At 43.1% G+C, this 144,179-nt stretch overlaps 1 protein-coding gene across 2 annotated transcripts; it reads right to left on the bottom strand.

The window, feature by feature from the left end:
- Positions 1-83,756: 83,756 nt before the first annotated feature.
- On the bottom strand, positions 83,757-141,340 carry MBOAT1 (membrane bound O-acyltransferase domain containing 1). 2 transcript variants are annotated; one of them, XM_062568033.1, is made up of 13 exons: positions 141,226-141,340; positions 118,941-119,086; positions 118,602-118,679; positions 115,090-115,185; positions 106,387-106,442; positions 104,121-104,175; positions 101,206-101,389; positions 99,291-99,483; positions 96,438-96,541; positions 93,474-93,538; positions 91,964-92,096; positions 90,585-90,736; positions 83,757-85,615 (listed from the first exon to the last, which is right to left on the bottom strand). In XM_062568033.1, exons 1-13 carry the CDS (start codon positions 141,313-141,315, stop codon positions 85,483-85,485), a joined length of 1,485 nt encoding a protein of 494 aa, XP_062424017.1. In that variant the 5' UTR covers positions 141,316-141,340; the 3' UTR covers positions 83,757-85,482. The 2 variants fall into 2 exon arrangements, with proteins under 2 accessions (XP_062424017.1, XP_062424018.1); XM_062568034.1 differs by lacking the exon at positions 115,090-115,185.
- Positions 141,341-144,179: the final 2,839 nt, after the last annotated feature.

Below are 144,179 nucleotides of genomic sequence, written 5' to 3'. Positions count from 1 at the left end.
AGCTGCAAGACCGTTGCCCACACTCAGGTCCGAGCACCAGACCCCATCTCTCAGCCTCACTTGCCTACACACCTTAGCAGTTGGCATTTATGAGAGACAATGGGAAAAGCGTTTTGATTGACGTCCCCTCAGGGGAGGAGAGGAGAGCAGGGTGTCAGCTGTGTATCATCCTACTTAGGTTATCTGTCCCTCCTAAGACGCTTAAGATACCTCAGCAATGTCAGCCTGGACTGAATAAAATTCTAGGATGGTGACAACGATGGTTTTAAGCCTTCAAAAATGGCTGAAGACAATTTTTTTAAGCAATCAGGAGAAGCAGTTGTGGGAAGGTGGGTCACCGTCCATGATTGTCCCTATGTCAGGACCTGCATCTCCTCCTCCATGCTCCCTTGCTGAGAGCAAAGACAGCAGAGAGAGCATGGGACACACAAAGCTGGCTCACATGGAGGATGAGTGAGCTGCAGTGTAGATTGTAAAAGAAAATTATGCCCTCATAATAGAGAAACACACCAGCCTTCAGCTCAGTTCACAGGCTGCGATACTGAAAAATTATTAACCTGATTCATTTCAAGGAAAAGGTCACTCTGTGAAGAGACTGTGTCTAAACTTTATTCAGATAAAAGGCCATTAACAAAAGGCAGGCTTTGGGAAAACAAGCAAAACTCAGGCTGTGCGCTCAGTAAGCACATTTTCTAGTTTTCAGTCAAGAAGTCATTGGCAGTGTCAGTGCTTGAAAACTGCATGGCTCAGACATTTCTAAACCCCTTTAATCCATCACAAAGGGCTCCCTTGATTGCTGCTTTGTTTTTCTTCTGCTGCCCTACAGTATGGCTGCCAGTGTGTAGTCCTGATAAGCAGCGAGCTATGCAGATGCTGATAGGTTTTTCCTGCCTTCGGTACCATGCAACCTGCCAAGGCCTGGGTGAGGGGACACAACAACGTGTCGCCACCGACCAAAAAAAGTGACCCTCCATCCTCCCCTTGCAGTCCAGGAAGCTTCAAAGGAGACCAGATTAACTTCCATGGGCCACTTAGTGCCACCAAAAAAAAGTCCCTGTTGCAATAAAAAGGAAGTTCTGCTTAAAAACCAATGATACAATGAAGCCCCTGCAGTATTAATGCCATTTTAATCCCCCTGGATTCAGAGTTCGGCATTACTAATGCAATTAATTACAATAAAAGAGAGAGAGTACCAGCTCCATGCCTTCGAATATACTTACTGAATTCATCCTGAGTTGTATGGAGAAACTATGCCACTTGTCTTGTATGACTGAAATCCCAGCGTGGTCTGTCCCACCCGAGAAACCACCACAAAAGGCTGCAAGAGGCCTATTCAAAACCATCAGAAGAAAAGAAATAAAATAAAAGGCAGCACACATAGCAGGACCTCAGCACAGCAGAAAGCTGCCGGCCTGAGGCCACACCGTGCACAAGTGCCCAGCAGACTACACCACCAGGGAAACAAGGGCAATACCGCTATTTGCAGCAAGCAGAGCATTAGTTGCGTATTTTTACAGTTCTGCTTCACCTCCAGACCTCCCTGTGATCTCGGAGCATTAAGCAGCTCCGGAGGCTTTCGGAGGCTCTAGGGCTGCTGGTCGGGGTCACTCCAGCCCCGACGAGCGCAATCTCAGGGAGGGGAGTGCCCAGGCCCTGCAGCCCCATGGCCCCACCAGCGATTCTGCATGGTGAACCCCCCATCCGAGGTGCACGGTGAAACCCCAGCTGGCTGCTCGCAGGCCTGGACCCCTGCTCCAGGTCTTCTCCTGTTTGCTGGGAAGGGATGGGTGTCTCATTGCAGGCGTGCGCGGAGCCCTCCCCCCTGGAGGACGGCTGCATCGTCCACGATACAAACCACAGGCAGGAGTTCGGGAAAGTCAACGTTTTAATTCAAAGCCCCCCCTCCTCCTGCTGCACCCTGGCAGCAAGCATTTACCTACGCTCAAGGTGCCCCAACTCGCCTTTGCCATCGGTTGCAAGGTGCTGTGTTTTTACCTGGAGGACAGGCGCACCAGCTGAGGCTGACCACTAGCCGCTTATTCCTTCCCCCCAGCCCCGAGAATAGCGAGATTGCGTTTTTTCACCTACAAATGCACGTTTTTTGAATGGCAGCTGTACAAAAAGACAAGCAGGACAAAAGCAGAGAGGCGCCTGATGGTCCTTGCAAATGTAACCCTGAGCCCTAGGACACGGCAGAGGCAGAGCTGCTGGACTCAAAGGCTCAGGAAAGAGGACTCAGCGGGGAGCGCGGAAAGAAAGCAAACGGGGACAAACAGACGGAGCGAGGAAAGAAGGAGAAATGAAACCAGACCTGCTGAGTGCCGAATGGCCTGGTGAAGCGGGAGTGGGCTGGGGGCTAAGGAGCAGCTGGGATGGTGAGGGCTGGACAGCACTGGGAACAAACGCGGCGAAGGAGAGCAAGGTGAACACGCGTCTCACGTTCAAAATCTGGAAGGAAAGACGTTTTCATATTAGTGTTTTAATCCTTGATGTTAAATGTCCAATATTGGCAAGCAGAAATGGACACCATATTGATTTTTAACAAATACTAGTCACGTTTTAGATTTCTAAATTTAAAAATACCATCAATATCAGATATTAATGAGATACAAGAAATCTTTACAAACATATATTAAGCCTGCTTGTTGCAATACCAGCGACAATATCAAATTTTACACCCATAACTTGTTTTTTTGAGTCCCTACTTGCGTTCTCCCAGCTCAGCCCTGGCCTACCTCTCCCCTCCAGTTACTCCTCTTGTGGCACCGTTATTTCTGCCCAGCCTAACCTGGACTTCATTTATAGTCAACCTTCTGCAGAGTGTAACACTAGATTTAGGAATAGTTCCTGACCTTTACCTTTCAGTTACTAACAGGAAGCCTCGATCTTTTCTCCCTCTTTTGTCTTGGAACAGAATTATATGTTAAAGGGGATGTGAAAATGTTACCGGCATTACTACAAGCAGTTCATGCAGAGGCTGAGGAGAATCAAACCACCCATATATTTATCTTCTTTAACCTTCAAATACTCCTACCTAATTTTTCTGCTTGTTTAATGGGTTCACCTCATTTGGGGTGCAAGTTCTTTGAGACAGGGACTGCATCTTCTTCTTTTTGACTTTTCTTTTAAGAGAACCAGACTGTGGTAGGACACTTTATTCAAATGAAGTTACAGCAATATGAAACATCAGATGAAAAATATTTATATAAAGAACAGAAGACTTGTCAGAGTAAACCCAGTAGAAAGAAGATGGGAGATTTTCAGCAGTTCTTTTTTCTTTTTGTGCACCACAATGTTTCTCCTAGCCTGACCAATGAATATTAGCTGGAATAAAACGGTATATTAATTTCCCTTGACAATAATTGGAGCAGCCTATGATCTTAGCAGCCCTCTGGGCATATTCCTAAGGTCAAAATGAGAGTGTCAGAGTCGTGTTGCTCTTTTATGACACCCCCTTCACGTCTCAAGGAAAAGCTACTAATCCACTTAAACAATTACCTTCCAGAAGAAGAGGCTGAGGACTGTGTATGAGGATGCCTAACGAAAGACTCAGCCTCTGAGATATATGAAAAGCTTGCAAAGCAAAGAAGTGGAATACAACTATTATCTGACACGTAGTACCAATGAATAAAATCGTCACCAGACTGAAACTGCTCAGTATTTTTATTCATGTCTGTGCTGCAAAGTAGTTGAAGCCTAAAGCTAATGAAGGAAATAATATGCAATTCATCATGGTGTAGAGAGAGAAAGACAGACAAACATAACTCTCGACTCGTGTCATATCACTGCCTTTCAAACTTCTCTTTGAGGCAGCTTTTAGAAAAAAAGATCATATTCTCTGTGCCACTTCCCAGCTTTCTTTCATCCCGTGAAAGAACAATATCCTGAAATCCCCTTTGGACTGCAAACAGGAAATCCGCTGTGCTTCTTAGAACTTGCCTTACAAATATACAAAATACTGAAAGATAATCAGTAATCATTCCTGATTTTAAAAGTAATGGGGCATAATATTACTGGCAAATAGCTAAGTTACTGTTCCATGTACTGAGGACAGCGCATCTCATCTCAGCGCAGACTGCTGTGCTGCCTGCTAAGGGGAACTGCACACTGGGATGGCGTCTGGCCATACTGGGACCGCTGCTAGCTATTCTGGTTTGCCCATTTCCCCACGAGAACGCGTACGAACACCGCAGGGATTGATTGCTGTTCAGGCCTGGGCTGACACCGGCTCCGACCAGGCACAAGGAACCAAGAGGGGCCTTTGCTCTTCTCACCTTGCGACGCTTATCCCCCCTCCCTTAACTAATACTTTGCAGAGGCTTTAAATAGCTCCGAGGAGGGCCGTGGCTTCCTGCTGCTGGCACATAGCGGCTGCAACCGATAGGGACCGTGAGTCATTGCCCGCTCCCGTGGCGTGACCCCACCCCCGGGGGCTTTCCTGCACGCAGGTGAAGCCGCTGCATCCCTGCAGCCACCTCCTCAGTCCGGAGAGCCCAGACCTGCGTGCAGCCCAGCGGTGGCAGCTCACCCATGGTCTCTCTCAGCCCTCCAGCACGCTCGCTTTTGTGTCTCTGGCAACTTTTCAGCAGATGCTTTTGCTTGTTTTTCAAAATTTTCTGCATCTTTTAAATAGCCAGAACTGCTGCCTACCTGGGTATTTCGGGCACTGCAAGTGCACTTATAGCTGCAGATTGTCACCTCTAAAATTTTAGTCATGATTTCAGTCAATTTTCATATTTTCACAATGGAGCAAAACCTCATAAAGCACAGATCTAATGCATATAATACCAATTTGCTGAATGTCAGTGTATACTGACCTTCTATTACAAACACTGGCAGATGGCCATTCCTTTAGTACTCAAGAGTTGCCTGAATAGAAAATCAAGCAATGGCTTAGCCTGTATTTCGCCTCTGCTTCAGTGCCCATAGCAACACGCAGTGGTAGCCGCATGAACGTGATGTCTCTGCCGCTACCAGCTCCTTTCCAGCACAGCAGAGCCATTGGTGATCCCATGGCTACCATACTCACTTCTGTCAAAACTACAAAATATCAAGGCTGGCCTGCTGGGGGGAAGACAGGAGCACACTGGCTGCTTGGCGGTGAGCCTCGGCTCAGCAGCAGCAAACCGCGTGCCAGAGCTGCGCGGTTCCTCGGAGAGCAGTACTGGTAGTTACGCTTATAGAGCAACCGCAGCTTTGTGACTCCGGCAGGGGGAAGGAAAGTCAGTCAGCATAGTATGAATGTCATGCAAAAATGGACCATAAATGGAATATAATAGCAAAGGAAAAGAGTGTTTAAGAAGCCAGGAAAGGCAGGCTTAGATACTTGCTTTGCAATCTGGCATGTGCAGTCAGCCTCTGCACAAGCACCAGGTTCCACAGTCCACAAAAACTTTGCAACTATTTTTTAGCTAGATGAGTCTGTCTTTATTAGATTTTTCTTTCATTTCTTTTTCTTTTTCTTTTTTTTTTTTTAATTTTCTTTTACTGAACTGCCCAATAAGGCTTTTTTTCCAGAATGGATACAGCCCTTTAGAATCTGGTAGTATGCAGGAACAGTCTTTGCCCTCTGATACAGGTAACGAATAATGTGCATTACTATGAACTTGCTGGCTCACTTTCGAGCATCCCTCAGGTGCTGCATCTCTGAGCACATGCAGCTTCCAAACTTTGGAAATTACAAGTGCAGTGTGGCTGCTCTTGGAAACTGGAAACGATGTGGCAAGTTGCAGTACCCTGTACTTCTGACTTCTTTCCTCCTGGTATTTGTTTTCTCCCTCAAAACTGAAGGTACTCAGAGATCTAAGGCCAAATTGGGTGAAGTTCCTGTGCCACAAGGAGTATTTATCTTTGATGTGTTTCCAGATGGGCTGAATTCCCACCTTCTGGTTTGTGGGTGTAATTTGATGGTGAAGTAAGCTGTAGGTCAACGAGTTGCATTTCTCCACGCCTGACTGAACCCAGGATTGAATTTGCAAGTCTGCTGATGGGAACACCACTGTTTTCTAAGTATTTTTAGTTGAATTGTAAAGATGTTTAGAATCTCAGGGATATTCCCTGCCAGATTCTAGTAGTCTGCTTAATAGGAAGTGAAAATTTGGAATCAAACTATTTAAATGTTCTGACAACATAGCACATCTCCAGGTGCCTTACTCCACAGTAAACATGCATCGTATGGCCTTCTCCCCATACAATGTTGATTAATTTTAACCCTAAAAACTGCCTAATGGAAAGAGCATGCTGGACTCTGAGTGCCGAATACTTGCCAAGAGCTTTTCTTCATTAGAGTCTCCCAGTTTAGTCACCACCAGGTTCTGAAAAGATTCCACAGAGTTAATGTTTCCATTTCTTTTAATTTGTTAGCAGTGATGACACAGCCATAACACAGCTGTGTTCCAGCTCAAAGGAGCTTGAGTGCAAATGTTGCCCAGCGTTCCTCTATCTCTGCTCATTCTTTGGCTCGGAAGTAGGGCTGTACAGCATGTTGCTCTTCGGAGGATATGGTGACATTTTCCTATCTTGGGTGGAAAAGTTCTTTTAGAGGAAGCCTCTTTTTTCTTTTCTTTTCTTTTCCTTTTTTTTTAATTTGACATTTTCTCTCTGAAAAGCTGACCTAATTTTCTTGGAATAATGTAAATGGTTACACACTTGAAACATTCCGCTGGAGAGTTTACAGATAAAGCTGAACTATTTTATGGTTCAATTATTCCAAAGTACAGGAGATCCCTGTTGCATTATTACTTCGTGAAGACAGTGTAGTGGGGGTTTCCTAGCTCTTTTCCATGTAAGTAAGTTAGAACTTGTCAGTAACACCTTCACTGCAGCTTTGTTACTGCAAAAGCCATTATTACTGTTAGTGGTAAAAGGTACATTAAAGATATTATCCCCAACAACTATGTCCAGTATTGGCCTCATACCAATTCCCTGCCCCGTCCAAGCGAAGGAATTAAACTGTTGATTCTGATGCAAAAAAAAAAAAAAAAAAAAAAAAAGATAAGGTGGGGAAGGATCTGAAGCTATTCAGGGATGGGGAAGCATCAGGGAAGGCGAAGGAAGACGTGTCAATGTTTCCAGCCAGCCAGCCAGCGAAGTTTAGCGAGCCATGGCTGATTGCCAGTGGGGTGATCCTGACTAGATTTTAGAGGATTTCTGTCCAGATTACAAGGCAACTCTACAACGTGGCAGCCATAGGGTGTGCAGTCCTCTCCCACAGCAGGATGAGGTACCTCCACGGGGGCATGGAGCATGTTGGCAGAGCTCTCCTTACCAGAGTTCACAGTCCAGCTGCCTCTGCTAGACTCTGTCAGAGCATAAACTGTGGCCAGATCCAGTTCTGATCAGCTGAGGCCGTTTCAACTGGCTGCACTGCTACTTATGTACTTTGGGAAGGAAAGCATCATTCCACGTGTCTCCTTCCCCACTGAAGCTGAAGTACCCTGTCAGGAACCTACCACCTCAAGCAATGCACAAAGCCTCCTAAAACCATGACCCCCAGCAAAAAGGCTAAAAAAGTGTCTGGCCAGAAAGATGCCATATGTTTTCAGAATGGTTGTTCTTCTTACTGTTTGGACTGTGGAAGAGGTCCTAGAAGACGGCTGTCATCGTCCAGAAAACATACCAATGCAATCTGCTAGATTCAGTTATGGTAGTTCATATTTTAGACTGATGGGCACAAGGTCCACCCCACCAAAGGACTTAGGTAGCATTGGTAAATGTAGAATTAATGTATGGCCTAGCGTACTTATTTAGCATTTTCTCTTCAGTGAACTGCACTGCAGAATTCACCAAAACATTGCTTAGGTACAGTTTTCCACTGATCCAAATGAACACATATTTTAATGATATATTTGGGGTTAATTGCAGACTTTCTGACATTTCTGGGGTTTTATTTCTCTCTGAAAGATAATCTTATTACATTTCTAATTTCACATATTCTGTAAGACAATGCTCAACAATAGGGACTGTGTAAGTAGCATGCATAGAAATAGCTATGCCACTATCATCTTTCTTGTTGGTATCTGAACAAGCCTTCTTAAAGGTGGATCAGATACATTTACCAGTTCTCCAGGCATACACCTTACTGCCATAGAGATACAGCTTCTATTCTTGAAGGAATTTGTTGTTTATCTGTTGTTGGTGTGTGCTTTCATTTCTGCAAAAATCTAATTAGGTTCAAGCTTAGCAGTGCTAATGGGCATAACAGTCTCCTGGAAATATTACCTTTCAGGACAAGAACAGCAACAAAAATATCTAGCAAAAGGGAAAGGAAAAGGGAAAAGAAAGGAAACTACATTTTTATGCAGGATAAAAGAAATAAATAAATAGCCACTATGCAAACACCTCTATCTAACAGAGATTGTTATAAAGACAAATTAGTTAATTGCTGCAAAGTGCTTTGAAAATGAAAAGGGATATATAAGAGGTGATTATTATTATTCACAACAATCTGGTAGGTGAAGGTATCTGTCTATTTTGCTTTATGTATCCCCAGAGTTTTCCCAAAGCAACATTAGAAGAAAAGGAAAAGACCTAAAATAGGAGACGAACAATCCTAAAAGGGAGAAGAAAGACCTGTGACATTTGTGGATAATAATGATGATAAGCTACGTATCACATTCAAAAAATACCATCAGGACTGCAGAGCAAGAAAGCTACTCTGAGGTGCATTTGACCTGATCTTAATGGATAAGGAGATCATTAACCGTGTGTTGATATTGCTGAACTGACACTAAAATATTAATTTAAATAAAAATATCTTACATTAAGTCTATAATTGCATTCTGAGTCAAATAAACCAAGCTTCTGTGTGCTATACTTTGACCCTATTGGTACTAACCAGAATGCCTGTATTGTGTCCAAACTTCTAAAATGACAAGGGGTAAAAAGTTTTTATATCATTACATGAGCTGATGCAATTTTGGAATCTAAAATGCTCAAGAATGAGGTCAATATTTTAGGATAGGTCTAAAACACACATTTGTCCCCAGAAAGTGTAAAATAGAATCCAAGCCTCTGAACAGTTACAGTATGTGCTAACTCCTCTCATACTAGCAGTCTCACTAAACTCAAGGAAACTTGTTGTATGTTTAGGGCTAAGGACATGCAAAAGTGTTAGCAAGGTCAGGACACTCATTTTAGCATTAGAAAGCAAACTAAGCCTGTACTGAAGCAGGATTGTTGATGAGTCTGTGGAATAAAATATTTCATAGCTGTGGATTTCATAGATGTAGAAGAATTAACTCATTTTTCCTTTTTTCTTTTTTTCTCAATGTAGCAGCTAAATTATAACTTGCCCTGGCTAGGAATCACTTCAGAACTCATTCCTTAAAGGTACACAAATTCCCTCAGGTGTTTTGGTATAATTCTATTACGTTTTATTTCTGTTTAATATTAAATTATTTCCTGGATGTTTAAATAAACCTGGAAACCTTTTTAGGGAACATAGCATAATGGGGAAATAAGAACATGCACACAGAATGTCACTATCTTACATATGTTTTATTATTAATGGTAATTCATGCAGAACCGGCCACTTCACAAGGAGAGACTAAACACTTACATGAAGCTAGGTGCTTCTTTCTGACCTTAATTTGTTCCTGCACTTGAACACTGGATTCTCTTTCAAAAAAAATATTCTGAGAAAGATTATAAACCAATAACAGTCTCTTTCTGAACAACAAACAAAAGGAAATTTTTGAGGTGAGTGTTAGGAATATTTTCTTGGTGTTTATTCCATTAAACTGTAGGGTAAGAGGTCTCCATCAAGGCAGGTGCGTGGTTGTTCTGTGATGAGGGAACTAGAGAATAGGCCCTCTTGGTTCCCATGTATTTCCACAGCATTTTCTCCCTTACCTGTAAAACATATTTTCTTGCAGCTCCTGGTGACTATTAATTCACTTGAAGGGACCAGACAAGTCCTTGAGATTTTCTACAGTATGATGGCTTTAATTTAAGTCCCTGGTAGCAGGAATTTCAGCATTTCCTCCTGATGGTTAGTTCATTTCTCAGATGAAATTCTTGAAGACTTCAGTCCAGGTCCTAGGGAAAATACATCCTTCTCAGAGCTGTATCTTTTTTGTGAGCCTGGTGTTTCGCATGCCAGAGAATAGATGGACCCAGAAACTCAAAATAGCCTGACCTCAGGATTATTAAAATCAATGGAAAAACTCCCTCACCAGAGGGAAGGAAAGGACATCTGGAATGATCTTCGACGACCAGGAGTGGGGAGCTCCTGCTATTTGACATCTTCTGCATAGGCGAGGGAGATTGGGCGGTAGCCTATCTGAGTGCTACACTTCACTTTCGATAAAATGACACTTCCATCTACTTAGAGGCACATTCGAGTGGGTTTTTTTTTCCTTCTGCCTTCCATAACTTATGAACCATAGATTCACATATGCATCTGGTAGCTCAAGATCTCTGTAGAGAAGCTGTAGTTTGCCTAGATGAGCAGGAATAGAAGAGAGGGAAGGGATAGGTTAACAAACAAAATTTCCATCCTAACACTGTTAAAGTGGTATTTTTAGGAGATTCCCTCTTTCTTCTGAGTGAACGATGAAAATACTAATTGGAGTGGTATATGATGCTTCTCACCAACAGTAAGAATCACACATAATTTGAGGCATGCTGGGCCACAAGCACAGAAGAAGGTTTGGGAGTAAATCCAGAAGACTTACCTTAACTGAGGTATTTATGTTTACCATTACCATAAAAGTTGGATATTAGCAGTTCTTAAAGTATTTCTTCCCCTCTATTTCTACTATAAAGTGAAGATAATTTCTTTTCCCAGTTCAACCAGTTTAGCAGCCTTAGCCCAGAGAATCCAGGGAACTTGGGCAAGTCAGTGGCAAAGGACGGATAATCAAATCTTAGGCCTGCACTGAGACTATTTTTATACCATTTTTTCTATCCTTTTGGAAAAGGAAGATATGCGTGCTGTGGGGAACAATTGCAGATGGAAGAGTATGAACTGGTAAGGGTGCCAAAAAACAACAGGAAAGATAAAACAAGGATTCTTAGATTAAAACAGCCTTTCTATAAGAAATTAAAAAATAAAAATCAGAACAGTTCATGGTGCCTTTTGCAGTCCTTTGCTATTACATAGCTGTTGGCATAAAAAGGAAAGCTGCAGCATAAATCTGAAACTGCTTGTCAAGACTCTGGAATATTATTCTAATAAGGCCGCTACCATGATCCTTTTTATAATCCAAAGACATCCATCAAAGCAAGAGACTGAAATGGATGGTTTTGGAGCTTATATTGCTAGGCACTGTAGAAAATATGTTTGATTTTTTTCTCTTCTAGGGATGCAAACCTGGAATTTGGACAAGAAAGAGTCTGACCCTTTCTGAGTACTAGAATAAATGCTTCTAGATGTGCTTTGTATTTTCCATCTCATTTTTGACTATGACATAGTCATAGATATCCGCTTTTAGGATATAGCAGGGATTGCTTGTCTGCATAGTACTTAATGAGCAGCACAAGCAAATAGTGTTGCACAGTGCACTGACATTTGTCTCCATGAGTTTTCCCTCTTCACTCCAAACTATGTACTTTGGAACTTTGGATGATGTGTAGATTTTGTGTGTGTAAAAAAAAAAAAAAAAAAGAAAGAAAGAAAGAAAAAAAGAAGAAGAAGAAGAAGAAGAAGGGGGAGGAGGGAGGATACAATCAAGCCTGATTCACTAACAAAATTAAAAACGCTCACTGAGAGAGCAGCATGAACGACACTGATAGAAAAAGTCTCGTGGTAAGCAAGTCCTCACCTAAAGGCATTCAGAAACTGGGATAAGCTTGACTAATTTCCTTGCCAGTCATAGAAGCTGCTTTTGGCTGAGCTGGGTTGCTGAGCCCCAAAGTCAGAGCCCAAGTCCTCATCATCTGGGCTTGCTGGCTGTGAAGTCCAAGCCATGCACTGCTTTGTTCCTCTGTTTATCCACCTGCAAAACCCACACAGTACCTATGTGCTTCACAATGACATTATGAGGCTAATTTAATCACAGCTGTAAAGCTCTTCTGAGATAGCTGGAGAAAAGGTGCTGTAACAGCCATCATGTTCTGCGTTATCATTAGAGGTGGCATTTGATTGCAAGCCGAGTGTTGTGGGAGCCGAAGCCAGGCATCAGCTGTGGCTATCGGTGGTAATGACCCAGATGATGAGAGTGGCTGAACAGGGAACAGTTTTGGTGACCTGCAAAATAGCTCCATTAAAAATGCAAACTCCAGTGCAGTCAGGATTTCATTCAGTGCCTAGAGAAACCAAAATCTCATATCTCTTTTGGAAGAGGAAATTAATTGATGCTCTTTCTTCAGAAGTGCTTTTGCTGAAATACAGCAAAAGAAAAGAAACCAATGGTGCTTCTTGGAGATTTTTCATCTGGAGCCTAGAAAACAGCAAAGATCACAAGCAATCTTCCCACCACCCAACAAGGACATGGTGACTCTTACTCTTACTTTCTTCATCCTTCTCATATTTTTCCTGGACACCAGCACGTGGCCAGCCCTAGTCTCCTGCACAAAGTCTTTAAGGTTACCTTGTGAGACCAGGTGGCCTTCATGCAGCCCAGTTAGCCAACATGCTGCCTTCCACCCCATATTTTCCAGAATATCTTGTGATGCTTTGTCACACTGCTGTGCAACAGCAGCGAGAGTGGGCAAAGCTAGATCTGTGCTCGCCTGAGGAAATGAGACAGAAAATGGACCCAAGCCTGTGACGGATCCAACGTGAAGACAACTGCTCCCTCCCCAGCTTCTTCCCTGAGATCTAACAGTGAGAGCTTTGTGAATAAATATTTATACTAAACATAGTCAAGAATGAGAATTCATGATCTAAAATTACACAAATATTTGGGAATCTAGACATTGTAACTCAAGTGGCACTTAATCTCCAAGTGCAACCAAAAATATATAATTCCTTGGTTTACTAGCAGTGTCAGCTCCCCAAGTGTGGAGCTGAATAATTTAGGGCAGAGGACGAACAGACAGAGGCCAAGCACAGAGTTTGCTGGGGAGGAAAAAGCTCCGCTGCCAGCTTCACTGGTGACTTTTCCTGGCCAGGCAGGCAGAGGACACTCCAGGTCACCTTCAGAAAAAACCCTGTGACCTCAGAAAAAAAATACCCTCCCCACCCCTCTGCCAAGAGCTCCTGCCTGCAAAAGCATGGAGATGAAATGAAAGCTCTCAGAGGCACAAGGTGCTGGAGATGTCCCGTGGCAGCAGGAGCTGCCCAACACCTGCCACGAGCAAGGCTCAAATCTGAGAACTACAGCTGTAGCAGAAAGGCGGATTATCACCCATACAAACCAAATTCAATTATCATATCTATGCTGCTTCTCTATTTCTGTAACTGGAAGGCTATTATTAGGCTCTCTCCCTCCCTCCCTCCCTTTCGCTCCCTGTTTTTAATACATCTCCAAGTAATGCTGCTGTAAAACATTCAAAAAAGTAAACATTAGCTTTAGGCCATTTGATTATCAGTTTCCCAGTACACTTTGTTCTGCCTTCCTTTGCTCTGTATTCCTTTAATACTAAAAGAAAAAGAAAAAAAAAGAAAACAAAGGAGATGGGCTTGGGCTGAGACAGGTTTAATGAATCCATGCTGTGATTCCCTTCTCTGTCTCCACTGCTGGCCCTGACTCTCACTCACGATGGCAAAAAATACCAGCTACCCTTGGATGGAAGAGAGGTGAGGCAAAAGGTTCTCCTGGAAGACACCAACACTAGATCCTCTCCTGTCCTAAATGCTAAGAGATTTCTTTGCAGGCTTCCCATCTGCTGCCAGGTTAACATGTAGTCTAATCTCCATGCTAGATTGCCCTCTGAAGAAATGGGAGGAGATCTGGTGATGCAAGTACCTTCAGACAGGTGAGGGTAACACGGGCCAGAAGGAGGGAACAAGTCCATGGCAGTTGAACGCAGTGGGAAGCAACATCCTAGAAATCTCTTTTGTGATGTTGTCTTTTCTGATGCCACTTGTTCACTCCATGAAGCACATCATTTTTTTTTCCATGCAATTTCCAGACGCTGACATGTCATGCCTGCTTGCCTTCTGAAGGGCACTGTGCCTTCTGTGGCTGATCCAAAGGGCTGACATTTTATTATGATGAGAAACACACAGATTTTGTAGGACACTGTGTTTTTTTTCTTGCATTGAACACACCGAAAAACTTTTGAGCAGGTACCTCACCTCAAAGACACAGAGAAATAAAGTCTGTGAGTGCTTTTTACATGTATATGTGAGCTGCAGAAATACAAGAATGAAAACAGTAGCAGTAGCTGAGTTAGTTCTTTGGATCAAGCCATATGTCTTCCTTATGACTATTAGAGCACTCACATGTGAATAAAACACAGAAGACCCACATCTTTTCTCAGTTCTTGAGGAGCTATTATAATATAAGCAATAAACCATAATACTACACCCTGGCTTTTTTTGTTGTAATGGGATGGTCTTAGCATCACAACTTCCACTTCAAATGCTGCTGGTTGACTTAAATTCCTTTCTCTCTACCCTTGGCACAAATCAGAGAATTTCACAGGTACTAAAATATTTGGAACAAAAATATAGAGATGGAAGAGGGAGAGTCTTACTTTCATAGTCCTGAGAATTAGCTAGGAACAAAGTGCTGAACTTTGCCCTCAGTGCTACAAATTCAACCCTGTTAGCATCTCAGGTTCAAGAAATGCCACCATGAGGTGGCTGGAGCAGAACTGTAAGCCAAGTATGAGGAGGTCTAGGCCACTTACAGAAACATCATTCCTTTACTTCTTGCATGTGCATAATCACGGGAATTTGGTTCACTGAGTTTGCCTAGATGAGTCAATTCCTTAACAGAATCCTGCCTCTTGCAGTGGCTGATACCAAACACTTCAGATGAAGGTAGGTTTGATCTTCTTCTAGCATCCTGCCTTAAAATGCACTTAATCTTTCACTGCAATGGGCAGATCTAAGCTGATCTCTGTGGCCATGCAGTGAAACTGCAAAGCTGAAGATTTAGTTATTCGCAGGTTCATTCTGCTCAGCTGCCAATATTGTAAAAACATTGCATCCGGTCTTTTTAAAAATTAATATTTACATCTTATTTTCATCATTCTGTCAATGTAAAGGGACAGAAATGAACTGAGGTTGTTAAGTAATGCCTGATGTGAATTCAGTGTCATATGAAGAAGCATGTCCTCTCTGTTCTGTTTTTAATATGTGCAACCATAACACCACTTAATATTAATGAGAGTTGCATGACCGCAATTCCACTCACTACCGTGAAACTCTCTCAGCATATTAAATGGTTACTGCAGAATTTACTACTACATGAATAGCCTCTATTCGTGTCTATAGGCTAGTGTAAGGCATGAGGTATGGCCACATGTTGTTGGTTGAATACTGCAAGAGTTGCTTCATTTCCTTTGTTTCACCACCATCAATAAAAAATTTAGCAGCAAGGTTTGCACAAGGGTAGGCCTACGGACACTTTGTTGGAAAGCAACCCTCGAAACAGGAGGCACGGAAAGAGGCAGGAGAGCGCGCAAGGGGAAGGGAAGGGAAGGTGCAGGAACTCCTGGGTGGATGCCCAGGGGAGCCTGCAGAAACCTGCTCTCAGAAAAGAGTGACAGAAAGGCTTTGGAGAGGAATGACCTGAGACAGGACACTGGGAAGTAAAGAAGTGGGGGAAATAAGATGTAAGAGCATGAGGAAAGAGCCCAGTCCAAGCTGGTGCTCCCAGGTGAGCAGCTCGCCTGTTGGTGAAGAGCACGAGCAATGATGAGCAAGGGCTCCCGCTCGCCACACACCTGCTCTCTCCTTCCGAAAGCGGGAATGTGCCAGCTGTGTACTCCCCACGCTGGCCAGGGTGAGGAGGGACTGGGTGGAAAAGGGAGCATTTTGACACCAATGAAAATTTGAGGGAGGTGCCTGCAGCCCAAGCACCTCCTGTGGTCAGGAGCGCTCAGCCCTCTCCTCCCAGTTGTCCCCTCTGTCTGATAAACCTGTGGGCTCCTTCTCAATGAGAAATGCACAAGTTACCTGCTAATACAGAAAGGAAAAAGAGAAAAGCAAAGGCGTCCGACACTGCTAATTGGCCATTGCGCTTATCGTTGTCCTGTTTCCTCGCTGAGCGCTACCCGAAATCGTGAAATCAATAATTCTCGGTGGTATTTTCTCAGCAGCATTTTCTACAGCATTTGAGAGTCTCTTTTCTTGTAGGCAGATGGACAGAGCCTGCAGGATCACATTTACTGGAGAGAAACCAGCTTTGAAAAGTTTCGACAGCCGGCATGGTATCTGGTCCATCTCTATCGAAATGAGTTCATTATCATTCATTTTTTGCCAACTGCCAATCAGTTCTTAAATCACTCTGCAAATTAGGATGTTATAAAGAAGCAAAAAAGTCTCTGCAGATATAGTTTCAACACTTACAGGAATATTTTGGAAGTATTGTTCCAACAGCTGACACTATATAATTAATGTATAAAATAAAGCAAAGAGACAACAGACCTTTAAAGAAATGGCTTTTTTTTTCATGGTGTGGGTGCAAAAAGAAAGCAGCAAAAGATCCCCAATTCCTTCACCTACTCATTTACTAATAAATTGTATTTTAGAGGAGATGGCAATTTATTTTCCCGAGAGATTGCTCCTCATCGACCATCCATTTGTTTATTTCAAAGGGCAACACAGTTTTTCTGCAGAGATTTTTGGCTTTGCACTCAGAAATGTATCATCTTGCTAGCTCTGTTTCTCTGAAGTAAGTGTTTGTCAACATATAGTTAAGAGGCAGGAATTCAGACTGTCATACTGTTCTACCAGATTAAGGTATTTGCATATTTTCCTGCAAAATAAACCCATTGTCACAGAGGATTAATAGGAAATAAAGAAGTCAGAAAAACGCCTCTTTTGGTACAGATTTTAGCATGCAAGCCCATGTCTTTTACCTATTGTATAATTGATCTGCATTTGCTGATTAGTGAGCATGTTGTTGGGACACAAACTTTTGCCATTTTTTTCCCTTTTCACAGCAGCAAATACCAAGATAAAATACAGGAATGCTGGTCTCTTACAGCCTTTCGCATAAAAAAACGACAGTGCAGGAAAATCATAGCCCATCAGCTTTCTAAAGAATCATGAAATCTAAGAAAGAAACCAAATACGAGGTGTTATTATGAAATGATACAATTTCACCATTTACCCGAGAGAAGGGAGGGAGAAGCGAAAAAAAAAAAAAAGAAAAAATGCACAAAAATATTTGTGCCTTACAGCTAGACTTGAAGACCAGCAGAAACAGCATCCCTATGGATATATGGTCTCTGACTTTATTCCACACGAGTATTAATGAAGATGAAATGTTAAGGATGCGTTTAAGGATGCGTTCGCTGTTTTTGAAAAATGAGCAATGCAAAACCGGGTCTGTCGCTGTGTGGTGCACAGGCGCATCATCCCATGATGACTTCTCTGCAGACCACGGCCATCGCCCCAGCGTGGCGGTGCCTCACGCAGGGTGCTGCCCTGTTTGCTCGTGGTCACCGCTCCCGCCGGGGACTGGACTTCAGAGCGGACACAGGAGAGGGAGCAAACTCTCTGCTTGCCTGTGGACTCTCTGCAGGCCGCGGACGCTTGGGGTTGCATTGCACGCGAGTCCTCTTCCACCTGGGCTTCTCTGGGGGGGACTTTGAGCTGCTTGAATCCCCACCTAGCACATCTAAAATACCCAGAGGCCAAGTGATATTTGCCGCTCGCCGTGCGGCACTGCTGCGTGCCCTGCGGGAGGTCGTGTCCAGCCGACAGAGAGTTGAGGTCTTCGGGCTCTGCCTAAGGGCATATTGCTGCCCTCTTCTGAGCGTCCTAGGCCTCCGCTCGCGCAAGCGGCTCCAGCTGCACCACGGATTTTTGACGCGCGCACGCGCAGAGGGGCACCAGCGTTTCCCAGAGGGGAACGTGATTTCTCAGGTCAGCTCAGCGCCCTGCACCCAGGCGAGGCGAAGCCACGGCACAACTTCCGATGGAGGCCGTGAACCGCTTGCCAACGTCGGCAAAAGCTCTGAGCCCCCTCACGGAGAAATTGACTGCAGAGAGGAAGAGCAAAGCCTGCCTGGAGATGCAACGATACAGAGCTGAACCGACAACCCGAGCTATTTGGATGCTAGAGGCATTACTATTAGTTGAAATTTTTCATCCAAAAATAAAAGAGATTAAAATGATTTTTTTCCCAAGTAAGCAACTTTATACTTTTCGCTTTTTGTCTGCTTCCTCCTCCCCTCTTAAAGTTATTATTTTCACCAGGTTATTCCCTTCTCCCACATTTCTTTGTTACACCTTTTGTCTTTTTCCTCTGTCTCTGTTTTTGCTTCTTTTGGTCTCTAGAAAAATAGAATGAAGAAAAAGTTAAAAAGGAGGGAAGAGTGTGAAAATCAGGAGGAAGAGGTTGCTTATCTCTTTCTCACCAGCTCAACACTGTTTGGAAGAAGAAAAGAAAGGAAACCCTCCTTTAAAATACCTGAGAGGGAAAAAAAGACAGATCGCTTTTCAGTCATCAGCTCTAACATTTCCACCGATTAACAAGAACACCTGGGGACGCGTTTTAAAGGCGCGATGCAGACTCACGCCGCATCTCCACGGCTGCGCGGTTCGCAAAGTTTAAACCAGAGCCAGCGTCTCCTTTGCCAGGGACGTTTTGCGGCGGGACGAAAAGGTTTCCCCCGCCTCCGTGCTGCTTCTCCAGGTGTCGCACGGTTCTGCTCCGCCCCAGCCCAGCGCTACCCGCGCTCGTCCCGCAGCGTGCAGCCTGGGTGCCGTCGTCCCTGGTGTCACCAGGACGCTCGGAAGGGACGTGTAGGGGCTGCTCCTGCTCGGAGGCTGCATTAATGAAGTACGAACGTCCGCTCGAGGAGATTCAGCGATGCTGACAAGCGACTTAGCTGATCAGAGGAGCGCGGCTGGGTCGGAGGGAACCTGCGTTCTTGAAATGTGGGAGGTGAATTATCTCTGTATTCAGAAAAATAAACAGAGACAAGTTTGATGAGTTTAAATTCACAGAAGAGCTTTTTAATATTTCCTGAGGTCCTAATCAAAGAAGCATCTTAACTGGTCCCAAAGGGAAATGAGAGATGAAAGGAGCTGACACTGATGCCCACTCCACCTTGTCTGCTTGCTACTGGGTTTTTTTTCTTCCTTTTTCGCTTGTTACTAAAAATATCTTAACGGGTAAGAATTAGCAGTAGGATATTAATGCAAAGTCACAAACAAAAATCCACTGCAGAATGCAGCATACCTTTAAATTTTAACGTCTAGTAAATTAAAATCAGGAAAATTGACACAGATCGGATGAAAGAAGATACAGCACCTCTAGCTTATGCCAACTAAAAATAAGAATTATTAATGAAGCTAGGCTTTCTTCTGCTGTGCACATTAATTATTTATGATAATAATACTCCACACTGCCATATTAAAGAATTTTCTTCACCCAGCTTCCCAGAAAACTCCATCTTCTGAAACCCTCAACATGTTAAAAACCACAAAAGAATGAATTCCTTTCAGTGTATTTATTATACTGGAAGATGAATATAGTCTTGGGTTATTAAACTGGAATGAAAAACACATCTTATTAGAACTTACATGGTGATTTTTATTCTCACTAGTTTCATATAAACTTAATGATGCAGACTGCATTTTTATGCTCATCTATTTTAAAATGGTGCCTGGAGCAAAAAAAGCTTCCATTAATGCCAGTTTGGTATTTCAAATACAATTTGATGTAATTTACTTCAAATATATGTGAACAGAGAAGGATAATGTTGAGAGCATTTTCTGGATTCAGATCTGGGTTAGCTCATGGCAGTGATTTGTTAAAACACAAGTTTTATACAACAGAAAAAGAAAACCGAGCTGATTTTCAAAGAACAGGGTAAAATGAGTATCTTTATGTGAGTATTTTTTTCAGTTTGCATTTGCAGAATTTAAATAAGTAGTTTTGAAAATAACATTATTATTATTATTTACAAATCAACAAATGAAACTCATTTGAGTATTGGACCACATTTATTTTGAGCGGCTGTATTTGTTGTGAAGAATCTACAGTAGATTGTGGCTGATTTTTATACGTATGTACTCCTATTTATCCAGAGTGCAAGTTTCATATAAGTACATCTTTTGTAGCATTGTACTAATATTTCCATCTCTTTTGCCCCTAATTCTGCAACACTTACTTACTTACATTTTTGTTTCATGTTTCTTGCCTCTTTCTGCTATTGAAGGAGGGTTTTTTTTCCTTATTCAAACAGTTCCACTGACTCAGACATTTCTCATGAATGTGCACAGCAGAGTCTGCAGGATTGGGACCTGAGATTTGACAGAGGGAGGATTTTGATGTAAGGAGAAGATCTGAACAGCGAGGGAATTCCTTGTCCTCAAAGATCCCAGTATAGTGAAGATGTGCAGTTAAAATGGTGGTAGTGGGGGGTGTATGCATGTGGCAGTGGGCGCACACCTTTGTTATTTGCGTGCACACACGGTCGCGCATTTGAAGTGCATATGAATGTCTCAAGGAACTGCGTTTTGAAACAAAAATTATTACAGCGTGTGCGGTGCACTGGTTTTGCTTTCCTTCTACAGTCCTGCTACACCTTGGTATTATACCGTTATATACACCATATATAAAGCTATATATACATACCTTGTTGTATTACCATTATGTCCCTGTTACACAGGGCTACCTGCTATTTCCAAAAGCACTCAACAACTTCCTCACTGCTCTTACTGTATTTCTATCTATTTTTCTTTTTTTCTTGGGACTGGAGGAGGTGGAATCTGAGATCAAGTAAGTGGCTTAAGGGTGAGATTTTAAAAGCACTGGAGAGCCTTAGGCACATAATTCTTGCACTGAGACTTTGTGCCCAATTCCCCTAGGGCCTTTGTTAACGCTTATTCCTGCTTATTAATTTCCAGGGCCTTTTTCACACTGTGTCCTCCTGAGGATGAAATTGTCCCCCCCTATCACAGCTCACTGCATTACAGCCATCCTCTGGCAGTCACAGATCCACTTTCTTTCCATGCCCAGGAAGCTTAGGCACCACGGGTTTACCCTGCCTAGGGCATCTGCACAGCACAACTACTGCACTTAAACAGCCAGCCCCGAGCCCTAAATGGTCACAGCTCTGAATGCGAGGTAAAGAGATGGGCTCTTTATTGTGAGATATCCACAGATGGCAACCCACCGCCTCCCCTTTCCTTGTGTGTCTCTAGGGAGCCCATTTCAATAGGGCTCAATCCCAGGTGGGTATGAAGCAGAAAGGAAATAATTATAGTGGATATTTTTAAAGGAATCTAATAGGAAAATGTCCCTAATCACTTTTCAAGCAAGGATTGGACAAAGAACTGTTTCTGGAGAAAATGTATCACGATACCATTTAACAAAGCAATGCTAACTTTTTGAATGGGTTCATAAATTCTAGCGTGCGTATCCAAATTATTGTAAATACCTTGAAAAATTAGTGAGCATACTTAGTGTCTAGTAATGGACTCTGTTTCCTGTGCCTATGACAACGAGGTGAGCACTGCACATGGCCTTATGAATTACACAGTGCTAATGGGAGATTAAAAATCATCAGCATTTCAAAGATCCATGTCAGAATAGATGTATTTTTAAATCCTGATTTTATGTGTCTTGAACGAGCCAACCCCGGGACCTCAAAAGGGTGGCTTTACTTGTGCAGTTCCTTATAGATACCATACCTGGTTAGGGGCGTACAAAGGCAGAGGCATGGCCTATGCAGGAGTGACGTTTGGTGGGCGTTGAAAAGAAGAAAGCATGCTAAGATTCACCATGTGATTAAAGAAAATACAACTTGCCTGCCGTTTTTAAGTTTTTAGCTCTCTAGATACTGTGTCCATTTTGCCCCAAGGGTCCCCCCCACCCCGTGTCTGTCTGTGAAAGCTCATACATACAAGGAGCAGGGGTTGCATCTTGTGCTAAGTCTGACCTTCTGTTTGTGCGCTCAACAGGAAGGTGAAGTCCCAGATCAACAAATAGCCACTGAAACACTACACACTTTCAGCACAGGACCGCTCAGTGAATCCACAGTCTTCTGAAAGTCAAAAGGAGATCCCTGCCTACATTAAAATGCTCCTGGAGACCATCTGTATTAAGAGTGATCATTTGTTCATACCTCATAATTCTTGCTGAAAATTGGGTAGTAGGTTTGAGGGATATTCTAGCCTTTTCCAGTTTTAATCTCTCTGTTTCTAATATAACAAACATGATGATGTCTTCAGCACTGTCTTCCCAAGCTGATATGGCTATTGAAAGCAGGACATGTCTTCCTTCATCTTCTCTGTAATGGTTAGGATTGCTCTTGGAGAAAACCTCTATGGTGCACCTAAACTCTTCACTTTTACCTTTGATATTTAGAAAACACTCGTTCAGGCTACATTCAGACTACTGCATACATTCTTCTACAGGGCCTTTCATCTCTCCTCAGCTGCACTTCAGAGAGCTGCATCCCAAAACACATACAGTGCCCATAATCTGTAAAAGGACCTTTTTTTTTCAAGAGGAATAGGATAAAACAGAAAACCAAATAAAAGCCTGCAGCCAAGAAAATAGTCCAGCAGTGTTCCACCTTAGATCAGCTATTGCTAAATTAGATTAGAAAGGTAATGGGTCTATGTCTCAGCTGATGTGGGTGAACTTCACTCCATCATCTCACGCTAGCTAAGGTTCTGGTTCAATATCTGTACCAACAGCACAAATGTCTGCTAGATGTTCCCAGTACTTTCAGCAGCTAGCACATGCCAGGCCACAAAGTGACAAAAACACTGACATTCAGATGATTTCCAGGACAGTGAAGGAAATACTCTGAGGAAATCCAAGAAAGCTACGTAGCATGTAGGTAAATAAATAATGCTAAAACTTGTTTGCTAACAGGAGCTAAAGTATACATAATTAGAGAACAGGAATGGGTGTATTCCCACAGTGCCAACCACATCCTCAGCCATCGGTGTCAGGTGTGGCATAACAAATGTGGGCACTCGAGGCTCCAGGCCCTCTCAAGCTTGATGGAAGTGAAGACCCATAGCCACCTGCGAAGACCAGTGTTGTAGTTTGGACTCCCCTGCACTAGTTCCATCTCCTCTCCCCTGAGCTGTGATGCTTCCAAATGAACTGGAGAGCAGAGGGGAGGCAGAGGGACATTGCCCTCGGGTCTCAGCACAATCTATGGCAAAGTAGGGAAAATGAACCGCAACTTGTGGCAATTTCTTCTGCCTATATGAGTAAACACTGTGCTAGGTAAGGAATAGACTGACATTCAGCTACAGGAATATGGATAGAAATCTCTACTTACTTCCTGGAAGATAAGTGAAGAGAGAAGTAGCAATTTATCACTGGTAATTTACAGCACTTGTACGTTCTGTTAAAAAACCTAATCTGTGATTTACTCATTTAAATGAAATTTCAGTTCACCTACAATGTCCTTTCCGTCCCAATAGTAGTTATATATGACATGCATGGATAGAATGAACCTCTTGGAGATGAAGAAATGTGTTAAAAATGGATGTTCTGTCCACCCTACTTTAGTACTGCTGTGATTTAGTAAAAGACTAGTTGCTGTCAGATCCAGTAATTTGAGACTCATCTTACAACGAAGTATATATGCTGATGAAAAGCTGCTTTAGCAGCAGAGAGACTGCTAATTGTTTGATTATACAGGTCTTCACATTAATGAAGCACTATTCCATGGATTTGGAGCATGGCGTGCAACCAAATTACCACCCCAGCACTCAAGCTGTGAAATCTGATTATTCATTAGCCAGTCAGTGAGTGGTACAAACATCTTTTCTTTTTTCAAACCGTCAAAGGAGAGTGACTGCTTTTTTTTCCCCACTCTTCCCTTTAAGAATAGGAGGTTTTGGACTTTTATCAACAATAGGGGCTTACTCCAGATTTTAAGGATAAGCGTGTTATATAAAGAGGGTCCCATTTTTCTCCACACTGTGCTCTTCTTGTATAATTTATCCTCCGTGTTTGCTTAGTCTTGGCCTCCCCTGAGCCTGTCACTGACTGACAATTGTGGTGCACTTAATGAATTGAGAGTAGACTATATCCTCCCTAATTGACAAGAGTTACTAAAAGGCAAGAAATCAAAGTGAAGAAAGCTCACAGTGCATCTGCCCCTACCAGGCAGATCCGACAAAAGATGGATGGCTCTGAAAGTAATTTCCAAACTTCTTTTTTTAATTATTACCTTTTTATAAACTTGGATCTTTTTTTATTAAAGAGAAAATTCCCCTCTCATGTAAATAACGAGATGGAGAAAAAAAATTGCTGGGTTTTATTGACAGAAAGGAGTCTCTTTCTTTCTTTTCCTTTGAATTTCTCTGCCCACAGCAACCCTAACCTAAGGGAGATTCCAGCTACAGCCAGTCAATTTTGTACAGTGAATGTATCTGGGATCAGTTACAAAATGAGCCGAGTGGAAATCCTTCCTCACATAGTGGAGAAGTACTGACATCTCCAGTAAATGGGATTATCTGTAATGAGATTACATACAAAGAGATTAAGATGTGAACTGACACTCCTAGGAGATACAAAAGAGGCTCCTGAGACAACAGAGAAATGAGGTGTCAGAAGCAGAAGGTGGAATTGCTTCCTTGAGAAGGTTTTTCATGATAATGATAATGATCTTACCCGTATAATAGTGCCTTTCATCCAGGAAGATCCCCAAAGAGCTGTACAGATGCCGTACAACACCAGTTCTTTTCAGCCCATCATGGATATGCATCCACCTCTGGCCAGAGTACAGCAGCTGTTTAACCACATATAACCTGACCTTATAGCAGCACTGGGCAGAAACTATTAAGATAAATGCTGATCACTGGGAAAATTCAGGACATCAAAATGTAATCGTACTAAACTGAGTTCTGGACACAGAGTCATTCCACAGAACTGCAGTATGGTTTCTCAAGGTTGTTTCTCATTTTCTTTTCCCTCTGCTTTTCACTATTTACACTGGTATGCTCAAATCAGAATATCACATTCATTTTTAAAAAAATCATTTAAAATTCATGATTTATCCTTTTTGGGGGAAAAAAAAAAAGTAGGGAAAAATTAAGAGGCCAAAGCAAGCAGGAAAGAAAAATGCTTTAGAAAGTGTTGTTATTATAACGCTTTGGCACTATGCTCAGGTGTGTCTGAGAGTGCAGCGCATTGACTGCCGCTGTCAAGCAGACTGACATACCAGACCCACACATGTCTGTTGAGGGATGCAGTTTTAAAAACCTGACATCTCATATTTGGTTGACAAGGGTATGATGGAATTCACTAAAAACCGGTAAAAATCAAGGAGAGACTTCTTACAGAGAAATGACCTATGACTGATTCTGGGGTGGTTCATTTTCATCTCGCAGAACATTATCTGCTGAGCTTTTTAACTTCTCCCATTAAAGCTGCCTGGCAACAACTTCGTAAGAAAAGTGTTATAAGACAAGCAGTAGGTGTTGTCCAGAAAAAAAAAAAAAAAAAAAGAAAAGAAAAGAAAAAAGAAAATCCTTCCTTCACAGTAGGCTGAAAGCTCCTCAGAAGAAATATCTGTACTTCAGGCATGGTTTGAAAAAGTTAGAGTAATGTAAAAAAACCTCTGATCCAGTTCCTCTTTCTCTCTCTCTCCATGTCTCGAGTGCTGAATTACCATGGTTGTTCTTAGTAGGTTTTATTAGTTTTCTTGTCACTTTTATAAATGCAGCCTAAGAGGAAAACAAAATGCATTTAGACAATATGTGGTTTATACAGCTTTGCAACTAAACAGGGCTCCCTGTCAGCGTCTTTCAACTTTCTGGTGATGAGGATAACGCAGCATTTTGCTTGCTCCTCTACTCCCACATTTGCTCTGCCAGGCAAACTGCTTACCCCAATGCCCAAAGGACAACTTGCTTTCGGAGTAGGGGCTTAACATTAACATTGGATATTATTCTTCTTGTTCCCTTGTCTGAGTCTAGAAGCCTTAAGTCAAGTGTACTACTCCATCAGTTGCAATGTACCTTGGTGGCCACTAACTGCTCACAGCAGACCCTCGCGCAGTGTCTCATTTGCTCTCTGCATAGGAGGCCAGAGTGCTGGCCCTGGCTCTGCTCATGGCCAACAGTGACTCCAAGCAAATTGCAAGGCTCTGGGCAACGCCCTCCGTGGTTCAGTATCCCTGTCTGCAGAATGAGTAATAACGTTACTTACCCTGGTAGGAGTGGTTTTTATCTTTCTGGCAGTCACAGTTCATACAAAAGAAAATACAAAGCTTTGTAGCATCCCTCAGGCACCACAGGCTGTTAAAACCAACACAAAATACAGACCTGCTACTACCTACTACCTCTACCTGCTGCTGCCGCTGCCCTTCGGTAACCTACCACCAACCTCCTGAGTGCAGTATGAAGAGGAAATCTCTTCTCCATTGCTCTTCTACATTCATACTGTGTCATCTCACCCTGGATGAAAATCTGCTTGCTTATTCACGTTAACAACACTATCCTCATAAATGAAATCATTCTCTCTCTTTTTTTTTCTTACTGAACTTTTTGGACACTAAGATTAGGCCTCTAAAAATGCTTCCAGCATGATAATGTAAATTAAGGGTGTGAGCTTTTTTCTATAACTTTGCTATTTTGACAAAAGCCCTAGGTTTGACTTACTTGTCCTGGAATAAAGCTACTTCCACCGATGAGGCTGGGTTTGCATGAGGAGCACATTCAGACTCCACCAGCAGCAGTCTTTGTCTGCCGCCACAGGCTGTAGCTACGCAAGGAAGCCTTTGCTCGCATAACTGTCCTGACATGGTCTGGATGAGGATTCAGCATAGGGATCTCTGATTAAACGCTTCCCCATGCTTTGGGGCTTTTCTAGAAGGAACCAGACACCTGAATCTTGCTTTAAGCAGTTTGGTGAGGGGCCAGCAAAAGCAGCTCACAGAGAACAGACCTGTATCTTGCTCCAAGCTTTCAGCTGGCTCCAGTGCAACGTCAGGCTCCCGCCTGACCTCTGTTCTCCTCCTGTCCTGCTCATCAGCATTCCCCATAGACTCCAAAGCAAGCTGCCCACTGCCTCCAACCCACTCAGATATGCTAACTCCTGGGCCCTTTTCTGTACTGAAAGAAGTGTCAGGGAGAGGAGAGGAGAGGGTCACCAAGCATTTTTGAATTAAAAAGCCACCAGGGGCTATTCACCTCTACGGAAACACTGCAGCTGTCAATAAGCAGCTATTCCTGGAAAATCCCACTGTGTCCCAGAGTGGACAGGAATCCATTACCTACTGAAGAGGGTCCTACTTATCACTGCTCTTCTGCAATATTCAGTGATTTTGATCTCTGTCTAGGCTACTGACAAGTGCTTCCAGTCCAAAGCAAGAAATCCAGCAGCTTTCATCACCCGCACAGAAGCTTTCATTTTAAAAATAATGCCTTTCAATGTCAGCTTGGCCAACAGCTGCTTCTAGAAGATTAGAGCTTTTCTCTGCCTTCTCTGGCAACCCAGATGGATTTGTTTGCCTAGTTTACATTGCACTGCATTGTTCCGCTATCTGTAAGCGTGATCAGTGCTGGCTTCCAATATTTCAAAGCCTGTGGCATCCTCATCATCTAATACCAATTATGAGGGGAAAAAAGCCTCTTCCAAGTAGCAGCTGTTGAGTTTGGGAGGGGCGGCAGAGTGCTCTTTATGCCTGAGCACTTAATCAGCAAGACAAGATGTGACAATGCTCACATGACACAGCACTTTTAGGACAAGATATTACGCCTAGTCTATTCCCAGGATTTTCCTCAGTACCTATCTCGGTTGTATCTAGAATGGCATTTCTGTATCAGCATGATCAGGGCTTCCCAGGCATATCCAAGATGGCAAGAATAACGTTTCTGACTGACCTAATTTTTGCATCGTCCCTATCATGTCAGCTATACATCACCCTGCACCACATCCTGCAGATAAGTGGGCGGATGTCCAAATGTCTGAGAATTGGAAAGTTTCATGTTAGCAACCTTTACAAGCTTCAGCTTTACCCCCTGGCCAGTCTTACAGCATAAGAGGCATGCATCTAGATGTCTCTTGCAACACATTCAAGGAGGGCAAACAAGCTCAGACTGACAGTTCCCCCCTAAACTTTTCTATTTCTGTGCCTGCAGCTCAGCAGCAAAGTTGATGTATATCAACAGCACCATCGGTGGTCTGGTTTTGTGGAGCTACCAGGTGCCCACAAGCCATGTTGACATTATGTACCGAATCTCCCTGCTCAGCTTCTTTCCCCAAAGTTTTCTTAGCTCTGCTATTATCTTGTGACTTCCCTAGCCTGCGTGAACTCGCAAGAGTTGACATATGAAATCTCTACACTGTAGAGCACAAAGCCCAGCCACCCTGCAGAAACAATCCAGGACAGATCAAAATGTCTGTAACAATACATATTTCTCTTGACTTCAACTGATGTCACAACAAGGCTCTACATGAATCGTTTGGCAGAGATGTTGCTCAGTCAAGAAAACATTCCTTAATTTGGAGACAATAAACAGCCCTGTTACATACGCTGCCACTTCTTTTCTTTGTTTCATTCATAAGACCTTTAACATGAGTGTATCAGCGTCTCTGTGATTCTTCATTTTTCTCATTATTTACAGCTACTAAAAGCAGCTCATTTCCTGCTGCAAAATTCAAATATTTGCATGCACGTACATGCAAGGTACTATCTATTTTGCACAGATAAATGCAGGCTGTGAGAAAAACCCTTGGGAATTTGAGATATAGACCCTAAATATGTGTAGCCCACAAAAACAAAGATCATCATTTTGGACAGGAACCAGTGTTCAAGCTGGGGTAACATTTGCATCACCAGATGTCATAAAAATTGTTATTCCACATTCCTTATGCTAGAAAGTGCTACATCTGGCTCGGGAACACATCAAAGGGTATGTCTACACAGCATTTTGCAGACAGACTCAAGCTCGATCTGACCACACTCCAAGCCAGCTAGAAACCATGTGGCCATGTTAGACTGGTGCCAAATCTCAGATATTCAGCTGAGATGAGAAAAAAATGTATATGAGAATACTCATCGCTCACAGCAAGTTTGTGTCTCCCTGCAAAAGTATCTTCTACATTTACCAGGCTCAGATTTTCCAGAAATCTCCATGGTGTTTTAAACTCCTCCATTTACCTGGCTGGTGGCAAAAGTAATGAAGTTTCTTTTCACACCATAGCAGCTTTCTCTGAAAACCTTTGCTACTAAGGAGAAAGATGCTTTAATCAAAAGCCAGAAGAGTTTGACAGACAGGCACCTGCTTCACAGGAGCTCACTTAGGAAGGCCCATGTAAATTTGTGACATACAACCTCAGTTCAAAGCAGTGGAAAGAAGCACTTCTTCTAGGAGTTCTCAATTATTTGCATGCTCAAACCCATCACACATTTTTAAAGCAGGCAATTTTTTAGAAGTTAGGTAGTATCATTGAAAAATTATCAACAGTTGACACATGAGAAGTTGGGCTGTGATGAGCCAGAACAAATTTCATGTGGATGATCTGATCTTCACCATAGCTAAATGGAAGAACATTATTACTAGCCTTCTAAAAAATTTTGTATTCCAAAACCCAATCCCATTAGTTTAACAAAAGGTTGAAAAATTATGATTTATACAAGCTCAGTTACCATATAATATCAGGCAGACCGTGTCTGTTTATCACCTATTTCCATGTGTTTGCAAGGCAGTTGAAGTTTTCATTTTCCTTCCAGTTACCGCATTTGGATAACAGTCAAAAGTTTATTTAAAACATGAGAGCAATATTGAAGAAGTACAGAAGCAAAATGGTGTCTTGTCCTTGGTTTTGTCATGCACTGAAGCAGCTGTCAGCCTTGGAATAGATAGGAAAATGTGGTAAAACTCAACTTCTGATGTTATTTCATGGAGTCTGTTCATGCCAGTTAGATGCTTGGAACCACTTGAGATCCACCTGACCCCTGGTGATCCTTCCCCACCACTCCCTTCACAGAAGGATGACTCTCATCCTCCATTTCTGTGCATTGTCCAAATGAGTGATATCCACCTTATAACTGTCTTGCAGAAAAACAGTGTCCCTCACCTCCAACAGACTTTCTATGTGAATGCAAATTATAAAACACTAACCATACAGGTTACAGTTGAAAGACTGCATCCTGGCTTTCCACCATGATGCAACAGGGCTTTTTCTAGCCTTTGTGCAAGGAAATCAATAATCTGATCTCCTCACCAGCATTTAGGAGCAGACCCTTGTCTAGTGAAATAAGCTGGGTGCGTGGGTTTGTTTAAGCAGATTCGAACATAACTTATTTCCTCGGGTGAGAGCTGTTTGCCCAGACTTGGACAGTACAAATGTATGTGATTTACAACAAATTCAGTGGGAAGTCAGCATGTGGATCTGCAGTATTTCAAATTATTGCTTCATACTGAGAATGACGTGCCTGAGCTTTTAAAGTGTTTCATGAGACATATCCAAAGGAAATTTTAAGAGACCACTGAATTATCATTATTGAACTTCTACAAGTACAGATCATTAGATCTGTCTTAACATTTCGTTGTAATGAAGTAGTATGCAAGTTAGCAGCACAGAGAATCTTGCAATACCTCCTTAAGCCAAAGAGTGGGTGAATACCAGAGATGGTTCCAAATTCTGTCACCCCAGGGATGAATTTTGTAAGTAGTCCTTTTCTCCTCGGGCCTAGTCCTCTTGAGACACTGGCTGATATAACTTGCAGTTTGCTCTAGTATAAACTCGCTACCAGCTGTCATAAAGCTTGAGGCAACATTTTATTGATCAAATCTTTCAAAAATTTCACATTCTCAAATAAAACTTCAGCAGGTACAAGAAAGGAAATAGTTCTGCATAGGCAAAGTGGTTTCATTTCTTATTTACAGAGTTACCATGAAGGTACTACAGTCACCTATCACATATATTGCAAATAATTTAAGGCCCTTAAAAACAATGGCAACTAACAATGTGCTACCATAGAGAAACACCGTTCAGATCTCCCAGGTGATACTGCATAGTTCGTGCCTATAGTATACCAATAGGAGTCGTCTTCTAGGACAGATGTACAGTAATTGCTGCCAGTCCCAATGAAATCTCAGTAAGCACCAAAGATGAAAATAGGCAAGGGAGAGGAAGCTCTTTGAAGAAACAAGGGTACAAGTAGTGGAGCTATGGGGGATTGCATTACAGATTTTGGGCAAGGCTTTCTGAAGTGACTAAGCCCTCTGCTACATGGCCATTTGATATTAAACCCACTTGTGGATCGTCACTAAAGTACTGAGCCTGAATTTCCTGAATGATATTTTTTTTGCCATGCTAGAAGACCTTTCTCTGCAGATAAAATATATCCTGTTCTTTTAGGGATGAAGTAATTTTTGGACAACAGGCAACTAGAAACCCTCCCATGTGGTGAAAGACCCCTTGTGGGCCAGCAAGAAAAACGGGGATTTTGCTTGTGCTCATGATAAAATAAAAGACTACTTGTATTCTTTACTTGCATCCTACAAGTAAAGAGTGAGATCCTCTTGAGCAGCCTTAGACCTGAACATTGCTTTAGTCATACAATACCATATTATAGGTCCATCTGCTTCACAGAAAGTTACGTTCAGTGGGTATTTATAGATCTAATTTCTTTATTTATTTCTTTTTCATCAGGAGAAATGTGATGAACCTTAAGAAGCATGAAGCTGGGAGAGTGAGGACAAAGAAATATGGACTAATTTCACGTTTAAAAAATACACTCCAACCATCATTCACTTAGCTTAAGTACTTTATGAATATCTGAACAGCTGGTGATTTTGCATATTGTATTGTCTATGCTGTGGTATGGAGGTAGAGGGCTATGTATAATAATAACAGGCTTTCAGGCTTAACTGAGGCTTGCTCAGGATTTTGTTGATATAAATCAGGTATCTTGGTGTATGGGAGGATTTTACACTGAAATTTTCACTTTTTGCATATGACTTTTTATTACAGTATTGACTATTATAATTTCTGTAAATAAAAAGCAAATCACCTCTCCAACAGAAACAAGAACAATGCTCTCTTACTAGAGTTTCATGAATACACTTCAACAACATCACTTGAAAGTCTCCCGAGGAGTTGAGCTGTTTGATTTCTGTGAAACAGCCCAGGAGTCTCTCCCTGTCCAGCTTACGCAGCTAAGTTAAGCTCTTATTAAACTCAGTTGTTTTTTTTCTAACAGATTCTTAATTACTGTTTTTTGAAGCAACAATCATCCCACGCTTCGCATTCGCTTTGTTTCTCCACCTCTTCGTGCGGTGCAAGCATGTGGGCAAAGCGTGGGAGGCTCCAAGAGCCCAAGCAATTTAAAATTGATGCGGCGCTTTAAAATAAAGGAATGATCCTTATTATAAAAGGGGAAAAACAAAGTAGCACACTGAGATAAACAAAGACGCACAGACAATGCAAGGAAAATAATATTAGCAGATGTTGAGCCAGCCGTTAATGATCTGTTTTATATTTAAATCTATTGCTTCAATGCTAGAGCCAGAACACCAAGAAGCGAGAAAGAAGCCTGGCAGCAGCCTTGCACTTCTCTTTTATTACTGCAACTCCTATCAATGACGCTGTTTTTTTAAGGTATCAATATAAATTTTTTGCATGTGAGTTTAGGGTTGAAGGAAAAGCAAAACTGACGTCCTAGGGGAGTGAAGGGCTCTCCTTGTGGACCAGGCATAGCCAAAGCTAGGAAAACTTCCAGTGTGTTCCCAGACCCACTCCTCTCACTCGAGGAGCAGCCTCAGAGAGGCTTGTTCACTGTAGGACCTGGAGCAAACTGTTTGCATGCATTGCAAAGGAGGCACGGAGGAGGTCAGATACTGCTTATGAGGGACAGACAGGCCTTGGGAAATGAGAGGTGAAAGACTTCATGTTTGGGTCATAACCAGTTGCCTATATTACGTGCTGTCTGCACTTTATCATCCCTTGCACAGGCACCTATGCTGTATATTTCAGGGTGATTTGGGGTAAAAATGCAGGGCCTCAGCATGCTCCATGACAAGAACTGGCTTTGTGTCCTGCTGTTAGGTTGCCACCTGGTTATGGAAGTGCGGTGAGCTGCCCAGCAGGAAAACCTACCCACTGCTCCCAGAGCCATAGTACGGCAGATAGATGCATCTGCAGAAGGAACCTGCTCATACCACCTACAACAGGATCAACTTCCCACTGCTCATGTTGAGCAAGCACTAATTCACCTTACTGCCACATCAGAACTTCTTGTCCTGATGCTTTTTGACCACCAAACCTACCTCACAGCAATCACTGCTTATCCAAAGCACAACCTCTCCCCACTGCTCACCTAAGCCTGGCCTGCTCATACAAACCTGGGTATTCTCAAAGTCATGAACCAACCCAAAACGGAAGGCCTTGCCCAAGAGGCACTACCTCACACCTACAATGAGTGGCTCCTCTCTGCTATTTTGGCACTTGATATGGGCTGATAGAGAGCATATGCCCCAGGTTTCAAGACCTTTATTGCTTGTGTTGTGTGGCAGGCACTACAGGCTACCTTTTATTCCAATTCCTCCCTCCCAAAGGAGTGCCTCAGTCTTCATCAGCAGATCACTCTGGACATGACCATTACAAGGCAATGTGATGGTTAAAAGATGGAGGCAGAAGAGTTCCCTCATGCACTATCCAGATAAGGGTCAAGCATTTGCAAAACTGCAAACTGCTGCACAAGAATAGAATGACAAAATATTTTCCTAAGATCAAACTTTGCAGTTGGCCCTCTCCTAGTGGTGCCAGTGTCTTGGCTTATTTGGGCAATGTCAGATCTCATTTCACACTGGAGTGAGACCCCAGTGCAGACTAACCCTCTCTCCAGCACCACCTATATATCAACGGAAAGGAAACCTAGTGCCCAAGTCTGCTTGGAGATACAGGACCCTTTGCTCAGCTCCCCAGCTAAGCTGTGGAAAACTGGGACTTATCATGTACTGCAGTGTCTAGTGGTTGGTTCAGACTAGGCACAGCCATCTGAGAGGCTCAGCTTGGCCCTGTTATCCCAGAGTCAGGCTGCTGGGAAAGTTTCTTGATTTAAGTCTCCTCTTGCCTTGCCTTGTATGGCTGCCCTCTCCTCACCCACCCTCTCTCCTGCGGCTCAGAACAGGAGCTCTTGGTTATTGCTGTCTCCTTCTCCTTTTTATTTACATTTTCATTTGTATTCCCCAATAAATACACTGCTTCTACCTTCAGCATGGTATTTCCTGCTTATGCTATTTTCAGGACTTTTGTAAAACTTTGTAAATCACAGATCCTGAGAAACTACCCAAACACTGAGTTAGTACTACAGTTATCTGCTTGCTGTCAGCCTGACATAGACAGGGAACATGATATGTAAACACAGTAGAAAAACAACCTAACTGTCGTTAGGTGTTGCGTGGATATTTTCCCTGTGCTCCACGGTACCCAGAGGAATAGCACTGGGCTGCACCTAACTTTTGACCCAGCTCCAGACCATGAGGATCAGAGGGGGCCTTTATTACTGCTTTGCATCCCCTTGATGTCGGCGACATCTTCATTAGACCCCTTTAGAAACAACTAGATGTTGATTCCCCATGAATTCTTGGATCCACCAGGCTGTTTTAATCTCCTCTGTTACTGTTATTGTAATAAAAATATCATTACTATATATTATTTATACTAATAACTCGTACTAACTACTGTTTAACTTACAATAATAACAGTTGTTTCTAGGTTATTTAAAATAAATAATTTTAATCTATTCTACTTATGACTTACTGATTTTAGGTCAGTGGCTCTTTCTCCATTAAGATGGGATGATTTCCTCAAAGACGTGCTCTTGTTCAGATAAGATTTTGTGCAAGTTCCAGAGCTCCTGCTCCACAGCATGTCCAGCTGGATGGCCACAGGCCCTTGTGGTGGCATGACAGTCCTCTGAGCCAGGCACAATGAATCAAGAATTAAGTCAAGCACTTTATAGACATCTACCATGACGCCACAGGTACTTTTATTCACCACATTTGAAATCTCACCACTGTTTGTTTTAAACCACTATCAAGTTTGTTTTAAAAAAATAGGCATTACATAGGTTTTATGACATATTCATTCTACTCTTTATTGACTCTATTAACAACTATGTTATTATTGGCCCAGAATCTTCGTCAAGATAAAAGTAATTTCAATTACTTCCATCAAGTGAGGTGTCTCAGGAGTCTCTTTTAATACTGACCTTCTCCCACTTTACTTGAACTTCTCCATTTTTCAGAAACATGGCAGATACGGTCTACCCATTAAAAACTCCTGAGTTATACAGAACTGCTACTTTAAAACATTTAAGCAACATAGATGCCTTTTAACTGCCAGTAACACTACTTTTTACTTTATATATAGTTCCCAAATAGCCCAGAAAAATCAGATCCAGAGTTCTTTGGTAGATTCTTTTCCACTGCCTCCTAGGTATCTGCATTTGCAATTAGCTCTGAGTGAACAGAGTCATGTAAAGTCAAAGGAAACAGAAAGCAGACCTGTGCTTTGAGTCTTGCACTCACCACACTTCAGTAACACATTGCTTTGCAAGCCATTGTTGTGAATGCGAACATTTGGTGGTGAACAATTGGGACAACATTGCTCTACCCATTATATATTAATAACAGATGCATGTGTATCCTATTTTTTCCTCCCTCTCTCTCCTCCTCCCCCCTTTTTGTGATAATTAACAAGGCAATAAACATGTAAAACTTAAAAATCATGGAAGTGGAAAACTGATAAAGGCCTCCAAAATGATACCAAGAAATAAAAAAGTAATCAGTGAACCAGAAGAACATATAAAGTTATTGCTGTTGAGCTCTGTAGAGAGCACAAAAAAAATGAAAGAATAATAAATAACAAGGGCAGGTCAGTTTTGCAGCAAGATCTAAATCAGAGGGAAGCTACGCTAACTTAAACAACCTATGTTATGATATAAACTGACTGCAAGATTCCTCATGCAGGAATAATAGATGCTGGTCTGCTCTACAGGCTGGGGGAAAGAGCTGTGTTTCTAAGCAGCTCAGACACCCTTGAGTCTGTGCCCGCGGTGGGGGAGCAGCCGTTGTACCCCACCAGCGCAGCTCTCGCCCAGCCCTGCTCGCAAGGCCATGGCCCATGTCGCAAATCCTCATGGCAGATGCCACGGGCAAGTGCCCAAGCCCAAGCTGGGTGCAGGCTCTGTGCATCTGAGACCCGAGAAACTCAGCGCACAGCAGCCCGTGCTGCAGGCTCGCTGCTCCCTGAGCCAGTGCGGGTGCTTTGAGGCTGTGCTGCACCTGACGGTACAGGAGGATTTCTGACAGCATGGGACTCTTAAATTTATGTAAAAGTCAGTGGTTGAAACCTGGTGCTAGATCAGTTCAGATTAGAAGGTGATATTTTTTAAGTGAGGATAATTTTACATTTAAATGATTCACCGAGGAACATGGTGGTTCTCCACGAATTGAAGGTTTTTCAGCATAGCCTTTCAAAGGTATGCTTGAGCTCAGCCAGCAGATGTGGGTTTATGCAGGAAGCGCTTGGTGAAAAGTATATTGCCTGTTTTATGAGTTTAGAGTAGATGATCTTAATGATCTTCCCTGGCCTTAAAACCTGTGCCTTGATGGCACAAGTATCAGCTGCACACTGCTGTAAATTACAGATAGCCTCATGAAATCAGTGAAAATGGAACAAGGCAAAAAACAATGTGAAAACCCGTCTCCATTGCTGCATGAACATACCAGAAGTCATTTTAAAGCCTAGTACATCTCCTTTTTTTTTTAAATACATATTTCAGCTGGTAATAAAGCTCAGCGTTTAGGCTTCCCGAGTTTGAAAGTAGCACAACTCCTTTGAATGATCTGTCTTGTTATTCTAACATGAGAGGTCTTTGCCTATATCTCACTCACCTCAGAGCATTAAGGTAGAGGAAACGACCAAAAGGACCAACAACCAGCACAGCGTCAAACTCCAAATGACGTGGAAATAACATAACCGAGACGACTCTTGCTGCACTAAACACTGCAGTGGACTCTACCCCTACCATCCTGGGGCTGATAAAATACAACAGCGAATGGTGGACCAACAACAGCATCACTCTGAGAACAAGAGGTGAAATTCAGCTTACGCTGTGAAAATTGGGAATGAACTAACAGAGTGGTGAGCTTTTAAAGCCAGCTAGCTGGCTAGCGATTCCTCTTTCACCTTTTCCTCTAGTGCACGCACACATGCATGCACAGCCACGTCTATACTTCCTGCTGCCTCAATCCAGGAGCTCCTGGATAAAGTACATATGCTGAGGTCTTAAGATCAGTTTAATGAAGCATCACGACTAAATTTGGCAAGATTTCCTGTCTTGCTACTTTTCTTTACCTCAGACCATTTTGATCCATTTGTGAGAAATTTAGTTTTGGCAACTGAAAGTCCTTTATCACTGCCAGTGGCTAATCTCCACCGTGACACTTTCATTCAACCAGAGAAAATCCAATATTGACATTTGTACCTTGAGGGGAAAAGAGGTTGAACACTGGATGTAAAATAAACTCCTGGACTATGCCAATCACCAGTATAATAGCTGTATCATGTTTAGGCATTTTTCCTTTCCTGAGAACTCAGATGTAGCTCGCTCACATCTGGATTCCAGTATTACTGAACACAAGCAGTCAAATGGATGCTATTGGATAACATCTGTAAGCGTCTCCAATAGCCTAACTCAGCTGCTCTAGCCTTTTTGTTGTCCATCAAAAACTAGCTGTTCGCATGTTCCTAAATCTCTTCCCTGTTTCCACCTGCTAAATAGTATCAAAGGCAGCTTAAAATACATAAATACCCTTCCAGCTTTAATTTTCTCTCTAAGCAATTTATGTTTTGGCCACAAGGACACTGTAGTTCCTGGTAAGAAAGAGTTGCTCTGTACAGCCAGACATTCACATATGGGAAGGATGGAGCCCACAAGTCTCACTAAAATATGTTCTCACCATTAATCATTTTCATTACCACTATGCCTAAGAATCAGCCAAAAAATGACATATTACTGTGCAAAGCACTATACAAAAATGCACTTGTATAAGGCCCTCACTCCAAAGTGTTTACAGCCTAAGAAGTCCTCATGGCTATCTTCCCATCTATTTTTAATTCATTCATTTAATTTCCAAGGCTGGATTTAAAAGTCCAAAAACCTGCTCCCTTTAGGTACACTGAGCAATGCCTTCACCCATGAACAGTCTCACTGACTTCAGGGGACCTGTTTTCAAGATTTGCCTTCATGTGTTACGCACATATATACATACATTAGAGTATGTGTGTATATGCTGTAATTTGTATTGTACATGGACATAAATATGTTGGTCTTGAGAATAATTCCCAGAGGAAGATCAAAACATACAGCATTAAAATCTATCACTCCAAAATTAATTGTGCTTTATCTTGTATGCAGTGCTGCTGAAAATAAGCCGGACTTCTCAAAGGCTAAGCATTTGTCAACATGAATAAAGGTATAAGGATAATATTGCATGAATTATCAAAGTAGGCTGGGTTTTTAAACTATGATTGAGTTGTAAATGTTTTCACTTAACTTCAAAATTTCCAAATGATCAAATAACTATTTGGGCACTTTGTCATTAAACAGAATGTGGTGGAAAGCTTGGGAGTGAAAGTTTAGTCTGTAATTCCGATTTAGCTAAGTTTAGACAGAAATCTGATAATCCTGAAGTTGGAGATACAGCACTATTCCTGATTATTGTGACTACTGACAAACAGAAAGCACTGATCTAGATTGATAAAAGTGTTGGCATAAAGCTAACTTCTAGAATCTATAAACTATTTCTGTCCCTTACACCTAGAACTCTATCCATCAATAACAAGCAGGAACAAGATGATTGCTCTGTCACACAGACTATCTCCTTACCCTGAAATTGTACTGTTTGCCTAATTCCTTTCAAGAATTATTTACGCTTGCTGAGCCCAACACTATTTCCCTTGCACTTTGTACGTGCAACACAGAGACGCTTAGCATTTGAAGAAGAAAGTATAGTTAGGGATAGAATCCCGACAACTAAGTTTTCTTGAGCTAGTCATTTTGGTTAGAGAGATACATTGCTGTTACCTGCAGGTACTGAGAGGTAAATACACATGAGGGTGGATACTCTGCCACACCGGCTACTGGGACACTATGGGCTGGTGAAGTGACAGCATGAGGAAGTCCTTCGAAATCACCCCAGCATGAATCAGTGGTGAGTCAGAGCTGTTAGCCCATCAACTCTTTCCCTCTGCAGGGAGCTACATTTCACACGTTTCATTTGCTTTCTCCTTATTTCCTTATTTCACATTCACAAGATCATAAAGTACAGTAACAGCTTCTACAATTAAGACTGTGTGTGTGTGTTTGTTTGTTTACTATTAGATATTAAGGATTTGGTTTCACCGGAAAGCTACTCTAGCACAGCATAGGGTCAAATAGCCAGGAAATGACATCTAATCCATCCTATTTATTATTGGTTCCCTTTAATCTGAAGGCTAGTCTAGGGATAGGGACGCAAACAGAATGATTCTGTGATCCCAGGTACTCAAAGAATATAAAAATTGCCCTTTCTGGGAAAATAAGAGTAAGGTCTATTATTATTCCAGAGCTTCTCTTAAATGAGAGGCAGTCACGGTTTCCCTCCACCTTAAGGTCCCTATTCCTGTGCAGGGAGCATTTATTACCAGCATCATCTTCATAATCTCGGGATGGAGGCTCATCTGTGCCTGGTGTCTTCCTAATCTTCATTAACTCTAATTTCATTATCACCTGTCCTGGAGTGACCCTGAGATCACTCACTTCTTCTTTTTCCCTCCTCTGGGAAATGAATTTCTGTTTCTTTCCTCAGCTACTGAACTGCTTTTGTGAGCCTGAGGCAAATAATTAGTATTAGCAGTATCCTCTTCGTCTCTCACTGATCTCGTTGCCCCACCCTGCCTTAAAAGCTCTGCTGGCTCCTTGAGTCATCTTTCTGTTTCTCATATATATGTTTTTAAAAGCCTCTTGAATATTTAGTTGGGCTTGGGAGTCTTATTTTATCCCTTGTGTGAAGTTTTCTCACCTTTTTTTTTTTAAGTCATCTATTAACCTTCTTATTCCTCACCTTCCTTTCATTCATTTGATGTTCAGTAGCTCTCAGATGTCTTTCACATGACATAAGAACCAATTTTCCAGTTAATTTATGCAAACTCTTCTCATGTCCCTCCTCCTCACCACCCAAAACTGGAGAGTCACAGGGTGATTTGGTTATCACCAGATAACCAAACTGCATTGAATTAAAGCACAAAATGGAGGTATCTACCTGCAAGCTCAGAGGTCCCACCAAATGAGGAGGAAAGTTTTTTAAAAAAGAAAAAAACAACAACTACCCACCCACCTCCCTCCCCGGTCGGCAGTTGGGGGATGTTGTCACCTGCTAGCGTGGCAGGGCAATAACATTTTATTTCTGCCCTGTACCTAACCGATGAGGCTGTTTGGCACTGAACAGTGGTGGTGGGCAGAGACTGGGAGAGGAGAGAAAGGGCAAGAAATCTTTTCTTCACCTCTGTGTCTCTGACAAACATCTGAGGTAATAAACAGGGAGTTTTATGAGCTAATTGCATTTTAATCAATTTGAGCTCTTAACTGCATTGGAGAGGCTGCTAACTTATATTAGATTCATGTAGGGTTTTACACCGAGTCCCCACCATTAACAGCTTTATTCCAACAAAGCCTCCGCTGCCACCACCAACATGGACTATTACTCCTGAGCAGCGTGCGGTGCGGAGGGAAAAACTCCGCCGAGCAAAAGCAAAGCGGAAGAGCAGAGCCCCTTGCACAAAGAGGAGGAAACCGGGGCGACCGTGCTTCGCACCGCGAGATGAGGGTGGACGTCCAGCAGCTGGCAGCGACCCGCGGCCGCTGGTCTTCGGAGAAAGAAATCCTGGCACCATGCGCTTAGCAGAGCGCAGCAAAAATACACGAGTAACCACAGAAAACTCTCGCCTCGTGGCTGCGTGCGCGTGGCCGCACAGCCAGCATATGCTGAGCCTTTAAATGAACATTTGGCCGTGAAACAGTAGCTATGGCAATGCGCAGACATAAATTTATGTACTGTATGTACATACGACATAGAAAAGCTCTCTGTCTCTGAACTGGACTGGCAGCTGCTTGAAATTTTCCCCTTCACTTTCCCTAAGGTCTCAGGTGTGGGATTCATGAGCCAGTGTCTCAGCTAGAACAGGTGTCTATCGCTGTGTAAATAGCAATTAGGCCCAAATTTCAGACTTTTTTTTTTTTTTTTTCAAATCCCTATCAGAGGAAAAGCCCAGGAATAAATAGTTGCTGTAACGGCCAGGGGTATTGTGTAGCATTATAGCCTCCAGCTGGGCTATTACATACTATAGACGGGTGAAGAATACAAGCACCTGACAGATGTGTTCTGTTAGCTTCATTAGAAAAGAAACAAAGAAACTCCTCAATTAATAGCAGTGGAGCCAAAGGGAAGGGGGGCGGCGGAGGGAGGAATCATAGCCTGTTATTTAAACAGAGTCAGGGAGCCTTTCACTGAGGGCTTAATATGATTCATTAATAAAAACAGCTTTTTGAATGCCCAGTTTAAGTCAAAAGAAATCACTAGCTTTTTTTTTTTTTCCCTCCCCTCTTCTCTATTTTTCTCTCCCCGGCAAAGGAAGGGCAAAATGACAAACCGGAGCAGTTGCATTCATTTTGTGCAAGGCCAGTCCCTCCCAAAGCCCCCCTTGTGCTGTGCATTTGCCATGCTTAGAGGTGGCATGGGCTACAGAAACCAACAGGGTCGCATTGAGACTTCAGACGGGTGATTTTGATTTCCAGAGGTAACACAGGAATTTCCTAAGTCTCAGCTCAGAGGTGATGGGCTTCATGTCTCTATCTATCGCAGTTTTAACCATAATAAACATATGTGCAAGCCGTACTGTCCTCCAGCCCTTTCTTATACACCAGTCTACTGAACGCTGGAGGATCCTGCTGGGAGGTGTAGAAACCAAGTCCCTTCGCTTCTTCAAAATAAGACGAAGCCATCGCCAGCTTTTTATAAGAAACAATGAAACTCAAATGTAAGGTAATTCCTAAACACCAGCGCTTGGTGCTGTCGCCGACGTCCGTAAGAACTACCTCCCCAACGCACGCTTGACACGGAGGGAGGCGTTTCAGACGCCGTGGGTTCAGGAGCTAACAGAGCGAAGCCACGCAGAAGGATTTTACAGGTGAAGAAAATGCCTCCATAGCTCAGCATAGCAGAGGTGAGCAGAAGGAGTAACTCAGCCTCTGAGAGCGCAGGAGGAGCCGTGAGGTGGAGGTGCACGGTGCTGGCACTCCGAGCTGCCACGCTGCTCCACGCCAGCAGAAGGCCCTGCAAGAGCTACCAGCCTCCGTCAGGAAGGGGAAGGCGATGATGTGGCTCCAGCAGTCAGTGGATCCACATAATCCAAAGGGGAAGGGGGTGGTAAAGGTGATGCGCTGATTTTTGGCAAGATGTATTACAGGAAAGTTAAGGAGACAGAAAATACCCGTTCAACTCACAGCAGTATTTCCCTGCCAGTAGCTTCCCACCGTGCATTAACTAATGTTTTGTCAAAGCCTGCCTCTAAATGTACCAAATGCTGGGTCTTCCATTGCTTCCCAAGGGAGAGTCTTCCATGACTGAACAGATCTTGCTGTTGGGAAAATTTCTTTTATATATTCAGCCTATTTTTTCTCCTATTCTTAATTTCATCCCATTACTCTTAGTTAAACCCACTCCTATTGTCCTAAATAATTCACCTCCCTTAGGAATTTACCCCCTCCATGTATTTGTAGGCCATTCTTTTGTCCCACTATAGTCTTCACTTAGCTAAGCTATCTATATTTAATTCTTTTAATCTCTCTTCATAAATTAGTCCCTCCAGCCACAGAGAGGAAGGGCATATCTGAGACGTTATTCAGTGGTGAGCTAGGATGTTCTGTTGCATTCTGGTGATATCTAGAGCATGGAAAATGCCTAGGGGAGGCCTAAACATTCACATTATTACTTTTTTTTTTTTTTTTTTTAATCTTTGGACTGCTATAGACATTAGTGATAGTTCTGAAGGAGAAAAAGAGAAAAATAAAACTGAAGATCTCTGTTGCATTCTTCTGTTTCTCTCCCACTGTTATAAATGTCAGCTTTGCCCTTAGATAATAACCTCCAGCACCAGCTGGTTAGTTTTTACCTACAGATTTCACCTTCTTTTACACCCTAACCTAGAAATTCTGTATCTGGGTGAAAAGCAGGAAATTAGATAGTCGAAGCAAAAATAGGTTAAGCTATATCCTATAATACACAAATGCACTGTGACATCCTGGAGTTTTTTCCACCAGGGTCAAAGAAGTTGTTAACTTGTAATAGCTTATATACTCGTGATAAAGCGATAGCTCTTCTAATATAGATAAATATCCATGGGATTAGATAGCACCTCTGCCTCTTTTTCTTAATCTCCCGACAGAATCAAACAATAACTATACTCTGGCCCTTCCTACCCGAACTAATGATTTGGAGGATGCAAACTAATTAGTCAGATGCAAACTAGTGTCTTGGAAGCTGCCTTCTACGGTTCCACTTGACCTGCCGCTTACAGCCTAGGATGGCAACTGAGCTCACGGCTTAGGTTCTTAACAGCACCTGCCTTATACAAGTTGCACTCAAAATATGCTTTTTAATATTAAGGTTATGAAACATTGTAGAGGACCCTTAACACAGGAAATTTAAACAAGAGTATAGAAAGGCTAGTAGAGTCCTAAAACAGAAAGAAGAGGAACAGTTAAAATTCCCTTTAGGGGGAAAAAAAAATACAAACTCCTATTGAATTCCTACCTTCTCCACCCGTGCTTTACCCTCTCATTAGGTGGTAATCAGTTTTAAGAGCCTACTTTTAAAGCTATCAGCTGGAATGTGTTGATGGGGTCAGAGGAGGGGTTTGGTCAGTTGACTCATCAATAAGAAGATAGAAAATATTTTTTTGAATTGCAATTTGAATTGTTGTTTTCTTTCCTGAGGCTCCTTTATAGCACAAAGCTGGTGACAAGGTCTTCTTTTTCCAAGAATGTTGCATAGATCTGTGTCTTAGATTTACATGATGCAAAGCACTCTTGGTTCTATCAAGCTCTACATCTGAAGAAACTGAAGTGATTTAGACCAGGAGAGGAGGATGGTAGAGTCTTTAAACTCCTATTTAAAATATATATGATTATTCTTACTACTAATGCTTTTATTTTATGGCATTTTTCCTATGTAGCTTAGATACTCCATTAGCAGCAAGTGGAATTCTACACTATCTTTCATATCCTACCACAATCTTAAGGTAACTATTAGTATTTATTAAAGTGGCTGCAGTAATATTTGACTTTCTTCTTGAAAAGGAATTTTCAATCGCTTTAAAAATAAAGAAATACTTGGAAAGACTGGGCTTGTACACTGGATTCATTTAAATATCTAAAGGAGAAACGCAGAATCCAGCACATGAACCAGTGCCCGTAATTGGCTCTGATACTTCAACAATTTATTTATTTTTCTCTACAGCTGACTTAATACTATAAAATGAATTCAGTACTTGCCAAAACGCCTATTGCAAAAAGAGTCAAACCATTCATATTTGGGTCATACAAACCTGAAAAACATTAGAGACCAGTAAATGATGTCTTCTGGAGGATATGAAAATAAACAGACTTGCATGTTCACGCAAACCAATTCAGTCTTTAACCCATTTGCTATAATTGTCTCTCTTTCTATTGTAGTAACACATAGGATTCCTCTTTACAGACCTGGACACGTGATTATAAATGCTGTACAAACTCCCTACCTCTAGATCTTCTAAATTAAATTCAGATCTTGGAGCGGAAGGAAGGGAGGTGCACATGCATGGGGCAATGAGAGTTTTAATACAATACAGAAGATGTCCTAAAAGTGCCTTCTTTCTCTGTTATCCTTTCTTTTCCACCACAAGCCTATTTGTCTGCTCTAGTGGCCAGAGTGCTTGCTTAACATTGCTAGTGGCTGCTATTTCCAGAGGCAGGAGATGCCCAGGCAGAAGGCTTGATCCAAAAATTGTGAGAGCCTGCGTTCCTCCCCTCTGATGTTCCCAGATTAAGCTCCCAGTGTGGCATAACCCCACGCTTGATGTTTTTTTCTCCAAAAGAAGGGGAAAAAGCAGCTGAAAAGAATAATTTTTGTCTCACATTTAGTTCGCATGTTTATGGGTCAACTTTGGTGCAAAAAGAGAATATATGCAGCCTGAAAAGTCTATTTTAATCTCTGGGTTTGTTATATTTTCTTCTTTCATCATTCTGCATAGCAAATTATTCTAGTTCTATTTCTCTGGTGTATTAAACTAGTGCATTGCCAAGTCTCAGCTCTCCATTCAGGTTCTGGCATCAAAGCCTTAGGCCAATTTTATTTCATTTGTATTTGCTGTCAGAGCAATGTCTTTATTCTAAAATGCCCTTCTCATATCAACTTCTCAGGTGGCTTGACAGAAGTAGTAAATGGTAGGAAGAAAATCCTCCCCCACCCTGCAGTCCACAGTATTGCTTTTATGTTTTACCCTCTCTGATTGTGACGAGCATAGTACACTTTTATAAAATGGAGTTCAGGATGTCATTTAGGAATGAAGTTTGGGGGGTGTTTTGGGGGGCTTTTTGTTTTGTTTTGTTTTTTATCTTAGCTGGGCTCCTGACCTGTTCATGCATCCTTTCTATTTTTATATATAAATATATAAGTATGTATGTATATATACACAAAAACACACACCACATACACTTTTAAAAAAACACTCATGCTGCTGTTGCTCAGGGCTAATTTTTTAACAGCATTTATTTTCAACTGCTAGTGGCACATTTATTCAATTGCACACAAAATTTTAGTAAAATAGAGAGAAAATCTATCACATCAAATTACGATGACAATGCAGTGCAGTGAAATTGAGGGTTAGGCTGGGACTAGCAGTGTTTTGCTAGTGGCCATCAAAGACTGTGAAAGAGCTGTGCTCCAAATTTCCTCTCTTTTTTTATGCATGGTTAGAAAAGTGATTTAAACTGGATGACAGGAAGCCCAAATCATTTTGTCATATTAAAGACTGTCAAGGATCCACCTCAGGATGGAAGCGTTTGATGTCAAAATATAACTGTAGAATTAAGCAAAGCAAGAACTGCTGAAAACAGGATGTTTCAAACAGCACAGAATGAGGGCAGGCATTGGAGAAGTTTATAAATTGACATTGTATGTTAAGTAGTGAGTGTACTTGATAATAATGCCAACAGCTTTTAGAGTCTTCATTTTAGTACTCTTTTAATACTGCAAGACACAGTTGTGTCTTACAATGGAAACTTAAAATGTTGACATTTCTTATCCGCCAAAAAATAGATAAAAACATTTTTAAATTTATGCTGTACATAAAATCATGCACATTTAAACATACATAGCCAAACGTTAAAAGTCCATGTGCAAACATACCCATCCATAGGCAATATCCACGTATTTGTGACACTAAGAGCAATGAAATGCCTAGTTCCCATAAAATATTGCAAAGACCTTTATAATCAGTAATGTAGCCTCTGGCGCGAGTGTAAGAAAGCAGTATCACGGTCCCTCTCATACATTGTTTTCAGAGGTAATGACTCTCCCCCTTTCCTTGCCTATAAAATACTAATTTGAATTGCACAAAATACAGACACCTTCACAAGTATGAACACAGGTAGTCACGTTTTGAAGGCAACTCCCTTTTAAGCACCTTGTTTTGGATAATTTAATTCGTATCCTTATGAGCTTAATGCAGAACAACAAATTGCTCAACTGAGGAACGTGCATGTTCAAAGCAATGATTAGATGAGACTTCTCTCTACCAAAGCGATGAGTTTCACCAGTGGCTTCAAATTAAATCTAACCCACAGAAATCATTGTCACATTTAAGGTGCTACAAAATGCTGTGCCATGGGAATGGAAGCTTTCATAAAGTAATTAAACATGGCCAATATGTCAATATCTAAAGCCGCCAAGAGTATCAGTTCATTATTTTGATAAGGGAACACATAGTTGACTGCTCCTATTTAAGCAGTAATGATTAATATTCCCCCAAATGTAATATTTCTGGAAGGGGGGGGTGGGAAAAAACAACTTTCAGTAATTTCTTCTTTGACAGCTCTGGGATAACCTTTTTTATTCATTCAATATTTTCCCTGAAAATCACTGTAAAAAATAGGGATGAATAAAATTTACAGTTATTTCTGCTTTCTTTTGCTTTTCCCCACAGCTCTCCTTTATTCCTTACTGGAAAAGCAAGTTGAGGTGAAAGAAGAAGCAACAACAACAACAAAAACTAACAAAGCAGGTCTCTGTAAAGTAAAAATGGAAAAATTTTAATGTAAAAGCAACAGTGATTTCCAATTTTTTCAAAGGTCTATTTTTGCCACAGGCCAGGGGAAGAGCAAAGACATCTCTGAAATCTACGTAGATATTATTGTCCAGATACACATTCATATTTTAGATGCTATAACAACAGATATGAGTGGAAAGATACCTTTAAAGCTATTAAATGATGAGAAATACGGGAGTGAATAAAATTTCTTTTCTTTGGGGGTGCAGACATGAAAATATAGCATGTATTTATACCACTATCTCTTTATATGTTATTCATACTATAACTAATGTGTTTTGATCTGCTGCAAATTGTAGTAGACTTAAAATGCTAATTTAAAAAAACTTTCCCCCTTCGCCTGCCTGCCTCTCTCTCTCACACACACACGCACACATACACATGCAAATATTTATTTTCTACATAATAATCCTTTCCAGTGATCATTACAAAGGAAGAATGGGCTCTTGCAGCTTGGAAGCCTGAGACTATACATTGAAGGGCACTCCTGTTGCCACTTCCACCAGGGTCCTCCAGGGGCTGAGAGAGACCTTTTTGTGCTTCGTTTCTGGCTCTTTCACTTTTTTTAGCATGCTGTATTTAGAGCAGCATAGTCAGAGTGAAATCTAGAAGGCACGAATTTGTCCGTGTCCATAGAAGGAAATTACCCTATGGAACATTAACTCACAAATACAATATAAGAGCCAGAACCTGTAATTTTAAATGAATAAAGTACCAATATTTTACTGATGTCAGATCAAAAATTTGTGAAACTATCTGGATAATGGAAGCTTATTGTTGTTCTGGTACTGGTCAAAAATCGTATTAAGCATAAAATCAGTTTATCGCAGTGCAAACTTTCTATCTCCCAAGCATCTCATTACATGCAAATTAAATATACCCAGCACTAAGCTTCTGAATGAAACTGGGTTGTTTGGAAGTAAAACCAGATGAAATCTGGTTTCATTAATGCAGCACTGCCACAGGCTTGACTCTGCTAACTTCCAAGTTTTATTCAAGACTATATATGATGTTTCTTTGAATAATATAAGGGCAACAGGAGCAGTCTCCTCACCTAATTTATCAGCAGTAAGAGTTTGGGGAGGGGAAGCAAATATTCACAATGAGGACACTGAGTTGCACACAGGAAGATTTGTGCCAGGCAGAAAAACAGCCAGTGTTACTGGTCTTAGAAAATGCCCAGAGAGCGTCTAGGTGCTCTTGAGAGCCACCTCCAAGAGCATTTTCACTGTGCTATTTAAGTGTGTCTGAATGCTCTTGCTACAAAGCACGCTAAGAGTTGTTACGGGACTCAGAGGAGAAACAAGATGTCACAGGTGGTCACAAGCCATGTGGAAAGGCCACCGCGGTGAGTGTGGAGAGTGGGCAAAGGGCAGCAGTTGGATGCACTGGACCCCTCGCTCCGCTCCAGAGTGAGCTGAGGGGCAGGGCTGCAGTGGGGCAGCAGAAGATACACCACTTGCAAAGGCACTGCCTCAGCTAGGTGCTGGCTTGAGATCAGGGTGGTTCAGAAATACTGGTTACATGACCTACCTGACCATCCACAGCATCACCAAACAGGCTGGCCTGCACCGTTCCCGTACTGCTTCCAGAGTAAACACCAAGCTCATCGGGTTAAGAAAGGCAAAAGACTCAGATAACACCGGTTGGTTGGCCCGATCCTCCTGCCAGGAAAAGAAGAAGCAGAACAAACACTGGTGGGTTTATCAGAAACAAGAGATGATTTATTGAGAAAGTGTCCAACAATTACTTCTTTCAAGGAAGTTGGCATCTGGCCCCTGCAACAGTGCCACTTACAATCCGCTCCAAAATTAGATAAGCGTATCCCTCCTGGCCTTTTCCCACCAGGAAGGGCATCAGCCTGCTACACCCATGCACCCCAGGCCTGGAGTGCTTGATATAAAGTGACAATTGATAGTCAATACTATTGACAGACCCACTCAGTGAAGCTAATTGCTCAACAGGAAACATCCTGTATTAGTTAATTATTGTGTAATTCAATGCTATATTGTTAGAGATATGAGGAAAGTTTCCATAGGAAGAAAGATAGAGAAGAACAGGGCTTTTAGTTTGGAGAAGAAACAAAAACAGGGCCTGACAAAGCTATTTAATGCAAAAAAATGTACCTAATTTTGTGCTGTCTACTGTTTCTCGTAACGAAGGAACAAGGGATTCCTAAATAAAATTGAAAGGCATTCAATTGAAAACTGATAAAAGGATTTATTTGTATACAGCATGCTAGTAACTTCTGGAGCTAACTGTCAACAGATATGACTGAAGGGGAAAAAAAACAGTAGGATTAGGAGTTTATCTGCATTTTAAGAATATATACCATTACAAAACTAACTCACCAAGCTATGGGTTTTTCTCCTGCAGTTAGTAAACATGGCCAACAACTCTGTTGAAAATTCCTGGAGTATTTTGAGGCAGTCAACCTGAAGATTTAAATGCACTCACCGGAAAATCACAATTATACCATTTGCTCTGTCATAATTCCACCTTACTGACCATTTGAGTCAAGTAAGTGGCTGAGACACAAAACAGGCTGAGAAACAAAACAGGCCATCCCATCTATTCTGTTGATGAATATTGTACTGTTTAAACTTTGTTCTATCAGCTTATTAGCATTACAATCCTTCGGTGCAATAAAAAATTCAAACCTCTGCCCTATGTATTTTTTTCTTTCGTGATTTTTTAAAATATACTTACATAATGGGCATATAACTCCTCACATATATCAAGTCATATCTTACTATATAGTTGCTCTATTCATCCCACAGAAGTACTACCGACCCTTCAGACAGAAGCGATCCTGCTGTCCTCCCTCATCTGGGTCTCCTGAAAGTGTGGCTGGGCAGTCTACTCCCTCTCTGCAAAGATTTTAATCAGAGCTGTCAGAGTGCAGCTCATTCTGCTAAATCAATACTAGGGATTTCCTGCAGGTAGGAAAAGTGAGTGGAGTAAAATTCACTAGAGGAGTGAGAAGATACCAGCCCACCTTGCTGACACCAGAAACATCAGAAAGCAGAGGTAAACCCGCACATGTGCTGTTTATAGGATTCTGATTGCATCTTTAGTGCTGGCTTAATTTAGGATATCCCAGCAGAGTTTAACTTGTCTTTCAGATCAGAGCTTTGGCTTACAGGTTTTAGTTTCACCATTACAAACACGTGCCAAACCTATCTGCTAGTCTTGAACTGACTTTTTGCTAAACTCAAAAGGTGAGCTTCTGCATGACTGACTTATTTAAATTCAAAGTCAACAGGACATATCTCCTGCAATCTACACCTTCCTAAAGGCTGATGCTTCTAAAACGAGACAGCTTTGAGACATAGGTTAAAAATGGGGGAAGCTATTGCAAAATATGCACTGCAACTCATTTTACATGCCTAAGCCTGTGAAATACCTTAGCTAATCTACCTCATACTTTCTCTCAAACAGTCCAACCAGATTTGTTGGAAAACAGATATGCAAATTTAAAGTAGGAAGGAGAGTTTTTCAGGAAATTGAACATACGGGGTATCAAAATAAGACTTGATTATGAAAAGACATTAATTCAACTGCAACTGCTTCATAATTCACTGCATTAAATTAATGCTTTATGAGCACATTATCTACAAGCTAATGTAAATGTTATAACAAACTGAAATTTGGAGATAGAGAGCCTCCACATGTTTGGCTTGGACCTTGTCCACAGAGGTTTTATTAATCAGAACAGAAAGTTTAGCCTAACCTTGATCAGCAGGTTCAAGGCAGAGGAGCTTCCCAAAAGGCAACAGAAATCTCTTTCACACCTCCAGAAGCCTGGCAACTCACTCTGCACTAGCCGTGAGGCTTGCTCAGACCTACCCAGCTGGCTCTAGCACTGCCAGTGTGGTTGTGCAGCAGGCTGGTTTTGCAAAGCCATGAACAAGGTCTTGGTGCAGTGGGTTCAAAAGGAAGCACAACCAAGACGCAGCATTTGCCACGCAGAAAAAGTCCACGGCCAACACTCTGTATCGCTGACCCCCAAAGCATTCCAACTCACACACACACGACCGCAGCAGTGGAGACCATTCAAGTCCCTTGGGCAGCCTTGCTCGGGTCCTGCTTTGCTTTCTGGCCGAGCCATGCTAGGCAGAGCCCACCATATTCCCTCCCAGCTTCCAGTTACTTTTGTATAATCCAGCAGCAGCAAGAAGAACAGCTGAATCAGGAACAAGTAGAGAATTGCTTTTCAGTAACTTTGTAATTTTGCCTAAACAAACAAGCAAACAAACAAAAACCCAGAGCGGCAGTAACAGTGATGAAGCCATGGCACTTTATCATAATTCTGTCTGGTAAGACAAAAGAAATTTTTGTCAATATGTTTCACACTCGGAAAATACACCGTTGCTCAGCACTTTGGCACTATACTAGATGCAGGCATTTGATTTTATGGGGAAAGGTTGTATTATTTAAAAGCACACATGGGTTCCAGAACTGTGTCCTCCTGCCTTCAATTCCCATACAGGCTTCCTGGGGCATCCAAATGTGGACACGTAGCTATGCCCACATAAATACAGTACACGGTGAGAAAGTGCCAAGTATATAGACGTAAGACCATGACACAGTTTTCAAGGACAATTACACAACAGAACATTAGGAACCTTTTAAAGGAATTTATTTACTGAGATCTCACAGAGGTCTGGCACTGAGAAATGTAATTACACCCCGGATGATATTAGCAGCGGAGGGTGGTACTGGGCCTCCACAAGTGGCCCAGGTATGAGAAGTTCCAGTGACAAGACAAAGTCTCAGGTCATGTTTTCTAGTCACAAAGGCTGACTTGCCACCTGCTTTCAATTATCTCCCAGTATCTACAGGCCCTGTAACCCATCCAGGGGTAGTGCTGTATCAGTTAACTATAGCCAATAATTTTATCTACAATTATTTTACTGTTCTCATTTACTGAGCTTGCAAAGTTCTTTCACTTTCACGTGCTTCAAATGAACCAAAAGGCCTTATTGTGCTGTTGTGTGGGGAGTGTCTGGGAGCAGGAGGTTTGGGCCAAAAAATGCAGAAAGCTGAGAACACTGGGCCCCTCTGACCTAAGGAGTTATCTGGTCGCTCGAATCAAGTGCCTTCACAGCAGAAATGCAGCTACCCCAGTACCCCCAACGCTGAGGAATTAGCTCTCGAGAAACAAGAGTCAGCTCTGGAGAGACAAGGCCGCTGTCGCAGGACGTGCTTCTGCGAGAGCTTGGTGACAGTGCTGGTGCAGGTCTGGGGCAGGCGGAGGGAGCGAGCCCCGCTGGTGCCGGCCTGCCTGCTCTGCCAGCCCGCTGCACCACCAGCAGCCTCCCGCAGCAGTACTGACATGAGATAGCTGTGTCCTTTAAAATTGGGTATGAAAAACTAAAAAGGAAATGGTGTAAAATGTCACACCCAGAAAAGAGAACAAAACAAAGTGGGTTTTTTTTTTTTTTTTTTTTTTTTTTTTTTTTTTTAATGCAGAAATACTGTGAGGAGCTTCTTATTCCTTTCCCTGTCATTTCTTTTCCTCTCAGGTTTCTTCCCTATGCAGAGAAATAATTCTCTCCCTGTTGACACCTATGCAACCACAGAAGTGTCAGCATGCGCTGACTGGGTGGAAACGAAAAAAATATTTACCCCCAGCATTTCTGCGATCCGCCGCATTGCCATTACCGCCATGATTTATCAGGGCCCATGACAGATTTCAGTTTAAGCTTCTGAGTCGCTCAGATGATTTCCCTGCAGCAAATGAGCACAAGCAGCTAGTTGTACAAGTTTGCAGAAAAGTGAAGACGAGCACAGGTTTTTCTCCCCACATCCATGCCAGAAATGGAAGCAGCAGAGCAAACAAGGCAAGGGAGGGGGGGGGGTTACAGCTACGCAGATATTCGTGCAGGAGGGCCCTGGGGAACGGCAGGGTCCTTTAGGGTAAATACATAAAAGCAAAATAAAGACGCTCCCGCCTCCTCTCTTCGCCGCCTGCAGCAGCAGCCCCGAGCGCCCACGGGCGCGCACTGCGGCATCCCGGCGGGAGCCCCCCGCGCCCCCCGCGGGCCGGCAGAAAGCCTCGGGCGCGGCCGCGGCACGGGCTCCCTGCTGCCTGCCCGCCGAGGGGCCCCTTCCCCGGCCGGGCTGGCGCCGCGCCGCGCCGCCTCTCGCCCCTTCCCCGCGGCGGCCGCAGGGAGCCGCGCTGCCCGCCGCAGCGCTCGCCTGCAAGAGAGCAGATAAGAGGGAAAAGGTGAACGGGACACGCTTGCCACGGCAGATGGTGGGGTTGATTTGCAGAAGAAAGAGAGGGGAAAACAAAGAAAATAGAAGTAAAAATAGAAATAATAAAATGAAATAAAACGAAACAAAATAACATAAAATAAATAAAACAATAAATAAAATAAAATAAATATTACAAATAAAATAAAATAAAGTAAAATAAATATAACATAAAATAAAGTAAAATAAAATAAAATAAAATAATGGGGAGGCGTGCGAGCCGGCGGCGGGGAGGGCGAGCAGGGGAGGGCCTGCCTCCGCCCTGGTGCCTGCGCGGCTGCGGGAGCGCGGCAGAGCAGGGCGGCGGCGGCGGCGGCGGGGCGCGCAGAGCCGCAGCTCCGCGGCGCGCAGCCCCGCCCGGCGCCCGCCTCGGCGAGGCCAAGTGCAGCGCTTCGGGAAGCCTCTCGGCGTTATACGTTGTGCTAACGTCGCGCCAATTAACGGAGAAGCCGCGCGTTGATTTTTTCCTGAAAGGATTCAAGGATCAAATGTCCGTGAATAGAGCAGGCAAAACCTAATCTACTAATGGATTTAACTTAAGAGAAATAAAAAGCTCAAAGGGAAAAATATGATTATTTGGGGGCTACTTAACTATCACTTATCTTTAAACTACTTCTATAGAATTTCTGTATTCCACTGCAGTGAAAAAAATTGCAGTTATATTTTTAAAACGTTTGGCTAATAGCTCCAAACAATGCCTTTTGTTTTCTTTCCTTCTTCCCTCTCTTCTCGCTGATGACCTTGCTCAACTTGCTCAAATTCTCCGCCACAGGCATGGGGCACAGTGGCTGGTTCAGATCACAGGCAGAGACACTGCACAACAGTTTCCCCACCTGCAGAGGGGCTTATTTTCCGGTGACAACGTGGCTGCGCCTGCATTTGCTGGGATGGCATTTTGTCCTTCCACATCAGCCAAAGACTTGACCCTGGGTCTTTTCTGTGCTGCAGGGTGGCATTTCCTCACTGTAAAACCCCATAAAATTTTGCAGATTACACTCCCAGGTCCTAGGGCTGGCCTCGTGGGAGACTGCCACACAGCTGTGCCGTGAGAGTGAGGAATACAGGCTACATTTCATGCTCAGCATAGGCAATGCAAGGCTCTTTGCTTCTCCTGTCACTGATATAAACCACCATAGCGCCCAGAAATCCTGGTCACAGGTGAAGCGCATGCTGTAGCAGGTGCTGGACAAGCATAACACAAGAAAATGGCCCAAGCTCCGAAGAAATGAGCCTTAGCCAGAGACAAAAGACCCCAGGCAGACACAGGCTCATTTAACAAATGAGCAACAGAGGCCAGCAAAGTGTCTGGCTGGAGGTGGACGTAAACATTTCAAGGATACACAAGAGATGATGGTGACCCAATGATATGTTAGGTGGGGAATCAGTCACGACAGACCTCAAAAATGAAGATGTGTAACTTAAGTTCAAGGCAGGACAGGAAGACACACAGGTGGAGGGACTCCCCCAAGACAGCTTGACAAAGCCAAAGCAGGAAGCCATACAGAACTTAGATCATGGTGATCAAGTGATTGGATGTGTTGTGACATGTGGGTAGGTAGGTGGTTTGGTAGAGAGCAAAATTTCAGCATGTCACATGGTTCCAAAGCAGAATTTGTAAATCAAGACTACCAAGTTTACTGCGCTGACAACTGCACTGAAACGATTGCATTGGTCTTATTGCAGGCGTAGATACAATCTAGTTGATCCAAGATGCAGATTTTGTCAGGAGCAAAATTAAAGGTGATATCAAATGAAATTTGAAGTGCAAGTCTCCCCCATTGTACCAGAGAGGGTAATGTACAAGTTGCCTCCTGGAGCACTCTCTCTATGTTATTTTCTCATAGTGATTCAAGATAAAACATGCACAGTTCACTAGTAAAAAGACCATTATTTTAACTGTCAGCGCACAGCTTCAGCCTGTATTGCCTTTCTGTCTTACACATCATTAACAACCAAGCCTATCCAGTTTGAAATTAACTGCCAGTTCTAAGGCTGTTGGGTGTGTTGGGACAAAATCACACCAGGGGTCCTACGCTGGATTGATTATTCAGGGTTTGCAGGACGAAGAGAAGTATGCCCTCCATTTCAGTCAGCATAGTGAGTAAATATATCTTTAAACGAAACCTTTCACACCTGAGTGGTGTAATAAGGTGGATTTTTACATTACCACTCTCACCATATAATCATCCCCAAAAAACTCGAATCTGCTTTGCATGTGGATTTCTCTTTCTGCATTTAAATGGATTTGTAGTTTTACTGATGAAAGCCTCTTTAGCTGATGGCCGCCATGAGGCTATGTTGTTGTCTAGACTGGAAGATGTAGTGATACAAACTTATTTTATCCCCAAAATGCAATTGGTCTCACCCCCCCCCAAGAAACATTTGATCCACCACTGCACAGCGTCAGGGCAGGGCATTCCTCCAGAACATCTCAGCTGACAAAAATCATTTCAGAAGAGTTGCACCAATCTAAAACTAGAGCAATGCAGTGGCAAATCAGATCCATCAGACGACAATGCACTTATCGTCTTATAATTAAACCAATCTGTTTGGCCTCCCTCCTTTATATTATGTACCCACGGTACTCTATACTTGGCTTCCTAGGCCTGTGTGACCCCTGACAAACAGGAAAGCTCTAACCTCAACTTCCCACTTCAAGCCACTATTTCCCTCTCAAAAATCTCCATTAAAAAGGCATCACAGTCTTCCTAGCTTCTACAACTAGGGCTTACATCAACCTACACTCCTGAATCTTGGATGTGATTACCCTAGCAGGCCTGCAACAAGGACATCAGCACCTCTGAGGTAAACTTTAGAAAGTCTTTCAAAATAGGGCTGATGCATCTGGGTACATTTTGCATGCACCTAGTTTATGCTCAAAAGAATCTGGCATGTCAATACAAAATTGCACCTATTTATGGATTATTAGAGGGTTATTTCATTGGTCTTTCTATACAGCTGAAAAGGAAGTATCACACTGCTGGAAAACAGCGCCAGCAAAATGCAAGTGACGTTCAGCTCTGTGACTCCTATTTCATGGGACTTCAGGTTTTGCAGACATTTGGCTTTCTCAGGCTCAATCCAAAACCATGGCTTGGAAGACAAGAGCTGACTGCACACAAAATCAAACGAATGGCAGGAAATAATTGAGGGAGATGGCAAAAGTGATAGTCGCTGTCTGGATGGAGGAAAGCCCTGTCCTTTGTTACCAAGCCGTAGAAGGCCTCCTGGATTTCCAGATGCTTTTGACTGTTCCAGCAGCAGCGGTAGCTATGAGTGTTTATTTCCCCTTCTCCTATCTGCCTGGTGAGGAGATTTCAACCTCTTGTCCTGTTGGACTGTACCGTCATTGTCTGTGCTTTTCTCATCTCCAGACTGGATCGCTGCCATGTGGTCTGCTCAGCTCTATGTCTGAGGACCACTCAGAAACTTCAGCTAATTGCAGTATGCAGCTGCCTGCTTACATATCCACATTTCAGACACAAACCATAGAACGCAGATGGTACACAGACTGCGCCAATTTTCAGTTCATTTCCAGGTGCAACTGGGGCCTTGGTTTCTAAATCTGCTTGTGATTTGAACCTGCTGTCCCCCAGAGGTTACCTCTGTTTATGAACCTCAGGTTGACCGCTAAGATGAGCTGACGGTCCCCAGAGCAGCACATTTGGGGACTACTTTTTATCCACAGAAGGCCCACAGCTCTTGAATTTGCTTCCTTGTGTGGTGAACCTTCTGGGCATGTTGCAAAACTTGTCTCATTTGTTAAGCTTTAGTTTAATATATTGGGGCTAAGAAGGAAGGTTTTGATGAGGCTACTTTTACTTTCATTGTTGTCATGACAGTATAATTCAGTAGGGGATATGAGTTTTGATTTGTTCTTATTCTAACTGAAGCTAATGCAATCTAAGATTGTGCACAATATAAATGAAATCAAACAAATAATTACAATTGCTTGAGGCCAGTGCTGTTTACTGCAGAGCTTGTGAAGGAAAGACAAGAGTAGAGTATTGCTGCACTGGAAAGAATTAAATAGGTAAGGCAAAACTAAAGGAAGTAATTTAAAGAGGTAATACAGATTACCTCTGTATGCTTATGCCACAGGATGCCACAGACTTGTTTCCATGCTAGGGGATTCCTGGGCCCTGACATGTCCTTCAACCTCATATTGACAGTTCACTGCAATGTGTGACTGCCATTCAGTTGCAGGGGAAGGAACAGAGATACCAACTGAAGCACATCATTGTCAAAAAAGAAGAACCAAGAACACAGAGTACAATGCAAACCCAACAGCATTAGATCCAAAAGACCTTTGTCAAAGAATTATCCTATCTTTCTTTTCTTTCTTTTCTTTTCTTTTTTTTCTGATTTTAGTTTCCCCCTCCCATGTTCCCTTTATGTGGCTGTCTCTGTTCATTTTCCCAGGTTCTTTTCAGCTGGGTTAGTACACTGCAGATCTGAACTGAGCCATCAAACTGAATAATGCTTCCAGAGAGGAAATGAAAACACCTAGAAAGAAGAGAGGCAGATTGCTGAAAGTAACCAAGCGTCTCAGATGATACAGCATAAGATGATTCTCTTTAAAGGCATGTGTAAGTACATATATACACACATATGTAAATAGGGCAAAAAGCATTTCTTTACATGTGTCTGTGGTTTGGAAAGGTACTTACTCCTTTTACGGGCAATTACATCCCTCTTAGCTAGAGATCTGTGTATAGTTCTATTTCATTAAATAGCCACAATTCATGGTCTTTGGGTGGCCATGCAAGGTCAAATGTATTTAGTTTCAGTAGCTGTGTGTGACAGGAAATACTTACTGTCTAGATGCCACAGGTCAAAACCATGGGCAAGATGCACCACAGAATTCACCCAAACACCCAGGAAAAGAGAGAGATCCAGTTCCTCAAAGTGACTAACGAGGAAAGGGCATGAGATATCGGTCCTTTGAAACTGCATTCGTTATTCGTAGGAAAGCTTTGCTGAGAAATTTTTACACTCTCCTGGTGCAAAGGGGTCTGAAAGCTGCCTCAAACAGGCAGCAGAGGTTTTTTTTCTAGAATGGGGATTGGAACAGAGCTGGAAGAAGCAGTTTTATACCATCTGCTTCCCCCTCTGGTTGGGAGGAGAGGCAAAGGACAAGGATGCCATGCACCATGCATCATGGCTGCATGATTTACTGCAGACCAATTTAAACTCCCGCCAGTAAAATCTTTATACTCTTAGATCATCATGTCTTCTTCTCTGCAGATGACAATGACTCTGTGCATGTGTGCAATCACATAGATGCAGTAAGTAAAACTAGACATCCATATGTTTGCCTGTTTATTGTTCCTGGCATTTTTAAATTTTGTGGGGTTGAGTAACACCGTGTTACCATCCTGACTTGTTTGCCTCTTTCTTTTCCTTGAAAATTCCCTTGGATTTTCTAGTTATTTTTTTTTAATACTGAAGAATTTTTCAGTGGCATTAATCTCACAGCTCTTACAACATATGCATACTCTTTGGTTAGCCTTCAGCCATACAGAGAAAGCTTAAAAGGACCTCTAAAACCACCTGTCTTGCTCGCAGTCTCGGAAAAAAACTCAGTGTCTTGGAACATCTGTAACTGAGTCCCCATTTCTTCTACCTCTTGACACCCCATTTTGTAGTAATTCTTCTTCTGCCCATCCCACACTAGATCTGTTCTTTCAGCCGTGATACTTTCTTCCCATATGTGGGAGATGCATACACAGCAAGTACCACCCCCCACCAGCTCAGCTACACTACCTGACTGACGTATGCCTGCAAATGTACACATCAAGATGAGCTATGAGCACAACAAATTTACTGAGTCCCAGATCCATTTGTACACTTCCATTATCCTAAAATAGTCACCTGTAACTTCAGTATCTTCAACAGGCTGCTGCTTTTGAGGACATCCTCAAAGCTGTTTATGCTCTACCCTCCAGAAAGAGATATCCCTCTTTTTTTTTTATTCTCTTTTTATAGATGCAGTTCTCAGAGGCCTGAGGAACCAATGCAAAGCCATTAATTCAAATCCACTGAAAAGCAAGCTGATATCAAAGAGTTAGTGTCCCGTATGTCCAAAACTCCATTGTCAGTCTATCCAAGTAAGTACAGAGACAATTTCTGTGCAAGGGATGTGGCTGGGGAAGGGGGAGAAGAAGAAAGTCCAGAAACTTCAAGTTGACAGTTTTGCAGTTGACCTTTGGGAGTGCAAAAAACACTGCAAACTGGACTTTTTTTATGGCCACAGTGGGCAACTAGTTCCATATTTTGCATCCAGAGCGCATTTTATCCCTACAAGCTTCTGCAAAGTCTTCTAGAGCACAAACCACCAGCAGGACTGAGGCAGGAAGAGCTTCCTGCTCTGAGGGAATCAGCATTTACATGACATTGATGACTGCAGTTGGGAAAGGATGTGTTCCTACCTGACAAAGTCGCTTTGGGTGCTACCTGAGCTACTGGCAAAGCTTAAGCAGAATGGCACACAAACACACCCAGATGAAGAGCGAGGCTGTCATTTGAGGGTGAGTCTCAAAGCCACACTGTGTTTCACTAGTTGCCAGGAGAGCACAAAGGAGGTTAGGAAGGGAGGCCTTCCTGGATGGCAGAGGATGCTATTTGTGGCATAGGTAGCCTTGCATAGCTGAACGTGTCAAAGCAGCGTTCCTGCCTGACAGACCCTGACTGCCACACGGGAGCGAGAACAAAATGAACTTGCCACAGTGAAGATATTATAGCCATGGCAGTAGAAGACCTTGCCTGGAGGTTAATATGAGTCAATCATAAGGGGGTTTTGTGTGTGTGTGCACGTACGTGTGTGTGAGCGTGTGCATGTGTGTGCTTTCACGGCGTATTCTGTCAGGGACCGATTTTCAATGATGCAAGTCACCTCTAACTGATAACACTCTAAATAACAGGTGAGTGACTCCTGGCAAGAAGGAGATTGTCTGACCTCATTGTTTGCCTTTTTTCCCCCCTCTTTGTTCTTCACAAATAAAGGTTTTTTAATAAACTGAAAGGTCCTCCGCTCCTGCCTGATGATAAAATGAAAGGAACCAGTGAGGTATGGTACAACGTGGCAGCAAAAAAAGAGAAGCTCATCAGAAAATAACAAAGGTGCAAGTTAAAGATAAGGCAGCTGTCAGAGATTAATCCTGCTGGCCTGATTGTTTTCTTTAATACCAAGGCCTGCAATAGCAAGCGATAAGTTTGCTGAGTAATTTGGTTTTTGGTGAGGAAATAAAATTCAGGTAGGCCTCATAATTGATTTCCTTTTCTTTAGTTTTCTAAACATTAAACAAAAAAAGCCCCTCTGCTTTGACTACACTTTCCTCCTTTCAAATATGCTCCAAGGCTGTGAGCGTCCCCCAAGCTGGGTCTGCAGGAAGATAACTCAGAGGGCAAAAAGTACCCTCTCCTTCTCCAGCGTCCTCATGGGAATACATTTGCTTCTAAACGGCAACCGCAGCTCTTGAACATGGTTAATTCAGCCTGACGTTGCCTTCATCTTACTGTTCAAAAATGGGTAAAATGTGAGGTGGCAGAAAAAGCAAACTTCAAAAGAAACTCCATGTCCTCAGGTCCTGGCTCGCTGGGAGACCTGCCTACATACATCAAGGCTCCTGTCTAGTCAGTGCCCAGGTTTCTTTCCAAGGGCATGGAAGGGGGAAGAGAGGGAACAAGGAGCAAGGTCTGCGGAGTGAGGCAGGAGCTCTACAGGGCTGTGAGAAAGCCCATGGGATGTCCTTCCCAAGGTGCTGGTGAAATGCCGTTCCCTGCTCAAAACCTACCCCCCTCTTCCTCATTCACACGTGTGCACAGCCAGCCGGGTGAAGGCCACGGACACTGCAGGCAGCAACTGTGGGAGGAAAAAGGGGAGAAAAAACATTAAAGGAGGAAAACCTTTCCAAACAGGAGTGTCTGTAGCAATGAGGCAGAACTGCTCTCAAGTGAGAGGATGATCCTGAGAGAGAGCCAGCGTGTGTGTGCGCGCGCACGTGTGTGCGTGCGGTGCATGCGCACACAAGGCAGCAGCAGAGCCTTATTTATTGTGACAAAATGAACAGCCCCCAGGATGCTCATCCAGCAGCTAATTTCTCATCTTATCTATTATGTGAATGAGATGGGAAAACAGTTTCCTGTTTTTCACAGATATCGCTAACATGAAAGATACAGAATGAATTCCCTTGAAAGCCATGCAGTCAGATCCAGCCACAGACTCATTTATTTCAATGGAAGGAATTAATGCAGTCAGGGCTGCCCATTGATGGGAAACAAGTCTATAAAACTCTCTATAGAAGCAAATGTATTAATACCACCTCTAAATCTGGCAAAGAGCTTGACGGACACTTTCTCCACCTCCGTCTCAATGCACAGATATGTGCACATACCTACAGACATTTGCTCGTGCACATCTCAAACGTGAGGGCGCAAACCTTGTCATTTCCCTTATTCGAAAATAGTATTTCCAGGGTGTCAGAATGCAGCACCAGCGCCACACGGAAGGGCAATCTGCACTATGGGCTTTTCCTCCGTGCAGGAATCCGTTGCTTCTGGAGAGCTTCTAAGGGTCTTATCAGGTGCAAAAAGAGGAGGTGACAAGTGTACTGAGCCAGCAGGTCTCAGCACTCAGAGTTTAGAGGCAGGCTTTGGAAAAAGTCCCATGTGAGGGCAAACAGAGGCTGTCCCGTGCTACAGAAGCTAGGCTTTTATTAAAAAAGGCCTTACTTACATATCTTCTAAAGCATACACTCAGAGGAAAGCCCATAAAACAGTGTCTTTTTATGCCCACAGGCAGGCAGTGGCTGTGACCTTGCTGCAGCTACAGCTACTGCTATGCGAGGCTGTCATGGAGTAGAAAATGAAATATCATCTTAACACTTTTCAGGCCATTTCTACCTATTTCATGTTGTTTTTCACCTTTCTACTTTTCCCAGCAGAGGGAGTATCTGGCCTTAGACGAGATGAGGAGGAGGTAATCTCATGACAGAAAATCAGTAAAAACACTAAGCTCAGCCTAGCAATCATATTTCCACAGTGACTCCTTCCCTGCAAACAGGTACTGCAGTGGTGGCCCCCATTCCTACCACTGTCATCAACCCACAGGGGCTTTGCAGGATAACTGAACCACGGAGCTGCCATCACAGACGAAACCATGTTCACGTGGTGGCAACAGGAGCCTCACAAGTAAGCGTCAGAAGAGGAGAAGAAGAAAGAGGGACAGCCCTGCAGACCTGGTAGTGAAGTAGCCACCACAAGTACATGGCTTATCACAGGCTGTTCCCTGTGGGTGAGTTATTGCAGGGGTCCTGCTCCTACTGCAGCTCTTACTTAGATCCCTGAGCCTTATTGCGGAAAGAGCCAAGTTTTCCCAACTTCCATTATCCTCAGATAGATGGCAGCAGCTCTGAGAGCCAGGGCCCCTTAAAAATGCCTTTTAAAGGGTTTCCTTTGGCTTCCTTTTCCTTTTCAAGGCAGGATAGCATGGAGATTGAAGGTAGCATTCAAAACACAAATGGGAATAATGGTGGGAGGGGAGGATCCAACCTTCTTTAAGATGTGAGACCTCCTCAAAGTGTAGTCTCAGCCCAGTCCCCAGTTAGAGAGGGACCAGCGCTGAACATGAAGTACTGTCCTTGATAGTACCAGGTCAGAGGTGGGTAGGGTATGCCCAGCCACACTACACTTCAGGCCCAGATTCACTTTCCTCAGCTGAGCTGACTATGTGAAATGGGCCATGATCTTTGCTCCTAGTGTCCCCATCTGCTTCATTCTTCTTAATTTTTGGCTCTCACTCCTCCTGCTTTTTTATTTTGGATTCTATGGATAGCAGTATCTCACTTCCCTCCCTCAGCTGAAAGATAGCAGCTCTTACCTCGTATAGGGTAAGTGCATCATCTCGCCTGCAACATGGGGGAAGTGGGCAAGGTATTTACCCCCTGCAGGGAGATAGGAGTTGACCCACGTGCCTTTGAAGAAGTGATATAGCAAGCACTGTAGACTCCCTTTCCCGATGATTTTTCACTCCTAGTAGCCAATAAATCCAGATTGCCACCTGCATTGAGTTCTGTCTGATAATGGGAAAACAATCCACAGGAAGGGAGCGAGACCAGGAGAAGTGGGAAGGGGAGGAAGGGAAAGCTGAAGAAGGTTAAAAGAAATGAGAAGAGACAACTCTGATACCAGTAATACACTATAAAGAGATGCTTCAGTTACACTGTAGCAAGCCACAAGTATGGGAGAAATGAAAATAAATACAGCCTCGAGTCCTAATGAAGAAAATTTCAGAGTGGGCTGAGACCTTAACTGATATAAATGAGGATCATTATCACTCTGCTCTTCTGCTCAGCACAGGGCAAAGGAGACTGCTGGGGTAGGCCAGTGTGAAGTACAGCCCTTTCACCCCACTGTCGTCCCTTGATGAGGAGACTGAAGTGAGGGGTCAGCGGAAGCATTTTGGGAGCTGTGAAAGTTGCCTGGACCATCTGCAGACCTCAGATGTCCCAGGCTAATGGGGCTTGCCCCAGCCTGAGGTCTGGTCAAACAGATTTGGGATTCTGCACCCTAGCAGAAGGAGTGGTTGCTCTCAGGAGGGATGGGATGTGGGTGACTTTGTGCTGTCTCTACATCAGTTCTTCTAGGTCACTAGCCATCTGGACAGCACTAGCAGCCTGCCAGGAAGGCTTGTTCAGCTTCAGTGGTCTTCCTCACCTCTTCAGAACCAACTTGGGCAGTTATGGTCAGTCTGTGACACCCTAGAGATTCATCGCAGCCCTGGAAGCTAAGAAATCACAGGCAAGAACAGAGTCCTGCACTTGCAAAGCAAAGGCAAAGCACTTCTGACACCACCAGGGCTTGCCACACTGCTTACCCCCAGCAGCAACATGGCATGCAAGGTTTTAATGCTTCCTGCAGTTGTATAAAAATGAGGCCGTGCAACTGATGCAAGGTACCTGCACGTCTGCTCAGCAGGACAGATCTCTAGGAAGAAATCTCCTCCCTTATCCTGCTCCTAAGACACAGGCTTCTCAGGGGCCAGAAAATAGTTTAAATTATCCATCATGCTTGTGCCTGCCCAGCTTTGCTCACCTGCAAGACCACCTCCCTCTCCCATCCAGCCTTCTCCTTGTGATAGCAAGACTCTGCTCGTCTTCCACAGACTTGTGAGCTGTGTGATGTGGGACTGGCCACCACAAAGAATCAGAATGGCCTCAACATATTCAACATTGAACATACATAGCCTCCTCCTGCCCTGTCTCCTAACCCTGTCTTCTGCTTTTCCCTCCGTCAGTCCTTGCTGGGCACATCTCAGAGAGTGGGATGCAAAGGACATGATATTTTGGCCGCTCTTGGTTCACTCCATCACCACATCGGCATGTTAATATCTAAAATCATATTTAATATCTATATCATAAATCCTGCTCAGGTTGGCTGAGGCAAGCGGGTATGACATGTAAGCAGGCAGTGACTCACACAATCTCTGAGCATTTTCCCCTAATAAAAAGAGCTGGAGCCCAGATAAGACAGAGGAATAAAAGACACAGTAAGACAAATTCACCATGGCATTAAATCAAATTCTTAACAGAATGTTGTCTTTAACATTTCTCTACTGCTAGGCAAAATCCTCTCGTACAGACTTGATGGAGACCTATACCTTGTAAAAGCAGCTCTGCTGCAGGTTAGCTGGGGGGACAGAATTTCAGGGTTTATTTTTAATGAAAATTTGAAGATTTTATCCAATTTAATATTTTTCATAATGGACTCCATAAATGTCCCATAATAACAATATATGGAAATGAAACAAAATTTGTTTAGATATTTTAATCTCAGAATACTTTTTGATGTCAGATTTTGGAATTTTGCAATGAAATTTGAAAATTGTATGTCAAAACATATTTTATTTGGCTCATTTCAGTTTTTATATTGCTTGTGTTACTTATCAATTACATCAAGACAATTCTGATAACTGACATCAAGGAATATCATAAAATTATTATAATTAACAAATCCCAAATTAAATAAATCACCCAGTGGAATTAGCTCTGAAATGCTACAAGGCAAATTTCCAAAAGTGGAATTTCACAGAAAATATTTAAATAAACATACTTCTGGTTCAAACAGGGTAGAAATAGCACACCCAATGAACTGAAAATTCGGTTTCAGCCCTCAGTAGCAAAGGCTGGCATCTGAGCACAACTCCCAGTCAGACCAGCAACGTTTTCACTTGCCTCTGAAGATGCAGGCTAGCATGTGCCGGGGCTAGTAAGTCTCCTGTGTGACCTCTCCTGATTTGCTCTGCATGGTGCTAGGAGAAGGAAAGGAAGAGGTGGGGAAGGGGTGAGGGAAGACAGGTAAGAGCTCCAGCAATTCACTTGTTAAAGCCCATGTTTCGTCCTACCTCAGCATGAAGGACCGCAGTATACGCACAGTGTGGCTTCTCGCATGCCAGAAAACCAGTCCAGACGCTTATTTTCACCATCATGCCACAGTAAATGACTCATCTTTAATCTCAGCCAGACCTGGGGACAAGGGTTAAGCTAGAGTTCGCATCAGATTTTGTTTACATTCAATTTTCTCAGTAAGGGCAGACTAGAGAGAGTTGGATTTGAGTGGTGTTGTTTTTTTTTTTCCTTAATTTGTAACATTTGTACAGTTTTAACACGATTTCCTGGATTGCTTGACAGATAGGTTAGCTAGATCTAGACCGACACATTGAAATTTTATTCAAGCTATTGTGTCAAATAAACCAACCTTCACCTGAAAGAACTTTTTATTTCTCCTGCTTTGAGTAAAAGCAGTCAGCAGTGCCTCGGTGGGGGTATAGCAACCAAAGGGATTATGTTGGAGTCATCAAAACCTTCTTCTTCAAAGTATGCATTGCTTCGGGAACACAAGTTTCCTGGATGCGTGGTCTTGCCTCCTTTTCAAAAGCAATCGAGGACGCTACTTTCGCTCTCAGTGCGCACACGTCCTCAGTGCTAGAGCGAAGCATTAGCGAGCATGTTTCTCAAGCAATTTGCTGTAAGTGCTTGCACAAATCATATTTACCAGTACTTTCTGGAGCAGTCAACAGACTTTAAAGACCAGCCCTGTAAGTTCCCAGATAACTGGTAATAGACACATCTCTGTTTCTATGTCTCCAGTTTGAAAGCTCAAAGTGATTCAAAACACCAGCTTGGGAAAGGAGGGAATATGAGCTGTATCTGCTTTGCCCCACCTCGGCAAGGGCTGTGTTATCCGCCCGTCCCGCTACCCACTGGTTTTCGGCTCAGTCGCCTTGCAGGGCGCCGGCGGGAGGGCTGCGTTGGCACCTGGCACTGTGCTCAGCACGCAGGTCCATGTGCCCTGGAGAGCGGGCTCTGCTTCACAGGCTCCCCGGCTGGGCACAAACGGAGGGGGCCTTGCAGCAGCCCCCACTGTGGGCTGTGCAGGCACAGTTTTAGTGGTTTCCCAGAAAATTTAAGCCCAGTCGGTGAGGGAAGTACCTGACCCATCCCAGCTGAAGGTCAGGTTCCCAATACTAAATTTCACTGCCAAGGAATTTTTGGTGCCTCGAGTGCCTAAACCATCAAAAAGGCTGCAGAAGCAAAACAAAACAGAACAAAACAAAAGCCTATCCCAAAGATGGTCCTCACCTCACAAGTTCTCTTTGAATATGATTTTCACTTGCTTTAAAGTACAGGAAGATGACATTGTCAACCCAACGGGTATGCATGACCAGCTCCAAAAGGAAAACAAAGAATTGGAGCTGGCTGGTTAAAACCAGTAGGTCCCAGCATTGCTATTTTATTTATTAGTCTGCACAATTCTAGGGGCCCATGGTAATCTGCAAACATGTAAGAAGACCAGAGCTCTGCCTTGAGGAGCTTTTTTAGCTTAAATTAGGCAGCCCAAGCATAAACAAGTCTGTATAACAAGAACGTCTAGAATTTAAATAGCAAATATTAAAAACAAAAAAAAAAAGTGGTGCTTCAGGCCACAAGTCATCCTTTAATTGACAGCAGTTCAACAGAAACCTTCCCAGGGGTCAGCCATTTCATAACTGCCTGCTGTGGGTTTCTCCTCTATCCCCCTGAAGCATCTGGCTTCAGCAACTGTTAGAGATAGGACCAGAGCTCAGAGATGAGTTGGTATCTGAGTCACTATCATCAGCTACGACAGCAAAGAAAGAGGTCCCCCTAAAGGTGATGAGAAACATGATGGAAGACCAGAAAAGTCCACTCAACAGCAAAAGGCTGGACAAGCAAGGCATGGCAAAGGGTCAGAGTAGGAAAGTCTGAGCTAGCTGGACAAGGACGCTGGAAACCTGAATTTCATCCCAGCCTTGACCTTGGACAAGCACCTCTGTCACCATTTGCCTACTTCCACCCCCAAATGTTGTTTGCCTTCATTAGACAGATTACAAAATTCTGCAGGGTAGTAGCTGGCTCTAGCTATGTGTTTGTGCAACACTGCTCACAACAGGCTCCTAGTCTTCACTGAAGTCTGCCAGTGTTGTTGTAATGCAGAAGGAAAAAAAAAGCGTAAATACTTCAAAAACAGGAACAATTTTCAAAAACAGACAACTGCAGGAAGTTCAAATTGATGTCAGCTAAAGATCTGATATCCAGTGTTGCTCCTAATTATTATATGCAAAAAAATAGCTTAAAAAAACCCTGATCATTCAGGATATCTGGATGTGTCTTTCACTAAGGAGTGATAGATAATTTTTGCATTAAATACATTTTAGCTGGAAAAAATACACTTTTCAGTATTTTACCTCTTTTTTTTGCAAAGTTTGCAATGGTTTTCTAACAAAATTAGCGCTGGAGCTGCTACTGAGTGCTTTTGCTCCCTGAAATATGGACTTTCAGTAAGTTAAATATCTCAAGAATTATTTTGCTAGCAAATTTCATAAGAATGCTGTGGCTTATTTCACAAGAAAAAGACCATTCTGCACAACGAAAATAACTTTGAAAGTTCAAAATTTGATGAAACTATTTTCCCCATTTGAGGCCTGTTCTATTTTACATGTAGTGCTGACAAGGGCTAAATGAGAAAGAAATTCAGTTTCCATCACCTATTCAGTCTCTGGCCTCTCTAACGATTAACGAGAGTGTCTGTTTCAGTGGTGGTTTTTTGTTAAATAGAAACTCGTCCCATAGAAATGAACTTGAAACTATCAAATCATTTCACAACCAACAGATGGTAACAGCTATATAAGCAGCCCTCAGCTGGTTTTAACCAGCAAAGCGAAGGTAAAAACTGCTGTATCATGATTGAATTCTGTATACTACGTCCATCTTTTAAGACCTCCTCTTTGAAATTTCCATAGCCAATTTTCAGAAAAAATACCAGAGAAAGACTTTTTGGAGAAAAACCTTCTCTGAAGGCGGGGACTGAAATCAACTCTCCTTTTTTACACATATCTTTCCACAAGAAAAAACAAAACTTTTTTCCACAAAAAACCCACAGTATCTCAGTCTTCTATGATATTTTATCAAGACACTTGGGACTTTAGATCAGTGCATGTATGGATATACACTGTGTGGACTAATCTGGTTGGTACTTTCCTTGGCTACCAACTTTTCTCATTTAGTGAGGGAAAAAAAGGAGAGAATATCAGCTTGGGAATACAGTGGATTTTTTTTTTTTTTTTAATATCAGCCTGGGAATATGCTGCAGATTACAAACAGGCCTAGTCCCTCGTTGCGAGGAAGGGATGCTGCAGGACTAGCTCATCTCAGTGCCTCCCTTTAGCATGCTGCTGCATCAGGACCTGACAACATTGATCTGGACAGCTATTCAGGACTCAGTGTAAAAATCAGGAGGCATTCGGGAGACGAAAAAGCCAGAGTCGCATTTTTCTATCACCTAGAAAAATCTTTTTGACGTAACAAACTGTTGCTATTCAGCTGGTCGCTGCCTGCCTCTGCTTCCTAACAGTAATCCCCACCTCTTTGTGCATAAGGCACAGAAATTGCTGAGCAAAATGTCACACAAACACACCAATAAAGCCAGCTTACATCTCCTGCTGTGCGCTGCTTTGTAATTAAGTTTTTGATTAGGAAATATATTTTTAAAAACCTTTTTCAAGGTAAATTGAATTTTGTGCTTATGGGTCCCCCTTACTTAATTATCCAACACACAGAAATGAGTAAGCAGCAACAGGAAAAAGTTGAAAGATTCATTACAGTTTCTGAAATGCAGATGACTCCATTCCTCAACCCAGGACTGGAAGTCCCAGAAGGACTTCTCAGGATTGTCCTGATGGTTTATAAAGTCATTCCTTTCAAAGCAAGCAAGCCCGGAAAGCCTACGAGGCTGCGGGGAGCAACACAACGTGGGAACCCATCATTTCTACACCCCACATTGCAATTTCAGCCTAGCTAGCGCCGCTGCTCTGCACTCAGCTGCATCTTCAGAAGAAATTCGTGACCTCAGTCTGCTTACTGGTTCAAGTAACAAATACGAACTAAAACTCATGTTGGCACTCTCAAAGCAGGGTCAGAAATCACAAGGCAGAGAGAACTGGCAATTTGTGCCAGGGTGCGGGGTCTGTGCCGAAGCGAGTGGTGCGCGAGGAAGCACCCCTTGCTAGCATCCTGCTTCGTGCCTACCAAGAGGGCTCCCCGCTCAAGGGCTCTCAGCGCCGTATCTTTCATTATCACTAAATTCACAGGGAAGAAAAAAAAAGTACTAAATAGAGGCGAGCTAGCAGTGTCCTCTCAGTCTTGTCCCTCAGAGACGTCTGTCATCTCCACGAAAGTCTCTTGTGGAGACTTTACTGGGGTGTCACTCCCAAAGCACTACAGAGAAGAGGAAATATTTGCAGGTGCTTCCAATTACTGTTTGTGGAGATACAGATACCTAGGAAATGCACATAACGGATTACAAAGTACCCGTTGCCCCGTTGCCCCATGCCACTATCCAATGCTATTGGTGCTTCACTATCATGAGCAAAAAAGCTTTCATGTACACACAGCCCCCAAAAGTTTGAGTTCAACTTTCATCTAAACTACTTTGAAAAAAACAATTTCAATACACCAGCATTTTTCAGTTCCTTGTACAGCAACTCCTATACAGCTGTGGCATTCGAGCAGAGTTTGTATGCAGCACTCAGGTGCATCTTATTAGCTGGACAGTTTTTCTTCTGTGGGTTTTTTCTGCTTTATCTTACTGAAATGCTTCTACTGTATCCCATCCATGGTCTTAACCTTTAGTACATTAACAAGCAGCAAACCATGAATAGCCCATAATGATGCAGGGGAAAAAAATACAAACACTTATGCAAAAGACAGCCAAAAAAATCAAACAAAAAACAACCTGAGCTTTACAAAAAGCTACATAACCTGTCTTTGTGGTTGGAGGCATTCAGAGAAACAAACACGTTAGCCTCGGGGTAGTGAGAACTAAATCCATCTATGAGTAAGCTGCAGTATTTTACTTAACAGTACTCTTTCATTGCCTCCTGCAAAAAAATAGAGTGGCTACTGTATATAATTACTCGTTAGCAACTCTGAAGATATATATATATATATATATATATATATATATATATGCATATACCTTTTGCTATCTAACCTATTAGCAAGCTGAAGATCTGTCCATTATTGCTCTTAGGCACCGAATTGAAATCTTTTTTTTAAACATTAGAAGAAGGGAAAGAATGCTTTTTCCTGTATACCTGTCCGGAAGAAGGCAAGAAGGAGGAAGCGAGTTTCCCCGCTCTGCCCTAATTGTTTTTGCAGCTCTCGCCGCAGAGGAGTCGCCGCTTGCCCGGGCTGCGGGTCCCTTCCCAAATTCTTGAGGGAGCACTGCCACCTACCGGGCCCCGCCGCCGCGGCGCATCGCGGTGTTCATCGCGGGGCGGCGGGACACAAAACCCCCTTCTTCTGATGCTTATCGGCAATAGCAGGAAAGGGAGCCTTCTGGCCCAAAAGCTGCGCGAGTTCGTTAGGGAAATTAGGCGCCGCGGACCGGGGCTGATTTTGCACGACTTTTCCGTCCTCGGCCTTCCCAGCAAGCAGAGCTGGCGGGAGAGCTTATTGCAGCTCTCCCGGGAATGCAAACGGCCGGTGTCGCGGCCGCTCTGCTTGAGCTCCCGCGACTGCTGCAGCGCAGGGATTCAAAACGCTCGGGCGAGTACGCGTCCGGGCCCGTCCGGGGGCAGGTGGGTTTGTGTCGGGTTCTCCAGGCTTCTGCCCAATGCACGACCAAAAGAGCAGGATTTGGCAAAGCAGGGGGAAAGGCAGTGGAAGGACAGGGCTGCGGGAGGGGGTTGTATCGTTCAACTTTTCAGTACCTCAGGCCTGTTCTGTAATTGATTCTGCACACAGCCACAGGCCATAATGCAACTTTTTACATCTAAACACTTGATGGGATTTTTTTTTTTTTTAAGTTGAATTACACTAACCTTCCTTAGCGCTACCAGCAGATTCTTTGAATTTTACCCAGGGTCGCTACCTCTGTGGCCAACCCCGAGTGCAAGTTCACCAGGCAACACGCACGCTCCTACCCGGCAGAGCGACGCTGCGCTACGTCCATCTGCCCTCCAGCGGCTGCCCGAGAGGATGAACACGGACTTGGCCGTGCTCGCAGCGACCGGCCATCTCGATCGCCGGGTATCTAAGGCCTGGACTGGGATCAATAAAAGCAAGAGTTCTGGGGAGGGGAAAAAAAAAATGTTTTCCTCAGAGTGTTTGTGTGTGTGTGTGTGTGTGTGTGTGTGCGTGCGCGTGTGTAATTTACATAATAATTGTGTCTGTCGTCTGCAGACAGGAATTCATTACAGCGGAAGGTAAGGGACCAGCCAGCGACGGTACACATTGCAAATTCCTCGCCCCCTCCTTGACTGATAAAGCACAAGCTCAAACAGTGACTAGCTGGGAGCCTTTCTGTAAACCGAAGGTAACGCGAGAGCTGAGACAACTGGAAAACAAATAAGTATTTTTTTTTTTAAGCACTGTCTCTCTCCTCTTCATTTTTTATTTATTTTTAAGAGTTGCTAGCTGTTTTCTGGATATCGCCCTTCTCCCCCTCACTCCTTCCCTCTCCTTCCCCCTGTGCATGCTCCATCGGCACTTGCATTAATCGCGTCCTGGAAGTGCTAAATTGATGCAGAGCAATGCAGGCACCCAGGGGCAGAATACCCAAGAAACAAATGAATTAATCATCGCTGAGGCTCCCTGCCAGCCCCTGAAGCAGCCCGCTGCTCGGAGCGGCGGCGGCAGCACCAGCAGGCTGGCCCGTCCCCTGACCACGCATGTGGAGGCCTGCCAAAAGCGCCGGCATCCCCACGTGCCGTGGGACGACACGCGCGTGGAGGCTGCTGCGTGCACACCCGTGCAAGACAGCACGTGTGCTCGCACGGGCACTCGCTGACAAAATCCAGTGCCGAGAAATAGGCGTCACGGGGAGAGGGAACCTTGTGGGAAGAAAGAGGTCTGCAGTCATTATAAACGGACCTTCGCAGCAGCAACGACAACAAGAAAAAAAAGCTTTGGGGGAAAAACAGAAAATAATGTTTTGCAATTACAGTGCACAGCTGTGGCAGCACCAGCGTGCGTGCTGTACACAGGTGCAGCTATTACAACAACGAATAGCACGCACTAAAGGTGCCATCCGTATGGGTAGCAGTACAGGGGCTGAGAAGGTATTTTCATTTGCAGCCTGATGTTGGGAAGAAAAAAAAAATGAAGAAGAAATAAGGTATGTCGCAGCCCACCCAGCTCCGCCTGACCGTGGGCTCTCGAGCACTGGGTGAGCAGCTGGGCACCGCCGGAGGAGCTGCTTACACCGTCTGACCGGGGAAAGCCTAATGATTCACTAGGTAATAGCCAGGTCAGGACTACTAGGCTGTAGCTGGCAGGAAAACAGCAGCTCTTCCTGTCTGCTTGTTTTGAGCAGATAGTTTCCCCAAGTTTCTTCCCTTTGTTGCACTGAAAACTCCTGAACTTAAGCAGGGTTTGAGGGGGGAAGGTCTCCGCCAGTCTCTCCCACCCACCATGGACACTCTGTCAATGTTGCTGTGTGGACTTCAAGGGAGGGTCCCTCTCTGGTACCAGCGAGGGGCAGCTGGGCACAGGGGGAAGGCTGTGGCATCTGTTCGTCAACATTTTGCATTTTCCCCCTCCCCACATGGGCCCCGCTCTGCTTGGGGCGGTGTAGGACCAGCTGGCCCCTCCCAGCCTTGCTTGTGGTTCTCTGACCTACCTCCAGCGCAAAGGGCACCAAAGCCACCCGGCTCTGCCGTGGCTTGTGCCAGCTCGCAGACATTCACCACCAATGTAGGGCCGGAAGCATGGACCCAATGTTTGTCAGCAACTGAGTTTGGCCCCTCAAATCCTGTCGCCGTGGGCGGGGGGGGGGGCTTCTCTTCACAAGGGGGACAGCATCCCTTGGAGGCAGGGGCTTTGCAACCTGTTGCTGCCAAAACCAAAATCTTTCCAGGCTGTTTTAACACACACGTCCTTTCTTCTGTCAGAAAGAGGAGTTGCCGAAAGCATTGAGCACAGAGTTAGAAGTGTCAACAGGAAAAGGCAAGCTGGCACCTCGCCCCATCGTTTATTGATTTGCGGCCTGCAAAGCATTTGTTGCACCTGCGGCAGCGATGCCTGAATAGCAAGCATACTCCTTCGGACTCAGGTTTGCCTTTTCTTCCCAGAAGTTTTCGCGCTCACAAGTTCAAGTTCATCCTCATCCCACTTCATCTCTGCCAGTGCTGCCCACCCTGGAGATGATGGAGGCGGCGCAGGGTTCTCGGGGGATAACGCCACGCTCACGTTTATCCAGCCTCGTGGCCACGGCCTGAGCCAAAGAAAGCGGTTAACCAGGCAGCGCAAAGGTGCGCTCCAGCTTTCTGAACGGGTCCCTGTTCACCAAGGTAGGCAGAACCAACGGCTTTTTATAGGCCCTAAAATTGAGGGAGGCATTAAAATTAATTTGAGACTTCCTAGGAAGCTGGCAGAATGAAAACAGAAGTGGACTGGTGCGCTGGCTGGCATACCCGCGCCCTGGGAAAGAGTGCAGGCAGCAAGCTCCAGAAAAGCTGAAGCCTGCCGGAGAGAAGGACAAAACAGAGCATCCCAATCCAAGGAAGCTCGCGGGCAAAGCAGCAATGCGGAGGAAACTGCAGTGATTAACACCGGGCCTGAAGCATGCAGGGGACTGCGGAAGATTGAAAAAAGACCCAGGGTTTGATTTCCCACTGCTCTTCATCATCAGCAGTCACTTGATGTCAGCATAGAGAGGGCATACAAACCTTAATAGCACAGAACAAGTGCATCCAACCTTGCCTTTCTCTCTGTTTTTCCTTGTGCAAAGATCCCAGCGAAAAGGTGAATCAAGACGATTTGTCCCCAGCCGCTGGGGCTGAGAGCCTGAGGCAGGACATAGCCCATAAAGAGAACGGGGGCAAGGGGGAGCTCCAGGAAGAGCCACCGCGTTTACCTTGGGCTAGGATGAAAGAGGCCTTAAAATAAGAATAAGCTGGGGACAAAATCCAGGGACCTGCACAGTAAAAGTGCAATTATATTAAAAAAAAAAAAAAAAAAAAGCATTTCTCCTCTTAATTTGATTGGATTTACAAGTTTTACCGTGATCAATCAATCATCTCTTCTGATGTCAAACATACACCTGATTAGAGCCTTAGATAATAAATTTTAAGCCTGTAGTTCAGATTCAGCCACATATCCATCATCCTATATCCATCATACTACCTGCATATAAATAAGTAAATATATATATAAAAAAAAGCAAAAATTGCCACCTAACCCAAACAGCAGCTTTTTGTAGTTGTGCCAAAGTTTAGCAGACCAGCAGTGAACTGGCTGAGCATTCGGGATTTGTCCTGTGAGGTGCCACCACATTTCAGGCACTGTGTCTTCTCCAGAGGGAGGAGAAGTTCTTGCTTTATGATCCCTAAAAAGCTGTCATTTGATTAAGAGGCTTTTCGCACTGAGATTTACAGTGAAGGGGAATATCTTTCTCTCAGGTATGACTTCAGATCTTCAGCTCAGATGAATACCAACCGAAATTCATTATCGGTAAATCAAGTTACTTTAAAAAAGATCTGGATGAATTTGGGGTTAAAACAATGGCAGAAGGGGCCAGTAAGGAATAGAGGTGTATTTCTGTGATGCATTTGCTGTATCAAGTCCAGAGCAGCTGAGGTTTACAGGTTAGACCTTGCTGTACCATGCAATTGCAGCCTGCAGTTTTGCTGGACACAATAAATAAAACAGAAGTGGCCAAAACAGGGGCGACAAAACCTGGGAAAAAGGGAGCAATGGATCCTGCGCCTGCCCACTGAGCAGGGTGCTCACACGTCCCGCACTGTCCTTTCAAAGGCCAAAGCATGAGGCTCCCTTATGGAGCAGAGCCCGCGGCACCTCCCGCACCTCCGTAATTGCTGGCCTTATTCCACCCAGCCCAGTCACCACCTCGTAACCACCCATCTTGTCCCCGTGCAACGTCCGTGATGTGAAAGTATTCCTCTTCTCTGGTTTGCAGCCCACAACGTTACTGTGCAGCGACGTTTCTCCTGTGCGTGGCTCGCACTTCCATGACAAGGAAGTATTTTCTCTCTCTCTGAAGTCCGGCTTTACAAGGCCTCCTGAAGACACGAGGATGCGCAGTAGTATATCTTACTCTGTATTGACGTTGTGTTACTACACATTGTTTGGTCTCAGCTTCCAACAGAGGATAAAAACGGGCAGTGTTGAAGGAACAGGATAACATCCACCCAGAGCAAAAAGCAAACCGACAAAACCAGAAAAAGTTTTATACGTACGTCTCCTAGATTATTGTTTTTAAAGCCAAAGAGGAATATTTTATATCTGAATATCCAGAATATTCTTCCAGCTCAGACATACTTCTCTCCTGGCTTACACACTCTTGCAGCAGAGGTTGTGAACCCCTTGGAGTCACTAGAGGATTTTGTCCTCAAGTCATTCCCGTCAGGGAATACTCAATTTGGAAACTTTGCTCCCCCGGCAAAGGTCACATGTGAAATCTGCGGTTAGGATCCCTCCTCCCTGAGTTTCAAGTCGGTGCCCTACCCACTAAAGAGACAGAGATATTTAACAATTAAATACTCCCCCAGGCTACGGCTGTACCACGGCGTCTAGGGGCGCTCCCCAGCCCCACCGTCAGGACACGTGCGCCAGCTGTCCTCCCGCTCCCCCGCGATGTGGGGTCCCCCCCTCTGTCCCCACGCTCCCCTTCCCAGGAGGACAAAACCTGGGTGCAGGAAGCGGCTCAGCATTGCTGCAGGGCTGCACAGAGGCCCCAGGCTCATCTCACAGCACCCAGATGCCTTTGTAAATCTGTCGGCCACTTCAGGCTAACCTTAGCACCCAAGAGCTAGGAGCAGCTGAAAGGCAGGACTAGGCAGGGGCATTTCTTTGCTGTGCAGCTAAGATGACATGGTTCTGCTCAGCCACAGTAGGAAGCAACTTGTTTTTCCATTTCCAGGCTTTTGATATTAAGAATTGGCTATCCACTTTCCAGAAAACAGGGAATTAGTATTTCCAGACTATGAGTTTAACAGAGAAGAAATGAATCTTCATGAGCTCAAGACATATTCCCTCTTCTTCTCTTAGCCCCTCACCCCCCTGCCTCATATCTCTTCTATGCAGTTTTTCAAATAGTTTAATAATATTCACAGGGACATTAGATTAATTGGATTTTAATTCCAAATGACTGTGAAAGCAGAGAAGTGAGTCACCAGTCCATGCTAATGAGAAGATCTATTAAGGACCCTTCTCTGATAGACACATAGAGTAGGGTTATAAATATTTCATATTCAATTAATTGAATTTTGCCCCCTGTTATATGATGCTGCCCTGGAATGTTAATCAACTGGGACCAAAGAGAGAGAGAGGGAGAGAGGAAGAAAGAGAAAAAAAATAAAAGAGAAGCTTTAAACAACATCAGAGCCATTCCCATTCCAAAATCCTCCCAGTTCACACAGCGCCTGTACATCACAGTGCAGGCTTTTATACAGACTGCATCTGGTTCCATACAGTGGATAAATTAATGTTAATTAATCAGACAGTCATTTTATGAAGAACCATGTGCAAAAGGTTATTTGAGCCCTGCTGCAAATAGATTTATAGGTATAATTGCCATGTTGAATGACCCTCTGTAGATAGGCTCATTAAACTGGCCATCAGTCAAGGAGTCTAATTGAAGCAGGCCAACGGCACGCCACTGGGACCACGCGGCTGCCTCCAAACAAAACCACTCCGCAGAAGCCAGCTCTCTGAAAGCCTCAGATAATGCCTCTTCCTATCCTTCAGGCAGTTTCCACCATTGCTTGCTCTGCCAGCCTAAACTCTGCAGGAAGGAGAAAGAAAAGAGGAGAGTCCCCTTGCCCATCATTTCTTTACATAGTGGACAAAACACGTCAGGGGACTGGGCACAGCGTGGAAACGGCGTTACTGACGGTCATGATTTCCAAAAGGGTTTCTGGCCTTCACAGCTGGGAACAGCCTGAAAATACAAACTTCAAAGGCAAAGATGAGAAGGCAAGTGTAAAGAAACTAAAGATTCTTTATGATGTTTCATATTTAAGAAAAAGCTCTGGGTTTTCTTAAAGTCAAGGGTGGGGGGAAGTGTGAGAGAGTCCAGCTTGTGATCTGAAATACATGTGACTGACAATCAGCCATGCATATGCCAAAGAGCGGGGCAGCAAATGAAGTTGCAGTTCCCTTCCTTAATACTGGCAGGATTGTGTATGTCCTAGGGTTATGCTCTGGCAAAGGGTACTGTGGTGGCATCCAGCCCTACAAGCATTGGGTCCAGTGGGAGCCCCTCCAAGAAAAGTGCACAAAACTTTCCAGATCGATGGCATGAGATGTGGGGAGCCGAAGTACGAGGCCAGCACTCTAGAAACTTGCGTTTTCCTTCTCCTTCTGCCACAAGCTCCGCATACACTCTCCCTTGTCCCACCTACGCAATCACTTCTGCTGTCTGCATCCCAAAGTGATCTGTCTTTCTGCTCATGATTTATGCAACCACTCTCTTTTCACATACCTAAAGGGCCTGGCACAACGTAGCAAAGATGTGAGCAGCTGTGCACTACTTGCTACACTCATATAAGCTTGCAGTGGTTGTTTATCATCATTGTTGCTGTCGAAGAAAAGGAGCAGGTATAGGGAAGTCTTGGATGAAGTGATCTGCGGTAGCTTTGGGAGGGCAGAGGGGAACTGTGAGACTTTGCAGGGCTGGGAGCAGCTCCTGTCCTGCCTGGCAAGGAGCGGAGTGGTCAGAACTAGTCATCATGCCCATGCAGCAAGTTTTGCACATTTAAGACTGAAATTTCAAGCCGTTTCTCTTCCTCACACACTCTTGCTGAGGTTCACGCGCATGCTCACAGGAGAAGAGGAAGCACGTCAGCATCCCCAGTGCCCCGACAGCACCCTGGGGAGCCGTGGGCCATCTCAGCACACATCATAAACCCACCTGCATCCTCAGCACCCTGAGAAGAGCAATCATCAGGCCTAGCCTGGGGAAGGACATGTGGCTGCCATGGGCATGCTTCTGCCCATCCATGACAGCCTCATGGGCAGTGATTGCGTGCTAGGCTCCTGGATAACCTGCTTGCCAGCATGTCCCATGGCTTCCCCTTCCCATACACTCACTGATGGCAGAGATAAGCCTATCCTGTCTCTGAGTTGCTTCCTGAGGCACCTCTGCAGAAACGTAGGAGTGTGTTGGAGTTTTAATCAGGTCAGGATTTTGCCGGGGCTGCTCCCAGCCCAGCCAAGGCCTGGTAGGGCGAGTGCTCAGAGACAGACAGGCTGAAATTGCAAACCTGTACATGTCAAGAGCAGCTTCTCCTCTTTCAGCCAGCAGATACACCATGTCAAGGTGAGGGTTGAAACCATACTTACAAGCCCCAGCTGGTAAGTGGTTGCTTTCTACACTGAACTTTTCCAGTATGGTCATAGAGGAGTGAGTGAGGTCAGACTGCAGAAGGGCGAGAAGCAAGCTGCCCTTTGCTGTCTCATATGCTGAAGTATGACACGAAGCACTGCCAGGCTTGATCGTGCTAAAAATCTTCCACAGAGTAGCTAGAAACAAAACTCTGAATTAGGTTTCCCATGGAAGGAAGCACTGAGCTGCCTCAGCTCCTCCGTATACGTTAAAACACAGAGGTTGACTTGGCCCAAGTAGAGAGATACAAATACGCTGCCTTCACAACAGATGAACCTCCTTAGCCTTGTGCCCCTGCGTGGTGTCCGCAGACACTCAGCCCCGAAGAGGAGAGCTTAGTAGTCATGTGATGCATTTTGTGAAGAAACCACCTCTAAACCTGAACTGCACCATGTGCTGTGCACTAGAAAGTATCTCTGAAAAGTGCTGGGGCAAAAAAAATACAGTCGTAGAAAGGAAAATCAATTAACATACTGAAAATACAGTCAGCTAATCTATTCCTATACTCATGTAATTCACTGCATCTGTGACATACATAATTAAATGCAAACTCAAGATATCTCCCTGATCAGATATGAAATAGTCACAAAACTCCAGATTTCTCAAGCACAAACACACACACACACACACAAAAAAAAAAAACTAAAGGAGCAAAACTAAACTGCACTAATACGGGCATCACCAAAGCAAGAATAAATAGGCATCATTGCAAAGAGCAATCCATGTATTTCAAAGCAGTAAGTACCTTATTTCACCATCTTAAAATGTTTCTGATGGAGAGGGATGCCAGTTCCCATCACTGGACAACTCAAGAGCTGCTAAGTGGTGGGGGGCCTGCCCGAGTTTTACTTTGCTCTATCCCCCAGTGCCTGGGTCCCTCTCAGTGCACCCCGAGGCATGGTGTGCACCTGTATGGCACCTGACGGACACCTTGGACCTCCTGCCTCCTGTCCCTGCAAGGTCCCCCCAGATGAGCTGCAGGGTCCCTAGCCCAGCTGCGCAGGGAACGACACTGCAGCAGAAAAGCCTCTGGGCAAGCCTTGGGTCTCGCTTCCAGAACTGCTCTGTGGACAGGCAATAAATCAAGTCTTCAGGGCAGTCTTAGGGCACCTCTCTCAGCTTCTCCCCTATCCTGTGGTTCCTCTTCCACAGGCCATACTTCAGAAGACTTAGGGTGAAACACTTAAGATATTTCACCTTAAGTGAAACAGAGTGTAACCCAAGCTTTTAAGGCAAGTTAACACCACCTTTGCTGCCCATAAAGATGCATCTCCTTCTGCAATATTTTTACCCCCTCCCGTCTCACTAGGTCTTCTATTTCTCTCTCCCTCCTGCCTCAGGACGGACACAAGTCCTTGCTGTAGCACCCACACCCACTCAGCCAGGCTGCACTGCAGCAAAATTGCTCACCCTTGCCAGAGCCCCCTGCCAGAGTCTTCGTGTGCGTAGCCAAGGTCTGCTCACCCGCAGAGGGCACTGCTCGAAAACCTAACTCAACAAATGCAATTCCACTTTGTGTCACATCAACGCTCAATTAGAAGGCTGCCGTTTCCAGGAGCAAATCCACTTGCTTTCTGCATATTATTACTGTCATCTCTAGGAAGAAAGGGAGCAGTGGTCTCATGCATTTTTAAGCCACATACTGTGCATTTCTACACACGCTGAGATGTCAAGCAAGGCTTCCCACTATGCATCACAGTGCAATGCTGCTAGTGAGCTGAAGTACATCAGTTCAGAGACGTAAGAGAACAGAATTGTACCTAAAAGGATATTTCAGTGTGCAACTCCAGACACCATTTTGTCTTTGTCAAGGATGAGAAGATACATGCTCTTGGTCTGCCCACAGCACATGGGCCATAGGTATCCCTATACACCCTCAAATATTAAAGCCAAGTTTTCAGTCAGTCCCTTTACTCCAGCAAGTGGACCATTTTTCTGTGGTTTCCAATTCAGGGATAGGTTTTAGAGGGCAGAGATGCTGACCTCACTGATGGGAATTTTACCACTGGACTTCCTTGGGGTCAGGATTTTTCCTTGTATTTCTAAGGAAGGATCCAGATCCTGTTTGCACATCTAAAAGTAGGCTCAGCAAACAGAGTTAAATGTAGATTTACACAAACATCTACCTTAAATAAAGATTAGAAGTCTACAGACCTCTTGCCCACCTACATCATTTTAATTGATGCAAAAATCCAAGATACGTACAGTATATGCATGCAAAACAGAGAGGCCAGAATGGGAGGAAAAATGTCTGCCTACCTTGTATCCCACGTTTGTGCTGCCTCCATTGCTTGTCATGCTCTAAGGGGACATGCAGCAATGTACTCAAGCAGAGCGGAGAAAAACCTTGCAGGACAGTAAAGGAAAATACTTTGTACCTCTAAGTCCACTGAGGAAACTGCTGAGTTGTTGCTTCTTTAAATACCAGCCCCACAGGATTTTTTCCATGGAGTTGCTACCCCTTCATTTCCCTTGGTGTATCCAAACTAAGCTGAAACGAAGCTTTACTCTTCATTCTGCGCCCACTTCCAAGTGTGCTTCAACTTACATGTTAGTTTTTATGCAGTCAAAATAAGCTGAAAAACAGCGGGTGGAGTTTGCCCTCAGTCCAAGAAGTGGAGGGTTTTTTGGTTTTGTTTTTTTATATTTAGAAACATTTTGCCAATCATCTGGCACAATCTACCTTTTTCATGCCTGTATGATGGTTCCATATTTCTTTTTCTCTTATAAATCACCAAGACTGTTTGCACCTCGAGAATCTCTCCCAGATCACCATTGCCCCAGCTTTTTACAGCACTAAGAACCCAGAGAGCGATTAGAAACCAGTAACATGTTGGTAATCACAATTATGTACTTTAATCGCTGGGGTGCGCCCTCAGATTACAGTATTCCAATTAGAGATGAATAATGCAAGGCCAATAGTTGAGTTCCCAACATCACACATTCATAACCTGAATTTCTACTTTGGCTCTCGAGTTATTTATACCTGGGCAAAGCAGGTGCAAGCCGCTATCAAATGAGGAATCTCCTCTGACTGGTAGTGGCTGTTCGTGCTCTTCCTGGAAAACAGAATTTTCTCCCGCTGAGAGGAAGGGACAGGAAGACTCAGTATGAGGAATTTAGAAAGGTGGTTCAGAGCTAACGGCCTTTTTCCAAAGGAGCGTTTTACAGAGATTTTGCGTTAGCTTTGCAACACTGCCGTGTTTGTCTAGGTAAGCTGTCTAATGTAAAGCAACACCATACAGCAAGGATTTCAGATCATTTACTTTTTTTTTTTTTTTTTTTTTTGCAGCTTTAAGACTAATACAGTTGGCAAGCTTCCCTGTAATGCCATGTTTCGAAAGGCCGTTTCAATTTTAATTCCTGTAACATACCGTATTAAATCCACTTGAGCAGTTTTCACTGAAGCCCAGGGTTCCCATTTGCTGTCAGTCGCCAGCGGAGAGCACGGCATGGCGGGGAAGGAGGATTTGCTCACTAGCCCTGACTGATTCATCACATCGTGGAGGGGGAAACCTACCGCAGAAGTCAAAGGCACGGGAGTTAAACAAAAAAAAAAAAAAAAGAAAGAAAAAAAAGCATTGATAAAACCTGGCCTTTCTTGAACGAAGGGCAGGTCACAGGGCCCAGCGCACCGGAGCAGCCCCCTTCCCCTCCCTCCCTGGGCTCTCAACCCCCGTGGGCGACCGGCCTCGGGCTTGGGGCAAAGCTCCCGTGCCGTCCACGTGGGAGCATTGCAGATCGCGCGCTCCAGTGAGCAGAGGAGCCGGAGGGAATTTCGCAAAACCTCGTCTCCCTTCTCCCGCGAGGAACGGCGGCGATTTCATCCAGCCCCGCGGGATTAGCTTCAGCGAGCCACGGAGCCGTCACAGCAGATCTGCAAACACGACATCCCCAAGCCGCAACACAGAGCACTGCTCTGAGGCAAGGGTAGGCAAGGAGCGGCCAAGGCGAGGACTGTCCCTGCTTCCGCTAAAATAAACGGGGGTCCCAGCAGCTGCAAGGTCGGAAGCACAGCTAGGCTGTAAAATTGGGCAGACCTGAATAGCTCCCTTTACACGTGAGAGTGATTTTCTCATGAGACACAGGCTCACTTACCAATTTTCACATTTGACTGCCGCTAATAATGCCATGCAGCGACACAAAGCAATTTGTTTATTCAGAAGCATCTTTTAATACCATCTCGCCTTCAAAATAAATTACCAAATAAACTCTCCCATAAAACACGCTCTGAATCATGTCACAGGACAAAATCTCTCCACCAGAAAACACGAAAATCAAACATTTTTAAAACTTGTTTTCGTTTCACTGACTTGTTTCCTTCCCAACATAAGGGGAAATTTCTGCAGAATTTTAATCCAACACAGAAATCAGAATGCAATAAACAGCAGATTCTTTGCTTACTCACACTTCAGTTCAATAACTAAATAAAAAATACCAATACTTTACAAGGGAATTGCTTCTAAAAATCCTGAGAAAACCATTCCTGGAAAACAGTAAACCTTTTTTAAGATGTTTTAGTCATTCTGAAGTGTCCTATTATTTTGCAGGGTTAAGTAGATTTAAAAAGGAAAACCAAATAAAAAACTGACACAGCATTTTGCAGCAACTTATTTCAAAGCACTATAAGCCCTTAGAAACCTCACAACATCCCTGTAAGCTTTGGATTTTACAAGCAGGGAAACTTGTACCAAAAGGTTAAGTGGCTTGTCAAGATCACATAAGGACTCGGTGCTGACTCCTGTGATGATCACACTGCATCACACTCCTTGTTTTGTCCAGAATTATTTATTATGACAGTAGCTATTATTGTTTCATTTTCATTTTAGCATTCAATGTCTGGAAAGAAATTCCCCCACAAGACAGGGCGCTTCTGTGTAGAACAGTCTGATCTACTGCTAAACCTCTAGTGCAGAACAGGCTGACCTATTACTAACCTTTTTCAGGTTTAACCCACAACTGTGACTCTGAGCAATCTCAAACTGCATGGCTTCTCGGTTACTTCGATCACAAAATGGAAGTGCTACAACGCTCTGAAAGAGCAAAGTAAGGCTGCAGTAGCAACGAGCACCGGCTGCATTAACGGAGAAGCCTGATTCTACAGATCACAGGATATTCCCTTATTTTCACTACTCTGGGCTTTCTTCCCTTTTCATGTTGCTTTTACTTGGCTTTAAGCTTTGACCTAAGTGGTTGGCAGTGTTCCCGGGCGCCTCTTCCCAAGGGACTTGCCCTGCCCTCATACCAGCAGGCTCACTTTGAGGGAGGTGGAATATGCTCCCTGCCAAGCTCAGGCAGGAGTCCCTGCTGCGGGGCTTGCCCGGGAAAGCCCGGCTCTCTCTTCTCCCTGCCGGGGCAGCAGTCAGCGCCGGCACATCGAGCACTCCCATTTCTGTGGTTCTCCATGCACGTCCTCTCTCTTCTTTGCCACCATACGAAAAGCTGTCTCACCAGCCGTCCCGAGCGCCAGGCTACTAAGCAGCTGGTTTAACTCTTTACTAGGTCCTTCCTGTCCCTTTAATCACAATAGTATTGTTTAATAATGGTATATTTCTGTAAAAGAGCAAAAACACCTCTCTGTGTGAAAAAGTTTAAATATATAAAAACACTTCATAAAAATATTTATTTAAAAAAAAAAATCAAAATGCCCCTTGAGCCTGTAAAAGTCACCTGTATAACTCTGTTACCTGGAGTTATCTGAAACACAGTCTTTCTGGCTCTTTTCTGCCCTCTCCAGTAAGGTTTTATGATGAGCAATAGTAATGCCATTTCTCTTGCAGCTTGTCCCTCCCCTCCCCCCCTTTTTCTTCTTCCCTGTTTGTTTCCAATGTGACAGTTCACGTCCCAGTGTCAACGGTTTTCTTTGGAGGTGTCATTTGTCTTTGTTTTTAACAGAGTTCTGCGTGACCTGCTTTTGAGGCCTTCTTATGGAGTGAGCTTGAGGTCTGATTGGTAACACTAGCAACACCAGGATGCTTAGGATGTGCATGTGGAAATACATAGACCTAGAAAGAAAATGAGACAGACAAAATGATACTCTTGTTGATAATAACACAAATGTTAGGAATCGAACAACCTCAATAAGCTAGTGCAGAATGCAGTGCTAACGGGTAAATGCAGAAAGCAAGAACCTGGCCTAAAATGACCAAAATACTCTTCTGAATCTCATAAATCCTAAGGTGTGACATCTGCTAGCATCAGTGAAAATGTTGCCATGGATGTAAATGAGGCAAGGAACTACCTGGCAAACTCCAGAATCCACCCTTCACCTCCTGCACCCAAAATCTGGGAGTTCAGATAGACCCACATACATCAACACTGGACTTAGCTCATCTCTCTTTCAATATTAAAGAATATAAAATGATACATTCTGAAGAAACTTCTTTCATTTTTAGGGCATAAAACTTTTACCAGTAGGAAAAAAACAAATGAAAAATGACACCAAAGAACTGAAAGAGAAAGAAATAATCTATCCCAAATGTGGAGATCTGAAATAAATCAAAACACTCAACTTCTCAGTGAGGGAGGTCAGTTAATAACAATTACAAAAGGACTTTGCTTTTAAAGGCAACTATTCAGAGATACCTTTATCTGGTATCTTACTGAAACAATATCAAATAGTTTTATTTCTAATAACTGGTATGAACAGAACTGAACAGAAACCGAATATGCTAAAACCAACCATCAGAGCCTGGGGCAGCTTAAAGAGGACCAAGTCTGGGAGCAGTAGAGTCCAGCTCCTAAACACAGAGATGCACCTTTGGACAGCCTCATCTGCGCTTCTCACCACAAATCTTAATAACCTTGTACAATGCCTAAGACCACAGATAGGTGTGCAGAGCTCCAAAAATTCATGGCCTGGTCCTAAGACCTACAATTTCCTTGCTTAATCTCATCCAAAGGCCTGCAATTTCCTTCCTTTCCTTGCTTCTTTCCCTAAGTTCAGTTGTTAACTATGTTCTGAGTCTCCACGGCAAAAAGTATTAAGATATCAACCAGCCTGAAGCAGAGGTGGAAAATCACTTCCCTTGTTCAAAGCGTTGGTAAAGGCAACACCTAACTGGGAAAACTCATAAAAGCATTTAATACTTTAGGCTTTTTTTTCCCTTTTTGTTCTGCTTGGTGTTTGCTACTTTTGTCCTAAAAGACAGTACCTCAAAAAGCAAGTTACCAAAACTAAGAAAGATTTAGGGTTGTTTTCATATAGTAACGTTTCTCTGAGTTGAAATCAAATGTTTTAAGAAAAAAGAAAATGTCAACATTTAAAGTTTTTCAAATAGGCTTACTCGCAGTGCCTATCCTAACTACCAGTTTTTGGTCTCTTATTTTAAAGTAACAAAATGTCTCTCTTCTCAATTGAAACCTGTTATAAAAGGTAGGAAGTGGGAGAGGGGGTGTCATACAGGGTAGTCAACAAAACACAGCTTGGGTTGGGGGGCCTCCAATGGGTGCATGCAGCTGGGGATGTGCGTTTGGAACATGGCCATGGGGGACCCCCGTACACCCTCCCTGGGAAACCTGCGGGTGTGACCACCTCTTTGAAATGCCTGTACACCATTGCAGGGAGCATGGGGAACAAACAGGAGGAGCTGGAGATCTGTGTGCGATCACAGAGCCATGAGCTCATTGCAGTCCCAGAGATGTGGTGGGATAGGTGGAATGCTGCCATGGATGGCTCTGTGCTTTTGAGGAGAGACAGGCCAGGGAGGCGAAGTGGTGGAGTTGCTCTTTATGTGAGAGAGCAGCTGGAATGCATCGAGCTCTGCCTGGGCGGGGAGGAGGAGGAGGCAGTTGAGAGCTTATGGGTAAAGATCAAAGCGCAGGCTAGCATGGAGGACACAGTTGTGGGTGTCTACTACAGGCCACCTGACCAGGAAGAGAAAGTTGATGAGGCCTTCTATAGACAGCTGGAGGTAGCCTCATGATCACAGGCCCTGGTTCTCATGGGGGACTTCAGCCACCCTGACATCTGCTGGAGGGACTACACAGCAAGGCACAAACAGTCCAGGAGGCTCCTGCAATGCACTGATGATGACTTCTTGTCACAGATGGTGGAGGAGCCTACGAGGAAGGGTGTCCTGCTGGACTTTGTCCAGCAGAGGGACTGGTTAGACAACACAGAGGGACTGGTTAGAGATGCGAAGGTTGAGGGCAGCCTTGGCTGCAGTGACCACGAGATGGTGGAGCTCAGGATCCTGCAGGAAAGAAGTAAGGCAACAAGCAGGATTGCAACCCTGGACTTCAGGAGAGCGGACTTTGGGCTCTTCAGAGACCTGCTTGGTGGAATCTCATGGGTTAAGGCCCTAGAGGGAAGGGGGGTCCGGGAGAGCTGGCTGGTGTTCAAACATCACTTCCTCCAAGCCCAAGAGCGGTGCATCCCTATGAGTAAGAAGTGCAGCATAAGGGGCAGGAGGCCTGCATGGGTGAGCAAGGAGCTCTTGGCCAAGTTCAAACAGAGGAAGAAAGTACACAGAATGTGGCAGAGGGGGCAGGCTACGTGGGAGAATTACAGGAATGCTGTCAGAGTATGTAGAGATGCGGTGAGGAAGGCTAAGGCCCCGTTGGAATTGAGTCTGGCAAGGGATGTCAAGGACAACAGGAAGGGCTTCTTCAAATGCATCAGCAGCAAGAGGAGGACTAGGGAAAATGTGGGCCCACTACTGAAAGGGGCAGGGACCCTGGTGACAAGGGATACAGAGAAGGCAGAATTACTGAATGCCTTCTTTGCTTCAGTCTGCACTGCTGAGGGCAGCCCTCATGAGTCCTGCAGCCTGGACGTGAGGGAGAAAGTCCAGAGACAGGAAGACTTTCGTTTGGTTGAGGAGGATAGGATTAGAGACCTTCTAGGCAGGCTAGACATCCACAAATCCATGGGCCCGGATGGGATGCACCCACGGGTACTGAGGGAGCTGGCGGATGTTGTTGCCAGGCTGCTCTCCACCATCTTTGAGAGGTGCCTGAGGGCCAATGTCACTCCAGTCTTCAAAAAGGGCAAGAAGGAGGACCCAGGCAACTCGAGGCCAGTCAGCCTCACGTCCATCCCCGGAAAGGTGATGGAACAGCTCGTTCTGGATATCACCTTCAGACATATGGAAGAAAAGACGGTGATCAGGAATAGCCAGCCTGGATTCAGCAGGGGGAGATCTTGCTTAACCAATCTGATAGCCTTCTCTGATGGAATGACTGGCTGGGTAGGTGAGGGGAGAGCAGTGGACGTTGTGTACCTTGACTTCAGCAAGGCTTTTGACACTGTCTCCCATAACATCCTCCTAGAGAAGCCCAGGAAGCGTGGGTTAGAGGAGTGGGCAGTGAGGTGGATTGAGAACTGGCTGAAAGGCAGAGCTCAGAGGGTCATCGTCAGTTGGAGGCCTGTGGCTAGTGGTGCCCCCCAGGGCTCAGTCCTGGCTCCCATTCTGTTCAACTTCTTCATCAGTGACCTGGATGGGGGAACAGAGTGCCTCCTCAGCAAGTCTGCTGATGATACCAAGCTGGGAGGAGTGGCTGATACACCTGAGGGCTGTGCTGCCATTCAGAGAGACCTGGACAGGCTGGAGAGCTGGGCAGAGAAGAACCGCATGAGGTTCAACAAGTGCAAGTGCAGGGTCCTGCACCTAGGGAAAAACAACCCCAGGCACCAGTACAGGCTGGGGGCTGACCTTCCGGAGAGCAGCTCTGCAGAGAAGGACCTGGGAGTGCTGGTGGATGACAAGTTGGCCATGAGCCAGCAAAGTGCCCTTGTGGCCAAGAAGGCCAATGGTATCCTGAGGTGCATTAGGAAGAGTGTTGCCAGCAGGTGGAGGGAGGTGATCCTGCCCCTCCCCTCAGCCCTGGGGAGGCCTCATCTTGAGTCCTGTGTCCAGTTGTGGGCTCCCCAGTGCAAGAGAGACATGGAACTACTAGAGAGAGTCCAGCACAAGGCTACAAAGATGATCAGAGGCCTGGAGCACCTGCCCTCTGAGGAACGGCTGCAAGAGCTGGGCCTCTTCAGCCTGGGGAAGAGAAGACTGAAGGGAGATCTTATCAATGTGTACAAGTACCTGAAGGGAGGGTGTCAAGGGGATGGGGACAAACTCTTTTCAGTTGCCCCGTGTGACAGGACAAGAGGCAATGGGCAGAAATTGAAGCACAGGAAGTTCTGCCTGACTGTGAGGGGGAATTTCTTCCCTGTGAGAGTGACGGAGCCCTGGACCAGGTTGCCCAGAGAGGTTGTGGAGTCTCCTTCTCTAGAGATCTTCAAAGCCCACATGGATAAAACTGTGTCTAACATGCTCTAGGCGACCCTGCTTGAGCAGGGAGGTTGGACTAGCTGATCTCCAGAGGTCCCTTCCAACCTTACCAATTCTATGATTCTGTGGTTCTATGATTCTACATTTGACAAAGTTTACTGCAAAATGAAAGAAAAGGAAAGCTATTTAGTTCGGCCTCCCATTCGAAATTATTTTTTCCTTTATTCAATATACTCTGCAATACCAACACTTTCTTAGGGACTTATGAAAGTATTCACATTCAAAAAGAAAAACATATGGATTGCAGTAAGCAATGCTCTGTCAGGTATGCTCCTTGTCTCCTGCTGATCAATCCATATCTACTCTTCTATGTATTCCGCAGCTGTGAATCGGGTGTTTTTTTGATTGAGTTTTTTCTACTGTCGGCTCACATTATTTTTAACCTGTCCAGCCTTGGCTATTGTTAACAGTTGAGACTTGAGTGTTTTGAAAAAGAAAACTGAATATGTGAAAAGTCAGAGTATAAAGAATATAGAACGACTGAGAAATAAAAGAGAAGTGTTCTGCCTTGGCATTAATACTTCATCAAGTTTCAGGAGTGCAAAACTCACTCCTTACTTTATTAAATATCCTGTCTGAACTCCTATCAAATTATGATGGAATGCCAATGGCCTTTTAGAGTGGTTTGGGTTATTCAACAAAAGCCTGTGCTTGTCTGAAGTATAGTAGTTAAAAAGAGAGAACTTACTTATAAAACTTAATTGTGGGCTCAACAGCCAGCATAACGAAAGGTGCAACAGTATAGCAAACAGCCAGTTGAGTGACAACCCATGTAGCAATATCATAGGCTGCCTTGAGAGGCACTGGTGCCAGGAAGTATTGTCTGCAATTGTTTCTTATCTGCAGGTCAAAGAAAAGCAAACACAAAATGATACAAGTTAATTTCTTAGGTAAGGTCAGGCAGGCACCCTGTGATATATCTGTTATCCCATCCACCTCCTATTTATCATCAACATTAGTACTACAGAAAACTTTATACACCAGTTAGAAAGCACTGGCAGCAGGATGGAAGACGTAAGTCTATTGATTGGCATACCTAACATCCCACCATCAATCAGTGGTAAACAGAGAAGAATGTCCCATTTTCCTCTGTCATAGTCACCAGAGCAGACCAGTGACTGTGGACAGATCTTTGGACAATATCTTTGGGAGAGGGAGGTCTTCATGGTTTATCTCCCTCTGTCCCTTTTTTGGTTACTGATTCTCAATTGTGAGATGAAGTTACTTTAAATAAACAAGTACATATTTATACATGCAAGCATGTTTAGTTATCTGTAGAGGTTGCTTTGGCTTTTTGTCTATGAAATGGATCCTCATACATGAGAGGCAAAGCACATGTAAGGGCAGCATGCTCAGCAACCTACTCTACCCACAGGGGCTAATGTTGATCACTAGTTTAATTCGTCTTTAAAACTGACCTGGATATTTATCCATAGTTTAAGACAACGGTGCTGTTTCCCAGCCCTGCACAGCTGGCTGGTTCAGCCTGAAAGGCTGGCAGTGATAAATCTAACCACGGCAAAACGTGGCATCTGTTGAGTCTTTGGTAACTGTGCCCAAGATTTGGCTCATACACACAGCTCCATGGCTCCATCAACTGCATCCACATGAGCAGAGTTCAAGTTTGAGCTAATGTTCAGCCCATGATTGAGTTTTCCTCTCTTGAGGGCGACACTAGGCTCAGGGCCAACTACAAGCCAGCATACAGGCAACATGGACTACCGGAAATCTGGATTCAAGTATAAGCTTGCATCCCTAGCTAATTTGACAGCATGGACATGGCCAATAGTATTACCAAACCCATACCTAACTATATGCTCAAAACCAGTATTTTCCCAGAGATCCAGGGACAACATTGCAGAATCAGTGCTGGCTGCACCTGGTGGAGGTACCTTGTAACTAGTATTAAAACAGAGCAAAGTTTTTGTGAACACCATCCCTGCAAAGGCGTTTAAGAGGATTCACAGTAGGGAAAGGTTGGTCAGTTGGTGTTAGAGGTGTCCCTGCTGGAGATAGCGAGATAGTATCTAACACGGGCCTGGGAAGAGAACAATGCAAGGTACGTACTGCTCTGGCTGCGAGCGTGATAAGGATTCCAGTGAGGAACGTAAAATAATATCCAGGATAGATACCATGCCACAGGGCCGACAGGATAAATGTCAAAGCTGTAGGGTACCAGGGAGCTCTGTCGTAGCAAACTCTGCAAAGAAGAAAACAAAAGAGAAGCGTTTGAATACAACCGCACTTCAACTGCACTTCAAATCCTTCTCAGTTTTATAGCCTTACTCTGCTTTCTTAAAGGCTTCATCTTGCCTTAGTTACAGATCAGGGCATGAGGAATCATCCTCTCTTCATTTACGAGAGGATCAATGGAAAGAGTAAGTGTACTCTTATGCACTGAGTATTCAAAAAGCCCCTGTACAAACGTCACCAGTGCTCATGGAATTTAAATAAACAAAAAGGCAAAGAGGCAGTGACAATGTTTTTCTCCATCTGGAATTGTATTCGACTCTTCAATACTTTGACAGTAAATCAGGAGTAGAAAGACAAAGAAACATCACCTCATTCTTCACTGGTGAATTCAGGTATTTTTTCAGGCATTGCTATTTTACAGACACTGTGCACAACAGAGAGTGCCTTTAGCTATTGCAAAGTAGTGGATTCCTACTAACTTTTACCAGCCCAAAATTTTATTCCAAAGATGTAAAATGAATGATATCAGTTCAAGAACCTGACAGGTCCCTTTGCCTATCTGAGTTTTAACTGAAAAGCAGTGTTCCAAAGAAATGAGTCAAGATGACACATTTTTTCCCAGGCTGTTGAATCATGAAGAGTAGTAGGAATTGACTTTTGTATTAAACAGTAAAAGTAGTTCTGATAACCACCATAAAATGTACCAGAGCTTCAGATACCACATTAACCGACTTTACACTGAGCTTTAATCCTGCCAAAAAAGTGCATCTGTAAATAATAAGATACAGTGCAATCTACAAAATGTTAACTTAGCAGTTATGTGAGCATTAACGGCCACGGTTCCAACTCAGACCTCTCAGTGCTTTGGGAAGTCTCTTCTCCATATCCTAAACCAGGACTCTCCAACAAGCACCGTGTGATAACCCCAAACTGGACTACCCTGAGGCTCTGGATGAAAATCTGAACGTTCCTCCCTTTCTAACCAAGCTGGCTCTCAGCAACGCAGCCAGGCTGCCCTCCAGCAGCAATGTGCATGTGAAATGCAACAGAGCACGAATAGCCACTGAAACAGTACAGCAAGGATAATGGAGGCTAAAGGCAGTGGCCTGAAAGATGCCATCAGAATGCTATTACTTTTTATTTTGGAAGAGTCGAACAGTACATTTATGGTCTTGCTGCTCATACATAAAATGTGGATATTTTATATTTGCAGCGATAAAACTTTACAGCACCAAATACCATCGTAGTATACCAACTGTTACAGACCCAGGGAATGAAGAAAGAACATGAGGCTATGCATTGATGACATTCACCAGCCAGTGTTTGTCCAGGCCGTCTAGAGTTTTCAGATCTCACAAGCAAATTACCATTTCATTATTCTTACCGTTTTAGCCAGGCAGCTGTCTGAATGTTCCAGTTTTCAATGTACATTTTAAAACTTGTCGCAGTCTAAGAGAGAAGAAATTCACATGAACTGTTAGCTTTGCAACCTGTAATAATAATACTTGCATTTTAAATTAGAGAGGTGATACATGCAACATATTCACTCTAGTAGCTAACTATTATGAAGACTGTGTCAACACAGTCCATAATTATACTAATACATTTTGGGAGGAACACTAATCACATTGTGCTCACCGCTAACACTTGGTGCTTGCTGTAAAAACCTCACTTTGCTTTGTAAAATTAAACAAAATGTTTGGTTATTTTTCATGTTATGGGAAATCCAGAAAGCTTTCCTTGTTTTAAATCTTTGTCCTTCCCTACAGTTCACAAACAGCTTCATTTTTGGAAGAGAGAGCCTGCCATCCTTTATGCAGTCTGGACTTCCCTAGAGTGTTATACTAACTAAAAACACTAAAAACAAAGTGTTATAAAAACTAAAAGAAACACAGGCGATCGGAAAACATGAACAAAACACGTTAGGACCAAATTCAGAATGCAATTCTCAGCTCGTTAGACACCTTGCAAAACTGAAATAGGCATTAAGGTACTGAGAGAACCAACTATCCTCCCTTATAGCATCAGTTCCCCTACTCCTGGTCAACTTCATCAGTGGCCCTTCCCTGTCCACCTTCCTCCTTGTTCCTTGCCTGCTGACAGAAACCTCTGAGGACTTCTTCACCATGTAGGAATAAATAACTGGTGTCCACCAATTCAGTGCAAGCACGATGTTTTGCCACATAAGCTGATAAGCACACACTGACAAGAAGGCACCAAGGTATCCAAGTGGAATATCCACATATTTTTGCACTTCTATGCAGAATCCTGAAGATTAGCACTGTGAGCCTCTGCGGTTAAGGAGTTAAAACAATTAGAAATTCCCAGTGCAGTACTGCCACATTTTAATTGCATTACTGCACCAAAAGAAGCCAAGGAAAACATAATTTCTCTTCCAAACAATATTGTCACTCTCTTCCGGCCTCTTTTAAGTTCTCCTGTTACATTACCAAGAAAGAAGGCAGTTTTAGGCTGTCAAAATTCACATGCTGCCAAGGTTTTCTTCAAGCTCTCCATATGCATTTGGCCTCCTGTCACACTTTAAGTGCCTTCACAATTCCTTCCATGTGCTTTTATATTCACCTGACCACTACGGACTGGATCAGTTTGCGGCCACATTTAGCACTCAGCTTAAGTGCTCAGTTCATATGCATTTTTACACACAAAAATGGCTATTCCTATTTAAAAGGTACTGTACAATAGCACTTTAACTCCCAGGATTGTGGATGGTGCATAAAGGGACAGTCCAAGGCTTACAAGTAGTAATAGTCTCTTGTTTTAATTGCACACGTGGACAAATCCAGAGAGAGTCTTTTTTTTTCTTCTGCTCACTTAGATGCTCTCCAGCATAAGACCAGGAAATTGGGACAACTCCAGTACAACATCACACCAGACAGGGATTTTGAGGCCAGTTTGGCCCCTTGGTTTTATGTCCCTGGAGAACAATTTCACCACCATGATCTCTGTTGCCCAAATGACCAGTAAAGGAAAAAGATTTCAACAGAGCCTACAGCTCAGTGGGCACAGAGGAGCAAAGGATCCTGCTTTCCTCCGCTCAGCTTGAGCAAAGAGCACTGCTTGCACCTAACTTTATTCCTTGGAACAGGAAATATCTCAGCCTGTCTACTTAGGAACGGTCTCCTGCCTAGAAACTGAATTAGGTCCTGATTCAAGTTCTCAGGATATCTGGGGTGCTGCCTTTCTCAATGAGCATAAAGCATTTCTGTGCTATGTATTCTGTACCACTTGGGGAAAGACATGTACTGAGGATTAAGGTAGAAAATAACAAAAGGATGTTGATGGAGAGAGAGGTGTATAATGATTTGATTCTTCCAGCTTCTGTATCTTCCAACATTTTCCAACTCTGAATTACAGCAGCTCTTGCATTCTAGATAAGAGCTATCAGAGCACATTTGCTTAGTCACAGATCATTCAGCAATACAGCAGTCAACCTGTTGTTTTCATCTGTTTTTCTTTTTAGAATTACAACTACAGAATTGCAGGGGGGAAGTTTCTCCTATTTCTACTGAAAAGGAGTCTTTAGAAAGAGCAATCCCAGACTTGCAAACATTTTCACATCTCACTGGCATTCAGAAAATACTCTTGGGGGCAAACAAATAACTGAATTGGCCATCTTTTGCATTAAAGAAACAAACATAAATAGCCTGCAGAAGACTAATGGATGTTAAAAGCATGTTGCAGTCATGAGGAACATATGACAGATGTTTTCAGAAACCATGTGGTTTGCTGGATAGAGCCCTCTATATCAGCAGCCAGCCAAACTGCATGTGGCTCTGTCAGTTCCCATGCAGCTTGCTCATTTTGTGCTGTTACCTCTTCCTCTGCCTTGCTTTTCTCCACCTAGAAAAGGCACTCTAGTTGTACGCACTCAGAAACTCAGCTTTTTCATATGTTTATGCAATTCCTCTTGGCCCATGACGGCCTCTTTCCCACCCTGCCATCTCAGTCGCGGTACAAAAAATGGAAGAGGGTTAGAATACATACACTGAAGAGACACAGATGGTGAAAAATCATAGTTACAAGCAATTTATTGACCTACTGAACTCAACCACAATCAATGATAATTGACTGCTCATTTATTAAGCATCTGATTAATCATTTATTAGCTGTTTATAAACTATTTACAAATGCAACCTGAACACAGAGTGTGACCAAGGCAGTGTGATAGATGCTATTTATCTGCCCAGTAGACAAAATACAAAACCTCTCCAAGTTAAAGAGAGGCAGCCCAGTGGCACGGACTTACCTTTCCTTCCAGCAAGGCTTCCCTTCATTATCACACCCATTTTTCTATAATTACACCAACACTGTCACTCCTTTAACTCACCTCAATATTCCAGATATTTAAATTGGATAACAGGTCCCAACGGAAAATGCCTCTCTCATCCACTCCACTGAATCCATAACCAGCCGCATTGTTGACTGCATCTGCTGCAATATCAAAGCAGAACTGGTCAAATCAGACTGCTGGAGGAGCTGTTTTTTCTTACAAGCATGGCACTAAACACACATTTAAACCACCGTTACAGCAATTAACACCCTTGCTTTCAAAGAGAGGCTTCTTGTTGGCAAAGACACATTGCTCTAAGGCAGTACAAGAGAGTTGTTTCCTCAAGGGGGAAAAAAAAAAAAAAATACCTACTCTGTGGGCAGAAGAAATAAAGTAATAAAATTAACTAAAAAAGGAAATAATTTTTCTTATTTTCTCATCATCTGTTTGAGATAATAATTCATTTTATGACAACTCCTGTAAATCTATTTTCCTCAAAAGGGTACCTGAGGTGTCACAGTGCTTTCCAGAATTCAGAAATACTATACTGTCTCAAGAACATCTTTACCATTTCTGTTAAGACTTCTGACAGGACTGTTCCAATTAAGATTTTTATTCATGCTTTCACACAGAGCCTTTTGCTAATCTTGTTGCTTAGTGCCTTGCTAAAGTACTCGGCCATCTCTGAAAATCAAATATTAAGTAGCCCCAATTACAGACTTAACTACTTCAAGTGCAAACAGAAGCTCGGGTAATGGTAGGCATTTTCACATGCTGTGGTCCCTCTCTTGTTCTGCTGCAGGGAAGCACAGTGAAGCACAGGACAACACCACTGGCTAAAGGTCTTGCTCTTTCCCAGGGTGAGAGTTGGCTGTTTCCCTTCTCAGCCTTGCCTGGGAGCCGTCTGATCCCTAGGCCTGCACTGTGAGACCCTGCTTTCAGCGTGCCCTGCCAGAAATCCTCTCTCCATGTACTACGAAAACATGAGGGATTCATTATCTCTGGGTCACGAGATCCAACAAACACTAAGGATTCCGGAAGAAAGAGGAAAACAAAAATATAGGTTGGGCTTTTCCTTCTAGATCATTTACAAAATACAAGCCTGATTAAGCTAAGCTTTAAAAAGGTCAGCATTTCTTTCCTGAGAATGAACACTCACTTTGCTTTGTAAGTGCTATGAATATAGGCACTAGAATGAGAGCCTAATGTAAAAGCAATGGTATTAATATAAAAACAAACAAATAAATAAATAAATAAAAATTTTTTTAAAGCAGCCTTCCCTAACCTGAAACCTTCCCTTTATTTTCTGCATTACTGACAGGCTAGATTTCTAGATTTTGTTGAGGGAAATAAAGGTCTCAAAGCTCAATTCTCTCCCTGTTTAAAAACAACCGTCTGACACTGTATCCACCTCAAGGCCCACCAGAGCCTCGCGGGGGGATCCGCAGGGAGCCGCTCAGCCCACGCAACCCTGCCCCACTCCGGAGAGCGGAGCCGCTCGCAGCTGCAAGCGCAGAGCGGAGGGTCCCCTGCGCTTGCTCCTTCTTGCTCCAAGGGTAACACAGGACCGTTCAGCGCTTCACGGCCACGAGTAAGAAATCACAAACCCAGGGGCGCGGGACCGCGGCCGATCCGCAAGCCGTTTCGGGGCAGGGCGGAATCGCCCTGGACACCCGCATCCGTTCCAAACCTCCTTCCCCGACAGCGCTGGGTTAAGCTCGCGGCTAAGCTCCCGCGATTACCGCCAGCGCCGAGCGCGGTTTCTCTCTTTAATAACGTGCTTTTAGTCAACTAGAAAGACAGAAAAATTGCAAGCAACAACTCGATATTGTTCCCACAGAAATAAGTTTCTGAGCAAACAATTCTTCATCCCAAAGGCGTTCCTAGCCCACACATGCCAACCCCATGTTGGCTGTTTCCCTCAATCTGTCATTTTTATTCCCAGTAGTTTAATCACAGCCTCACAATTAGTTTCCCTGGATCTTTCCATCCTATCTCAGTGGTATACTTTTCACTTTCAATTGTACGCAGCTCTGGTACGCTTTCAGGATCTCTTTTACTCACAAAATCTTGCAATACCAGCAAAGGAGGATTTGACTCCTCACAGATTGATGAAAAAGTGATTTTTAAAAGGAGGAAAGTAAAATGGAAAATGTTTATTGCGGCCACAAGTCTAGTTAGGCTTCCAGCTCTAAAACCAAAGAAATTTGCTTCTCTCTGTGATGAACTCTTTTCTTTCTCTCCTCCTTTTCATGGCAGAGACTCTTGGTCCTCCCCACCACCTCCACCACTGGTCCCCAGGCCCCTCTTCCAATCGCTCAGAGCTCATGTGTGTACAGGACCATACCACACCAAAACAAACGCTAACTTCGTCTCCCACCAACTACACAGCTTTTTAGTACAGATGCATGGGTGAAAGTTTTCCCCACAGTGAGAGAGAGGTCTGTTCACACTTGTAACATGCTTGTTACATATGACTGTCACTACCATTACCTCTTAATCCTACTGAACAAAGTGGCAAATTATGGAAAAAAGCATTAAAAAAAAAAATCAAGGCTTAAAAGGAAGCAACCATTTTATTTTTCCTAAAAATACCTGTAAAAATAATTCCAGTATAATTATAAAGGATCAAGTAAGAGGAAATTGTTATATTGACTTAATCTGCTTTTCAACATCTTAGTCACTAAAGTTCCAGAGACTAGGAATCTCTAACTGGTAGAAAATCTATGCAAATTTTTCAAAACCTTTGATGTCTACCCACTTCAGAAAGCTTCACTGCCTAAGGAACATGTGTATGTCTCCCATAAAAATTATAGGTCTAGGGCCTGTTTATTATTCTTTCAGACCCATATCCCCACATTTACAAACTGATTTATTACTGACAGAAGTAAGCGACATAGCCAGACTTACCTAACGTCCATGCAAAGTAATACTTTGGCTTTGCTGCCTGTGTAACAACATACAGGTAACCAAGTCTTGACAAGAAGGATGTTTTCTCAAGAAATTCATTATCAACAATATATGCCACAGGGAAGTTCTTGGTAAGTGTTAAGAACAAAACTAGAGATACAACTGTGATACACAGCTTGTACATCACTGCTCCCTAAAAGGCACAAAGGACAATGAAACATTCATTAGAAGTATTTACTTAAAGGGGGGGGGGGGAGAAAAGCAGTGCTCACCACATATGAAAAGAATGGGATTCAAGAGCCAATGCAGTTAGCAGCAGCAAAGGCCATGATAATTAATTTAGAAGAGGTGACAACAAGAAGGCCAAAGACCACAGTTAAGTATAATGTGGCTTACTGAACTATCTGTCCATGGGTATAAAGGAGAATAAAGTCAAAGCTGGTCATCACCAGAGAACTCCAGCTTGAACTTCACCAGAGACTCTTAGAAGTTTTTAAACGGAGGTGTGAGGGAATGCACAACAGAAAGCAGAAAGTTTTCCTACATGCACTGTCACCTCCTAGAAGAAAAGACTGAGTTTCTCCTGGAATCCAAAATCAGGACAATAGGTCTTACCATCTAGCTATCATCCAAATGTCTTGCTAAAAATCACTTTTCAGAAAAATACACATCTTACACAACATGCAGTCTTTCCAATGATATGAGTATCTGCTACACCATGCTACCTTGTGTTTTTGCTCTCTAGCTTTTTATACACCGAAATTATTGACAGAATCATGCTAGTATTTAGAAGTTGGATTTCAAATATGCACCAGAAGTAAACATTCCTTGACACAGTCATAATACAAGGAGGTAAATCTCGCACTTAGATACCATGTAAGAAGTGACTTGTACTTTCTCAAAAAAATAACAACTTTCAAAAGTGCAAGTTTTTAAATTTTAAAAGTGCAATATTATTTAAATAACAGCACATTTTTGATCTGATTATTCTTTTTGAATATACTTCATATTCAATAAAGGTCTAATGTGTAATTAATTTTAAATTGATCATAATGCAAATTTTATTAATCTCTGCAGACTTGCATGTAACATATAGGCCTGGTTCTGGACTCACTCTTACTGATATAAATCAGAACTAAGACCACTGAATTCCATGGAGATACCACCACATGAGATAGGAACCAGATCTGTATAGGCACATGCTCCACTTTAGAGAAGGCATTCTGCACTCACTTAGGAAGCTACATTTTCAGTGTTGCCTTAAGTTAAGGTAGAGAAATCTGGTTCTCATGTTATCCTGCCATACAAGAAGCAACTTATAAGGTGGTCTTCAGGGAACATAAAAAATAAAACCCCCCAAAATAGTGTTAAACTTATCCATTTCAGCCTTTTAAGTGAAAAATGAACTCTGAGTCATCTTAAAGTGTGAAACTCTCTTGAAAAGGATCTAGGCAGGCTACAGTTTCTGATCAGCCATGATTCCTGTACTCCTGGTATCTGCTGTATTACAGGCAGCGTTCAGCTTTTCCTCCTGATAAGATGCCCTGTTTTCTTTCTTTTCTTTCTCTGGAGCTGTACCGCACTTCAGAATTATCAGAACTTGCAGAACATTCCCAATTCTCAACAGAAGACGCTCATTAACAAATGACCTGTTTTGCAAGCAAACACACTCTGGAAATTCAAGAGAAAGACACTATCTCCTTCACCCTTGACTCCATGATTAAAAAAAAATAAATAAATAAATAAATAAATAAATAAATAAATAAATAAACAGCCACTTCACAGAAAAAACATACAGTAACATTTACTGGGAAGATAATCCAAAAATGGCTTTTCGTCTTATAACTATGAGAATCATGTACAAAGCTGTACTCTCCTGCCCTTTAGAATAAATCTTTGTCAATTTAAAACTTACAGTTGGAGATGGATCAGGAAGTCTGTCATAACCCTTCTGCTTCCAGTTCACTTCCAAGAGTTTCATGTGCACGTGCCTTCCTTCAATGAAGGCTATGTAATCCTTGTAATTGCTGCACGGCCCAGCTATGATGCTCATAAAATTGAGGAGATAACTTAAGTACTCCAGTAAAGAAGGTCTGGTCCTGTGAAAAACATCCACATAGAACAAAACTAAAAAACAAGGAAAAACATACCAAAAGCTTTTATGGGTGCTGTTGGTTATCCTGTCTGTTTCAGTCCTCACCTCTCTCCTCCCTCCCACCCAGCTGAAAACTCAATTCATTTATTTTGGAGAAGATGATGCACTGCCCCTCTCATATCCCAGTAATGACTGGCAAGTGGCAGTCAGGACAAGAGCAATGCAAAAGTACTTAAATGACAGGTAAACAAAATGCTACTAATCTGAAAAGTTGTAATCATATTATTAGAAACATTTTAGTTAAAAATACTCATAAATTTAAGTATCTGCTCTCAAACGGATTTGTAACATTTGAACAGGCCACCAGAAACAGCAGTCAGGAACTGATAACAGTTTTTGGACATTTGTCCAATACGGCATGGACTAGTAACGGCTGGCAGACCACAAGTTGAATAACCCTAGACTGACCAAGCTGTGCAATGCAATGGTTTGCATTTTTATGCAAACTATAAGGCAGGACGTGTTTAAGGCAATGACTGTCAATGTGAGAGAAGTTCTCACCCACCTCTTCTCAAAGCAGGTGCCTGTACAGCTCAGCCTTTTGAAAAATGGGAAGTGTGATATTAAAAGTATGGGAACAGAATGAAAAGTCACTTTGTCCTACTGTGCAAATAAAGGAAGTAATTGCCTATATTGCATCATGAACAGGAAAAGGAAGCAAGAGGAGAAGAAATGCATAAATCAAAAGACATCTGAAGATGAAAAGCAAAGAAAGCAATCTTGTTCATTATTTCCATTTTGCTAGTGCATATGCCACAGGTTTCTTTGAGGATTTTACTGTTAAATGTTAAATGGAGAAGATCCACTGTCAACACCACAGGTTAGTAGGACTTTAAAAAAAAATAATTAAAAAAAAAAAACATACAGGCTTCTCAGCCTTACTACAGTTTCGACAGTGCTAGGTTTGCTTTATTTATGTGACAGAAGATGCCACCATTTGAATTCTGCATTCAGATGCACAATGCTTTCCATGAATTTGCTGATAGTCACCAGTCAAAGTCAATGAGCACTCCCCAGTCAGGAACAGAAACTAGGGTATTGTGTTTAAAGATTCTCCTGCCCAAGGTACAGACAGACATGCATAAACTAAAACCCACCTAAAATTAATTCAGACTAAACCACAGATTTTTAGCAGAAAATCTAAGCAATAGTTAAACATTTGCTGTTTCCTACTTTTATTCTGAAGCGGAATTAGTTTGAATAAACAGTTGGCTTAGCCAGGGATTTTGTGCTTTCACTCTGCTGGTTATTGTAGATGTTAGTTTCTGAATGACATGTTCTCTGATGAAACCATTTGCTAGAAAGATGCAGTAGGCGGCAAACAATTTGGGGGAAGGATCATCTTTTTGCTCTTCAAAGTCAGTTCCATGATTTGGGCTTCTGAGCTCTACAGTATGATTAAAAATAAAGCCATTAGTTTCAACTCAGATTCTGCACGTGGTGGGTGGGGAGACATGAGCAATGCACGAAGGAATGTACAGAGGATGAGTGAGAAACAAAAACAGATCAAGAACAGGAGGGAAGACAAAAGGCTGTATTACAAAAAGGGATTTAAAACTCTTTAGTTATGATTTGCCTGCCACTGACACTTGAGCTATTGGCATGGACTTTTATGTTATGAGCTCATCTACTGTACAAAGGAAAAAAGTCTGTTTAGTGAGAATTTGACCAGAGCTAATCAAATGGTCACATGGGCCCAGTGCAGTTCAACATTATGTTATGAGTCTTAAAAATAGGCACACACAGCTACGGGTCAGAGCAAAAGTTATATAAGCCTTCCTACAGGGTTTTTTGCTTTTCAAGAAACAACTTCCTTCTTACTTTCATAATCTCATAGGCAGATTTTTCTGATGGTTCAATTTTCTGCCTTGCCAACTAAGGAAACAATTTCCCTGGGCCTAAACAAATACTTCATGGTGAAAATCAGTTACAACTGTAACACTAATTCGTCCCAAAAAGAATTCACCTTCATCTTGCACTTCCATTAAGACAGGAAGTCAAAAGGGGGGAGGTGGAATGGTAGGGGTAGGGCTAGGGAAAAAGACAGATGCTTGAATACATAAGCATCATGTTATCTCCCTCTGAAAATGAGAAGACTAGTCACATTAACTTGAAAGACCAGAAGTATCAATTTTATGGATGGAGATAGGAAAAATAAAATTTCAGGGTCCAAGAATTATGGCAGAGAAATTCACCTTTTGAAGTGTCAGAGTCCAGCCAAAATGTGTTTGTACTATGCAGCAGTGTGGTGACAGATGAGGAATGTTTTACTGTGGAAAAACGGGAATAATGTGGATAGAATGAAGATGACAGCTGAAAAGTCCATATACGACAGCCCTAGTCTGAGTATTAAGGAACTGATTCAGCAAAGACCACTTTTGTTGCGGAGGGGAGCGGGGGGAGGGAGGGGTTAAAAAAAAATGAATATAACAGAGAAGCTATGTTCACGTAAGGTGGGCATTGACAGCACCATTACAAAAGCAGTTACAATTGCTCAAGAAAATAGAAAAAGTAGGTAGCTCTTTTTTCCCCATCATGGACTAGAAAAAAAGTAGGGAACATTTTCATGGCTGTGCTATTAAGCTGGTACTGACATCATAAGGGAAAAGAAAAAGAAAACCCTAAACTTCTTTACTGAGATTAAACACAAATCAAGTGGGGAATTAAATTCTTACTTTACAGCAAGTCGATTTTGCTCAGCAGTGAGTTCCTCAGCTTGTCGCCCTATTCCTAGAAAGAAATAAAAATCACATTAGAGCCTTCCAAAAGCTAAGCACAGAAAGCCATCACCAAGCCTTATGTTTCTATCCCACAGATAAGTTCCTAAAACTACAGGCTTCAGGGATTTTTTTGTGAGAGGCAGTGGTAATATAGTTCCAACTTTTTAACTTCGAGGTCAAGTCTATTCATACTCTACCCTACTTCTTTACCCCATTCCCCACCTCATTGCCCCTTTCTCACCCTGCTGTGCTTTCAGTAGTCATCATAGCATTCCTGCACACACAATGCGCCTTGCAATGCCACCAACTGGTAGCAACCCCCCAGCAGCCTCTACTAACAACCCTGTGCTGGAAAAACCTCCGTTCCCAGAAGCTGCTGGCTCATTTAAGCACAAGCCTCCCGCTGACTCCTTGCTGAGAAATGGAGCATTTCACAGCAGGATGACTGGGCAGGGGAAGAGAAATGGGCTCTCAAGAAACAGAAGCTCCACTAGTGCAAACTAGCAGCCTAGCTGTCTGCTCCTGGAGCAAGCCTAAACACACACATCAGTAATAATTGGGAATTGTACAAGGTCCAGACTGGAAGGGCAATCTCCCGTTGAGCTCATGAGACCTTTGGGGCCAGAGGTAGGGCACAGACTCGCTGCCTCAAGAAATCTATGGAAAAATCTTGTAGGAAGGCAAGTGTGTAAAGACCAAATACTTTAAAGCCTTCATTTTAAATCTTTAGCTGGGCACACTGTGAGGAATCCCACCAACTTCAGTTCAGCTCACTGCCGGATGAGTCACAATGCGATGCTGAACACGCATATACACATCTTCATAAGAACAGGGCCTTGGCATCAATTAACACTGATGTTCTCAATGTATTGGCTACAATTACTGATAGACCTGTATGCACATACACTTAAGTTCCATTTCCTAAAAAGACTCATGATAAGCTGTTCATTTCCATTCTCTCTCCTCTATTTATGTGCTGGAAGGGTGCAAGTTCCAGCAAAAAAATTAAGCATTTAGTTACTTAAAGGCCTGGGTATTTTGTTTGCCTTTTTCCATTTATGGACAGCTGCATTAAATTTTTACAAATTGAGATTTCTCACTAGTGCTTGAACTGCAAGCTGCCTCCGTTTGATCAACTGTTCCATATATGGATGTTCACAACACAATGAGCCTCTTCCACCATAATTAATTTTTAGGATTTCTATTTTGTTTGAAATGCTCCTACCTCTGCTGTTATGTCTTCTCTGTCTGTTCGCTTACCTCCAAAATCCTAAGCGTACATCTAGGCTGTACACCACGATGGCATGCAGCGACACCTGAGCTGGTTAGCTTAAATAACAGAGGCAGAGAAGCCCCAGCAACATGCAGGTCAATGATAACGTCAGTTAGTCCCTGCAGAGCTTCAAGCTGCACCTGCTATCATCTGCTCAAAGTATCAAAGACACTCGTGTAGACCCAGCCTGTAAAAAAACCCAGCCTCAGCAATCTGTAGTGTGGCCACCACCTAAATTCTAGGTCATCACAACTCTAGAGCCAACTACGTAGTCACCCAAGGCTTAACCTAATGGGCCTCAGACCACTGGAAGTCCACACTGCAACAGCAATAGACATGAGCAGTAACAGTACTGAAGACAACTGGTATTTCTAGCCTTCACACCATACTAGAGACAAGGAGAATAATAACGCTCCTTAACACAGCACAGAGTGAGGCCGAAGATAACATTATTTTACCTGTAATTGAGCCTTTCCCTGCACAGGGAAAAAGCTACTGAATTCCAACTCTCACAATTCACAAAGGGTTGTATCACTGAATATTCCAGTGATAGTACAGTTGACTACACTGATATTAATTCCTGGACCTATGTATTAAAAAAGAGGCTAGATTTTAGTCTAAAAATCCAAAACAACTTCAGAGAGCTCGGTGGAGATGCACAGTAATGCCCAAATAGCTAATACAGAGACTAGCTAAAATCAGAATTGGGAAACAGAAGGAAAGGAATCAGCCCCCAACAGGGAAACAGTTCTCTTCAGTTTTGCAAGGACAGCTGATTCTAGAGAACTGATCAAAACCTGAAATAACTTGTTTTCCTCCACAAAGCATTTTTCTTCTTCGTGTAGAATAACTCACTGAACTACGTTAATCCACTCCATAATTCAACCAAAGGCGGCACTGGAATAAAAATGCTGTCTTCAGGACATGGGAAGCGATTTCTTTTCTTACCATCATGGAGCTGGCATGCAAGTGTTGTGATCTTCTGTGTAATTATCATCAAGGGACTATAACAAAGACAGAAACAACAATTATATGTCTTTTAATACAAATTATAACCTGTCTTTTCAATTTAATGTCTTTAAAAAGCATAACAGTATTTGCAACCAGCCAAAAATACCCAATTAAAACTGAAGGAGGAACATGGTCAGAACACAATTGCCTGGGCTCAGAACTAACCCACAGTAATTTGCACTGCAACTTCAAACCAGTAAGTGCACACAAGGCCTTATTTTACATCTCTCCATCCTGCAGCAGTACAAATTATAATCCAGAAGAAATCACACCACTCTAAGAAATCCCATCTTCTGCAATCCATTGGGCTCCCTTTTGTGCAAAGACCAAGCTCAAGCCTCGTAGGATGCAAAGCTGGAGGGCGATACTGCTGTATCTGACTTCCCTTATGGTTACTCTCCCACTGTTCAGCTCCTCACTGTCCTAAACCAGTGTCAGCTCTGCACATACATACATCCTTACTGATAAAGCACAAATATCAAAATAGCTGTTAGAACAGCACACGGTCTCCCACCTGTCTCCTGGCAACACGACCACCTGAGATCTACAAGCTCCTGAAAACATGAGCTGGCTCCGAGGCTGCAACAGGGAAAGTTGCGTGCCCAACAGGCAGGGACACTGGCCAGTCCCTCATAGGCAGAGTTTCTTTTGGTGCTAACTGCTGTTTGCATACAACTTTTAAATGCTATGGAGCCCTAAATATAAAACTCAGCATTCGACACCTGTCCCCTGGAAGGATCCATGCCAGGAAACATGAGTGAAGAGCTCCCACTAATGCTGCCTCTCCCCATCCTCTCTCCCCAACATGTACAGCTCAGATCTCCATCTAGCAACTAGGACCTTCATAACTGTAATAGTCAGGAGGTGTAAATTAATTATGCAAAGAGCATTATTTATGGTGACCATATATAAAATCAGTTTCACAGAAAAGATAAGAAAAAAGGTAAGGTAAGAAAAAATAAAGGTATATTCAATTATATCTCTGTCTAACATAACAGTTTAATATTACAGGGATTTTCAAGAGATTCTAAATCATCATTCCTCAAACTGATCTACTGTCTAAAATCAAGTATAAACCCAAAGGCTAAGACTGTTTGCATTCCCATTATCCCACTGTGAAAAATCAAACTGATTTTACAGATAATTAATATGCTGAGCATAGTAAACACAAGAGTACTAGATAAAGATATTCCTTCATTGAAAGTCATCTCTACTTTTTTGTATTAAATGTGGCTGACATCTTTCAAGCATCCACATGTAAATCTGTGTGGATAGATTTCTGTTTTCTACCCCAAAACAGAGAATATGCAATAGCAACTGATTTCTTAATAGAAAACTATTTGTACAGTTTTAGCAAATTTCTCTTGAAATGTCAATATAAACATAATGCTAACATAATGTTAGTATTGCACCTAAAACCCAGAACCGGATTGGGTATATACAGATCTGGAAGACAGCTGTGCCACCAAGGCTTTTTGGGGCATCTAGAGTTCTGATGCCAGCTAAAAAATGGGCAAATCCAGTAATGATTTTCCATTGTCCAGGACTGTTAAACAGTGTTACTATATTTTTTCCAACTCTCCTTTCAATTTTTTTCCAGTGAAAAGTTCCTTATAAAGCACTTTCCCCATTATCTTCAACATCCTATTTCTCCAGATGGGTTTTCCTATTCAGACAACATTTAGCTTTCCTTTCAAAAATACATAAATCCCAAAGCTTTAAGCACAAAAAGAAGGTTTTTTTTAATCCTTAAGAAAGACAGAGGTTCTCAATGAAAGAGCAGTTCTACTGCAAACACAGATTTTTTTTTTATTTTGTCAATGCTTGACCCTTTAGCTTTACAGTCGAACACTAACACTTAGTTAAAACTGGTTCAATTTGTCACAGGTTTCCCTCTAACAGCAAACACTTCATGTTAAAACTGAAATGGGTAACTTTAAACCTCAGGCTCAGAGCCAAAACTGTGGGCCTTTAAGTGCCTAAATCTAGATAGATGTCTTCGAAAATTGGGCCCCCCACTGTAAGCCAGAGAGAACCAAAATGCAAACAAATCTGATGTGCTGATTAATTAAGGGAAGCACAAGCGCAGCCTGCATTAAAGCCGTACAATGTATAAACACGGAGGAGAGAGAGGTTCTTTTTAGCTATATTAGGGATTCAGAGTCATTCCTGGCACGTCGTAACCCAGTGGAACAAGTCTAATGAGAAAAGAGGTCCAGCCTGTCCCCCTGGAACAGTGACCACAGAAGTGACACTGCTGACGCTGGGGGTGGCAGGGTGACCCACAACCTATCTGAAATACCTCCAGTTCCCTCTCCTGCTGGCATCAGAAAAAAAAAAAAAAAAAAAAAAAAAGAGCGAATAGGACAAGTCCTCCAGACTCAGGCTTGGCATAGTCCCCGCAGGGAGGGGGAAACCTGCTGTAGGAAAGCAACCCACAAAACGATCAAAACCCTTCACATGACTGAGACCAGGTAACATTAAACCTTTCTGGAAAGGGTACACAAGGTTTCAGGTGAACAGGGAACATCCTCCTCCTCCCTCGCCTATCCGCCTTTAAGCGATTACGATTAAAGCCTAGTGATACTGAAGTACTAAATTGCCATTTCTGTTCAGCCATTCAGGTAACCTCTGATTTTAAACAGCAATAAAACATTGATTAAGTTAATGCATAAAATGCAACATCTTATCACACATGGTTACGTTTTTCTCTGACATACACTAATATTTTAAACCTTTGACTCTACTGGAAAAGTTGTAAGAGCTACAAACAAGAAGGGGAGTTAAAAGTCTATCTCCCCAACATCTTTTTACTCCTGACATACTCCTGACAAAAGAGATGCACAGGTTCTCGGGGTGGCATGAAGTATTAGGTAGAAATAAAATAAATAAATAAATATATAAAAGTTTGAAAAAGAGAGAGAGAGGCCATCTACCTACTAAACTTGCATTTAGAGATGAAGCTCAAAGATCTAGTCGTAGGAGCAAGGCATTGGGAACAGTACGCGTACTTTTAGAAGCCTAGACCTCAGACCTGGTGAACTCCACCCACCCCCCCAACACCTTGCAAACGCTTTGCAGCTACACGCTAAGCTGTCCGATTCCACAGCCTCTCCTCTTCATCCATCATACTAAACACCACGGCTACGAACTGTGACAGAAACACCAAATTGGACTGACCGGTGGGGTGACCCCGTCTGCGTTTTCTCTGCTAGCTAAGAGTTTAGCCTCAGGTGGCTGCTGCATCGTACCTCCTACACACAGGACATAGGGGCCAAGTTTTAATTAAGAATCAAGAAATTGTCCCAGGGAGTCAGTAATGAAATAGTAAATTCCAACAAATAGAGAAATAGCATCTGTACCTAAAGTTTGACACCTTGAAAAACAGTGGGACAAGACAAAGATGGGACAGTTTACAGAGGATGTTGAATATAGGTAAAGGTTTTTGTCCTCACTAGTTAAACCTTCTAAAGGAAAACATATCAGTTAAAAATCATTTTAAACATGGCTTGTCCCAAGAAAATAAATTTGCCTGGAAGCATAGGCCTAGGGAATGAAGTATGTCAGCATCAGTTTGCAGCCTACCTCGGGGATCCTCTCCGTATCTCAGAGGGGATCCTGCTGTAAGCCCAACTTTAATAGTTGCAAGAGAAAAGCCATTTCCCAAGCAGTGTCTGTCTGACCTGAGCTAATCCCACAGAGGAGGCTGGCACACATGAGCTAGAAATAGTTTCCACTGACCTGATTTCACTAGGAGAGTAGGTGGAGTCAAAAGGCTCATTGCAGACAAGAGCCCAAACCAGCAAACATTTATTTCAGGTTTATCTGTAGAGCCTTGAAATCCGTATGGAAACCTCCCCCCGGGAGCCCCTGCTATGGCAGTGACCAGTGACGGCAGCGCGGAGGCGGCCACTGGGCCAGGACACCACGATGTCTCGCTGGCAACAGGTTGTTACTTCCCATTGCAATAAAAAAGCCACAGATATGCTGAAGCATGCAGGGGAGCAATATTTCATTAAACATGCTGATACCTCCCAAACAATTTCCAACTTGCTTCAAGGTGGGTTTTTTCTCTCTCTCTCTCTCTCTTTTTTTTTTTTTTTTTTTTTTCCTGTGAAAGCTGATGAACAGTCCTTCTTAGACCTCCAGGAGCAAAATATTTTATTTCAGAGAACACTGATTTCTGGAGAAGCACCTCAGGACACACTAGATATGGAGCTTTCTAGTACTGACTCACTAGCTGAAATTTGGCTAATTGGCAATTCTCATCTTGTGACTCTTCCAGGACTTCTGTGTAACCGATGGTAAGTGATCTCAGCGCAGCTTCCAGTGTATAAAAACTTAGCGGTGGGCATGGAAAAGGGCCCGTTTTCTCTTTCCGGGGCAGAGTTTTATGTGCAGCGTCCTGCCCTGAGCTACAGCTGCTTGCTTTGCACTCACCTCCACCCACTCTGCTGTTCTGCCCCTGGAGACCTGCTGTAGACCAAAGTCATCCAGAGCTCCTACAACAACTACTGGGAACAGTGTATGGTACTTCATGAGTTTGAAAGATAACATCATACACTGAAAAGACAACGGAGTAAAAACAACCTGCTAAACTTATGGGACAAGTTAATATTTCTGTGTTGAGTTTTAGTGTGGCATTTTAACAAACATCAGAGTACATCTGTATCTGCTTCCATCAGCAAATATATTTTCATTGTAAAAACTGGCTGTTGTACCTTTGTTCCTGTCTTTTGTGGTTGAACCTAAGCCACTGGGACGGGATAAAAACAGTAACAAAGCATTAACCATCACACAAGAATTCACTGCCTAAAGTGACATTTTTTACTAAAGTATCTGCTTATATGACTTTTCTGGAGAGCTCTTTCTATGACCAGCATTTTCAAAGTGGTTTGCTAAGAGTGCCATTGTTCTTTTGCATTTGGAGTATAGCTGGTAAGAGAAGACGCCCAGCAAGTCCTGGAAAGCAATCTCCATAAAAAAACTAATGCAAGAGGTACAGGTCTGACATCTGCAGGGAGAAAAAGAGTGCTTTAGTCACCCTGACAATTCAGGCTCCAGTCTCTCGTCCAGACTAACACAGAATTGGAATCAGTGCCAGCACGTATGGTGATTTTCACAAACTGAATTTCTTTCTGTAAGGAATGGCACCAAGAAATTCACTGTATACGCATGGTTATTGCTCTCTGGCCCTCCCTGAATGGACTGCAAATACTATGAAATTTTACTCACACTGGATGAAATTCAAAAGGAAACTGAAAAGCTCTATGGTCTCAACCAAGCAAAAGATTAAAGCAGACATACTTAAGTTCATATGGACGAGGAGTTCCTCTGAATTCTGTCCAGATGACCATATGCACAAGGCATTTGCTCATGTAGTTTGCTAGACTGAAAACATACCTATTAATAATTTCCAAAACCCAAATCAAGATCCCTTGATTTTGTTTTAAACTAATCTTTGCCTAAAGCTATAATATTGCTATATTCAGTCTGTGCCTGTGAGGCAAAGAAAAGAAAAAATGTATGTTAGTGTTATCATTTTTATAAAGTCATAAAGAAACCAGGCAACTTACCAGCATAATCCTCTTAGCATAAAGAAGAAGAAATGAGAGAGAGAAAAAAAGAGAGAGAAAGAGTTAGGATTTAATTTTCCTAGGTACGATGCATAAATGCCAAAGCAAAGCAAGCAAAATAAAATACCCATGTTTCTTTCTGATTTGGATTAAGGGGGAAGTATAGTAATAAGTTATTAGTGGTCAAAAATGAATCAAGCTTTGTATGAGAAATCTGCTGAAGAAAATTCCCAAGTTATTTCATTGCATTTTTGTGATAGAATATAGAGAAGTACTTCCAAAAAATCAATTAAAAAAAATCAAGTGCAACAAACTGGAATTTATTTCCATCAAAAATCTGTCTTACGGTCTAAAAAAGTGGACATTTCACCTAGCTCCAATGCAACACGTGAAAAAAGAAACTGCTGCAACCAGCTTGAGTATAGCCCTGTTTGTGCAAGTCAGTGAACACAACTATCCTTTGCATAACCGAGAAGAATTAACTAGTCACCACTACAAGTTTCCTTACTTCTTAACCTTGAAGTGATGAGTCACAGTTCGATCTTCCATTTCTGAGTTTACTTAATACATGACTCAGAAGTTACCTGTTCTTCAATCTACATGCATTTTTACAAGCTGTGGTCTCAAAAAGGTGGTGGCGGGGGGGGAGGCAATAAAAAACAAATAGCACCACCAACTGTTACTATGGAACCAAAAAAACAACAGTTGCAAACACAAGTTTGCAAGTTTCCAAACACAAGGATTATGCATGCGAGCTGTTAAGTGCATAAAGCAGGTCATGAGAGTAAATGAGGTATCCTAGCAAATGAGGTATCCTAGCTTTCAGCACAGAAACTGAGAAACGCTCATTTAACATCGGTTCGTCACTTTAGGGAACTGATGCTGGAAAGCTGACAACACCAGAACTGCTTACACGCCTAGCTGATGTGGATTAGTATTTCCTCCCTGCAATTGGGTATCACCAGAAACATACAGGATAACTGAGACCTCAAATACAAATCAGTCAATTGCAGGCTTTTTGCTCACTTTTAACAATTCCCTTAAGTTCAGCAGTTCTCACTATTAGAGTATTCTCAGCAGCATTCACCCAGCAGGCTGGGAGGCTGGAGGGAGAAGTGCATTGCTCTGTGGATCCTAACTTGGTTGTTTCTGAAGCTCTGAGATGTTTTAGGACGTCCTTCTAGCTAGGAGCCTGTTTGAAAGCTACCAGACTGCCACATGCAACATCTGCGGAGTCATCAGTCATGGGACACTGCAGCAGAGGCAGCTGAGCTTCTGCTGATACAGGGCGACACAGTGGTGAGGACACATTTTATCTCTTTGGGTCATAACACCCCAGGAGTATGTATAAGGCCCCAATGGAAACATATTATTTATGGCCAAGAAAAACAGATTGTAAGACAGATTTATAAGATTGACTTGGGTTTGAGCACTTTGGATTTTAAGTTTTTATTATTATAGTGTTTTCATTTATTCTTAGTTTTTTTAAAAAACATGAAGATATGCTTCGCATCTGCTCCACATTTTCCTGCCCATTTACTATTTGACAGTTTTCTGTTTGATTGAAGTTAGAAACTGGTTTTTATCTTGAGGTTTCAGGACAAAAGCTTGCAAGAGAATAAGTTTAAGCACTATTCTTCTGGTCCCATTATTATCCTAGAGCTCCTCATTAGATACAAGTAGCTTGCTTTTCATCAAGGGGGCAAAAAAATGCTTCTTAGCCTATAAAACAGTCATCATTCCTCTTCTTCCACCCTCAAGCTCAGCTGTATCCTTATTAAGTGTCTTCTGAGAGAAACAGCTAATATGCCTCACAGTACATTTCTGAATACTCTATTCAGAAAAGCGTGCTCTCGCAGAGTTCTGCCTCACAGCACACACATAGCTATAGCATTCCAGCCCCATTTATAGGCTTCTTGGTATGTCATGCTCATTCACAACATGCTTTTGTGTATTAAAAGAATAGCAGGAAAAAAATTATAGAACTAAATTTTCTCTAAATGCATAATTTCCCATTTCTCTCCTCTCCCCTAAGAAAAAAAGAAAAAAAAAAAAGACTCAGAAGAACAGATATCATTTTTCCAGAAATGCATTTAAATGCTTAACCCCTGCCCGCAACTTACACACACACACCCGGACATAAGCACACAGCAAAAAGCTCCAGTTTCCTATTCTACGCCTGTAAGAAGACTGCGGCTTGGAAGAGGCATCTATCTACAACTTACTGTTCCAGCTAACAGAGGTTCTTTCATGTTATGTTAATAATTACTCTGCATTCAGACATTCAATTAAACAAGTGGAAAATGGATTAGCACGCTGTTTTTAAACTAGGCAGAAATGTACTTCTGCTCAAAAACAAGATATATAACATTACCTAGCATCTATCTCTGAGACGTGAGGCTCCCTTTCTTTTACAAGGCATCTACGCTTTTTGCAAGACATCCTCTACTGCTTCAGTGAAACCAAACACGGAGAGATTAGAGTTTATATGAAGAACATTGTTCCACCAGAACTGAATAGTAATACAAAGTCGTGCTACTTAAACAACGCTCACAACGTGCCCCAGTGGCAGAAACACAGGCACAGGGCGCGAAAGCTGATCCCTTTCTAAGCCGGTTGGGCATGTCCCAGCTCCCCCATTCAGTAACCCCTCAAGTCCTCCTCTCCCACTGACCCAAGTCCCAAGGTTGGGGGGGGGGGGGAAAGGGACCCTGGGGAACCACAGAGATCACTGGGGTCGCCCCAGGATCCCTTCCCATGTGCAGGTAAGTCAGAACATGGGAAAGGACAACTCCAGGTCAACGGCTGCGTTTAGGAAGATGGGTAGCTAACAAACTCTACCTTCCTGACTAGACAGCGCCCAGCAAGAAGACAGCAGAAACAATGACTCACTCTGAAATCACAGTATTTGTTCCTTTAACAACAACAACAGAAAGTGCTAAAAAGAAGTTTAAAAGCAAACGAAATTGCAGAAGCTCCCCAGATAACAACAGAATTATTTTTAAAATGTACTAAAATTATCTAATACCAAATGATACAGGACTCAGCTTGCAGACTCACTCACCCAGAAAAATCTGTAGTAAGAATACCATAGTGAAATATGTATATTCGGCTTATGTGGCATAACGTGAGGTATCCCATAGCTACGACAAAGGAGTACCTAAAAACATAATACACAGAACAGATAGTTACCAACACACGTACCAACAAGAACTGGAATCACTCAGATTGGCTTTGGGGCAGTTATTTTTGCAAATTTAGGTTAACAAGTCTGAATCTACGTTACAAGCTCTGGCAAAAGATTTTCAGAGGGGGGCTTATAATTTTGTGTACCCTGTTGCAACACAACAGAGAAGACTCTTCATACTGGGGGGTGAGGGGAAGAAATGAGATCATTTCAAGTTGAGTGTTTCAGTTTTACGGAGGGTTCCCCACTCCAACATATTATTTCAAAATTGTTGTCAAACTCAGGTATTTGAAATCAGATGATATTTAGTGTGTGTGGCTGAAATTATCCATCACCCTTTCTATCTGTAAACATCTTTTAAATACCTGTACAACCCTCAGGTCTAGCAGAAATTTAAGTATTTCAAGCTGATGCAAAATGAGAAGAGAGAGAGTATCTTAAAGGGAGATAATGACACTGAACCTACTCTTTTCAGCACGAAATGCTGAAGAATGCCTCCTTCCAGCAGAAACAGTCTTTAACTGGAGCTTGACAAATTCACTCCCAATTTTTCCAGGATGACCACAAAAATATGATAGGCAGGATGGTAGTGTGACACTTCCTGTCATAAGGGTTGAACGGTCTGAGGACTGGACATGTTGCAGTGTCTAGGTGGCGCAGATGCAACCTTTCCTACAACTTACTCTCCACACATGTGACAGAGCAGGAAAGAGGATACCAGAGAGGTAAGAAGCAGATGGAAACTTGGAGACAAGATGACAAGTAACAAACCAAGCAGACTAGACAGTGGATGGAGAGCTGGGACCCCAGAATGAAAGGATTACATCATCTAGATCTCAGATGGGCCGAGACCAAGTCCACCAGAGGTCCGTACAGTAGGGGAAGTTAGCCACACAGTCAAGAAGATACGAAGACCTACAGAGGAACCAAACTGTGCAGCCTGCACAGAGAGGAGCCCTAGGAAAGCCGAGTCAACGGAAGCCAGGCAGGTTTGTAATGCACATTACAAAATTGGACCAATCAGGACAAATGAAGTAAAGATGGGAGCAAACATCAAGAGGAAGGGTCAGCAGGTGACTGAAAACAAGCCAGACTTGGTCAGATCACGGCTGACTATAAGATAAATAGGCTTTGCTTTCCTAGGGACCAATAAACTGCAAAGCAAGTAACAGTGAGGGATGTTAAGTCAGAGATCACAATATAACCTGAAGGTCACATGGCTCATGGCAAACAGCTGGATGAGAGGCAGACTGAGGAGACATGACAGCTTCTTCAGGAGGTTCGGAGCAGAATTTATCTATTTTTTCTCAGTCTGGCATCCAGCCCAGCGTCACCAATGTTCTTGGGCTCCCTCTCATCAATGAATGACAGGCATCCCTCCAACAGCAAGCTACCACAGCCTGGCACATGCAACTCTGATAGAGGGGACGAAGCACCTAAAATGAGTCTTGATGCTTAAGCCTAAAGCATGTACACTAAAAAGTGGTGGTCAAGGAGAGACATACTGAATTTCTCCTGCAGCTGAGAACATTGCTGAAGATGTTGAATTAATTCATCAACTTGCAGGCCGTTAAGACCAATAGCCTGACCACTGAGCACCCTAGCAGAAAATAGCCAGGCAAAAAAGCAGGTAGGTTAAGCTATGTAGTTTATTTCCTTTGCTCACCTTCACTTGCATTTTTAGGGAAAAAGTCCAATTCCTGCTGTTAAGCTTCCTGGGGGTCTTAGGCTGTCCAGATGAACAGTTTATGCTCAAGCAGCTTGAATTTACGTTTATTTTGCCAAATTAATAGTGTAGATGTACTTTGAGTCAGAGAGCTATGGCTAGTGGAATACAGCAGAAAAGACCTAGCCCAATATTCCCAGCCCTCCTAAGGTTTTTCAGCATGTTCAATTGCTATTTCACAGTGATTCAAATCAAAACATGACCATCTCGCAGTAGTAGCTGACAATATTATATAAAGTGGCTTAATTTGTGCTGCAATATACAACAATTTCTCCCATTGTGACTAACTGGCTAAACAGCAAGTGTGAGGGAGTTTCCTGTTGAAACTGCCTGTTTCCTCACCACAACATCAACTTCAAATAAGCATTGGATACTTGATTCCTGCTGTTCAGTTCTCTGATCCAGAACAGCTACTCTAAACAATCGAAGATATGTTACAAAGTGATGGGACTCCCATTTAAGTAGCAGAGAGGAGCCACCTCAGCGAGTGATAAAGAAGGGGAGATGATTGTCAGAGCGTTAGGTCCTCAGACAGCTCTGGCCCTGAAGACAAGCTAAGAAGGGGGTTTGGTTACTGGGTGCAGGCTGCAGTGAATATGGGCATTCATCAGACAGACAAAAGCAGCTACAGAAATGGCCGTGCGGCGTGTAGAGACAGAAAGCACATGCAACACACCCAAACCAACCCAAAGTATTAACTACATGCTCTAAGCGAGGCCAACACAAAAGTGGAAATAACTGATAGCTAGTCACTCTAGACTGCTATAAAGGAGCAGTTGTACTCCCCTAAAAAGTCCTAACTATGCAGAAGGGTAGGAGTAAAACAACTCTGCCTGCACAATTTAAAAGGCACTTGCTGAACTATAACAGAGTGTTGTCCCATTTAAGAAGGCCAAATTACTGAGCAGCAAAGTTCTTCCATGTCCACTTCCTATTACCCAGTGAAAGAAGCAGGCATAATTTCCATGTAGTTCTCATTTTCATATCAAAGCGCCTTCTGCCTTTTGCCCAGTGAGGCACTCACTTGATAAAACACTTCAGAAATCCTGAGTGTCTTCTTCAAGACACCAAAAAGAAGATCCAACGGTCTAGAACTTTTCCTGATGATGTTGCAGTCCTCTGCTTCAAAGCAATGACATACCCAATACTTGCCACTTTTTCAAGCTCAAAGCCCAGTCATGAATGCAAGACTTATCTCATATATCACAAAATTGAGCTGCCAGTGACCTTAACTAAACTGCCTAACTTGAGAGTAACTGGAAAATAGCTAGAGGCCATACAGCAAGAGGGAAAACACATTAAAGGGATTATCAAAAGCCATCCTCAAGGACACAATACCAATGGCAATATGAATTCACAAAGTTTATGAAATCAGAGGCATGGGCATAAGTTGTTAAGCTTGCAAAAGCCTACTTTGGGGCATAGCAATTTCATATGGAAATGTAATATATCAATGCAAAAAAAAAAAAAAAAAAAAAAAAACACACACACAAAATGAAGTTATAGATGATTCTGTAACTGAACAAACAAACCTCCTGCAAATAACTGGGAAAGAAAGGCAGGAGAGAAAAGAAGGTGATATTAAAAAATCCTCACACCTCTGGATGAAAGGAGGGAAGTTGTCCAGAGGAGCAGCCCTGTAATTGCAGCCACATAAGCTCACCTGTGGATGTTTGGAATACTCGCCATGTTCATAATGCCATAGTTCATCATCACCAGGACAAAAAGATGTATGGAATACCTTGAAGACAACAAAGTGAATATTTAAGAAACTTCTAAGCAAGCTGGAGCGGCTGAGGAAATATTTTTCCACACAAATGCTACATCATAGGAGAGTATCACTAACCATGGATTATCACAATGACATTTTTATAGCATGAACATTCAACATACATTAACACTTACTGACCAGATGCTGTCAATGTGTTTGAGTCAGAGAAAGAGCAGTCTAGCTCAAAGTGTATGGAACCAATTCTTGACTACTTGGTGATTAAATACTCACCACCCAAAGCAGAAGACAGCAAAGTATATTCCAAAGAGGGTGGCAAATGCGTGGCGAACAGCAGAACTGGCATGACTGGGACCCAAGTAAATACGAAACCAAAAAGCAGCCAAAAGGGCAAACAGTTGACAGGCTACAAAATTGATCTGTAAAAGAAAAACAAAACAAAACAATGTGATTCTTTGGCAGGGTAGGAGGGGAATATTTTTGTTCTCAGAACAATAAAGAGTAGAGCCAACAAAGGTGGGGGGAAGTAATGGAAATTAATCTTTTCTTCTTTCTTGCAAGTCTCACTTGTGAGCCAGTGCTAACTTCTGTTGGCTAGCAGAAGAGATTAGACAAGCATGTGGCCACCTGAGACCTCAGACAGGAGCGAGAGCTGGCCCCAGCTCCCAGAGGGGCGGGGGGGGGGGGGGGGGTCTGCATGGCTCTCACCTGCCTTGCAGAGAAGGCACCATAAGGCAGGTGCACATGGAGGACAAGCTGCCTCTGGCTTGAAGTTACTCCTACCAGACACAAGGACAAGCAGAGGCTTCAGTGTCCTCAGAGCAAAACCCGTACCGAATTGCCTTTTTCCAGTTACTTACTCTCTGAAAGCCTCAGCAAAAATCCCTGAATTCAGAGGAACGGCAGAGCTCTGGAGCTACCTCCAGCAGAGCAGGACAGCACTAGGATCCCACAGCTGTGAGCCCAGCCCAGGCCTTAGGCAGCTGATCACTCACTTAATTCAGCTGCAATCTATTTTCTTTTCTTTTCTTTTTTTTTTCCTTTTAATTTGCTCTGAGGCCTCTAGCTGGAAGTCATCACAGACTGAGCAAAACTCTAAATAGAGTGAAACATTTAAGCAATCACTTGGATTAGAGGATTATCCAAAGCTATCTGTTCAGCACAAGATGATATATTGCACTCAGAAATCCTCCGACACATTCGCTGTCTAGCGATTGTTGGATCCAACCAAACTTATTGTCAAAAACATTTACAATGTTTTTAATAAGACACCACAGCCACAAATTGCTTTAATTCTGGTGGACTATATCCAACCTAGTGCTGTTCAGGCAAATGCTTCTATTAGAGATTTCTTAGCTGCATTGTTGCAGCTCTTTTATTTCTATGATGCAGGAATGCAATTATTTACGCATGTAAATATGCTGGATTTTAGTTCATCGGGTCAGGAACAGTATCTTCTGTTTCTTGCTCTTGTAAACTACCAGCATTTATAAAGTGAAGCAGAACTATTCACAAAAGTAAATAATTAGGAATTTCCCACCTTGACACTACTTTAAGTCTTATTTGTATAACACAATTCCTTTTATCAGTGCAAAGACTTGAGGAAAGATTTTTAAAAGGAGGAGAGCAAAACTGCACCAGTTTTATAAAAATCAGAAGCTATAGCACAAATCCCAAACTGTCACTTGGCCTATTACAATACAGTTATTTTCAAAATACTAGCTCCCCTCTCTCCCCCTGCTTCCCATAGCCAAACTTACTGCAAAAAATGTCTGAGGAGAGCATTTCCCCTGCAAGGCTGTTCTGACTGTATCCTTTTTATGCAAGTGATGAAGACTGATGGATGCACCAAAACAACTATTCAGCAAACCTATATCCACCTCAACCTGCTCCCACTTACAGTTATATTGGTATACACAGTGAAGCTCAGCTTCATGGCATGCCGAAGCCCTCAGATCCAGTATAGAGAGAGAGTGAAAGAGCAAACAGTCCAAGAAGCCCATGTGGATGACTGTTTAAAAGACAATACCCTATTCTGTGCAGCATTATTCACAGAAGCTTTACATCAGTTAAAAAAAAAAAAAAAAAAAGCAATCGTTCTTTTTTTTCTTTTTTTTTTCTTTTTTTTTTTTTAGATTGAATGTACAATAACTGAATGAAAGTGAGTTGTTAACCATGTTGGGACTTCACGGGTATATACACACAGTAAAATGAGAGTGTAAGATCCTACATCAGATGCTCAGAATAGTATTTATATAGCCAGGACAGGTAACCAGAGCAGCAGAAAGCAAGCAGCAGAGACTAGCACAGCATACAACACCAGAGCAGCCTTGTGTACGTACTCAGTGGCTAGTCAATACTATCCCTTCCACAAGGCATTTGTTACCTGGGCTACCTGGATTAAAGAAAAGTAGCACATCAGCCACACATCTTCATTCTGTTGTGCAAATTAGCTGAGACAATTTCTTCCACATGCTGCTTTTGCAGGAACTGGGGTAAATCCTTATATCAGGATAAAAAGTCCACCCTAGCCTTACATTCCATTCTGCTTTCAACTTTTCCAGATTGCTTCTGCAAAGAAGCCATACATCACAGATCTAATTTATTCAGCAAGCAATAATCTGAAACTTCTAGTTTCCAATTACTCTTTTTGTACTGATATAAGGGAGAAAGTAGCTTGCAGAGTAACAGTCACAACACACCATTAAAAGTTACAGATCTGATTCAAAACCTCAAGATCAATTATCCTTTTTGGGAACCGTAAGTGACAAGTGAAAGTGTCAAAGGGGCACAAATGTACATCAGGATTCTCGCATGCCCTTTGACATTGCACAATCACAACAGCATTAAAGAAGTGAGAAGGCTGCACTCAATGCACTGCTCGGAAGATCGGCTCCCTGATGAAAATAAATAAATAACTAAATGCAGTCCGAAATGCAGAAAGAGAAGACTTCCACTCACCGGCTGAGAAGATTCGTGCTGGTTTTCCCTTCTCACCTGCATCAACCAAAGCTCCTCTGCAGTTCTCCATCTCCCTTTCCCCTATGCCCATGTTTGGCTGCACTACCCATAAATACAACACTACTCTTAAATACAACGTGCTGTTTGTTTTATTTTGTCTATCACTAGGGTTTGTTGATTTTTAGAACTATAGTCTTGTGGATTGTCTCCCACAAAATACCTATGTCCTAGGCTTTGCCTTGTGACACCTTCTCCTTGAACAGCACAAAATAGGATGTCAAATATGAATGTTCTGGCTCTAGCTTTTTAAACCTCATAAGGTAGAAGCACAGCACCAAGCCCTGTTTTCTTTCTTTTTTTTTTCTATAATATTACTGGAGAAAATAACAGCATGTATAGGAAGTGTATTTACAAACACTGTATTTACTAACATGAACATTACAAACAACACAATTGGTTATAAAGGATACATCAGCAGTGGTGTTGGGAAAGGGACACCAACTAACAAGAAAAATAGGCAGACAATTATTGACAAAACCTTCCTGTCATCTACTAAGCATTTGGTACCTGTTGCAAAAAAAAAAAAAAAATAGCATAAACTTCACCGCTTCTTTTATCTATCCACCGCTAAAACCAAGTGCAAAAAGAAGAATTCTGATTTCCATGGTGTTCAGTCTGAAGATCAGATTTGGCTGTACAGAGCTCAATGCAAAGTCTAGCATATAGCTTACCATAAAACCAACTTTCAGAGGTGTTGAGTAATTACAGAAAAATATTTATTTCCGAAGAATATCAAACAATCCCTTACAAGCCTAACTGAGCCAAGTTGAAAGCTTAAATAAACCAGGCACAAATCTTTTCTTAACCTCAAATTGTCACAAACAAAGAGAGGGAAGTTGTTTCTTTCTTTCTTTTTTCTCTCTTCTTCCCCTCCCTCCCCCCTCAAGCTGGACCGCAATGCAACTCAAGTATCAGACACCAGTAAAACTGAGGGACTCCCCTGCTAGTGCTATTAAAGCTTATTCTGCCTGGAAGGCAGAATTCTGTATTTCAGTCTGAGCACTCATTTTGGTACCTGCCCAGATTTGGTCTATCCTCTACAGAATGATAGAGGGATGCGAGTGTTTTTTGTTTGACTATCACCTCTCTTCCTCCACTCATATGCAACATTGTAAACGTACGTATTCATTCACACACACGCTGCTCACTTCACAGTGACTGTACGGCATTCCATTTAAGGGGAATTTCGCTTTTTACCATACGTATTTGAGGTACTTAGGTAAACGGATCCCTAAAATTTCAAGAAATGTTGTGCTGAATCATAAGATCAAGTTACGGTCACACTCTCCTCCCTTTCCCTTCGCTAAGAGGAAAGGGTTCACATTATTCTCTTTTGGTTATTTCCACTGTTGCTAAAAACACTTTGTAAACAGTAATTTGAGGACTTTTGAACTTTGATGAATAGTGTCCACATAAAAATAGCATGGAAAATGAAAATAAATGATCCAAAAATTAACTTTTTTCATTCTGACCCACCACGATTTAAGTAATTTCTAACTTATGTTTTTGCTAGTCATATCCATACAGTGTTGCCTTTGAACTTTTATTCCACATGAAGTTTCAACTTCGCCAGCAGTAGAGACATACCTTTACTTCTTACACAGCCATTTTCTTCCATGCTCTAACAAGAAAGATGTAATAAAATCAGGAATCACAGCACACGATCTGTTGCCAAAACAAAGGTTGGAAAGATACTATCTTCCTTTCATTTTCCATGATTAAACTCTGGAGGTCAGAGAGCCAAGCTCATCACAGTGCCCCGCACGGGCACCCCTAAGACTCCCGTCTGGGTCACAGCCGGGGGAAGGCAGCCTCGCAATGCAGAAGTGAGGTATCGGCCTTTCTGGAGCCAGAGAAAACCTGGAATCGCTCCAGCCCCACTGGATTGACTGTTACTGTTGCCTGGCTAAAGAAGTCCTCAATATCTGATAGTCCCGGCTTTAAAAAGCCAGACGGATCCAGAACATCTAAATGTAAGGTGTGAATGAAGAAGAAAAACTAAACCTTAGTTCCTTCCTCTATCCATTCAAACTCTGTAGTAGGAATAATTCAAAGTGACATTTAGCCTGCAAATCTGAGTTTTATACAAAGGTAGTAATCAGGTCAAACCAGCTGACCAAGCACCTATCACACTGACCTAAGAATAACCAAACAATGGTTTCGAGATTCTCCTACACTTTTAATGCTAAAATCAAACTCATGGGAGAAACAAGCCCACTGTCAGTAACAGAATGGGATCAGTTATCAGCTTTTCTTTTGGGGCCAAACTAGCTCCATGTTTAGGTGAAGAAGGTAGCAATTTGTCAAATTCCTGTAACAGAAAAGCCTTGGATCATACCTCTAGAAGGAGACAGATAAATGTGTTTTGTGGTAGCCTTGGAAAATGATTGTGAAAAAAAAACACAAAAGCCTTAAAAGCAGAAGGTGGAAAATATTTTTTTAACTAGAAGTTCTTGGAATGGGAAACAGAAATTTTAGAAGGAGGTGTCTCTGTCTTTGCACTCTTTCACTAAATCACTACAAATACTCTTGGTTACTGCTTTCCACAGGTCACAGTAGCCTACTGATCACCCACTTCAGGAAGTTTCATCCCACTCATCCCACAATCACACCATCTGCAAGTCTCCCTATTTAAAGGAGTGGTAATAGGCATCTGAAGGTTAGCAGATCACACCCTAAGCAGAGACAACAAGCAAGTTCAAGTAAGTAGTCTGTTATTTTAGTGCTTTTAACATTTTCCCCATAGTTAAGTATCAGGAAGAAAAATCTTGCATTCTACTCTGACCACAAAAATACTTTGCTTCTCCTTTACCACTTTTTTCCTCCCTTATACTTGCAGAAAAACCGATCTCACTTTCCAAAAATCTAGGAGGATATACCAAACTGACCACACAGTTCTCTCCAAACTCTAAATGGCAATTAAGTCTGTTATCCAAAGCAGACAGTACCTCTGCAAGCAAAATTCCTATTAACTCTATTAATTTGAGCTACTTCTTATTCACTATGAAAATGGATATGATAAATTCACATTGATAACTTGTCACTTATTTGATGATGAGGTACACATGTCCTCCACGATACACAGCCCTTGGACTAAAGCAGGCATGTTGCACATTTGTTCATCTTTTTAGGTGGAGATACTGCTGCATCTCAGCACAGTCAGGGTGCCAGAATATTCCTAGTTAGCATTCAGGTCCATGCCTGCTTCAAACAGGTAGTGGATGATGTGAATTGTCCTCAGATTATATAAATCACAGAAGACACCTCTACTTTTATTTCAGGCTTTGTGCTTACCAGCCAAATCAGAGAGGAAAGCCTGAAATTTCCATTTCGTATGCCAAGCAAGGAGAGTGTACAAATAGCAGTGCTTTCAGTGTGCCTTGGTGGTAGGCATGAAATCCTAGCACATGGGCAAGATACTCGGTTCTATCTGCTAATGAGCCACTGGTCCTTTGTACAGGAGACTGTAACAAGGTTTTCAATCTGTAAACTGAAAAAGTACTCTATTCACTAACTAACTTAACACAGATCACCAAACAGCTGTTGTCAGCGCTCAGAAAAGCATAAGGAACCATATTAACAGAAATTAGTAACAGTAAGTCCTTCTCACGTCAAACCATTCTGAAAGGGAGACCCCAGAATAAAATACTCCCCCTAGCCACAGATCAGCCCCATCTTACAGGATTATGTCTTCTTTTTGCACAGCAAATGCCAGAATTGCAGAAGCGTAGTAACTCTATTTAAAAGAGTTCTTCTGCACAAATAATCATAGACACCTAGCAAACAAGCATGTTTAAGTTCATCTTGCTGGAGACATTTCTGCTTTGATGCTGAAAAATAAACCTGCTGCCCTGACAGCATTTCGCAACATCCAGATTGTGAAAACTGAAATGGGTGTGTTAAGAATAAGAGATGGAGTATTCTTTAATCAGATCATCTCAAGGATATCTGGTACTGGAATTCTGCAAAATATTTTGATCTCCTAGACTATTTTTATGAGCCCTAACGACAAATATTCTCTGCAGAGATAGTTAACTCTGTCCAGGGAGGTGACATATATTCTAAAAAGTAGGGAGATCATCACAGAAATCATGGAAAGTTTCCCACTGTTAGCAGAATTTTGACTTAGGCTTTTATAAAAGAAATGAATAGTTGTAACATCATCTGTGTAGCTTCCCTTATAGCCCATAGTGATATCTCTTTGCACAGAACTCACACACCAAGAATCAGCACAAATAGGTATTTGAGAATAAATCAGAATACACTGCAACTCGCAAAATGTTGTATTTTCTGTTTACATGGAGACACTGCGAATTGCCAACAGTATGGATCAGATAGGAGACAAATTCACTCAAATTAGGGAAATAGTGATACAATTACTGAAAAACTAAATCTCTCCCATCATTATATTGAAACAACTCATTTCTCTGAATTTGCTTTTTAGGAGTCCTATGGAAGATTTTGAAGAAGCAAATGCAAAGGTTTGAACACAGAACTCCTGAGAAATACCCTCATGAGAGAAGAGCATACACAATTACTTTAAGATTATTATTGTCTTAAGATTATTATTCTCAGAAACAGCACTAAGTTCTCACAGCCATGGCTTTGTTAGTTGCTGCTGTATCCTAAATACAGAGATGGTAACGCAGAATTTGCCAAACTGACAGTACTTTGGCCTGCTGTGTTGTTTTCCTGGGTAAATTCTGCTGTTTCTCTTCTTACAGAGTCAAATATCCTTCCATGATTTAGACTATAAACTTGAAACAGATGTTCTTTCTGGATTACCTCTATGAAGCCACTAGCAGAATAATCACCATCAGGACACATAAATATAGCTGTAGAACAGATTAAATCCTAAGTCATCAGAAATTTAAAAAGGAAAACATTTAAGTAAAAAGCAAGCTTGAGAAGTCAATTCTACAACATAACGCTAAGTTACACACCCATACCTTTGATGGTTGATAAATTTAACATAGGGACCTGATCCAAATACAGCTTTAATTTGCTGTCAACTCCTACACTGAACTGTAACTACTCTGTATGTTGAACAGATGTTTAAGTAGTGATCGTTTATGAGCAATGATGTTCTGCCACTTCCCCTAACTCAGTAATTACTGTTCTCCCAATGAGAGAGCAATGCCAAAGTGCAGCATGATGAAATTTCTTTGTACCCAGGATAGTCAGTAGTAAATACTACCTACAAAAGAAGCAGGAGTAAAATCAAACAAGTTGGAGCCTTCAGTCACTCAGGATTTTTTTTAAACAGAATACGTTTCGACTGTTACGAGAGCTGCCTCATTTCTCCAGACTGTACAGCAGCGAAGTAACACAGTAATTACAGCCCCTTCCATCCAAAGACTGCTTCGGAAAGAAAAACTTCACATACCTCTGTGCAGCTACTGTATCTCACACTAGAATATGGCAGTTGTCTGAAAACAGAACCACAGTCAGCAGGTCGGGATATGGAGGATACTTTAATAAGAAAAGGAAGAGCAGAGCAAAATGTAGTTATCCAAACAGGAATTTTGACAGCAAGAAGAACCAGGACTATCACTCCTGCTTTTATAAAACAAATCCATTGGATGTCAGAAGTCACTGGGATCTTGAACTTACTTCTCTCTGGAAAGATGGCATCTTTTCTCTCCTAGGCTCCTCGCTTAAGCATCAGATCCATACAGATGCCAAGGGAATGTATCTATTTTACCAGCACATTTTTACATCGCTCCAGCTCTTCTGGAAGGGTCCATTCTGAGACCTGATCTAAGTGTATTAAAGTTAGGAGAGAGCCGCTGAAGAAGAAATGCGCAGAAACAAGGAGAAAACAACTCTAGCAGAGTAAAACACACCAAAGCAGAGAGGTCAGTGCCTGCAAAGCCTCTTCTGAAAGTCCCTGGCACCCCAGCAATCCCGCAAGGCCAGGACACCACCACAGCATTGTTCCCCTTGGCTTCACCAGCTGCATTGCTCAGGCGCACACCTGGAGCCTCAATTTTCACAGCCATCACATCGTGCCGTTAAATACACTCACCCTTTTCCCAGAAATTAATTTCTGGATAACAGCTGTTGCTCCCAAATGTTTTTTTGGTAGATGATAAATGCTCCCAAGCCCAAGTAGTTATCTTCATGGGACATCTCCAAAGACTCATCTAGCCCCTGCTCCTCCAGCACTACCACTTCATCTGCTACAGGCACCAGGCTGCAACAGAAAGGAAGCATGGCTCCATGTGCTGCAACAGGTTGGATCAGATAACATCTAGCTCCAGTTTCCAAGCCTCAAGTGCTACCTGCTCTGGAGATTACACCCTGCTTTCTAATTTAGTATTCTTTAGTAAATAACCCAAGAGTAACAGTGCTAGGAGTAGCACTCCTACGCAGGTCAACACAGACCTTTTTGCCAGATTAAAGGTGTATTTTTTAAAAACTTAGAATACAGCACAGCAAAACAAGCAACTTTTCATTAAATAATACAGACATAAGTATATATTTTATTAATTAAAACATGAAGAAAGAACATAATGCACACAATTATATGTATGCTCAGCCATTCTGTAGCTACAATGTAAATTATATTCCCCCAAATACCAGTGGGAGTTGCAGGCATGTAAGAATGGTAGGATCCTTAAAGCAATGTTTCTAAAGCTACAATTCAAAAACATGCTTAACTTTCAGGCCAGATGAAATCCCAATGACTGCAAATATCCACCAATTTAAAAATAAAACCATAAGCTCTAAGTGCAATCCTTCACTAGAATGGGAACTGGTAAGTCTAAAATAACTTGCCTCATTATTCTTGTTGCAATGTCTATGTAATTCTATTTTCATTTCCTTTTCTATAGAAAAATGGTTAGTGGTCTTTAAAAATACACACCAATACAAACAGAGCAGTTTTGTTCACTATTATCCCTACGATAGCACCCAGTGAAGAAATAAACATCAATAGAGAAAAGAAAGTGACAATTTTACGAGTTACTATAAACCAAAAGAAAGTTGTTCTCATACACACACTGTGGAAACTGTCACCACTGTGTTAAATTTAAGCACATCATCCTTGAAATAAAGTGGCTTGATCAAAGACTAAATCTTTCAGACACGGCAATGGCAATATATAAGAATTTATTGGGTCCTTCCACATCTAAAACCTGGAACATCAGGCATTAAACACTAAAACCATGCTCTGAGTGCAAGGGCACTGAAAAATTAGTTTATTAGGACATACTTTAAAACTGTGCAAAAGGGCTTTGCTCCAAAAAGGGGTAGAATTTATCTATCCAAACAACGATGTTGATATCCAAGTTAGTCCATCTAAATTCTTTTCATCATCATCACTGGGGGAAAAAAAAAAGGCAATTTGAGGCTGCAATTCAGCAAATCCTAAGAAATATGTCAGAAACTGTTTTTTCTACTGACTACAAAAAAATCTAGATAGATAAGCTTAGATGTAGAAATATATAGTACAGACTTATGAAAATAAAAAGGATGTACTACAGGCATTAACAGAAGGAAAAAGAAAACTTCACACTATGAAAAAAGACTTCCATTTAGATGTAAGAGGTGAAATTTTTATGGTGCTCTGCTTTTTAGTTTACCACTTAAAGACACCTAAAAATGGCATAATATTTCACAAAAAGGTATTCTGCAATAAAACAAGCCTGCTTCAAGTGCTTGAAATAGAAGAGAAAAAACTGGAGTGCCAATCAGGATGCATTTCTGAAAAAAATTACTAGCATCTATAGTGTAAGAATTGTAGGTTAACAACGTTTCTATCTAATAGGTGTAGTCAAACACAGTTTCCTGCTTCTACAAGCAGAAGGTATTGCAAACCTCAGTTCTTCCTGTCCTCTGTTTAAGTAGTTTTACATCTCCAAAACAGCCAGCAACAGTACTAACAGAGGAAGAGGAGAACTTTCTGAAACACTGAGGAAAATGTTTTCAGCTAAGCTTAAAAATTACTTCATGGTCCATGGCTACAGTCAGGTGAAGAGCTACGTTCTTCTGCCCATGTTGCTACCTAGCAAGTTATGGGACGCTGCAGGTTGCCACTGTGCCCTTCCATCTCCACAGGGCACAGCACTTGCCAAAAGAGGTACTGCTACCTTTCTACATGAATTCTTTTTCATAGGGAAAAGAGGATACACACAGGTTTCGAGAAGCCACCAGTAAGGGCCAGGGAAAATCTGCTGTGAAGCTCAGCTCTACACGCACAAGAAGGTAATGAATTTTCTGCCTTCCTTCAGTGCCACTGCCTACGGGTTCCCTTCTCCTCCACCTCCTTCAGGCCAGGCAGATTATAGAGCTAAACCAATTGCAGATCAACCCTTTTATTTGTAGGGTTAATTTTCAGCCAGAAAAACGTGTGCAGCTGCACAATTGATATTTTTTCACAAGCAAGAAAACAGGAACATGAGGCCAGGGGAAGGAACGCAAGCAGAAACCGCCTTTTGCAGTAGTACCCACAGTTAGAGCCATTTATTTGGCTGTGGAGTCACACGTCCAGTTCATACTTGGGCAATTATCCTTGCAAACATAGCAGTTAGTGACTCGCTTTCTTTGTTTCTATAAACAATGAAAACTTTACATTCTGCAGTTGCCTGCAGCCCTTGTGTCTGCAGGCAAGTAAATTTTTTCAGCAAGAGCTTTTTTCCTTGCTTGTTTAGCCCTTTCCAAATAGTTATCCGAGCATGCTTTGTTATTCAAGCACAACTATCTTTGTTTCATGCATCTGCTATAGTGGTGACGGTGTAAAATTAGCAAGCCTCAATAACTGCCAACATCAGACATTTGCTTTCACAATCATAAAATTCTGCTCCTCCCTTATGTTGTACAGTTTACCAGTAAAATTATTGCCCCACGGTATTTAATATATGTTTGTCTAACCTTCATTCATGTGGGCTGCAGCCTGAGTTTTTAACTCCTGCAGCTCTGCAGCAGGAAGAGAAGCCACCAAGAAAACGTGTACAGCCACGATATCCGGTCGTGGCTTTTTTCTCTCCCTACTTCTGCTTAGAAGTGCAGCGTGCTCAGACACCACAATCATGTATTTTGGATCTTGAACCATGCAAGATGACTGGAACAAAGCCAGCTGTTCGGTCGTGCCAGTATTACCAGCACCTCACACCTACAGCAAATATCTTTGGAAGCTGAACTTCAGAGCATGTCTAATTTTAGGTGCTCGACTCCCAACACGGTTGAAAGCAAGCGACTTGGAGATCGCAAGTCCTCGGGACTTCCTGTAAATCAACCATCTCCACTGACAATGGATTTAGATATCTGGAAATCACTAGTATCTTTCTGAAAACATATGCCCTGAATGAACTCCAGAGGTTGACTACCTCCTCCCACCCCCTCCCAAAAAAAGGGTTTCCTAGTTCTCAAACTTAGCAACCAAAACAAAACAAAAATTAACAGGAAAACACATAGCATCAGCAAGAGTCACGTGGGTGAATCAGCATAAAGAAAAGTAAAGTTAAGAAAAAAAGAAATAAGAAACTTACATTTTACTAAATTTAAGGGGGGGGAACTTTCTTTTTATTGCCTTGCTTCATTTTAAAAAGCGCTGCCTGCTTTGTTTATCTCCCAATACAGTTCCATATTTCTATCTGTAGTGTGACAGAAATTCAGACACCAACACTGAAATTTTCCAAAGATAACTGCTGTATCAGGAAAGAAAACATACATGCACACACTCTTGTATTACTTAGCCACAGTATTTTATTTTTCCCTGGGAGTATTTTTGCCATGTCACCAGTCAGCAATAGCCAAACTTTAATTGCTTTCCTTCACAAAGGACAGTGATCGTTAGGTAATAGGAAAAAAACTCAATTTTTCCTCTTTAACGGTTCAGAAAAAAAAAAGCCCTTACATTTTAGAATTATTATTAAAGTGATGTATCTACTATCCAGAGAGAGACAACTTATGATGTAAGAAAAAAAGCACAGCAACCACAAACCCCAAACTAGCTTTCCTCAAAACACACTATGAACACGAACACAGCTAGGGAAATACCTGCGGTATTGCTTCAAGGACAGCACGCAGATCACGAAACACCCAAATGAAGCGTTGAAGATGCACAGCATGAGCCGAACGCAGAGGAAACGCTCAGCGTATGGATGAAGTCACCAGTTAAAAAAGCAGATCAGGCACGCAAGGTGACAACCAAGAGGAGAACACACGACAAAGCGGGTAAGGCGCCAGTTATTTTATATATAATAATACTAATAGAAGGACTGTCGTAGCTTGGGCTCCTCACAGGTGGGACGCCAGGCAGGTGAGCCCTCTCGGAGGTTGACTGATCTTGCGCGCAGAGACGCGCCGCTTCCCGTCGCGTCACCCTGCGGAAAAGCCCCAGTGACAAATCCCGCGGGGAGCCGAGCCATGCGATGGGCTGGCCGACGGACCTGCTCGCCCACCAGGAGGTGGGACCATGCGTGGGACCACTGGAGGTGACCGGGACCCCTGTGCCCAGGGTGACGTGTGACCACCAGCGGCCTCCTCGGCAGGCCCCGGAGCAGGCAAAGGAGCACGTACTTCCAAAGCCTTCCCTTTTGAGCAAATAAGTGTTATATTCTGGATAGTCGTCGTTTTTTGGATAAAAATCCAACTCCCCGCTAGCTCTGGCCAAGTCCGTGGCCTTCACAGCATCCTGTTGAAATGAGCTCCGCAGTCCAGTTACAGACTGCATGAAAAAAACGGCTTCATTTGGGTCACTCTTGAATCTGCAGCCTTTCAACATTATCACATTTTTCTCTTCACCTGGAGAAACGCTGGGGGATGGAAGGAAGAAGTCCTAGATCCACTCACCTGCATACTTTCACCATGATCACCACTGATCTTAACAGTCACATTGTTAAAGCAAACAGCCAGGTCCCTCATTTTGCTTTTACATGTTTAAGGAATGAAGTCTACCCTGTGCTTTTTCTATTTATCTTGTTTGCATTTTCATTCTGGTTTCATGGCAAAGAGGAACAGCATCATAGTCATCATTAACTTGTGCAACAACAGGACAGAAACATACTTATGTCCTCTTTTTCCTGATTCTAATCTTGATTTTATTTCTTGTTTAGTATTAGTAGAACCTCTCTAAAACCTCCCTTTTCCCAAACTTCTGACCCCATTTTTTTTCTCTTCACTCACACTCTTGCAATCAGGAACGAATGCGCTAGCAGAGAAGTAACATTAAAGGTAACACTAAAATAAAGACACATTTTCCTGAATAAAACATAAACAAATGTTTCCTCTCTTAGGAGTCTATCATATTTCACAACATATCAGAGCAACATACCTACACTTTCAACATACTGGTATAAAATATACAAAAAAACAAACTGATGTAGTGTTATTGTTGCTGTGGCGACTCCAGACCACAGTCCAGACCTCAAGAGAATTAGTATGAACACATACACACAAAGGCATAAACAACCATGGGTGCTTAGCAGTGCCTGCAACTCACTGAGGATGTAACACACTGCTGCCAAAAAATGAATTTAAGTCAAAGCCTTTTATTTCCAAATCACTGTATCCAAATCATTTGCCTACACTTGTTTTTCCTCATCCTCAGAACAGCATAATTCGCAAAACCTTCTCAGAAATACCGCAGCATAAAGTATAAATGTCATTTGGAGAAACAATAACTTACAATAGAGAAAAAGCAGTGCTAGGGAGTGAACAAAGCAATTCTAAGAATACCTCTTTCTCAAACAGATGAATCATTGATCTACAAGTTGGAATTTGCTGGTGTAGATACCTACTGCAAACCTTAAGAGTCAGTGATTTGAAACTGCCCTCTCTGTGTGCACATGAAAGATAAACAGAGTCAATACTATACTATTCTTCAACACCCCCTTGAACTGATATCAGGAAAAAACTTACTTTCACCAGCTTTTAATGCCATTTAACTCAGATATAAGAGTTAATAATTAAATCTTTTCTACACAACTGTACTTTAAAAAGTTTAACACCCCCCCATACACAGCAGTATGAAAAGAAGCATGAAAGTTATTCTAGAAATGTTGGGGGTGTGGGTCCTCAAATATCTTGCGTCAGATCATTCTGCCTTCCCCATTCCTGCCCTTATCTACATACCCCTCCAAACTACATTCCAGCAAGAAACCAAAAGTGAGGAGATTGCTCAAGTCCAATCAGAGCTTTTGTCACAAGACCAGGGCATGTTGAAGGAGCAAATGATCATCCTTCGCACAAAAGCCACCAGCTGAAGTTTCTTTCTGGGCCTGAAATAAATTTTTGGGGCCATTTCATAGGACTGCTGTATTTTCGTCCAGGACTTTCCAGGCAGATACATGCACTCCGGTGTATTTGTCCTTGGATAGGTCATCTAGGTAGCTTACATATGCCCAGAAAGGATCCCACCCACCATAGTCCCGCTGCAGAGTTTATCCACATGAGGACGCGCACAGTGGACATATGCAGCATTCCTGCTATCCAGCAACCCAGTCATCCGGAAACCCCAGTTACAATGTTCAGAGCCCTCAGACCTCACCTGGACAAGACATCTAGAAAGAGGCAGATTATTTCCGTAGAAGCCAAAGATGAAGAACTGTTCTAATATTTTCTATCTGCAGCATAGTGACAGCCACATAGTGACAGGTTGATGGACTAACTTTCATTCTTGTTGGAGAAAACACTGCCATTTCTGCTCTTCAATTTTCCAAGATGGTAAAACTCTCTAGTTAATATCTGAGTTTGGTTTAAAAATGATATTTAATTTAGATTTTTACTAAAATGGAATGACTGAGAGCAAACTATTTGGAGATTTTCAGAATTTTCAACTTGTTTGATTCAAAAACACAGAATTTTTGTTCACTCACATTGTTGAGTTTGTTTGTATGTTTTTAAACCTGATTCAGAATAGAAATTTTCCTCTTGTGAGGAAAGCCTGAAACGTGGTAAAAAATGTCTTCTCATCCAGTTCCAGTAAGGATGCAACATATTTTAAGTAGCTACAAAATGAAATGTTTTTAAAAAACATTTATGTTAGAGACTACTGTCTGTGCTTTTTTGTGCTTTGGTGCTCACCAAATTCTGCAAAGCTGTTTAAAGGGCCTAAAGCCAGGAAAAAAAGAAAATGATGAAAACGAACAGATTAAGATGGTAAAAAGGGACGATGATCAAATCACACCTTGCTCTGCGGGGGGAAGCAACCAAAGGTCATTTTTCTGAAAGTGCAGCTCTCCTTGTTTGCAGAGCCACAACCGAGTGACCAAGCCGAACACCCGATACAGTGAGGGCTGGATTCCACATCCCAAAAGTAACCGAACAAGCCTGACCAGCTCTGAAGAAAGCACTAAACGAATGTCAGAGATTTCGGCTATGTCTAGCAAGTAGCGTAGACTGGTAAAATGGATCTGCAGAGCAAAACAGCTTGTGCCGAGGACCCCAGATGCACATTATACCTGGTCTGGAGGGTGTCACTTCAGCTCTACGCTGGTGCTGTAGCCTGGACGCCTACCAGCAGCGCAGTAGTGCGGGCTCCCGGAGTGCATCCTTGGGCTTAGTGTCGTCTGAAAGCCACTCCAGGCAGCCGCTCTGGGGCCACTTCACACGTGAAGCAGAGCACCCTACGTGGGGGCAATCAGGGGTTCATTCCCAAAGCACACTCCTAATCCGAACCACAGGTTAATGTAAACACTGCCACCGACAGCAAAGGGCAAGGGCAATCTATGCACCAGGCTGTCGTCGTAAGAGCAAGCCTGACTTTCTAGAAGCTCTCCCTAAATACTCTCACTAGACTACCCGAGCATCCAGGAGACTTGAGGTTTGGTACCCTCATGGTTCCCTGGAAATACTTGGTCATGTTGTACAGAATCCACCAAATGGGTGGGTTTCGCTCCAAAGAGAAACACAGCCTGTTGATATCAGACCTTTAAGTTGATTTTGTCCAGCTTCAGACAAGTACAGAAGGTTGGATTCACCTCTGTGCTGACGCCAAGCCCAGTGCAACAGCCTTCCCTGCCCAGGAGTTACCAACATCATCTGCAGTTTGACACATCAACCTTGAGAGCTGCCCATTCACACAAGCTGTACCAGGAGGTGAGGAGCAGCCAGGGTGCTATGAGCTGTGCCAGGCTGGCTAACATGTAGGAAGTCCTAAGCATCAGGGTCTCCCCTACAAGCACAGAGCCAGCAGTGTGCTCGCTACCTTGACCCCTATTCTGGAGCCTGAGATTCTTCATCACAACTTCATAAATAGCTGCAGCGCACCACTAAACCAGTCCCAGCATGATTAATGTGCAGAGAAGGTTTCAGGAAATTTTATGCAGAACTAAGTTTTATCTTTCCAGATCTCGTTTAACACAAATGAGGAGGAAAGTGCATAAAATGGGGAAAATTGCAAGCAGCTGATTCCAGTTGCATTTTTGTCCCTTGCCAAATGAAAAACTTACTAGGACAGACTTTGTTTTCAAGGAACGAAAGGATGTGGAAATATTTACATGCACAGTATCAAGACATCAGCAATGAAGTCCAAGACTGCAAAGCGCAACGGAGAGAACACTTGAAAAAGGCAGCACATATTTCCAACACAGAGGAAAAATACGTACTATTGCAATTGTTATCATTAACTGATCTGAACAGAAAGACATACTTTGGACACAGTCTTATTATCTGGAAGGTACTACACCTCCATTTCAGGACTGTTTCAATAACATGCAGGACCTTAGCCGCTGTACAAGCAGGTGAGGTAAGTTAGAAGAGCCTTACAGCCTTTGCTGCAAATGCAGAGAAGAGCTGTGCAGCCCGCAAACACTGTGAACTGTGCCCGGCTCGCAGGGCACCCATATAGTCAGGGACCCACAGCAGGACGAGCAAGACTATGCCTCAATGCTTGGTTCTATAAATAAAGTACTATGCCCTCTATGGCATTAGGGTAAGAAGCTAGTGCTTCCCTTTAATGACAATAAATTGGCAAATGCTGGACACACAAAATCAGAAAGCACCAAAGTTGAGTTATTTTTGGCAATCTAAATAATACCACTTTTTAAATGTGCATTACAATGCTGCTTTCAAATTCCATTTTTGCTTACTGTTTCTCAAATAACTAAGAGTTGCACAGCTTTATTTTTTCCAGTTAAGGGTGTGTCAGGCAGGGAGGCAATAAACCTGAGAATATTGCTGCACTGAAAATAAAAGCATTTGATTTTCAATTACAGAATGACTGGCATTAGGGAATCAAAGCACAGCACAGTTCATAGCAAACATGAACAGTTGTTTCTGTTGCCTCAGAGTTACTTTATTCAGGTTAAAATCAGGTATTAACCCTGCTCAGGTCTTCACTAAAACTTTTATTTTCTGTTATCTTGCCCTGATCTCTAAAAATTATGTTTGTTCTTCAGCACTACATCTTCTAACACCTCAACTTAAGACCATTAAGGGAGCCTTAAAGTTCCTAGCCTAAGTCTGTTGAGTTCCTACAAAGCTAAATTTTTCACTTGTCTTTTCAGGCCCCCAAAAATGGACTAGCAAAGTTATACAAAGAGGCTTGGAACTAACAAATCTGCTGACTAGCCAGAAAGAGTAGAATCAAAACCAAAGCCAGAGAGCAAAACAGTTAACTGAAAAATATGATGCTTAATACAAGGACTGATTGATTTGGGGACCAGAATTTGTATTCATTTTTGTAAAAGGAAGAAAAGTGTATCTCTCTTTTTCTTTCTTTTTTTTTTAAACCAGTTCATCAGGATGATGTGGGAGAGAGCTATTCAAACTCGAGGAATGGGGGGAAGTGCCTCCAATACCTCAGCTATTCTGAGACCCACATATTTGCCCTACAGTTCCCCCCTACAGAGTGAGCATTCGATTTAACTGTTGCCGAGACATAAGCATGCAGATCAGCTCCAGAGAAAGAATTAAAATGAAATATAAGGTGTGCAATAACCAGCCAAGGCATCCAAAATTAAATTTAAATGTACTTTTTCCCCCCCTTTGGGGGCACGACAGCATGCTTCATCAATAAAAACACCAAAATTGAAGCTCTCTGATGTAAATATGAGAAAACAACATTTTTTGTGAGACAGTCCTTGAAACGATAACATATTTCCTTGAAAGTCAGCAAGCTTGGTACTGTAGGTCTGGGTATAGCCTGTTAAAATGTAAAGTTTGTCATAGGGCAGTTGAAAACTTGCATTTGAGGAGGTACTTTCAAGGCTTTCGCTAACCTGGAATATCAAGTGTGCTGTGCAACAGAATAACCTTGAGAAGTAAAACTTTTTCTATCAAAAATCTTAACTCTTTGAATTCAAAAAACTTTTAGAGATGCCTAGAGCTTAGGAAGGCACGATTAAAACTCAACATGCATTAATGATGCCCTTAAAAATACCTTTAACATACCTTTAAATAGCATATTTATTTCTTCACTGTATTTACACACACATGCATTTTCTTTACAGAAATTACACTATTAGAAGTTTAATCTCTAACTTAACATTTCTTACATATTTATTCTAGAGAACAATGTCCCAAAATCAGTTATTTGGGGCATGCATAACAAAAACACATATTTTACCAATTGTTACGGCAAGTGTACTGGAGGGACGATATCCCAGAATCAGTGATTTGGGCATATATGACAAGAATGAAAAAAAAACACCTCCTTTTCCAAATACTGCTGGAGATATGTCATTGACCTAGCCAGATATTTTTAGAACACAAGTCAGCTAAACTTCAAAGTCTGCTTTTCTGGGATATGAGGATAAATTGAATACAAATAGTCTTTTCATCCTCTTTTGAGCTCATTAATCTTGTTGCTGAATATAGCCCTTCTTAATAAAAAATAATATTTCAAGGTTAAATTCAAAAATAAGTCATCCATGATTTATATTTATATATATTATTTATGCAAAGAGATGCAAATTCACACTGAGACGTGGTGATTATTTTAGTGTGTAAAACAGAAAACATCGCTATTCTCTCATGTTAATACACTGTCTAGTAAATAAAATGTGAATAGTGTGCCAATTGCACAGCGTAGCTAGGAGTTACACCCACTGGAACTCTGCCTTCTTTTTAAACCCAAGTCGTAATTTTTAAAATGAAGAAAACAACCCGTGTGAAAAATGACATTTCCCTATCCATCGATGCTTCCTACAGTTCCTACAGCTTATTATGGGACAAGCATTTTTCATCTACCGTTGCTGCAGCTTTGCCCCCGCCTGCTGCGGAGGTTTAGGTGTCCACAGCCAAGAGGCCGAGCACGGCAACCCCGGCACGAAGCGACAAAGCAAAGACCACGTCCTCCGATCCAGCCGAGCCAGGGCTGGGAGAGCCCCTGAGCGGGGCCGGGACAGACCCGCATAGAGCAAACCCCATGCGGTTTGGGGGGTTTACGTCGCTCAGCACAGAGGACCGAGCGGGCTTCGTTCTTCTCCTCCGACAAAAGCCTCCTCCCATCCTAACGAAGCAGGCAACCAGCCCCACCTGGCAAACAAGCCCCCCACGTAGCGCAAAGGTTGGAAACGTTTCGGTTTTGTTTCCGAGGGTGTTAGCGTTACGGGTCAGAGTCAAAACTCGTGTCGCCCGAGCGGACAGCGGTGGCACGTCACTCGCACGCAACTTTCTAGGCGTCTCCTCCTCTGAGGGAGCAGCAGTCCCGGGCGCTGGGCACAGCCCAGCTCACTGCAGTGGCAAAGGGGCGACGCGGTTTTAAACAACAACATTAAAGTTCACAGGGACAATTAAGTAGGCTCCTGGGAGGGGGGGGGAAAAAGTGATTTTTCTGGTGAAGAAAACTGCATTTCGACCTGCAAATCCAGGCAGCTTTTCTGAATTCCCGTGTAAGACCTCCAGCAAGCCGGAAGACCTCAGCTCGTGGCACTTCCCGGACCCCAGCAAGGTGCCAGCAGGGCACGCACGCACCCTCCAGCTACCGCCGTGCACCCGGCTCACAACCCGCACGGGCGCCCGCCGTCGGCAGCTGGGAGACGGGGCCCTGGCACAGACCGCAGCTCATAACCCCACGCGGGCAAGGGCCCTCGGGCCCGGAGCAGCAAGGCGAGAGCTTCTCCTCCCCTACAGACAACATTGTCTTTGCGGCACCTTGACTGAATGGAAGGATAAATTTCTGAAAACTTGGGGAAAAAAAGAACAAAAACATCATTTGCCAGGTACTCACTGATTGCTGACCCAGTCGGCCTAGCACTGTATATATGCTATGCTGCTGCAAACCAGCTGGAGCAGCAAACACTTGCTGTTCCTTTAGTGTTTCTGTACCTATCAATCTTAGGCACAGAATAACTCAGAAAAGGAAACCAGCACCATTCAAGCCCCTTCTCCTAAATTAAAATATTAGTTTATAGGCGATAATAAGCCCTGATTCTCTGAGGATCTGAGTGCTGAGTAAGTATGTCCTTACTACGTTAAATCATTTGGCAAGATTCCCCAAAAATGCAAAACTGGGCACAAAAAGCTGCCTTCTATTGAAAAAGGGAATTACTAGCTAAAATCAGAGTGCTTGTGTGCGGGAGCTGAATCTTTCTACACTTAATGACACCCTTCTTACTCAACTTTAAAAATAAACAACAATAAAAAATGACACATAGTGCCAGCTACTCTGCAAACAGCAGAAACATCAGTCTCAACCTTGTGCTGACTTTTATGGCCAACGTCTCTGCTGCCGTAGTTTCTCAGAGCAGAGCGCAGCTTCCTAGCAGTTTGGAGGAGACTTTTCAGCACCAGCTTCCAGACCCGACTTCCTTGTCGCTGAATGAATGCAGGGACAGCAGGTGCACACACGCTTTAGGCACAACAGAAGGATGGGTAAAAGAAAGGGGTATAAAAGCAACATTTTCTCTCTCAGGTTAACCAGGAGCATCTAAAAGATTAGACAACAACATCCCCAAAAATGCGCTACACTTAAGCTTTTTGTGCAACCTTGCTCTCCCATAAGACGCCTTTCTTTTAAGTGTGCCTGCGTGCTTTACATATCTCTGTACACGCTCCCTGCATTTCCAGCGGGCTCTTGTGCTGTGCTGAAAGAGACCTCTGTGCCTCCCTTCTGCAAACCCGTAAGAGCAGAGCCTGAATTAAATGATTTCCCGTAAGACAGATGCACGAGTCCCCTCGCGCATTACGTATTCCAAAGCAGCTGAAGCCACTGAACTACTCAGGCACTGCAAACTTTCTCACAGTTAGTGCAACGCTGTGCCTTGCAGCATCACTAGCAGGAGCGAATTCTGCTACGAGCACCAGAGCAGCCAGGAAAAACACAGGACTTTGAGCAAAACAAGCAGCAGCTGTCGCGCGAAAGCAGCAGTGCGCGGACCCAAATTTAATCCCAGCCCTCGTGGGCACCGTGCTCGCCCGTCACCGAAGCCTGCACCCGCGGAGGTCCCCTCTGCGTGGGGGGGGGGGAGGGGGCTCTCCCCGCGCGCTGCCGGGCGCGGGCCTGCACGGGCGGCAGCGCCTGAGCGCGCCGGGCGCTCGCTTCTGCCAGAAAACGCTGCCGGCGGCACCGCGCCCGCCTGTCACGGGAAGCAGCGCTGCGGGGCGCGCGCCCGCGCGCGCTCGCGGACAGCGGCCGCGGCGTCCCTACCTGGTCCAGCGGGATGCCCAGCAGGGCGCTGAGCGGGTGCAGCAGGGTGGAGCCCGTGGTGCGGTGCGGGGCGCCGGGCGCCTCTGCCATGCTGCATCCCCGCCGCGCGCGTCCGCGCCCGCGCCCGCCCGCGCGCCCGCCCGCGCGCGCACCGCCCCCCCGCGGCGGCCGCCGCCGCCGCGCCGCAGGGGGGCGCGCGGGGGGCGGGGCGGGGGGCGGGGCCGGGGGCGGGGCGGCGCCTGGGGGCGGGGCCCGGGGGCCGGCGCGGGGGGAGGGGCGGTAGCGCCTCCCGCTTACCGCGCGCGGGGCGCGCAGAGGCGCGGGCGGGCGAGACTTGGGTCCGGCGCGCGGTCGCCCCGAAGAGCTGCAGCTTCGCAGCTGGGACAGCTGTAACTTCTTTTTTTTTTTTTTTTTTTTTTTTAACATATTTTTGGGTGTTTTTTTTTTTCTTCTGCAAGCATTGCTTTCGCAAGTACTAATGTTTTTAATGGCGAATTACCAAGCATTCAGCCTGCCGTTCGCATTCCTGGAAACCTTACCTCGCACGTGATTTGGAGAAATAGTGACATTTTCTTATCAGAGGGGGAAAAAAACGCAAAAGAGAAAGAGTGGGAGTTTTCGCTGATACGTTTGGCTCGCGCGTGAAATACGGCCGCTAAAGAAGGCACTGCTGCCGGGACCGCCTCCCCGCAAAGGAGCGAGCTTAGGCGTTCCCCGGGCGGCCTCATATTGCGTGCCGAGGAGAACTCGGACAACACTGCAGAGTTTGCCAGTCACATCACTCCGCTGCCATGAGTCTCGAACCTGAATTTCCCTAGAGGGGCTTTGCTGAGGGGCTCAGTTTCATGCTCTTCTTTAATGGGCCCCATTTTTTCCTCTTCTGCCAAGTGCCCCTTGTGTAGCTGCAACTGTAGCAAGGGCTAAAAATGTGCCGTATTCAAAGCATCCTGTATATGCTGTGCAAGTGAATGCTGTGCTGGGAAATCCAGGCAAAAGTTGTGCTGTAGAGAAGGGTTCACAGCAACAAGGTTCTCTTAACAGTATTGCTATAAGCAGTGTCAAATTATATATATATATAAAATATATATATATATACAAAATATATATACACACATTTACATACAAACACACTAAGAGTGAGAAAGCAATCTGGAAGGACTGGGTAGCCATGTGTAAGATTGCCTAATGCTTTCCACGAGAAGTCCCTCTTTCCCGTTGTTTAAAATCTGCAAGCCTGAGACTCTGTGGCTGGAACTTGCCACCGACTGGGTCTGCCACAAGCTGATTGCTTGTTGAGCTCCAGCTGAAACCATTGACCTGCTTTGGGGAACGAAAGAGAAGTAATTTGTCACGCACGCACTACAGATACACTTCAGTGTCCTTGTGAAACTACTCAACAGCGACCAAGTGACAGAAGTGTGAGGAAAAATGCACACACAAGCCATATGGCACCTCAGGAGTTCAGCGCGTACCTTCTGTGAAGACCTTCACAGAAGTCCCTCGCGGTTTCTCCGTGTAACTAGCCACCATCTATTCCTGCCACCATAGGAGCAGGATGGGATATCAGAAGGCTCAAGGCACAGGAGCTGAGGAAAGTATGACCGTCTCTCTGTCCTCGGGATCTTTCTGTATTTGATACTCAGCCTTCTGGGCTTTGTGTGGTGTGGACAGAAGATGAGAAAAGCTGCACCAGGAAACAGGTGGAGAAAAAGATGGATAGAAAAAGCCAGGAGCAAGAACACATGAAGGAGCAGGAGAAGTGAGCTAGCACAAGAAGCCTGGTGAGGTGAACTATAGCAAACTTGGCTAAAGATCTGAAGGAACAGAAACAGGCGGTCAGGGCTTGGAAGACAGGACTGAGGGCAGAAGCGTATCAGCAAGAGGATGGGGTGGCAGTTTGAGAAGGAAGGCAAGATAGTAGGATGACAGCACTGGGAAGGGAGACAGGAGGAGCTGAAAGTAAGAAGAAGGGCAGGAAAGAGATCTGGAATTATTATTAGACAATTTAGTACTATTAAAAAACATTGTTTCAGAATATCAGTGTTCCTTTTCCTGTTTAGCTAATAGGTTTGAAACACATTAGCAACGTACTCATCAACTCTTCAACTCAGATGCACGGAAGGCTAGTTCAACGCCATAAAAGAGAAACATAGGTTCTGCCTCCAAACCTGGACTGTCACCAGCAGAGCTTGACTTCATGTCTCTGCAGTACAGTCTTCAGTGCATCTCCTCCTGGGGGGGCTTCGTTAGAGTAGTTACAGGGTCATATGAGTGTGTGGAGCCAGCAGTGCATTCCCAGTCAGGTTGTGCAGAGCCTGTGCTATTTAATACCCCCAAAAGGGAAGCTCTGTTGTAAGAGACACTTGAACTGGCACTGCATAGAGCCAAGGGACCTCCAGCAGGGCTGAATTCAAGTGAGAGCACAGCCCTGGACCAAAAGTGGCTCGGGAAAGGTACTTTTACAGTACACTGTGCTTAGACTAGCAGTGACTCCTACGCCTGAATGAGCTTGAATGGAACCAGCTAGAGTAAATGCTCTCACATTTGATTAATAAACTGAGAAATCTGCTCATGGAAATTGTACGTCACTGTCTTATTGCCCCCTGGAAGGACCGCCTACAAGATGTAAAAGTAGCCATAATATGTCAGACCATAAGTTTGTTTAGGTATCTTGTCTCTGACACTGACAGTTGTAGATACTTTGATAAGATACACAAGAAACATGCCAAATACAGAGCAATCCTTTCAGTTTGTACTCTTCCAGCCCTCAGGACTATAGGAACTTCCCAAGTTGGAAATTGCGTGTGGAATGTCGTGTTTAATAGTCACTGATGTGCCTATGTTACATGTCTAATATTTTTGAATTCACTTATATTTTTGGCCTCCACAGTATCCTGTGAGTTCCGCTATTTAATTATGTGCTGTATGAAAAAGTACTTCCTTTTGTTTGTTTT

This window comes from Rhea pennata, chromosome 2 (assembly GCF_028389875.1).
Source record: "Rhea pennata isolate bPtePen1 chromosome 2, bPtePen1.pri, whole genome shotgun sequence".
In the NCBI taxonomy this organism is placed as follows: Eukaryota; Metazoa; Chordata; class Aves; order Rheiformes; family Rheidae; genus Rhea; species Rhea pennata.
This window is presented reverse-complemented; position numbering and strand designations above follow the sequence as displayed.

Bases quoted from the DNA above. Each gene is read 5' to 3' on its own strand.
- MBOAT1 (XM_062568033.1), bottom strand. From the start codon at position 141,315: ATGGCAGAGGCGCCCGGCGCCCCGCACCGCACCACGGGCTCCACCCTG. The intron at 92,097-93,473 runs GTAAGAATAATG...TCTTCTTTGCAG, and splicing joins ACAGCTGCCTGGCTAAAACG to AGTTTGCTACGACAGAGCTC. The intron at 85,616-90,584 runs GTAAGTTCTCTC...TTTTCTTTCTAG, and splicing joins CCCACAATTAAGTTTTATAA to GTCTATGTATTTCCACATGC.